Source organism: Syngnathus leptorhynchus, chromosome 1, assembly GCF_054491065.1.
Source record: "Syngnathus leptorhynchus isolate UIUO chromosome 1, UIUO_Slep, whole genome shotgun sequence".
NCBI classification, from domain to species: Eukaryota; Metazoa; Chordata; class Actinopteri; order Syngnathiformes; family Syngnathidae; genus Syngnathus; species Syngnathus leptorhynchus.
In genome coordinates, this window is record NC_141195.1 from 2,422,048 (window position 1) to 2,566,226 (window position 144,179).

General features: G+C 42.8%; 3 protein-coding genes, 1 non-coding gene and 1 pseudogene across 6 annotated transcripts; 2 read left to right on the forward strand and 3 right to left on the reverse strand.

Annotated features, from left to right (window-relative positions):
* Window positions 1-3,177: 3,177 nt before the first annotated feature.
* On the forward strand, window positions 3,178-8,330 carry LOC147061424 (lens fiber major intrinsic protein-like). Its single transcript, XM_085928957.1, has 4 exons — window positions 3,178-3,547; window positions 3,785-3,949; window positions 4,025-4,105; window positions 8,145-8,330. Exons 1-4 carry the CDS (start codon window positions 3,188-3,190, stop codon window positions 8,328-8,330), a joined length of 792 nt encoding a protein of 263 aa, XP_085785083.1. The 5' UTR covers window positions 3,178-3,187.
* A 3,472-nt stretch (window positions 8,331-11,802) lies between these two features.
* On the reverse strand, window positions 11,803-88,462 carry stat6 (signal transducer and activator of transcription 6, interleukin-4 induced). Of its 2 annotated transcripts, none has more exons than XM_085928828.1 (21): window positions 88,123-88,462; window positions 76,673-76,818; window positions 74,581-74,725; window positions 65,505-65,582; window positions 64,558-64,738; window positions 58,937-59,022; window positions 49,022-49,170; window positions 41,534-41,650; window positions 36,255-36,422; window positions 35,582-35,669; window positions 35,374-35,496; window positions 35,146-35,238; window positions 21,562-21,765; window positions 19,043-19,137; window positions 18,825-18,958; window positions 14,432-14,587; window positions 14,313-14,373; window positions 14,130-14,210; window positions 13,502-13,582; window positions 12,363-12,473; window positions 11,803-12,293 (listed from the first exon to the last, which is right to left on the reverse strand). In XM_085928828.1, the coding sequence occupies exons 2-21, from the start codon at window positions 76,804-76,806 to the stop codon at window positions 12,242-12,244; spliced, it is 2,337 nt and encodes a 778-aa protein (XP_085784954.1). In that variant the 5' UTR covers window positions 76,807-76,818; window positions 88,123-88,462; the 3' UTR covers window positions 11,803-12,241. The 2 variants fall into 2 exon arrangements, with proteins under 2 accessions (XP_085784954.1, XP_085784869.1); XM_085928743.1 differs by having other exon boundaries at window positions 65,502-65,582.
* On the reverse strand, window positions 21,772-34,389 carry LOC147061426 (uncharacterized; annotated as a pseudogene).
* A 5,864-nt stretch (window positions 88,463-94,326) lies between the features above and the next one.
* On the reverse strand, window positions 94,327-138,030 carry fignl2 (fidgetin like 2). 2 transcript variants are annotated; one of them, XR_015066637.1, is made up of 5 exons: window positions 137,892-138,030; window positions 136,684-136,824; window positions 95,813-96,024; window positions 95,585-95,678; window positions 94,327-95,506 (listed from the first exon to the last, which is right to left on the reverse strand). XR_015066637.1 is itself a non-coding variant. In XM_085915888.1 (3 exons), exons 2-3 carry the CDS (start codon window positions 136,706-136,708, stop codon window positions 105,667-105,669), a joined length of 2,016 nt encoding a protein of 671 aa, XP_085772014.1. In that variant the 5' UTR covers window positions 136,709-136,824; window positions 137,892-138,030; the 3' UTR covers window positions 105,486-105,666. The 2 variants fall into 2 exon arrangements, 1 of the variants encoding a protein (XP_085772014.1); XM_085915888.1 differs by lacking the exons at window positions 94,327-95,506; window positions 95,585-95,678; window positions 95,813-96,024 and adding an exon at window positions 105,486-107,657.
* Window positions 96,578-96,650, forward strand: trnac-gca (transfer RNA cysteine (anticodon GCA)). Its single transcript has one exon. It is a non-coding gene; the product is annotated as a tRNA-Cys (tRNA).
* Window positions 138,031-144,179: the final 6,149 nt, after the last annotated feature.

Below are 144,179 nucleotides of genomic sequence, written 5' to 3' on the forward strand. Positions count from 1 at the left end.
TTTACTCGCAAAGGATGCACACTGCCAACAGTTGGCAAACTCATAATAGTGTGCATGCAATCTTCACGATACTGCCCATGCGGAAATCACAATCAATGGTTAAGACAGTCAAAGACTGCAATATTTCATTTGAAGTAGAAATCACATTGTGTCATTTTCTCCAAGATTGGTAGTTTTTGTGTCACTGACACGTTACATTGCGCTATTAGAGAAACGGCTTTCCAGGATGCAATGTTGCACTTAACACTTGTGTTTGTGTTATTTTTAGTATGAGAATATCTGTGTTGGGAAGGTTTATTTTCTGCACAATCTAGTTCAAAGTTCAACTCACAAATATTAAAATGAACTTTTTCAGTTCATAGTTCCAAATTATTATTTTTTTAACTAAGTTCATTGTTCCCAAAATGAAAAGTTCATAGTCGCACCCGCCTCTCCCCATCCAAAAAATATGCTGCTGCGAGCTGTTACCCATACAGTAATCCCTCGCTACTTCGCGCTTCACCTGTTGTGGCTTGACTATTTTGCGGATTTTTACAAGGAATTCATGGGAAAAATAATTGCGGTTATTTTGTTTACTGTAAAGGTTGCTGTATTTTATTTACTGTACATGCACAGAATAGTGTGGGAATGGTTATTAAGGGAATGGGAAAGGTTTATGTCGCATAAAAGTACACCTAAATCTTCATTTTACGTGCTTTGGGGTCCAGAATTTGGGAATCGCATTAACCACAAAAACGTGTTGTATCGAAAGTCTTGTTTTTTTAGCAAGGCATGTTTTTAGGCAGCCGAAGGTCTTCTTTGTTACGTTAATTTAGGTCAGATAAGCACTTGCAGTTCTACATATATTTTTGTGATGCAGCAACCACGTGCTGAAATATGCCGACGACACGACTCTGGTGGGTCTCATCACCGGGGGCGACGAGACTCAATACAGGTCGGAGGTTGACCTTCTGGTGCAGGGACAACAACCTCCTGCTGAACGTCAGCAAGACCAAGGAGATTGTTGTTGACGACTTCCGAAAGGGTCACACCCAACACCTGCCACTGACCATCGACCGTGCTGTGGTGGAGAGAGTGAGCAGCACCAGATTCCTGGGGGTGCACATCAGTGAGGACCTCTCCTGGACCACCAACACTGCGTCGCTGGCGAAAAAAGCTCAGCGCCGCCTGTACTTTCAGCGGAAACTCAGGCGAGTAAGTGCTCCTCCTGCCATCATGACCACGTTTTACCGTGGCACCATTGAGAGCGTCCTCTCCAGTTGTATTGCTGCTGTGTGGGGTGGTAGCTGCACTGAATACAACATGAAGGCCCTGCAGCGCATAATGAACACAGCTAGTCAGATCATTGGTGCTTCACTCCCCTCCCTGAAGGACATTTACACCTCCCATCTCACCCGCAAGGCGACCGCGATTGTGTGTGATGTGAGTCACCCCGCTCACTCTTTGTTTGATATTCTGCCCTCTGAGAAGAGGCACAGAAGCCTGCACCACCAGACTCACCAACAGCTTCATACTCCAGGCTGTCAGGATCCTGAACTCTCTCCCCCCTCCACCCTCAGCTGCATCACGTCCTGTAGTTTTGCACTATATTCTGGCTGTCTGCTGTATGCACGCTTGCTCAGTTTTGCTCCTCTTATTTATTTATTTATTTATTTATTTATTTATTTATTTATTTATTTATTTATTATTTAGGTTATTAACTTATTCATCGCTCTTATCTATTTGTTTTTACTCTTTGTGCTATTTGCTTGTATGTATTGTGTAATGTGTCTAGTCACCGTGGGATGTGGGAAACGTAATTTTGATCTCTTTGTATAAAGAAACAATAAAGCAGACTTTGACTTTGATATAGCACAGCACTACTGTGGCCCTTCAGAATAAGCACATTTAACTTTTATGGCGTTAGAACGTACTCAAGCAGCAGGAAAGACCCTTTTACCCTCACCCTACTGTATATTTGATTTCTTTTTCCATCTTATTATAAAACAGGCATTGAGTCTATGGGTGTCCAATATTTGTTGTAGACTGAAGGGCACAAAATTGACTAAAACAACAAGTGCAAGTTAAACATGGGGAAACTAGTAGAAAGTGTAGCTGCCAGCAAGCATTTTTTTAAGCAAGACAAAAGTGTCAGTGAGGTCAGCACAATTCTTTCAAACCCGCCAGCATCCACACTTGTCAGCAGCATGCTCAATGCCTGTGCCCGCTGTCACCGTTCCATGCCTGACTGGATTTTCCAGTGCTTTATGTGACCTGAGCTGCACAATGCAAACTTCTGCCTAATCACTTCTGCTGCCACGTGGGCCGTTTACGAGTATCCACATCAACAAATGACACTGACAACATTGACACCAACTCAATAAGATCTTAAATCGTTTATTTTATATCCTGGTATTCGTTGTTTGTTTAATACAACATGTTTCAGTGTGACTAGCTGCATTTTTAAATATATAAAAATATATGAAACATATTTTATGTACAGTACACACACACACACACACACACACACACACACACACACACACACACACACAAATACATACGTGTGTGTGTGTGTGTGTGTGTGTGTGTGTGTGTGTGTGTATATATATATATATATATAGTGTACAGAAAGTCAGACAGAGAAACCTTGAAGATAATTCTTAACATGAATTGTGATTGATTGTATGTGTGTGTGTGTGTGTGTGTGTGTATGTATGTATATATATATATATATATATATATATATATATATATATATATATATATATATATATATATATATATATATATATATATATAAAAATTCAGATATTTGAGCGTAATCAACATGGCAAGGGTTAAGGATGCTGTTTCAAATGACACCAATGTGTACTGACCACACCCCTGGGTTTAGTGAGGCTCTTATAAAAAGGCCCCCGAGTTACCGCCGACCTGGTAAAAAGTCTGAATGTGTGTAGCATCCTCTTGCTTTATGTGTCTTTGTCTTTTGATAGCTACGTTGGCGTTGGCCCCTTGATGCAAGCAGAGTGGTACGGCGCTCCATTCAGGAGCTCTCCAAGACCTACATTCCCAAAGTATCCGAAGTTTGGCTTGAGTCAGACTTTCCTGTTGAAAGGGAAATTTGAACAAAGAGCTATTGTGCAAGGAGGGGTACGTCTCTGTTTAGTAGACTGATATTTTGTGGATAGTCCACTTTCAGGTCACCATGTGGGAATTCCGCTCTGTGTCCTTCTGGCGGGCGGTGTTCGCAGAGTTCTATGGCACCATGTTCTTTGTCTTCTTTGGCTTGGGGGCTGCTCTCCGCTGGACCACAGTGCCCCACAACGTCCTGCACGTTGCCTTCTGCTTTGGCCTGGCGGCTGCTACATTCATCCAGTCCATTGGCCATATCAGCGGCGGACACATCAACCCGGCTGTGACCTTTGCATTCTTGATTGGCTCCCAGATGTCACTGTTTCGTGCTGTCTTCTACATAGTTGCCCAATGTCTGGGAGCCCTGGCTGGTGCCACTGTGCTCTATGGGGTCACACCCATCAACATGAGGGGCAACTTGGTCCTGAACACGGTAAGACCACCTGGGACCCACTTTGTTAAGCATTTGGTTCTGTCCTATGGAAAAAATTGATCTCGTTCTGTGTCTTTTCTTCAACATGAAATTACTGCAAATTGTTTTTTTCCAATAAAAAAATTAAATTAAATTCAATCCACTTACTTGGTGCAATAATAAGTTGAACATGTGTGAAGCTTGTACCTTGAGGGTGAGAAACAGATGCGGTGGTAATTTCCCTCTCTTAATTCCCAGCTGCAGCCAGGCATCAGTCTGGGCATGGCCACCACCATGGAGGTCTTCCTTACCTTGCAGCTGGTGGTTTGCATCTTTGCTGTGACAGACGAGCGTCGCAACGGACGCTTGGGATCGGCTGCCCTGGCTATTGGGTTCTCCGTGCTGATGGGACATCTTCTCGGGGTGAGACTAAAGACCCTCATGTTTATCACTGTGCCCACGTTAAAGAATTTGAATATTCCATGTTTTTCCACTTAGATTTACTACACCGGAGCAGGGATGAACCCAGCAAGGTCCTTCGCTCCAGCTGTCCTGGTCAGGAATTTTGTCAATCATTGGGTAAGAAATTACCATGAAAGTCTTTACAACATCTACTTACTTACACAATACAGCAGTGGTCCCAAAGCTTTTTTGCGCTACGGACCGGTTACGTGTCAAATATTTTCGCGGATCGGCCTTTATATAAATAAATAATACATTTATAATAAATATATAAATACGATGAAATAAAATATACGACTGGCATAAAAACAAGTATAAACGAGATAAAAATAAAACTCACCATGACATTGAATTAGTGGGAGCACTGAGCTTGTTTCTCAGAAACGAGCCGGTCCCATCTCGGCGTAATGGGAGACAATGACACCCGAAGTCGTTAAGGTTTGTCTTTTAATGCAGGATGCTTGGTTTCCATGTGCCGAAGCAGTTTTGAAGGCTTCATTGCCTCGTTAGCTAGCCTGTCGCCACATATTATGCAGAGTGGGCTTGGCGCGTCAGAGTCACCGGTGGCAATAAATCCATATATTATGAAGGAATCCAGAAAAACTCGTCTCCTCGTTTTTCCCTTTTTTCCCTTTTCGAAGAAGCCTTCCAAATATCTCTGTTTCTTGCTCATTTTTGCTTGCTTCGCGGGCTCGACTGACGTGACATGTAACGTGACCGAGACAAGAGTCTTGATCTGAATCGATGGATGTAATTGGGAGAAAATCTCCAATTTTTTTATATTTTGCAAAATAAATTCTTACTCATTTTTGCTAGCTTTGCAGGCTTGACTGGGGAAACATGTCACGTGACCCGGACAAGCGTCTTGACCCAAATTAATGATCGATTAAAAAAAAAAAAAAAAAGTCCTGTGCAGTAACGGTCCGCGGCCCGGTGGTTGGGGACCCCTGCAATACAGCACGGATGTTGGCATATACATGTGGTCCTGGGCCCACCCACTTTTTCGATTGGCCCAGGGCTGAGAAAGCCTGCATGATTTTTCACTCGTTAAAAATATGCTTAACATCGACCCTCAAACCAAAATATATACAAATGTATTGAAAAAGTGTTTTATTCTTAGTCAACGAAACTAACTTTGGCATTGATTTTCTAGCAAACACTGACGTGCACGCTGCTCCGCTGGGGATTTATTTAATTTTTCCACGCAAATTATGGACACCCAAATGAACTCTTTTGCATATAGCCAATCAGTGCGTGATAACTTTTTACCCACATTTTTGGGATCTTATAATTGTAACGTTGTTTGCACGCATTCACTAAACGCACTGCCGTTGTTTAACTTCAAAGGAGAACAAAGGTGAAGAGAATTACCGTAATTTTTGGACTATAAGTCGCGTTTTTTTTCATAGTTTGGGTGGGGGGGCGACTTATACTCAGGAGCGACTTATATGCGTTTTTTCTTTCAAAAAAATTTACTTGATCATTAACACATTACTTACTAGTACAGTTGATCACCTTACATATTATTTTTAATACACTGAAAAAACGAATAAAGCAATTCACACTTTAAAGCACAATATTCAAGTTCATGAAACAAATAAACAAAACAAAAAACAACTGAAAAAGAAATATAGTTATTTCCTAACTAAACTGAACAAGGGTGATTTAAATTTCACCATTGGCCGTGACGCAACAACTAGGAGGGGAAAGCGCTGTTTTTTTGAGTTTTTAAAAAGCACAGGTCTGGTTAAGAGAATTTAGTGTGGTGATGTAAAAAAAAAAAAAAAAACAATAGGGGCAGCAATGCAATTTGGACAGCATGCGAGCACACATCACGCCAGACATGCGAATCACGAGTCCGACGGCGCGCGTACGCGGCATTGTTTACACGATCGATGATCGATGTATTTTATGATTTGGAGTGACAGATGGTTTGGTAATATTGTTGCTATATGATAGTTATTTGAAATATACTTTGTATATCGTTATATGGGTCTGTGGAATAATTAGACATGCAAATCACGAGTCTGACGGCGCGCGTACGCGGCATTGTTTACACGATCGATGATCGATGTATTTTATGTTTTGGAGTGACAGGTGGTTTGGTAATATTGGTGCTATATGATAGTTATTTGAAATATACTTTATATATCGTTATATGGGTCTGTGGAATAATTAGACATGCAAATCACGAGTCCGACGGCGCGCGTACGCGGCATTGTTTACACGATCGATGATCGATGTATTTTATGATTTGGAGTGACAGGTGGTTTGGTAATATTGTTGCTATATGATAGTTATTTGAAATATACTTTATATATCGTTATATGGGTCTGTGGAATAATTAGACATGCATATCACGAGTCCGACGGCGCGCGTACGCGGCATTGTTTACACGATGGATGATTAATGTATTTTAGAATTTGGAGTGACACAGATGGTTTAATAAACGTGTTATTTATGTAATAATCATTTGAATAACTGAATGTTACGTTACGCCCGTTCTCAGCCTCTGGTTTGTGTATGTCACGTTAGCATACCGTATCGTTTAGCCTGTTGTTGCTGGTTCGTGTCTGTTTTTGGTGTTGGATTTTGACAAATACATTTGCCCCAAAAGTGCGATTTATACTCCGGAGCGACTTATATATGTTTTTTTTTACGTCATTGTGCATTTTATGGGTGGTGCGATTTATACTCCGGAGCGACTAATAGTCCGAAAATTACGGTATGTAGAATCGAACAGCAGAATGCGAATAGAGCAGAAGAGTAGAGTAGAATGGAACAGCAGGTTATCAGCCGCGCAGAAGAAAACAGAATAGAGAGTATTATGACATTATAGCAGAGAATAATAGCAAAGAAAACAGCAGGTCAAACAGGAGAATTCAATAAGAGCAGGGATTATCAACCGGTGATCCGCAGCCCTCTAGTGTTGCAGGTGGTCGGAGAAATTGTAAATGGAAAATAATTTCAACACTTTTAAAAATTTTAAAAAATTGATTTATTATTTAGACTTCATTTATTTTCCAGCTAATTTTGTGAACCATTTACCCATCCAAATTGTGTCAAATGTAACTGAGATTCCCAAAATAGACACAGATGCAAATAAATAGCCTGTATAGGTCTATCCTCTTTCGGTGCAAGATAAAATATTCCGCCAAAGCAGTGGTCCTGCAGTTGGTTCTTGGTTATAATGGTGGTCCCTTGGAGAAAACCAGTTGAAATCCCCAGCAACAGAGCAATATAGAACATAGCAGCAGAGCACAACAACTAAAGAATCGAATCAAATGCAAAAAAGGGAAAAAAACAGGAACAGAAAATGAAGAGAGCAGAATTAAAAAGCTCTGATTCAAACATGACGGCAGCACGCTGCTCTGCCCTAATTTTTTGTTTTTCACAAAGCCAGTTTCCCTTTGCAACATGATATTTAGTAGTCATGTCTGTCATGGGTAGACCCACAAAAGTATCCAAAAAGTCATTTCGCAAAAAGATGCCGGGTGTCTGACACTGTTTTAGGTTCATTTGCCAGGGTCCAACCTAAGATTTAGTTTGATTGCAAGCAAATTTAATTTACCATATTCATTTACTTTATTATTATTTTTTACTATTGATTTGTTACAGCTACAGCTGTTGTGAAAATTGCAATATTAATAAAGTTGCAGGGGACACCCTGAACTGGTTGCCAGGCACTCGCAGGACACACAGAGACAAACAACCATCCACACTTGCACTCACCTTTTTTTCTTTTGGAGTGCTCAATCTGCCTACCAAGCATGATTTTCGGGGGGGATGTGGGAGGAAATTGGTGTTCTCGGGGAAAAGCCACGCAGGCACGGGGAGAACATGCAAACTCCACACAGAGAGGGCTGGAGGTGGAATCGAACCTACACCCTTCAAACTGTGAGGCAGACGTGCTAACCAGTGCTCCACCGTGCCGCCACCTTAAAAGCCAATCTATGAATATATTGTCTGACAATAATCCGGTTTGTGGCGCTAAAAGGTTAGGTACCGCTGCACTAGACCCTAACTCAAAGCTCGCCCCAATTTATTTTACCATCAGAGCAAGTCTATGCAATATTATATAAACAGTCTCAATGAAGATCCAAATAGCCGATGTGCTCGAAAGCATAACATGCCATCATTTTTATGTTCCTGACAGGTTTACTGGGTGGGGCCTATGATCGGCGGCACTATTGGTGCTCTGCTCTATGACTTTATGCTCTTCCCGCGAATGCACAGCCTCTCTGAGAGGCTCGCCACACTGAAGGGCACTCGGCCCCCTGAGGCCGAGGGCCCCCAGGAGACCAGAGGAGAGCCTGTGGAGCTCAAAATGCAGGCCGTATAAAGCTGCAGGAAAACGATGCTCATCAAACACCAGTTTCCATTTAAATCCTTGTAATGACAGCAGAATTGGGTCTCTTTCCTTTTGGACTATAGGACAAGGATGAAGGCTTTTGACTAGCACCTTTTTCCCATTCTTGTTTTTGTTATTGTTAGGAGTGAAGCTACAAAAGACACTTTAGCATTCTCTTCTCTTTTCAATCGCCAAATTTTGCCCTTTGCTATGTTTCCCTTAATTATATGAACCCATTATACTTCACCAGAATCTCTCTTTTTTTTTTAAAAATGTGTTAGCATGACTTGTCAGTCTATGTGTATCGGCTTGTTTTACATTTTCTTTCATTTTGTTCAAATGCTCATGCTTAGTAATTTTAAAACATTCAAACTTATTTTCAAGGTTGATGACATTTACAAATAATTACTGCCCAAGCTCAATTAATCAAACTATTTGTAGAGTGATTTTTATACATATTCAATATGTGGAAATGCATGCTTTTTATTGTACAGATTTAAAGCCAAAAATGAATTAAGAAATTTACCTTGTGCAATATTTGAAGCCTTATCATTTTGTCATTTTGGAACATAACGTGCATACAGTACGCTCACCTTGTGGATGTCCAATAAAAAGCATGGCTCTCCAAATGTTTCTCTTTCTAGCCAAAAGCAAAACTGGTTTTTGTTGGTTATCACACTGGTGGCTCGGTGGGGCACTGGGTACCACGTCCGCCTCACAGTTAGGAAAGTGCGGCTTCGATTCCACCTCCGGCCCTCCCTGTGTGGAGTTTGCATGTTCTCCCCGGGCCCACGTGGGTTTTCTCCAGGCACTCCGGTTTCCTCCCACATCTCAAAAACATGCTTGGTAGGCCGATTGAGCAATCCAAATTGTCCCTAGGTGTGAGTGTAAGTGCAAATGGTTGTTTGTCTCTGTGTGCCCTGCAATTGGCTGGCAACCGGTTCAGGGTGTCCCCCGCCTACTGCCCGATGACGGCTGGGATAGGCTCCAGCACGCCCGCAACCCCCGTGGGGACTGAGACTAATTGTGAGGCGGACGTGCTACCCAGTGTGCCACCGAGCCGCCTGCTCCATGTTTACAATCAGATGATAATGCTATTAAAACTTTCAAAATGCTTTCTGTGTACTGTCTTTGTAAATAACTTTTGCGCATGTGCGGTTTATAGTCCGGTGCGGCTTATATACCGTAATTTTCGGACTGTAAGTCGCTCCGGAGTATAAGTCGCACCAGCCATAAAATGCACAATAAAGTGAAAAAAAACATATACAATTCGCACCAGAGTATAAGTCGCACTTTTGGGGCAAATTTATTTGTCAAAATCCAACACCAAAAACAGACATGAACCAGCAACAACAGGCTAAACGATACGGTATGCTAACATGACATATACACAAACGAGGAGCTGAGAACGGGCCTGACGTAACATTCAAAGTTATTCAAGTATTACATAAATAACACGTTTATCAAACCATCTGTGTCACTCCAATTCATTAAATCCATCGATCGTGCTTTATGTAAACAATGCCGCGTATGCGCCGCATATGCTGACGTCGGACCCGTTGTAAGTTGCATTTCTAATTATTCCACAGACCCATATAACGATATATAAAGTATATTTCAAATAACTATCATATTACAACAATATTATCAAACCATCTGTGTCACTCCAATTCATTAAATCCATAGATCAAATTCCTCGTTCTTTATGTCAACAATGCCGCACGTGCGCTGCAGAGATCTAGTATATAACTATATTGTAGGGTTAACAAAGTACCAGGAAAGACGTGGGTTTATATAACAACAATATTATCAAACAATCTGTCACTCCATATCATTAAATCCATCGATCAAATTCCTCGTTCTTTATGTCAACAACGCCATGCGTCCGCTGCAGAGAACTAGAATATAACGATATTGTAGCGTTAACAAAGTACCAGGAAAGACGTGGGTTTGGTAAACGGCTCTTTATTTAGCAAGAGTTCAGCAACTACTGAACTTCCAGCCACGGAGTTGGAAGAGAGCTCCATAAATAGGACCGGGCGTGCGTAAAAGCCACGTCCGAGCCCCATCCACCGTCCCTGGACAGCCACCCGGCCGAGTGCCGGCCCCCGACTTCCATCCACGGAAGTGAAAGAGAGCTCCCATCGAGAAGGACCGGGCGTGCGTAAAAGCCATAATAGGTTTTCAAACCTTCTGTGTCACTTCAAATCATGAAATCCTTCAAACTCTTCGTCCTTCGTGTCACTTACAAACAAAGCCGCGAATGATGCCGATAGTACGTGGGGCCCTTCGTCATCCCGTGATCGAATCCTTTGTCTTTTATGTAAACAACCGCCGCGCGGCACGGGTGATGTCACTTGCAGTTCAAATGACAGTAATCCCTAGCTACATCACGGTTCATTTATCGCGGTTTTACTACATCGCGGATTTTTGAATTTTAAAAATTTGTGAAGAAAATCACATATAAGTCGCTCCTGAGTATAAGTCGCCCCCCCCCCACCCAAACTAAGAAAAAAACGCGACTTATAGTCCAAAAATTACGGTAAGTATATAAAAAAAATATATATCAAGGATTTTAGCTGGTGCGGCTTATAGTCCAGTGCGGCTTATAGCCCGAAATTTACGGTAATCATGCAATTATATCTTTATGACTGCTCTATTACAGTGTTAGGGATAGCTAGGATTGTTTTTGATTCGGAAAAGGTGAAGTTCCCAGAAGCACGTCATCCACACAGTCACTCAAAATTCGAAAGAGCGTGGCCGGACATAGTAGAATAAGTGGCTGCTTCATTCTCTCTTCCAACCAATTCACATGATATCAAAATGATTTACTGAATCCGCCTGATATTGTCATTTGCGGATTGCGTCTCTTTTATAAAATGTCAACAGACCGATGTGTGTGGAGAAGTACAGCAAACCGACCTTTTGGGCTTTCCACCATCGTGCCTGAAATTAATGTGAAAAAGGACCCCTTCAGATTCCTAAAAACATGCCCTTCTAAAAAAAAAACAAGACTTTCTATGGAACGCGTTTTCGGGGTTAACGTGATTCCCAAATTCTGGACCCCAAAGTTCGCATAAAATCGAGATTTAGGTGTACAACCGATTAAAATGATCAGCACATCAGCAAGTGTTTGCAAAAGCCTGATAACAAACTTGCTCCCATTAATTTTTGGGCGCAGCCATAAATTGCCGCATGTCCCTATTTTGAGCGTCTAGTCACTAGACAGTACTAGGTTTTTGGTGCACTGTCAATCACCAAACAGCAAATTTGGACAACGCAGAACAAGTTTCTCAATGATTAGAGTGAGCCAGTTCTCGCTCCGAGCGTATTTACGAATGCGTTCAAGGATGTCAGCTAACGTACAGAGGCACTGACACGAGGACCTTCCTTACATTGGAACAGTGCTTGTTGATATTTGAGTGTTTCACACGACTATACAGAGGACAACATACTAAAAATATATCCAAAACATTAAGTTTAATGTGATCGGCCAGTCTGCATTCCAAACAGTGTCTGCGCTGAAGTCAAAGTGCGTTAATATTTGGCATTGTGTGCGAGTCAAAGTTGACTGACAATGAATTCACAAAAGCAATATTGACCATTAATCATTTTAAGAGACTAATATATGCAGTCACCACAGAAGATGGACTAATAATACATCCAAATATAAATGCTGAAGTTACTATTGTTTTTGCCTTCAACATCTTAAAATACATTTCATTACCATGATATTTCTTTAAGGGAGAAAATTTGTGTACAGTAATACGTGTGTCGCGAAAGTGGAGACTTGAAGTAGTCAAAATCAACAAACCACAAAGGATGCAGCCTCAGTACTTGTTTTGTTCCTATCACGTTCTGAATGTCACTCAAAGGCAGTCGGAGGTCCTTGCAGTAGCTCTTCAGGAAAAGCTCAGAAAACTGTTCAAGATGAGGTCCATGTCTCCTGGGGGCCTGGTAGACAGATAGATGTGTCACACCATCATCATCATCATCAGCAGCAGCAAAAGAGATCAAACCTACACATCACTGAAGTCATCAGAGTTTGAATTAAAGTCTACTGCGGGTGAATCTGAGGTTTCCATTTGCTCTTGTGGGATGGCTTCTTGAGGTGTGAACTGCTGGAATTGAGGCCTGGAAAAAAGGAAAACATCACACTTAGAGAAGTATGAATATTCAAGTTCCAATGCCCCAAAAGTAGGGACGGTTTGTGGTTTCACCACAATGTTCATGCAAAATCTGAAAAAGTTGAAATTGGTTTTGGAGTTCGAAATACGTCACCTCAGATAACGTCATCAGATCCCAGTATACCGATTTATTACTGTGTGTGTGCGCACACACACACACACACACACACACACACACACACACACACACACACACACACACACACACACACACACACACACACACACACACACACACACACACACACACATATATATATCACGGCTCGGTGGCGCACGTCCGCCTCACAGTTAGGAGGGTGCGGGTTCGATTCGACCTCCGGCCCTCCCTGTGTGGAGTTTGCATGTTCTCCCCGGGTCCGCGTGGGTTTTCTCCGGGCACTCCGGTTTCCTCCCACATCCCAAAAACATGCTTGATAGGCCAATTGGCCACTCCAAATTGTCCCTAGGTGTGAGTGCGAATGGTTGTTCGTCTCTGTGTACCCTGCGGTTGGTTGGCAACCAGTTCAGGGTGTCCCCCGCCTACTGCCCGATGACGGCTGGGATAGGCTCCAGCACCCCCGCGACCCCCGTGGGGACTAAGCGGTTCAGAAAATGAATGAATGAATGTGTGTGTGTGTGTGTGTGTGTATACACACACACACACACACACACACACACACACATTTACATCCACACAGTAATCCCACTTGCGTGAAGCTGGCTCCCACCCCACGCAAAATAGGGTTAGGGTTAATAGTCTGTTTCGTTTGTGCTTGGTTAGGGTTTTTAGTTTTGAAAGATTATTTTATAGGTCATCCAGAGTTTACCCAGCCCCCCATCTGCTCCAAATGAACCCAAAATGGTTGATGTACTGAAGCCGCGCTAAATGAACCTAAATGATCTAGCGAATGATGACTGTATATATACTATAAGTACACATACGCACGCATGCGCGCCACACCAACGAAATGCCAACAAGTGACCAGGACTTACAGAGGGTATCCAACAGAATTGTGGGGGCTTTCAACATGATGCGTCAAATTAGGGACACGTGGTGCAACTGAGCCAGCATCCCTGTACAAAACATAAAGCATGACGTCATTACCCCAAAGTTGTGCAAAGACAATGTTAGCGTGGAATTGCAGAGTGCACATCAAATGCATTTTACCATTTACAGGTGAACTTAATTCGACCCGTCAAAATTTCTGAATGCAGATTGCCAACTTCCTTGTTGCACTACCTTTTACCCCAATTACTGTTCTCTAACAAGGGGTTTGCTGAGTGGACTAATTCTCAACAGGTGTTTTGTAACAACAACAACAAAAATCAACCACACATTTCTTGATTCCGTTAGAAGGGGTTTTTAAGCACTCATGTTGTTCATATTTTGACATCATTAAGACTTAACATTTAATCAATAATTCAGCTCCTTGTTGCAGATCGACTTATACAGAAATATTTCACTTGCAAAGTTTTAGTGTGTCTTTTCGATTTTTTCTGAAATTTCACCACAAATACCCCTAACTTTTTTGTGGGTAGTGCATGTTAATTTTGATACCAGGATTCAGCTTTTTGGGGGGCGCATGTGTAATACATACTGTATGGATTAAACATGACCTACACTTGATAACTGGCAGCATTGTGGAGGCTTTCAGTGTGATGTGCCACACTGGTTAGATTAGCTGGAACAGAACCAGTCTCCCTACAAAAAAAAAAGAAAGCAAGAGACAAACAAACACAGATAATATCTTGAAATCACATCAACCAATAGTGGCGTGAGCATTTAGGCTAAGCACTTGCTTACATTCCCACTTTAGTCTGGAGTGTTGTAGGGATGTAGCCATCGTTGGTGGACGTTTGGGGCCCTAAAAGACAAGGTCTAATTAAATAAAGACACTCTAATGATTTAAAAAAATAGATTACCTGAATAGTACTTTTTAAAAACATCATGTTTTGGAAAGTCAGGGTAGAGGAATGTGATTTCATTGATGTCTCTGATTCTGTCGCCAAGGCTCCGGATGTCCAGATCTTTTTTAGTGAAGGGCTTGATGTTCTTGATGATCTGTTTGTGTTCACCCACTATGGGAAGCAAAATCATATGATCTCAACACGAATAACATTGAGTTGCCATTAAAAAATCTGAACCCTTTCAAATGACCTGGATTTACGCGTAAATTGGTAATAAACTGTGATCTAATATTCATTCATATCACAGCAAAAAAACAAAAAACAAACTTAAGACTCTGAAACCAATGAAACAATTCCACAATGTGGAAATGACATCAGACCTGCCAACCTATAAAACAATAACAACAATACAGTGGAGCCTCGGTTTTCGACCACAATCCGTTCCAGAAGGCTGTTTGAGAGGTGACTTGTTCGAATTCCGAATTATGTTTTCCCGCGACAAATAATGCGGAAAAAAATTACCGCAATTTTCGGACTATAAGTTGCTCCGGAGTATAAGTTGCACCAGCCATAAAATGCACAATAAAGTGAAAAAAAAACCCCATATATAAGTTGCACCGGAGTATAAGTCGCACTTTTGGGGCAAATTTATTTGTCAAAATCCAACACCAAAAACAGACATGAACCAGCAACAACAGGCTAAACGATATGGTATGCTAACATGACATACTTATACGAGGAGCTGAGAACGGGCCTGACGTAACATTCAGAGTTATTCAAGTAAGTATTACATAAATAACACGTTTATCAAACCATCTGTGTCACTCCAATTCATTAAATCCATCGATCGTGCTTTATGTAAACAATGCCGCGTATGCGCCGCATATGCTGATGTCGGACTTGTTCTAAGTTGCATTTCTAATTATTCCACAGACCCATATAACGATATATAAAGTATATTTCAAATAACTATCATATTACAACAATATTATCAAACCATCTGTGTCACTCCAAATCATTAAATCCATCGATCAAATTCCTCGTTCTTTATGTCAACAACGCCGCGCGTGTGCTGCAGAGATCTAGTATATAACTATATTGTCACGTTAACAAAGTACCAGAAAAGACATGGGTTTATATAACAACAATATTATCATACCATCTGTGTCAGGCCAAATAATTAAATCCATCGATCAAATTCCTCGTTCTTTATATCAACAATGCCGCGCGTGCGCTGGAGAGATCTAGTATATAACGGTATTGTAGTGTTAACAAAGTACCAGGAGAGACGTGGGTTTGGTAAACGGCTCTTTATTTAACAAAACAAGAGTTCAACGAGGCAACTACTGAACTTCCAGCCATGGAGGTGGAAGAGAGCTCCATAAATAGGACCGGGCGGGTGTAAAAGCCATGTTCGAGCCCCATCCACCATCCCCGGACAGCCACTCGGCCGAGCGCTGGCCCCCGACTTCTATCCACGAAGGTGGAAGAGAGCTCCATAGAATAGGAGCGTGCGTGTGTAAAAGTCATGTCTGAGCCCCACCCACCATCCCCGGACAGCCACCTGGCCGAGCGCCGGCCCCCGAGTTTCATCCACGGAGGTGAAAGAGAGCTCCCGTCGAGAAGGACCGTGCGTGCGTAAAAGCCATAATAGTTTTTCAAATCATTAAATCCTTCAAACTCTCTGTCCTCCGTGTAGCTTACAAACAAAGCCGCTAATGATGCCGGTAGTACGTGGGGCCCTTCGTCATCTTCGTCATCCCGTGATCGAATCCTTTGCCCTTAATGTAAACAACCGCCGCGCGGCACGGGTGATGTCACTTGCAGTTCAAATGACAGTAATCCCTTGCTACATCGCGGTTCGTTTATCGCGGTTTCACTACATAGCGGATTTTTGAATTTTGAAAATTTGTGAAAAAAAATCCCATATAAGTCGCTTCTGAGTATAAGTCGCCCCCCCCCACCCAAACTATGACAAAAACCGCGATTTATAGTCTGAAAATTACGGTAATCTGTTCCTAGCCCCCCCCCCAAATCACCTTTTTTAAGCATTTTTTCATTTGTGCATTTTTGTCCGATCGCGCAACTACAGCGCACGTGCAACCGCAGTGCGTCGCCGACCACGCAACTGCACTGCGCTGGTCGCATTATCGTGGCAGCGCTGTAGCTGAAATTTAGAAATTTGCCTCGTCTTTTGTTCGTTTTTTTGTTCGAATACCAATTTGTTTGAGAACCGGTACCTTTGAAAACCGAGGCTCTACTGTATTCCACATATTGTGTATAGGCGGCCCGGTGTCGCACTGGTTAGCACGACCGCCTCACAGTTTGCAAGGTGCAGGTACGATTCCACTTCCGGACCTTCCTGTGTGGAGTTTACCTGTTCTCCCAGTGCCTGCATGGGTTTTCTCAGAGCACTCAGGTTTTCTCCCACTTCCCAAAAACATGTATGGTCGGCCAATTGAGCACTCCACGTTGCCCATAGGTATGAGTGCGAGTGGAAATGACTTTCTGTGCCCTGCGATTGGCAGGCAACCAGTTCAGGGTGTCCCCCGCCTACTTCCCGATGACAGCTGGGATAGGCTGTATTACGCCCGCGGGGACAAGCGGGACAGGTAATGGATGGATTTGCATTTATTTTTCATTGCTTCCATAAGTAAAAAATATTAAGCTTGTGGCATTTTTGCTCTCTGAGTTTAATTAGTTTGGTAAATAAAAAACACAAGAGTAGTCACTCCAAGTATTTCCCAGAATCTGGAACAAAAGTTATTTTCAAGGTACTCCTGAGAAATAGGCAATGTACTCTGTGCTTTTTAAACGGTGTGCATATGTAGTAAGCATGGATGTCACTCATGTTTCTCACAAGACATGAGGCAAACTCAAAGACTGCTTACACAATAGGAAATTCCAAATGCAGACAGAAGAAAATGAAACCTGTTTAACGTTAATAATTAAAAATATCTAAGCATTGTGAGCTTTCAAACAATATACCTATAAAAGCTGACATATACAGGGTCTGGCTAAATGATCTGACACATTTGTAGGTTTAATAAAATGCAAATAAATTAAAGAAACAAAAAAGTTTCAAAAAGTACATATAATGCCGTTTTGTTTTGTTTAGTTTCATTTCATTTTTCTTTCATTTTTGAATAATGTTATTTTGTTTCGCTTTAGTTACTAACATGAACTGGACCGGCGAGCATCGCGCTTTGTGGAAACGTTTATCAAAAACGAATCTGTAACTGCAACACAATGAGCGTTCCGTTTGCGCTTCAGACTTGGTAGACGTGATCCCATACCTGCTCGAAAAACTATCTTGTTATGGGTTACTAACTTCAGAGCCAGTGGATTAGCATTGAAATGAAAATCAACCGGCCGACCTCGCACCGCCAGAACTCCAGAAAATGTGGCAGCGGTAAGAGCAAAATAACATTATTCGAAAACAAAACAAAAATGAAATTAAACAAAACAAAACAAAATGGCATTACATGTACTTTTTGAAAAAAAAAGTTTTTGTTTCTTTAATTTATTTGCATTTTATTAAACCTACGAATGTGTCAGATCATTTTGCCGGACCCTGTATAAGGAATGATGGGATGAAACCACTTTGCTATTTGATTATAATCAATGGTCCACTTGTACAATGTGCAGTATAATCATCCATACATTTTTGAACCGGTTATCCTTACAAGAGTCGTGGGCATGATGGAGCCTATCCCAGCTGAGTTAAGAAAGTAGGAGGGGGATACCCTGAACTACCGTAATTTTCGGAGTATAAATTGCGTTTTTTTTCTTAGGTTGAGTGGGGGGGGGGGGCACTTATACTGAGGAGCGACTTATATGTGAATTTTGTCAAAAATTTTCAAAATTAAAAAAAAAGAAAAGGGAAACTGCGATAAACAAATCGCGATGTAGCAAAGGATTGCTGTAATTTGAATTTCAAGTGACGTCAGCAGCGCGGCGGTTGTTTACATAAAGGACAAAGATTTGATCACGGGATGACAAGGTTTTTTTTTTTTTAAATTTTGAAAATTTATGAAAAAAATTAAAAATTCACATATGAGTCGCTCCTCAGTATAAGTCGCCCCACCCAAAATTAGAAAAAAAACGCGATTTATAGTCTGAAAATTACGGTACTTTTTATTGCAACCAGATGACATTTATAGGTGGATTTTGGCCTTTCTCTACTGACCCAGAGCTGATTTGAGCATTCTAACCTATGCTTAAAACTGAATCTTGAGTAGGCTAAGTCCTGCCAACATATTAGAAAAGCCTTGAAGGAGGATGCAGTGCAGTTAAACACAATAATAATGAATCATAGTATTAAAGGAATACCTCTCTGACAGCATCAATCAAACACACACGATTTTCTTTGCAAAGGTTTTGAAACAGAATCATAGCCTGTACTTACTCTCCGCTGCAGCAACGTAAGCGATGGTGATGCCTCCAATCTCAGAGTCGCTGAAGCGTAGCAAAAAAGTTCCATTGGGCCTTTGTTTGAGAATCAGGTGAAGATGCTGTTTGCCAATAAAACCAAATATGAGCCTTGGAGAGAAAAACAGAGCTTGTTATTGATTACTAACAGCACGTTGCTAATATCTATTGCAAAAACAAGTAGAGTCTTTGCACCCATCACTCCAGTATGTCCTCAGATGTTTTTTGGTCAGGTCCATCACTCCCTCAAACCACTGCCAGAACGTAAACTGTCGACCTGGGAGCACTTCCTGTAAGATTGTCAGAGTCACTCTTAAAAATGTCTGTGGTACCTATCATTGTGTGTGTGTGAGCCCAAAGTCAAGAAGGGGAAGGGATAGTACAAAAACGTTTGCACATGCAAAAACAAGCACAATGTTGATTGCCCAAACACAAACAGATACTATAAAAGCTGCTCTACTAAACTGGTGCACCGAGGATTGCATTGCAATGCAACATATTGTCTATTCAACGCAATGCAATTTTGGAGCTTCTGACAAGCTGACTTGTAACCAGTCACAAAATGGAGTAACGCCATATCACCTGACAAAAATCTTCTTTCAACTTTGCATTTCCTTGTATCGGGGTCTTTAGAATTTGATTTACATATATTCATAGCTCAAATGCAGGGCTGTGTCTGCATATGAAGAGTTTTAGAAATAGAGGTATGTGATTTACAGCGGACACTAGAACATTAGACATTAGAACGTCGTTTCAATACATCCTGTGTACGCCAACAGTGTTTCAGAGGGAAAAGAATGGCCTGATTTGTCATAATTTTTAAAACTGATTTTACACCCCTCCCCAAAAACATCTCAACCCCGTGTAAACGATGAAGTCAGCTGGGATAGGCTCCAGCACATCCACAACCCTCATGAGGATAAAGCAGTTTACATAATGGATGAATGGACTCATTTTGGAAACATTTTGATGCTGACAGTCTGTCACCTGACAGGCTGGTTGCCGTTCCTACTGATGTTTTTTTTAAAAAAAACAGGCTTAATAAAATGTGTTGTTTGTTTGTTTGTTTGTTTGTTTGTTTGTTTCTTTGTGTTATCATCAGTTGAATGTGTGTCTTAATACATTTATGTTTGATTTATGTTTCGTGTTGTTTTTGGTGGCCTGTTTTAATATCGTCTTTGTCACAAGTTACTATTAATTTTAGTCATGTTTTAGTCGAGTCAAGTTTTTAGTCGACTAAAAGCGTAAGCATTTTATTCTTAATTTTTTTTTAATGAGAATTGTCCATGACTTGTCCAGTTTTAGTCAAAAATAAGCAACGACATGTTAGCAGAGGTAGCAAATTCAGGTCCTAAAAGTAAATGCTGCCACACTTGGGCTTTAACCACAGGTACTTCTAGTCAACCAGCAGTAAATAACCTTGTTCAACTGCTGGTCGAGTTTAAGCATCCGTGGCTAAAGGCAAACTGGGTCAAAGTTTTACTTTCTGAACCTGGATTTGCCACCTCTGCAATTTAGGCTAGTCTAGTTGAGAGGGCGGCTCGGTGGCACGCTGGGTAGCACATCCGCCTCACAGGAGGGTGCTGGTTCGAGTCCACCTCCGGCCCTCCCTGTGTGGAGTTTGCATGTTCTCCCTGTGTCCGCGTGAGTTTTCTCCGGGCACTCCGGTTTCCTCCCACATCCCAAAAACCAATTGAAGACTCTAAATTGTCCCTAGGTATGAGTGCGGATAGTTGTTTGTCTCTGTGTGCCCTGCGATTGGCTGGCAACTGGTTCAGGGTGTCCCCGCCTACTGCCCGATGACGGCTGGGACAGGATCCAGCACGCCAGTGACCCCCGTGGGGACAAAGTGGTTCAGAAAACGAATGGATGGAGAGTTGAGTTTTAGCTGATGAAAACTGATGGCATTTTAGTCTAGTTTTACAAAAAAAAGTAGTTGCATTTTTTGACTCTTCAGTAATGCAATTCTATTTTTGCCAAATCTATTTAGAATCCTGAAGTTGCAAGAATACATACATTTTAGACAAGGAAGATGTTCTTATTTGAATTAGGTTCTACAAGATATTTTACCAACAAGTACACACGTCCATTTAAATAAGATAGCATCAAAATGCCCCCTCCCACCCCATCACTAGTTGGTGTTTGGCTAGCTTTTGGCGTGTGATGGCAGCACCCCCCCCCCCCGCCATCCCCTCTCATAACCTTCTTTCACTGTGACACAACCGTCGTACGCTGCCCTCCCACATCCCCTGCCCATTGAGAAATACCAAACAGTGCCTCACCCCTGTCGACCCTCCCCCCACCTCTCCCCCGAAAGTGTATTTTTTTTTCTGGTCCATGTACTAACGTGATCGGAATTTAAGAAAATCAACTTCAGGAATAACCACGACATTTTGTGATATTTGTCATCTCATTTTAGTCCCTGAAACATTTTATATTGTTTTTATTTTGTGAACCACACTTAATTTTGTTTTTATTTATCAACAATTTGGCATTTCAGATTTAGTCAGTGTTGTTGTCATGTGACCAGCATTTTGGTTCCTCTTGTGATAAAGTCTCATTGACAACGATATTTTGTTTTGTAATTTTTGTTGATGACAGCAACACTATATATGTTGCACTATATCTTTATTTTATTACATGTTTTATTTGTTTCAAACAAACTGACTTGTGAATTCTATGTAAAAAAAATTAGGTGTATGTGTGTGATGTACCTTATTGAACTGAGGCCAGGAAACCATCATGTTGCTGAAGTCATCTGTGAATTCTGGTTTGTCAAATATCTTCTGGGCCAGGAAGTGTTGGTTATAGTGGTCGAGGTTGTGCTGCGTCTGGACCTCTGAGGTGAATTTACTGTTGAGAGTGCTGCACATGAGCTTCCAGGGTACCCGCTCCGGCACCACAAACGGCACTCTGTCCTGACATCAACAGAAGCATCTGTGAATGGCAACTATCTACATTTTTGTAGAGATGAGCAATTGATAAAAGGTAACTTTTCTACAAAATTAAAACATGTTTGGTGTTCATCATATATGATGTCATCAGTGCACTTCATTTGACCACATTTTAGCCAGTAGTCACGTGGATGAAGAGTTTGGTTTTCACCAACGACTCACCAACCAAAGTACTGTTGGGAGTTTGATCTATGATGGGTGTGGTGTATTTTATTTAAATTCAGAAAACCTAATTCAGCCCCACTGGTGAAATAAAGGAGCAGAGAGTGGCACAATGAGAAACAAGTTTATGACGTATCAATACATAAATTAACACAAATGTGGAATATTGAGATCAGAGTTGTGAGTTCAAGAGGAGAATCCGAGACCTTCTGGTTATGTTGTTTGTTTGACAAGAGTGTGCTCTGAGTAAAGATTTTTCATTTGATTTCTACGTTAGCGTTTTGCAATAGCTGCTTGGCTAGCTGCCATGTGTATGTATCACTTGTGTACAAAAGGTAGAGTGTTTCAAATGTGTGATAGGACATTAGTGGTTACCGTATTTTCATGTTTATTAGGCGCGGGTTAACGTCTTAGATTTTCTTCAAAATGTGTGGCGCGCCCTATCATGCGTTGGTTCCGATGTGTGTTCCTGTAAGACGGACGTATTAAAGAGCGCCATGAGAACGTTATATAACTGTGGTCGTAGATTTGCAGTACGCCGCGCCCTGTGTGTGTGTTGTTGTTGTAAGGCGGACGTAATAGAGAACACCATGAGAAAGTTGAATGGGGAAGTGTGGGCGGTGAAAGTGTGGGCGTGGATTGTATATAAAAGAACGGGTACATGCGTCATGCAAAACATCGTTGTTATGACAACAGTGAAAATGGCAAAGAGACACGCATATCAAGCACAGTTCAAACTGAAGGCCATCAGCTACGCGGAAGAGCATGGAAATCAAGCAGCCGCGAGAGAATTTGAAATTAACGAATCGATGGTTCGCAAGTGGAGGAAGCTGGAAAACGAGCTCCAACAAGTCAAGAAGACGCAGTTGAGTTTCCACGGACGCAAGGACATTGGAGTGGACCGGACGTTCAAAGTAAAGCTGCGAGCGACGTGGGAGCGATAGATGACCGATGGAGAGCACAGTTTCACTAAGAGTGGAAGGCAGCGTCGGGCGAGTTACGCCACAATTTGCTAATGAATTGAGGATGCTTGGGCTAACATGTCTGCTGGCGCTGTTGTGTGAGCTTTCGTAAAAGTCGACATCATAGCCGAGGAGCCGCACGCCACGGAAAGTGACCGTGAAGAAAGTGAACCTGGCATGTCAGTTGGAGATTTCAATGCGCAAACAGAGGATGACGACTTTGATGACCATTACCGGTAATAAAAATGTGAATACCAAACTGAGTTTTGCTCCAGCTTCATTTTTAAATACGCACACTTGTATGCTTGTGTGTGTGTTGTTGATAAATGAAAATGTAAATGAGAATGTTTACGGGGAAGTGTGGGCGTGGATTGTTTATATAAAACTCGCGCCCTATTAGCTGTTGCGCCCTATGTGTGTGTTAAACACAGTCATGGCACACAACTGAGACGGCACCTTTGGTTACAGTGCAGTGCGTCTTTCAAACGTGAAAATACGATAACTTTATTCAATAATATTGCATCAGATTTAGATCGCGCTTTTATCGATACTCAAGGCGACTGCGATTGTGTGTGATGTGAGTCACCCCGCTCACTCTTTGTTTAATCTTCTGCCCTCCCGCACCACCAGACTCACCAACAGCTCCATACTCCAGGCTGTCAGGATCCTTAACTCTCCCCCCTCCACCGTCGGCTGCATGACGTCCTGTATTTTTGTGCTATATTCTGGCTGTCTGCACACTTGCTCCATTTTTCTCCATTTATTTATTCATTTATTCATTTATTTATTCATTCATTCATTTATTTATGTATTTATTGATTGATTGATTGATTTAGGTTATTTGTTTATTACTTATTCATCGCTCTTATCTATTCGTTATTTGTGCCTTCTTGTTTTTACTGCTTGTATGTATTGTGTAATGTGTCTAGTCACCGTGGGATGGTGGGAAACATAATTTCGATCTCTTTGTGTGTCTTAACGTGGAGAAATTGACAATAAAGCAGACTTTGACTTTTTGACTTGACTTTGACAATGCATACATAATTTGTGTGCTCAAACATTCACTCTCTGGCGGTAGAAAACGTAAGTAGCCACAGCTGCCTTGGGGCAAGCGTGGCTCATACTTGCCAACTTTTCCCATTTAGGAGACCCCCAATTTTCAACTCTGTCTCCCGACTCCCTGTCATTTCTCCTGCTTCTTCTTCTTCTTTCGGCTTTTCCCCTCAGGGGTCGCCACAGCAAACCATGTTTCCATCTCACCCGATCCTGTGAATCCTCTTCTCTCACCCCAACTAACTTCATGTCCTTCTTTCAATCTATCCATAAATCTCCTCTTTGGTCTTCCTCTTGACCTCCTGCCTGGTGGTTCCATCCCCAGCATCCTTCTTCACTATCCCTCTTCTGAACATGTCCGAACCATCCTAGTCTGGCCTCTCTGGCTTTATCTCCAAAACACCTAACATACGCTGTCCCTCTGATGTACTCATTCCTTGATCTTATCCAATCGCGTCACTCCCAAAGAAAACCTCAGCATCTTCATTTCTGCCACCTCCAGCTCTGCCTTCTGTCTTTTCCCCAGTGCCACTGTCTCTACACCATACAGCATTGCTGGTCTCGCCACTGTCTTGTGTACACCTTTCCCTTCATTTTTGCTGATACTCTTATCACACATCACCCCTGACACTTTTCTCCACCCGTTCCACCCTGCCTGGATGCGCTTCTTCACCTCTTTTCCACACTCTCTGTTGCTCTGGACTGTTTATCCTAAGTACTTAAAATCCTATACCTTCTGGATCTCTACTTCTTGTAGCCTCACCATTCCACTTGGATCCCTCTCATTTACACGCATCTGTCTTCTTTCGGCTGATCTTCATTCCCTTCCTTTCCATGGCATACCTCCACCTCTCTAGACTTCCTTCCACCTGCTCCCTACTCTCACTACAGATCACAATGTCATCCGCGAACATCATGGTCCATGGAGATTCCTGTCTGACCTCATCTATCAGCCTGTCCATTACAAGAAGGGGCTAAGAGCTGATCCTTGATGCAGGCCCACCTCCACCTTGAACTCCTCTGTCATTTCTACAGCACATCTCGCTCCTGTCTTGCAACTTTCATACATATTCTGTACCACTCTCACATACTTCTCTCCCATTCCAGACTTCCTCATACAATACCACAGTTCCTCTCTGGGCACCCTGTCATATGCTTTCTCCAGATCGATAAAGACACAATGCAGCTCCTTTTGACCATCTCTGGACTTCCCCATCAGAATCCTCAAAGCAAATACTGCATCTGTCGTACTCTTTCTGGGCATGAAATCATACTGCTGCTCGCAGATACTTCTGCTCTTAGTCGAGCTTCCACCACTCTTTCCCATAACTTCATTGTGTGGCTCATTAACTTTATTCCTCTGTTGTTGCCACAACTCTGCGCATCCCCCTTGTTTTTATAGATTGGTATTAACACACTTCTCCTACATTCCTCTGGCATCCTCTCATTCTCTAGGATGTCATTGAACTGTCTGGTCAAAAACTCTACAGACACTTCCCCAAGACACGTCCATACCTCCACAGGTATATTATCCGCCCCAACTGCCTTTCCACTCTTCATCCTCATCATTGCCCTCCTTACTTCACCTCTAGTGATCTTCGCAACTTCCTGGTCCACAGTGGCCACCTCTTTCACTCTTCGCTCGCTCTCATTTTCCTCATTCATCAACTCTTCAAAGTACTCTTTCCATCTTCCTATCACACTTCCAGTATCTGTCAAACCATTTCCATCTCTATCTTTAATCACCCTAACCTGCTGCACATCCTTCCCATCTCTGTCCCTCTGTCTCGCCAACCAATATGAATCCTTCTCTCCCTCCTTATCGTCCAACCTGGCATACATATGTATGCTCTTTGTTTGGCCTTTGTCACTTCTGCTTTCACCTTACACCGCATTTCCCTAAATCCCAGTTTACTCTCTTCAGTCTTCTCGGTGTCACACTTTCTTTTAGCTAGCCTCTTGCCATGTATGCACGCCTGCATTTCCTCGTTCCACCAACAAATCTCCTTATCGACTTTCCTTTCAGAAGTCACACCAAGTACTCTCCTGTCTGTCTCCCTGATCACCTTAGCTGTCATCGTCAAGTCATCAAGAAGCGCCTCCTGTCCACCCAGAGCCTGCCATCTTGTTTATTAGAATTAGTTACATTCCAACTAAAGACGTTGTGAATGTGCTATATAAATAAAGTCCTCTTCATACATATGTCTTCATATGGAAAGAGAGTGGAATAATTGAATGAAAATAAATAAATATACTATACCTTTTAAATCGTATTTTTTTTTTAATAAAAGAGACCGTTTTTAAAAAAAAGTTTCAGACAGTGTAATGAATAAACTATTGAAAGTGATTGTGATTAAAATCCAAAAGATTTTAAAAAAAGAAGATTTTTTGTTAGAGACTAGCTTTATAAATATGTTAGGGTTGATAGATTAGTTTGATCCTATTCTTATGTTGGAATGTAACCTGTAATAATTAACATAGCTTGTACTGTCTTAACAAAATAGTAGAACAAAGTGCTAAGATCCTTTGAACTGAACAACTGCAGAGGAAGCAATCAGCGGTGTTCTGTTTACACAACATAGTAAAACACCCCCTGCTGTGACCCCCTGAGAGGCCAGGGGTTCATCCCCACCTTGGCTACTCTCACCCCCACCCATTTCTCTCAATAAATACTCTCTTGCATGGATCGAAAGTCAGAGTTTGTTTGAACATTGCTGTACCTACAGTAACGAACAGGCTCTCCACTTGCAAGTGCTTAAAGGGCATACTGTCTCCCGTGTGGTTCTTGCAAAATAAGTTAGTGTGAGAACATCTCTAACATTTTGGTGCCGAAACCCGGGATTTCAACATACCCACTGCTGATCGACGGAGGACGACGTGCTGCACTGTCGACAAGTCAGCATCCATTAGGAGGACCTGGTAAAGAAAAGACCTAGCAAGAAAATTCTTCGCTGGGCCAGCATCTTAGGTCTGCCTTCGTCTGACAACAGTGGATTGACGGGATCCGGCAGTGCAACGAACCAGGGGACAAGTAAGTTAAAGCCCAAAAATTGTGTGATTGTGTTGTTGTGAAACGCGTAAGAGTGGAAAGTGCACAAAATATAGCTTGGGTTCAAGTCCCAGTGGAAGGAACAGGCTAAGAAAAACTGAGCTTCCTTTTCGTTCATCGAAGATGTGCGTAGATTCTTTGTCTGTTCTTCCAAGCTACGGGAACTGGCTTGGGTTAGAGTCCCAGTGGAAGAACGTGCTAAGAAACACAGAGCTTCTTTTTTGTGATTCAAAGAAGAGTGTAGATTTTTCTTTTTCCGAGCCAAAGAACAGCTTGGGTCCAAGACCCAGTGGAAGGAACGGGTTCGAAAAAAACAGAGCTTCTTTTTCCTAATTGGAGAACGGCATAGATTCTTTTTTGTCTGTTTTTGCAAGCTGTTTGGAAGGGTTTTACAGCCATCCTGGATAGGCCTTAAAGTAAAAAAGCGCTAGTTTGTGTGGTTGAGAGTGTGACTGGTAGGATAACTTGACTAAGAGGCAATTTTGTTGAATGGTCAATTTAAACCTGCATTGAGGATCCTCAAAGAAAAACAAAAACAATTTTTTTTGAAAAAAATACAATAGAAAATTGAAAAATCCTGAAATCCCAAATTAAGGTGGTTGAAAGCTTCACAAGAGGGAAGAGAACAAATTCAAAAGACAAAAAATGGAAAGATAAAAAGTGATGAGGCCACCATTCCATTAAGATTTGAAAATGAATTCAGGGTGCACAATGCCAACCCATTCAATGATGCAGCTGAGAGTGCTTATCAACAACAGGTTAAAAATGCGCTCCTCACTGGTTTCCCCCCTGAATTAGACAACTGGGTGTGGAAACACTTGGTGGAAGCGGACACTGCTTGTGTTAAAACAACCATGCAGTGGGCCAGAGACGCTGACAAAGTGATCAAGAAAGGCAAAGGTTCTGATGTATTTATTTCATCTAGATGATGATGATAATCATCTAGATAAAGATGCAACAGTCTTTTTCCAAAGTTCCCAATAGGGCAGAGGAAGAGGTCAAGGCCAACAAGGTCGCAGGCCGCCATATGGTTCAAAACCCCCACCAGATTCTGACAACTGTTGGTAGTGTGGGAGACGAGGACACTTTGCAAGAGTGTGTCGATATGCAAAACAAGACCAATCAAGGGTGGAGGACGAAGCAGAGGAAAAGCCAAATTTTCAGAATGACTGGCTTCCTCCCCTTTGACCTCTCATGCTCCTACCTTTGTTTTAGAACATTTTTAGGTTATTAGAACTCCTGTACATACAAGACGTATGACAATGCTGATTGTATGCCCAATGACAAATGACAAGGGGTCAAATTATGTGTGCACACTAAAGTTAAAATTTGCAAATCAAGTGGTAAAGAAGTACAACTTGTTTCTAAAAGATAAATAGAAAAATTAGAATGTGCTGTCCTCGCGTGCGTAAGTGGCACCAGGTTCATGATTGACTGCAAGAAATGGCCAACTTGTGATGAATCATCGATGCCGGGTCCCTTCCCCTCGCACCCGAGAGCTGTGCATGTGTGTGCATATGTGTCAAACTGATAAAATTGGCTAAACCTGTGTGCAAAGAAATTTGTTAGACTGTGGTCTATCCAAATTGCACCGCAAAACAGAAACAATGTTGAAGAAAAAAAAAGAAATCTGTGTTTAGTGTTTCATTAGTGTCTCACCCTGATGACAAATTCAAAAGACAGAGAAAACATGTTTTCTGGAATTGGATGAAGCAAAATTGTGGATTTCACACACTGCAAAACAAAATTTGAGAAAAATAATTGATTAGTTGTGTTGTAAGAGTCTACAAACTTCTATATTTTATTTAAATCCGAGAGATTGAGTTTGTCAATTAAAAAAAAAAAGAAAACAAATTCTGATTAATTCGCCAGCTGTTTTTTTTGTGTGTTGAGTTTTTTTTTGGATTGGTGAATTGTTCTATCGGGAACATTAGGAATAATTAGGATAGGGATTGTGTTGAGAATGGTGTATGAATGTTGTTGTGTGTGTGTGTGTACGTACACAGGGCAAATAATGACAGTGTCTGAAACATTTTATCACACTCACAGGACTGTTACATATATTTTTACGAGATGGCTGGACCTTTTCTGGTGACACCAGAGGCTTTTTCAGCGCTACTAAGGCTGTCTACGGGCCAAGCCATCGCGGCCAAAACCCCCTACGCTCTAAAGACGGGCAGGAGCTGTTGAAGGGCAATGAGTCCATAAACAACCGGTGGAGAGAGCACTTTCGGGAACTCCTCAACCGTGACAGCACAATTCAGTCAGATCTTCTCAGTCATATCCCTCAGAGTCCCATCAGGGAAGACATTGGTGAACCTCCCACATTAGCAGAGGTCCAAGACGCCATCAGGAGCCTGAAGAACAACAAGGCCTCTGGGCCAGATGGGATCCCAGCCGAGGTCCTAAAGGAAGGTGGACCAGAGCTCCAGCGCCACCTCCATTCCCTCTTTTTGAACGTCTGGGAAAAAGAAGTACTCCCCTCGGAGCACAGGGACGCTCTGATAGTGCCCATTTTCAAGAAAGGGGACAAAGCGGATTGTGGGAACTATAGGGGCATCTCGCTCCTTTCAACAGTTGGCAAAGTACTTGCTCGTGTTCTTGCCAATCGCCTACTGCCATTGTCTGAGGAAGTTCTCCCAGAATCGCAGTGCGGTTTTTGCCCATCTAGAGGCACTGCAGACATGATTTTTACAGCACGCCAACTCCAGGAGAAATGCCGTGAACATAAACAGCCTTTGTTCATGGCTTTTATAGACCTGACAAAGGCCTTTGACACGGTGGATCGCCAGGCCCTCTGGAGCATCCTTCTGAGGTATGGTTGCCCAGATAAATACGTCAGAAGACTGCTATTATTACATGACGGAATGACAGCCACAGTGCTCAACAACAGCTCTTTGACTGAGCCTTTCACTGTAGAGACAGGGGTCAAACAGGGATGCATCATTGCACCCACCCTGTTCTCTATCTTCATTGCCACCATACTCCATCTCATTGGCAAAGAATTACCACACGGAATCCCAATTTGGTACAGAACTGATGGCAGGCTCTTCAACCTTAACAGGTTCAAAGCCAAAACCAAGACCAGAACCACCACGATCATGGAGCTCCAGTATGCAGATGATAATGCCATTGCAGCACACTCTGCAGAAGACCTCCAGGGCATCCTGAACTCCTTTGCTAAGGCATACAGAGCCCTGGGTCTGACCGTGCACACCAAGAAAACCCAGGTGCTACATCAACCCCCACCCAACCAGCCATTTACTTTGCCCATCATAAATGTGGACAACACTGCACTTGAATATGTCCACCACTTCCCCTACCTCGGCAGCCTTCTCTCCTCCAAGGCGGACATTGACTCTGAGGTCAACCATCGCCTGAGCTATGCCAGTGGAGCGTATGCCAGACTCCGGAAAAGAGTCTTTGAAGACAGAGACCTCCGGGTTGACACCAAGCTCCTGGTTTACAAAGCTGTGGTTCTCCCCACCTTACTTTATGGGTCAGAATCATGGACAACCTACAGCAGGCACCTAAGAGCTCTTGAGCAACACCACCAGAGAACCTTGAGGAAAATACTCAGGATCAAATGGGAGGACAGACGCACAAACATCAGCATTCTGGAGGAAGCCAGGATACCGAGCATCACCACCTTAATAATGCAGCACCAACTCCGATGGACAGGACATCTCATCTGCATGGCTGACACCCACCTCCCCAAACAGATGTTATACTCCCAGCTGGAGAGAGGTCCGCGAGCCCCGGGTGGGCAAAAGAAACGTTTCAAGGACAACCTCAAGACCAATCTCAAGAAATTCCAAATAACGTCTCAGGAATGGGAGCGCATCGCCTTGAACAGGAACCTCTGGAGGGCAGCGGTGCAAGAAGGTGCAGCACATCACGAAAAGGAACTCCGCCGTGTCGCAGAAACCAAACGACAACTCCGTAAGGAAAGACAAAAACAGGCTCCAGCACACCCACAACCCATCACCACTTTCTCCTGCCCATACTGCACAAAAATATGTGGATCCCGGATCGGCCTCTACGCCCACCTGCGGACCCACAAGTAGACAACCCTGAGAAGAAGACTGTCATACTCGTCTCGAGTGACCGCCGATGATGATGATGATGAATGTTGTGTGAAGGACTTGGATAAATTGAGACCAATGTGATGAAAAGACTCCTCTTTGGTGACCATGTGTGAGATGCAAATGAGCAGGGACGAATGATTTCCTGAATGAAAGGAAAATATAGGTTGAATGGTTGAAGTTGTTCGAGACTACTATGGAAAATTAGTGAAGCAACTTTGACGAAAGAGTGATTTCGTGCAAGTTAAATGCTAAGAAAACAAAAACAAAAAACCCAAAGAAAAAGTTGTTTTTGGATTGCTAATTACTAACGAAGCTATGAGGAAGTGGTGTGGGTGTTTCGAAGGGCACGCGCTTATGCGCTTCCCTGGTTAATCAACATTTGTTTGACTGATCAAAGGAACCATTTGCTACTGGACTTAACATCCAAATCCAACCGAGATCCGACAATCTCCTTTAAAACAGGAGGCAATAAATGGGATAGCCCTTGTCATAAATGGTCTTTTGTCAGGAGGAATCATTAGGAAGTGCTTGGATTCTCCTTGCAACACTCCTGTTTTTCCAGTCCAAAGGGCCAATAAAATTGATCGGCGAATGATACAAGCTTTCCGAGCGGTTAATGAAGCAGTACAGACAGGAGTACCTAATGTGCCTGACCCACACACAATGCATGGAATCAACAGGCAGAGCCTGGTCGGAGTGCCTACACTTGGTGAAACTCTATATGAGAATCATCTTCACTTCAGAAGGGCTAACACCTTTTGAAATCATCCACGGGAGACCATATAGACTACCTGTGTTCCCTGTGGATTTACAAAAGGCAGATGAAGAACAGTCCTTGGCAGATTACATGATCAGGACGCTCAAACTAAAAGAGGTGTCAAATGCACATTTACAACCGCGCGCCGGACATTTCCAGGTTCTCCCCGGACGAAGCAGTGCTGCAAAGGGGGTGAGAATTGTGCTCACACTCCAACAGTGGGCGTGCCAAGCCCACGACGGCTGAACAATCATGAGCAATTTTTGTCTTGAACTGTTGTTATTGATAACATTCTGGTCGCCTAAGGCAGAGGGACCGTGTGAGATTTTTCCTGCATTATAACATCTTGCCGCAGGTTTTTCGCTCACACACCAAATTTGTTCTACGTAGATTGCGTAGATGATGTTTAGCCGAGCATGTTGTACAGAAATTTGATGATTTGACCATCGAAAATGCCTCGCAAGGAATGGATGCAATGATGTACTGTTTCTGTGTTTTTTTTTATTGATCTTTTTTTTATTATTATTATTATTTTTACTATTCTACTTTCTTCATTATATTATATTATATTATATTATATTATATTCTGAACGTCAACAAGACCAAGGAGATTATCATTGACTTCCGGAAGGGTCACACCCACCACCTGCCGCTGACCGTCGACGGTACTGTGGTGGAGAGAGTGAGCAGCACCAGATTCCTGGGGGTGCACATCAGTGAAGACCTCTCCTGGACCACCAACGCTGCGTCGCTGGCGAAGAAAGCTCAGCGCCGCCTGTACTTTCTGCGGAAACTCAGGCAAGCAAGTGCTCCTCCCGCCATCATGACCACATTCTACCGTGGCACCATTGAGAGTGTCCTCTCCAGTTGTATCGCTGTGTGGGGTGGTGGCTGCTCTGAGTACAACATAAAGGCCCTGCAGCGCATAGTGAACACTGCAAGTAAAATCATCGGGGCTCCACTCCCCTCCCTGAAGGAAGTTTACGCCTCCCGTCTCACCCGCAAAGCGGCCGCGATAGTGTGTGATGTGAGTCACCCCGCTCACTCTTTGTTTGTACTTCTGCCCTCTAGGAAGAGGTACAGATGCCTGCGCTCCCGCACCACCAGACTCAGAAACAGATTCGTACTCCAAGCTGTCCGGATCCTGAATTCCCTCCCCCCTCCACCCTCTGCAACATGACGTCCTGTTCTTTTGCGCTATGATCTGGCTGTCTGCTATTAGCACGCTTGCTCCATTTTGCTGCTCTTATTTGTCTATTTATTTATTTATTTATTGTTTATTTATTTGGGTTATTTGCTTATTACTTATTCGTTGCTCTTGTCTGTTTGTTTTTACTCTTTGTGCTATTTGATTGTGAGTGTTGTGTACTGTGTCTAGTCACCGCGGGACGGTGGGAAACGTAATTTCGATCTCTTTGTGTGCCTTAACGTGAAGAAATTGACAATAAAGCAGACTTTGACTTTGATATTTTCTTGCTTATGTTTGTTAATCGGGGTAACATAATCATATGATAAACAGGAGGGATATTTTAGGGTTGATAGATTAGTTTGATCCTATGCTTATGTTGAAATGTAACCTGTAATAATTAACATACCTTGTCCTGTCTTAACAAAATAGTAGAACAAAGTGCTAAGATCCTTTGAACTGACTGACCAACTGCAGAGGAAGCAATCAGAGGTGTTCTGTTTACACAACATCGTAAAACACCCCCTGCTGTGACCCACTGAGAGGCCAGTGGTTCACCCCCACCTTGGCCACTCTCACCCGCACCCATTTCTCTCAATAAATACTCTCTTGCATGGATCGAAAGTCAGAGTTTGTTCGTTTAAAGACGCTCTGCTGTTGTGGCAGCAGCTTGTGATTCAGTTGAGAGATCAAAATGTTCCATTGGACGCATCAATCCAAACAACTCATTGCACCCTCCCCCAGCATCAAAACCTCAAAGAAGTGCCTGGTCAAATTTCATTTTTCAAGCAGTGTTCCCACATCTGTGGACAAATTCAAGGATGTTCAAGGATGAGTGTTTCAGAAATCTTTTGTCAGTATCGAGAAAGATTCGCCGAAAGACTTCGTTTCGTTGATGGTTCGGTTTCTTCAATCCATGGAAACGACGGACACAGTAAAGTGGTAAGCTTGAGATGACACAAAAATAATAAACTGTATTTCACTTTAATAATATTGCGTGTCTATGCACTCGTTTTCATAGCATTGGCGTCAGTCCTTCTGCTGATTTTAGAGCTGTGCGCTCTGTTTCCACTTCTTGTGGGTTTATTTTGAGTAGTATCATATGAATTGTATCGAAGGTGATGTATTTTTTTTTAACTGTATTTTGGTTTTTAATAAACGTGAGTTCGCTTACTGATGCCTCGGTAATCTATGGATGATGATACAACATGTTAGCATACCAGAACAGGACATTGTGTGTGGCATTCCATCAGATGCACATGGTAGCCTGTGTACGTTAACCACAGCTATCTTCGAGACACGACTGACATGACAGATATGATATCAGGCATTATTCACAATGTGCTTCTTTTTTTTTCTTTTTTTTAGGCATTGTCCACAACCTGCCATAAAAGGGAGGTTTGAATCTAGGTATTTTGGGTGAAATGTGCACAGATTGACAGACTGCTAACACTGGTTAACGATGTCACTCAAGTACTAAAAATACTTCCGTTTATATTATGGACTGTAGTACTGAGCATGTGTGTCACAGACAAGGCATTAGTGGGAGAAGAGCCATTTTCGAGAGAAAAGTACAGCGGTAAGTAATTTTATTTATAAATAAACAATTCATTGACTGTTCCAATTAATTGTTGACGATTTTGATCGTTGGCATCGCTGTAATTGGTCAACTAATCTTGGCAGCCCCGATTTGAGTTATACCAATAGAAATTTAAAGGATGATTCCATATTTTATTTCCCTTTGCTTGGTCTAAAATGTAATTGTTACTGACTACCACATTTTAGTATTTCTTAAAGCCAGAAAGTTTTACTACAAATTTAAAAACCTGAAAGAACATCCTTGAGACTGGTGATTCCCCACTTTTTGCCAGGGGTGATAATTGTCACATGACAATCTTAAAATGTTCCTGAAAAACCTGCAAGTTTATGAAATAAATATTTTACAATAATGACAGTTACAATTTTGGAATTAATATAATTGATGTCAAAGGAAAATGTAAGTTTTAAACTTAAGTTTGGCCATCAGTAAAAAGTGGGTTGTGAGCCAACTTTTAAGTACCACTGCACGGAGAAAAGGTTTCACTCACTGGTTCAGAAAAAGCACAATCCCAAATGATGGTAGCCAGTGCATTGTTGTCTTGGCTGCCATGGACAATGACGACAAGTGGTAAAGAGATCATCTGGAATGAGACATATATTCATCGTGTTATATTTACGTCCTTGGTTGATTGAGGTTTACTTTGGCATACACATTTCAGAGTAATAGCCAATGGAGTTGAATCAATAGATGATGTAAAGCACATTTAAAAACAAACCTGGATTTTATAGGGAGTGTCACAGCCTGTGATGGTGATCTCTGTTGAAAAGAGGAGGGCAAACTTTTCCTCTGTCACAGACTCAGACCCCTTTCTGTCTGCTCTCTTGATCTTTTTGATGGACTGTCGCATACAAGTTCAAATTTTATCTTGTTACCAGAGTGCAGTCATTTCAAAACTGCAAGATGAAAAGTGATTTGTAACATACCATATTCCTGAAGGTGGCACATGTGCTCTTGGTAGCTGTGTTATGTTCTAGGACCGCTGTGTTATTGATCACTGACTGAACATCCTCACTACAAATAATAACATGCCATGTCTTAATTGGTCTGAAAAGCCCTTGAATGCATAGACTAACATCTATGATTTCATTATTATTTTGTTCTTTAATTTGATAAAATGACAATTTCCATTAAGCAGGTACAGCATGAAAGAAAGTGGTTGCCCCCAAAAATCTGGAGTTCCTTCTTAAAATCTGGAGCTCTGTCTTAAAGAAATGACAAACGCAATGGAAAAGACTAGATACAGGAAGTGACTGTGCACTCAAAGGCAAGGAGCCAAACAATCAATGAACTAATGTTTTATACCGTAACGAGCATCCCTATCTAACACCCAAAATACAATGTTAATTATTGAAGGACTACAGCATCTACAGCAACAAACTATTTTTTTAAAGCCATTCTGACAAAGATACCTTGGCAATTAAACTGTTTCTATAGAAAACATGTTTCCAATGCGTGTTTCTAATGATTGCATTGGGAAATTCTAAGGATTGGAAAATCAAATTCAATACTTGGATACACGGCAGATACCCCGATAAAGATGTAATGTAATGTTACATTCTTGGTTTGATGTATTCAAATGTATCATGAGTTACTCACCTGGGTGTGATGTTCAGGTTTCTGGCCTGGAGCTCATTAATGATTTGTGCTTTTAGAACCACGGGCTTTCCAGGTGCAATTTTCTCACCCAGCAGGTAGCGCACAGTTGTGGAGAACTTGGACTGCGTCTTGATAACTTGAGGGGGCTGCTTGTCCACAACAAGAGAACTTAGAGAAGAGAACAAGATAATTAAACAAGAGAATTAAACACATAGTGAAGTCAAAACATTTTAGTATGGCACAGAAGTGTTCATTATGACAGTTGTTGCAGATTTGTAGCGCTAGAGCGCATCATACTGAGCAAGCTGTAACTCATTTTTGACCTTGTCATCATACTTGCCAACTTTCGCAATTTCGGCGGGATATTCCCGATTTTTAACACTGTCTACTGCCTGTCCCCCGATCTGTCATTTCTCCCACTAATCTCCTGCTTTTACAGTGAAGTAAACAGTTTAAATTGTGGGCAATGTGACACAACACGGCTCCTCCTTGCTCCGTAGCCAACTGAAGTGTTTCCCTCGGTGTGATCTGCTCTCCACGAAGGCTCCGCTCCCCGGCTCGTGTGTCCAGCGACGCAAGCAGATGGGCTCCACCCAAACGGCTAATATTGGTCAATATCAATGACAGTACTCTAAAAATATCATGACAATGAAAAGCAGCTGGTTGGGGATACCCTACTTCCGGGTGTCGATAAATACGTCAATGGAAACAAGACTGTATTGAAGCAAATGTAATGATCAGATCACGCAAAAGGAACATTTAAAAACATACTGGAGAACGAAGAAAAGAACCAGGTGATGGTTGTGAGTGTTTAATGTTACATAAAAGTTCTGAGTTCAAGATGGTGGCGCGTGCACATGTGGCAACCTCTCTCTGTCCCAACCGAACGGTGTTTTGTTAATTTAAGAAGTGTTTGTCCAACAGTTTTACGTGTTCATCTTGTCTTACTACGTCGTGCTACAAGTACAGCAGGCAGGTTCTACTCGACATCGGCAAAAGTGAGTTTTGCAGCATTCTGAACTTTGAAACAGAAACACTAAAGGAAAAACAAACTGCCTGAAACAACGTCGGACTCGCTTGCTACTCCTCCCCCGGATAGAAAGCGTCGGAAGCGGTGTGCGAGGAGGGAGAAGAGAGGCAAGCGCTGAGGCGTCCGGGCCAGGCCAGCGGCCAACCCAACTTGCCCGGCCATACCTTCCATTCTTCTGGCGAATGTTCGATCGCTGGACAACAAAATGGATTACATCAGACTGCTGAGATCAGACAGTGAGTAACTGCTGTGTGCTCGTGTTTACTGAGACTTGGTTAAATGTTAACATTTCGAACTCTGCTGTTCAACTGGGGCAGCTTGCATGCTATCAAGCGGACCGGACCATTGTAAAGGGTGGAAAATCACGAGGAGGAGGAATCTGTGTCTACATCCGTGACGAATGGTCACTGTAGTTGTATGCAAACACTGCTCGCCACTGGCGGAGTTTGTGATCATAAAGTGCCGTTATTTTTACCTGCCAAGGGAAATTACTGTGATTCTGCTTGTCACAGTATACATCCCGCCTTCAAACATTGAAAGCGACAGGATCACGGCTCTTAGAGAAACAGTACCAGGCTGTCAGGGAACAACAGATGGCCCACCCTGATGGTTTCATCATCTTCGCTGGGGATTTTAATCATACAGACCTAAATTTCCAAAGCTACACCAGCATGTTAATTTTCCACCACGTGGTGACAGCTTCCTGGACCTGGTCTAAACTACAGATAAACACCCTCACCCACATTGGACTTTCTGACCATATCACTGTTATGCTTATGCCCGCGTACAGACAAAGAGTGAAAGCATCCTGGCCGGTTCGCAATCGGGTGAGAGTGTGGTCTGAGGGAGCCTCTGGTGCTCTTCAAGACTGCTTTGACACAACAGACTGGGAAATGTTTAAGCAGGCAGCCACTTGCAACAACCAGACAGACATAGAGTAGTACACAGACTCTGTAACCTCTTACATCACTAAGTGCATTGATGATGTGACCCACACAAAATACATCATCACTCGGGCTAACTGGAAGTCATGTCTGACAGGGGCTGTCCTCAGGCTGCTGAGGGCCAGACAAAGCCTACATAGCTGGGGATGAAGCTGGCATGAGAACAGCGAGGGCCAACCTGTCCCGGAGCATCAAGGAAGCAAAAAAGGCATTCACTTGCAAGATTACCGCCCACTTCAAAGACAGGAGGAATGCACGAAGCCTATGGCAAGGCATTCAGACCATCACGGATAACAAGCCCGCGCCGCAGAGCTGTGAGGGCAACATCCCTCTGCTCAACAATCTGAACCGCTTCTTTGCTCGCTTTGAAGCTCAGAACAACACTTGCCCGCTGAAGACCCCTCCCCCTCCACACGAGCAGCCCCTGTGCCTCTCTGCCGATAGCGTGAGGACACTTGCTGCTATCAACACCCGTAAGGCGGCAGGCCCAGACAACATCCCAGGTCGAGCGCTGAAGGACTGCGCTGAGGATCTTAAGGGTGTCTTCACAGACATCTTTAACATTTCCCTGCAGCAAGCCATCATCCCATCATGTTTCTGCCACTATCATACCTGTGCCGAAGAAAACTGCTCCATTCTGCTTCAATGACTACTGCACCGTGGCACTGACACCCATCATCATGAAGTGCTTTGAGAGGCTTGTCATGACACACGTCAGATCCATTCTCCCCCCCACCCTTGACCCCTTCCAGTTTGCGTAACGAGCCAAACGGTCCTTTGAGGATGCAATCTGCTCTGCCCTCCACTCAGCCCTCACCCACCTGGAAAAAAGAGACTTGCTTGTGAGATTGCTGTTTGTGGACTTCAGTTCTGCGTTCAACACCATTGTACCACAGCAACCCATCTGTAAACTCGACAAACTGGGACTCAGTACCTACCTCTGCAACTGGCTACTGGACTTCCTCTGTCAGAGGCCTCAAGTAGTACGTGTTGGTGACAATATCTCAAGCAGCATCACGCTGAGCACGGGGGCCCCCCAAGGCTGCGTGCTCAGTCCGCTGCTCTTCACCCTGCTGACGCATGACTTCACTGCAACCTACACCAACAACCGCATGCTGAAATTTGCTGATGACACGACTCAAGTGGGTCTCATCACCAAAGGCGACAAGACTCAATACAGGTTTGAAGTCGACCTTCTGGACACATGGTGCAGGGACAACAACCTCCTGCTGAACGTCAGCAAGACGTTCTGCACTCTGGGAAGAGGTACAGAAGCCTGCGCTCCCGCACCACCAGACTCACTAACACAGACATGTCCAAAGTCCGGCCCGCGGGCCAATTGCGGCCCGTGGTCAAATTTTATCAGGCCCGCAGCCTCTGTGATAAAATCTTTAGTATGTGGCCCGCCGCCAATGTTGACCAGCGCTTTAATACACACGTACCAAAGCTATTTTATATTTATGCCGCAGAAATGTAATCTCGCGCGACCCGGCGTGATTTCACAGCGAGAACATGACTACAGCTGTCCTGCTATGCGGAGCATGCGCAAGTAAAATGCGGAAATAAACCCGTTGTGAAAAGGGTACGCGCGAACCGGCTGCGTGAACCCTGTGGGAAATGTTCATGAGGCGAAAATAATTTTAAACTCATGTAAATTTAAGGTATTTCATACAGTTTGTTCAATGTTATCGTATTTTATGTATTACTTATAACTCCTGTTTAAAATGTTCATGAGGCGAAAATAATTTCAAACTCAAGTAAATTTAAGGTATTTCATACAGTTTGTTCAATGTTATCGGACTCTTCAGATATGAATGAAAGGCAGAATTTGTGTTTTTAGAGTTGTTCACATCTGCCTGAGTGGCTTATATTTGGTTATTTTGTCATTTAAAAAATAAAGACAATTGGGAGAATGAAATTTGTTTTATAACAGTGTTTATTTGGATGAAATTGTAGTTAAAAAAATGTCCGAAAAAACTACTGGCCCCCGGGCCCCTTCACTTTATCAAATCTGGCCCTCCTTGCAAAAAGTTTGGACACCCCTGCACTAACAGCTTCATACTCCAAGCTGTCAGGATCCTGAACTCTCTCCCCCCTCCACATCACGTTCTGTACTTTTGCACTATATTCTGGTTGTCTGCTGTATGCACGCTTGCTCAGTTTTGCTCCTCTTATTTATCTATTTATTCATTTATTTATTTATAATTTATTATTTATTCATTGCTCTTATTTATTCATTGGATGTGCCTTCTTGTTTTTACTTTTTGTGTTGTTTACTTGAATGTTTTGTTTGTCCGTGGACCAATATAATATAGTATATATTCAAGATTCAAGAATTTTTATTTTCCATGTTTGAGCGTGCCAAACAAGGAATTTGACTCCAGTACATCACAGTCTCTGTTCAACATTTAGGTGACTAACAACACTCGGGACATGTGAAAATGACAAATATTCTCAGCCATCCCCTGATCTTAAACTCCCAGGAGGGCAAGGAAAAACTCAAAACTCCAACTAGGGGAAATGAGAAACCTTGAGAAGAGACCACAGATGGGACGGTCCTTGGTCAGGATGACCAGGCTGCAATGGATGCAGAGAAGACACAGTACAAACAGTGTAGACAATCCAAAAAAGGTGTGGAGAGCAGGATGTTATTTATATATGTCTTGTCACCGTGGGATTGTAGGAAACAAAATTTCAATCTCTTTGTGTGTCGTGACGTAAAGAAATTGACAATAAAGCAGACTTTGACTTTGCTGTCCCATGTTTTCTGCACATTACGAGGTAAAATTAAAAAGCACATCAGCAGAGACAGTTGTTTTGTCTCATCTGTTTACAGACAGATGTTATGTTCCATTATTAGCCATGCCGCAATAATCTCAATCTCATCGTCTCATCAGAATAATGCAATTGTTATCAAATGCTGCAATTAACGCAAAACTCGATTTTTATGTCAGCTTGGTGTGTTCAAACTATCTGTGATTTTTTAAAGAATTTCTCTACAGCCTGTTACTAATTGGTCTACAGACTGATGTTGGGCCTCGGACTGGTTGTTGCAGACCGCTATGGTAGGGTCCGAAACCCTGATGGGGAAAAAAAAAAATCAACTTTTCACAACACAAAATTGTGTGACATACGGCCAGAAACCGATTGACGCATAACCGCATGCCCGTGCGGCCAAAGAAATCATGGACTGATACGTCGGTCAAAATAAATCTCCCTATTCTTTCATGCCTATGAAAACGAAATCCTATTTTTCACAACCCAAAGTTGGCATGTATGTGTAATGTATCTAAATGAGAACCTACCTTTGAACCAGAAGCTGCAGAAGCTGTCTTAGCCTTTCCTGCAACTCTGGGATTGGTTCCACGATCAGCATTAATTCCTGTCTCAGCTTCCCATTCACCCCAAGAAGCTGCTCACACCTGACACATGATCACATGAGGCACATTGAGATTTACAAACTTAATGATATTGCATCTGTTATAAGAGGACGATAAGTGACTCCCCTTTTAACTATGAAACGGTGGCCTATTGTTTCACAGAAAAGAGGCCAGAGACTTTCCAAGCGGAAGAAAGATGCTGTAGCACTCCTTGATTTGTTTCATCAGGAGTTAGGACATCAAAGAACTCATAATTACAGTGGACCCCGGAGGTCGACCGGCTCGATAGATGACATTTTTGTTTTTCGATGCAAAATGTGGGGAATTCTTTACCTGCGTGAAGTTTCGTTTTTGCTTCGTTTGTGCAGCAAAAATCTTCGTTTGTGCAGCAACGATTTTCGAGAACGACAGATCAGGACCACTACGACGAAAGTCTGACATGTCAGAATTTTTGTTCGTCTTGCCACAAAGTGTGACAGAACATATGTCATCCTTTGAGTGGTTCTTGGGCATACATAAGAATACAGTGCCCTCCTACTTTTGACGAGTGATTTGACATGGCGCGTGCAATTAAACAAACGATCAAAATGGCATAAAAAGGAACGGACAGTAACTCAGCTGATCTCAGCCACAATATGGAGGATTTGAGGAACTGTGGAGGCAGCTAGATTCATTGCTTCAATTCTTTCGGGAGAAATCCAGCTAAACAACAATGCCAACTAAAACGTCAGTTTCTGAATATTTGTCTGAGGCAAAGATTTAACTGCGTGAAGCTGCCCCCCCACCCAACGCAAAATTTAAGGAAACTAGTCTGTTTCGTTTGTGGTGGTTTGTGCAACAAAAATTTTTGTTTGTGCAGCAACGATTTTCGAGTTATAAAAGATTATTTTATAGGTCATCCAGAGTTCACCCAGCCCCCCATTTTCCTCCAAATGGACCCAAAATGGTACCGTTTGTTTGTGCTTCGTTTGTGCTGGTTCGTGCAGCAAACAGTTTCGTTTGTGCTGCTCCGGTTTCGTAGATATTAGACATTTATTTTATGGCGATGACGTCACCCAGCCCCCCATTTTCCTCCAAATGGACCCAAAATGGTACCGTTCGTTTGTGCTGGTTTGTGCAGCAAAAAAAATTGTTTGTGCTGCTCCGGTTTCGTAGACATTAGACATTTATTTTTATCGCGATGACGTCACCCAGCCCCCCCTTTTTTTCCAAATGGACCCAAAATGGTACCGTTCGTTTGTGCTTCGTTTGTGCTGGTTTGTGCAGCAAAAAGTTTCGTTTGTGCTGCTCTGGTTTTTTAGTTATTACACATTTGATTTATAGCGATGACGTCACCCAGCCCCCCATTTTTCTCCAAATGGACCCAAAATGGTCCCGTTCGTTTGTGCTTCGTTTGCGCCGGTTTGTGCAGCAAAAAGTTTCATTTGTCGTCACTCAGCCCCCATTTAACTTTTGTTTGTTGATTGATTGTTTCTGCCGCAAAAAATTTAGTTTGCGCTCAGTGAATCATTCAATTTGTCATTTATTTCATATTAATTTATTTTCTGGAGATGTCAAATCCTTGTTCCATAGATTGTTAATTAACCATTTGTTTGTGCCATTGCAATTTTTCATGATTAAAATCATGCATCGTCATTAACCCCCTGTGATGTAGTATTTTATTCTAACAATTTTTTCACTTGACATCCTGATAACTCCTCAATTCTTACACATGTACTATCCAACTAATTACAATGCAAAGTGACCTCTGCAGGCCGGTAAGACATGTGGCAACAGGGTGGCGAAAAACTCGAAAATCGTTGCTGCACAAACAAAAATTTTTGTTGCACAAACCACCACAAACGAAACAGACTAGTTTCCTTAAATTTTGCGTTGGGTGGGGGGCCAGCTTCACGCAGTTAAATCTTTGCCTCGGACAAATATTCGGAAACTGACGTTTTAGTTGGCATTGTTGTTTAGCTGGATTTCTCCCGAAAGAATTGAAGCAATGAATCTAGCTGCCTCCACAGTTCCTCAAATCCTCCATATTGTGGCTGAGATCAGCTGAGTTACTGTCCGTTCCTTTTTATGCCATTTTGATCGTTTGTTTAATTGCACGCGCCATGTCAAATCACTCGTCAAAAGTAGGAGGGCACTGTATTCTTATGTATGCCCAAGAACCACTCAAAGGATGACATATGTTCTGTCACACTTAGTGGCAAGACGAACAAAAATTCTGACATGTCAGACTTTCGTCGTAGTGGTCCTGATCTGTCCCATACGCCAGCCATCCAATCGTTGATTATGTACGCAACACAGGCTATGATAGTACTAAAAAAGGCCTGGCAGTACTAAAAAAGGCAAAGTTCAGCATCCCTTCTTTGGTGGTGAGGTAAACACAAATAACCTTTGTGCAAATACTGGCACAAATGTTGACAGTACTATCAGTGCTATAGGCAAGGCAATTCAAAATTTGCCACGACACTCTACGTTTTGCCCCTCCGTGAGTCGTCACCTTATCGTGGTGGAGGGGTTTGCGTGCCCCTATGATCCTAGGAGCCATGTTGTCTGGGGCTTCATGCCCCTGGTAGGGTCACCCATGGCAGAAGGGTCCTAGGTGAGGGGCCAGACAAAGCACGGCTCAGAAGACCCCTTATGACGAATTAAATATATGGACAGTTTTCCCTCGCCCGGACGCGGGTCACCGGGGCCCCTCTCTGGAGCCAGGCCTGGAGGTGGGGCTCGAAGGCGAGCGCCTGGTGGCCGGGCCTTCGCTCATGGGGTCCAGTCGGGCATAGACCGAAAAGAAAACGTGGGTCCCCCTTCCAATGGGCTCACCACCTATAGGAGGGGCCAAAGGGGTCGGGTGCATACTGAGCTGGGTGGCGGCCAAAGGCGGGGACCTTGGCGGTCCGATCCCCGGCTGCAGAGGCTGGCTCTGGGGACATGGAATGTCACCTCTCTGGCTGGAAAGAAGCCCGAGCTGGTGTGTGAGGCAGAAAGGTTCCGACTAGACATAGTCGGACTTGCCTCCACACATAGTTTGGGCTCTGGTACAAGCCCTCTCGAGAGGGGCTGGACTCTCTTCCACTCTGGAGTTGCCCATGGTGAGAGGCGTCGAGCAGGTATTGGCATACTTATTGCCCCCCGGCTGGGCGCCTGCACATTGGGGTTCACCCCGGTGAGCAAGAGGGTAGCCGCCCTCCGCCTTCGGGTGGGGGGACGGGTCCTGACTGTTGTTTGTGTCTATGCACCGAACGGCAGCTCAGAGTACCCACCCTTCTTAGAGTCCCTGGAGGAAGTTCTGGAGAGCGCTCCTTCTGGGGACTCCATCGTTCTACTGGGTGATTTCAATGCTCACCGTGGGCAATGACAGTGAGACCTGGAAGGGCGTGATTGGCAGGAATGGCCGATCTGAACCCGAGCGGTGTTCTATTATTGGACTTATTGACCAGCTCAGTGGCCTAGTAGTAGAGTGTCCGCCCTGAGACTGGAAGGTTGTGGGTTCAAACCCCGGCCGGGTCATACCAAAGACTATAAAAATGGAACCCATTGCCTCCCTGCTTGGCACTCAGCATTAAGGGTTGGAATTGGGGGGTTAGATCACCAAAAATGATTCCCGAGCGCGGCGTCGCTGCTGCTCACTGCTCCCCTCTCCCCCAGGGGATGGATCAAAATCACATGGGGATGGGTTAAATGCAGAGGACAAAGCCCTTTGAGACTGCTTGTGATTTAGGGCTATATAAAAACTTGACTTGACTTGACTTCTGTGCTCGACACGGATTTTCTATAATGAACACCATGTTCAAGCATAAGGGTGTCCATGTGCGCACTGGGCACCAGGACACCCTAGGCCGCAGTTCATTGATCGACCTTGTAGTCGTGTCATCGGATTTGCGGCCGCATGTTTTGGAAACTCGGGTGAAGAGAGGGCGGAGCTGTCAACTGATCACCACCTGGTGGTGGGTTGGCTCCGATGGTGGGGGAAGATGCCGGTCCGACCTGGCAGACCCAAATGCTCTGTGAGGGTCTGCTGGGAACGTCTGGCAGAATCCCCCGTCAGGAAGAGCTTCAATTCCCACCTCCGGCAGAGCTTTTCCCACGTCCCGGGGGAGGCGGGGGACATTGAGTCCGAGTGGACCATGTTCCGCGCCTCCATTGTTGAGGCAGCCGACAAGAGCTGTGGCCGTAAGGTTGTTGGTGCCTGTCGTGGCGGTAATCCCCGAACCCGCTGGTGGACACCGGCGGTTAGGGATGCCGTCAAGCTGAAGAAGGAGTCCTATAGAGCCGTTTTGGCCTGCGGGACTCCTGAGGCAGCTGACAGGTACCGGATAACCAAGCGGAACGCGGCTTTGGCGGTTGCTGAGGCAAAAACCCGGCCGTGGGAGGAGTTTGGCGAGGCCATGGAGAATGACTTCCGGACGGCTTCGAGGAAATTCTGGTCCACCATCCGGCGTCTCAGGATGGGGAAGCAGTGCACGGTCAACACTGTTTACAGTGGAGATGGTGTGTTGCTGACCTCGACTCGGGATGTCGTGAGTCGGTGGGGGGAATACTTCGAAGACCTCAATTCCACCGACGCGCCTTCCATTGTGGAAGCAGGGCCTGAGGACTCTGAGGCGGACTCTCTAATCTCGGGGGTCGAAGTCACTGAGGTAGTTAAAAAACTCCTCGGTGGCAAGGCCCCGGGGGTGGATGAGATCCGCCCGGAGTTCTTAAAGGCTCTGGATGTTGTGGGGCTGTCATGGCTGACACGCCTCTACAGCATTGCGTGGACATCGGGGACGGTGCCTCTGGATTGGCAGACTGGGGTGGTGGTTCCCCTCTTTAAGAAGGGGGACCGGAGGGTGTGTTCCAATTACAGGGGAATCACACTCTCAGTCTCCCTGGTAAGGTCTATTCAGGGGTGCTGGAGAGGAGGGTCCGTCGGGAGGTAGAGCCTCAGATTCAGGAGGAGCAGTGTGGCTTTCGTCCTGGCCGTGGAACAGTGGACCAGCTCTACACCCTCTGCAGGATACTCGAGGGTGCATGGGAGTTCGCCCAACCAGTCCACATGTGTTTGGTGGACTTGAAGAAGCCGTTCGACCGTGTCCCTCGGAGGTTCTCTGGAGGGTGCTTCGAGAGTACGGGGTGCCGAGCCAACTGATAAGGGCGGTTCGGTCCCTGTATCACCGATGCCAGAGTTTGGTCCGCATTTCCGGCAGTAAGTCGGATTCGTTCCCAGTGAGGGTTGGACTCCGCCAAGGCTGCCCTTTGTCACCGATTCTGTTCATAATTTTTATGGACAGAATTTCTAGGCGCAGCCGAGGCGTTGAGGGGGTCCGGTTAGGGGACCTCAGTATCGCGTCACTGCTTTTTGCAGATGACGTGCTGCTGTTGGCTTCTTCAGTCCGTGATCTCCAGCTCTCACTGGAGCGGTTCGCAGCCGAGTGTGAAGCGGTCGGGATGAGGGTCAGCACCTCCAAATCCGAGTCCATGGTCCTCTGTCGGAAAAGGGTGGAATGCCCTCTCCGGATCGGGGATGAGATCCTGCCCCAAGTGGAGTTCAAGTATCTTGGGGTCTTGTTCACTAGTGAGGGCAGGATGGAGCGCGAGATCGACAGGCGGATCGGTGCAGCGTCGGCAGTAATTCGGACTCTGTACCGGTCCGTCGTGGTGAAGAGAGCTGAGCCAAATGGCAAAGCTCTCGATTTACAGAGCGATCTACGCTCCTACCCTCACCTATGGTCACGAGCTGTGGGTCGTGAACGAAAGAACGAGATCCAGGATACAAGCGGCCGAAATGAGTTTCCTCCGCAGGGTGTCCGGGCTCTCCCTTAGAGATAGGGTGAGAAGCTCGGTCATCCGGGAGAGACTCGGAGTAGAGCCACTTCTCCTCCATGTTGAGAGGAGCCAGATGAGGTGGCTCGGGCATCTCATCAGGATGCCTCCTGGACGCCTCCATGGGGAGGTGTTCCGGGCATGTCCCACCCCGGGGACGACCCAGGACGCGCTGGAGAGACTGTCTCTCGGCTGGCCTGGGAACGCCTTGGGATCCCCTAGGATGAGCTGGATGTAGTGGCTTGGGAGAGGGAGGTCTGGGAGTCCCTCCTAAAGCTGCTGCCCCCGCGACCCGACGCCGGATAAGCGGAAGAAGATCGATGGATGGATGGACTCTACGTTTGTCTTTGACAAATCTATCGGCTCATCATTGGGCTACATTCGTGTACTCTAACGTCGGACTAGAGACTACATGTAAGAAGTGATGCCAGTAAGGCATTACTTTGTGTTTAATCTATGCTTTCACAATGAATTATTTAATCAAAGACGATAATCGCTATAATATATTTTAGGTCTCTCCAGTGAGCCTGGTCAGGCAATTAGCCAACATTCTTGAAATTTTTCAGCTGCTTCTTTTGGGGCTGCTTTGAATGTCTACCCACTTGTGGTGTTACCTTTAAATCTAATAGGTATATGTAATCATAACACATTCTTGAAATTTTTCAGCTGCTTCTTTTGGGGCTGCTTTGAATGTCTACCCACTTGTGGTGTTACCTTTAAATCTAATAGGTATATGTAATCATAACACATATTTATAACATACTCCTTTCATGAGAGACAATGGCAGATGTTTGCCACCAGACTAAAACAATGAGTAAACAAGCTGGCGCATTGGTCAGAACAGTGATTTGATTGTTAGATTAATTGATTTTAAAATCTAAACATAACATAAAATACATAAACAAAATTAAAAACATATCAATACATATATGTTTAGTGCCAGTATATATGTTCAATGGGAGTAGAAAAAAAACGATCCCTATACATCGTTTATCTATAAATGATCAGAAATCATATAATATTACACATTTTGGTTTTATTCATGGTATTCACTACTCCACCATGGCGGCAAATGTCTGCCACTGTTTCTAATGTTCTCAAAGAAACATTGTGGAAATTAGGCCTCACTACTAATATGCCTGAAAGCTCTCTATGGTGACCTAAAAATAAGTATGGAGTAAGTTTTTTTATTTTTTTTAAATATAATTAGTTTTGCTAGCTTTAAGACAGAAAATAGCACAGTAAGTTTTTGAATACTAAATACAGTAGTTATTATTTCAGAAAAAGTAATGCATCAAATTAGTGGTTACTCAAAATGGCCACTACTATAGAGTAACACGTTACAAAGTAACTCACCAAGTTAGGGTTAGATCCTTACAAAAGGATGAAGCCAGCCTCACTTTTTTTGCTGCAAAATAACGCGCTACCGGCATCACTGTCTATAAAATAATGGTACACTGTTTTAGCTTGTGTTTACAGGCAAAACGACATGCTAGTAATACTGACCTAGTCATTAATGAGCCAATATGGCTATCTAGGTGGTCCAGGTTGTAACATTTGAATACTGTAAGCCTGTTGCTTCAGATTGATTGCAATAATAAACTGATATCTTACCACATCTGCAGTACATTGAGGTTGTCATGAAAAGGATGTCCAATGGTTGCCTTGTACTGCTCCCACCTCCAGGCCTTCAACCTGTTGAGGAGTTGGGCCTGACACTGGTCCAGACAGTCCACACACTCGCTGAGCAACTGAAAACGCTTCTGCAACAATCAAATGTTACAATGACACGCGGTTTGAATATTTACACATCTTGAATTGTAATCAGGTGATTGAGTTGGTCAGTCTGAGACCTTTCACTTCTCCTCCATGATAAAGTCTGTTGAGATGGCAGTGTGTTATGGGTCATTATCTTGTTGCATGATGATGGTGCACCCAATTAGTTTGGACGCATTTATGCATTTTTCTGTAAATTGACGGACAAAATAGTATTTTGGACTATTTCAGACTTTTGGACAGAATTCATCCTGCTGCTACCATCGCGAGTTATATCATCAATGCCTGGCAATTTATAGAAAAAATGTACCAAAAATTAATTAGGAGATGTTTCATCATGCAGCAAGACAATGGCCCAAAACACACTGCCTACCATTGTTGGGAAAGTTCCTTTTCTACACAAACTAGTTTAAAGTTCAGTTCACAAATTTTAAAAAGAACTTGTTCATTTCATCGTTCATAATTGAAATTTTATGAACTATGTTCATCATTCCAAAAATAAACAGTTCATATTCTTCTCCCTAATGAAAAAAAAAGGTTGCTGGGAGATGTTTGTAATTTCCTCGTTTTCACCCATTCCATTCACGCTCGTATCTATGTGCTATCACCCTACAATCTCAAATGCATAAAAAAATTGCTTGAATTCTTTAATGAATTGAAACAAAAACACGATTGTGCTTCAGAATGTGCAAACAATCTGCCGAAGGGCCCAGACTGAGAAGGCAAAAAAATGTTGACCAAATAAAGGTACCGTATATTTCGGACTACAAGTCGCTGCTTTTTTCATAGTTTGGGTGGGGAGTGGGACTCATACTCAGGAGCGACTTACGTGAATTTTTTCAAACATTTTGAATTTTGAACATTTTCAAAATTCCAAAATCCGCGATGTAGTGAAACGGCGATAAACGAACCGTGATGTAGCAAGGGATTACTGTAATTTGAACTGCAAGTGACGTCAGCAGTGCGGCGGTTGTTTACATAAAGGACAAAAGATTCGATCACAGGATGACGAAGATGATGAAGGGCCCCACGTTTGAAGGATTTAATGATTTGGAGTGACACAAGGTTTGAAAAACTTGTTATTTATGTTATAGTTATTTGATATATTTTATTTTGTGTAGCAATTTGTATATGTTTTTATTGTTACAGTTCAGTAGTTGTTGGCTCGTTGAACTATTGTTTTGTTAGATAAAGAGCCGTTTACCAGACCCACGTCTTTCCTGGTACTTTGTTAACGCTACAATATAGTTATATACTAGATCTGTGCGGCGCACGCGCGGCAATGTTGACATAAAGGACGAGGAATTTGATCGATGGATTTAATGATTTGGAGTGACAGATGGTTTGATAATATTGTTTTAATATGATAGTTATTTGAAATATACTTTATCAAAGTCAAAGTCTGCTTTATTGTCAATTTCTTCACGTTAAGGCACACAAAGAGATCGAAATTACGTTTCCCATATGATAATTATTTGATATATACTTTATTTATCGTTATATGGGTCTGTGGAATAATTAGAACTGCAACTCACAATGAGTCCGGCGCATAGTCGGCGCATACGCAGCGCATATGCAGCGCATACACGGGGCATTGTTTACATAAAGGACGATCAATGTGTTTAATGAATTGGAGTGACACAGATGGTTTGATAAACGTGTTATTTATGTAAAACTTACTTGAATAACTCTGAATGTTACGTCAGGCCCGTTCTCAGCTCCTCGTTTGTGTATATGTTACGTTAGCATACCGTATCGTTTAGCCTGTTGTTGCTGGTTCATGTCTGTTTTTGGTGTTGGATTTTGACAAATAAATTTGCCCCAAAAGTGCGACTTATACTCCGATGAGACATATATGTTTTTTTTTAACTTTATTGTGCATTTTATGGCTGGTGCGACTTATACTCCGGAGCGACTTTTAGTCCGAGAAATACTTAAGTTGTCAATGTGTGTTTTCTCAGGGAGGAATTTACTCTGGAGAAAGTGGAGCAGGAAAATAACGTTTACGTTTTTTTTCACTTTATTGTGCATTTGATGGCTGGTGCGACTTATAGAGTCGGAGTGACTTTTTGTCCAAAAATTACGTACAAAACGTTTAAAATAGCATTATATTTGCTTTAACTAACTTTTCACTTTCAGTGAATGTCTTACTTAACCTGTTTGCCCAAAGAACCAGAAAATGTTTTGAATTTGGGACATAAAAAAAAATAATAATAATAACTAGAATTTGCAATTTCTGGAGAAATTGCGTGTGAAGGCGAAGAAGCTGAATATTTTTTGGGGGGGAATACTGCGGAATGATTTTGGAATGAGTTGAATTTCTCGAGAAATGTAGAATTTAGAGGTGAAAAACGGAATTTTTGAGAATTTGGTGGAATTTCAAATTTGAAAATGTGGAATCTATGGGAAATGGGAATTTGCGTCATAGGAAGGAAAAAGATGAAGAGTTGAAAGTCGGAATGGGTTGAATCGGTTGAAAAATGTGGAAACTAGAGGTGAAAAACGGAATTTTGGGGAATTTGGTGGAATTTCAAAATTGAAAATGCTGAATTTTTGAATTCGTGTTCAAAGGACCATTGTCTTCTTACTGAGCTAAACAGCGGCTTAGTGTTGCCGCGGTGGAATGATGATATTAAACAAGTAATAAAAACGGTAAATGCCGTTAAAACGGTAAAATGATGTTTTTAACTTAAAATTAAATGAATAACTAAATGAATGAATGGAAAATAAATAAATAAAAAATAAAAGAGTTAAATAAACGAGTTAAGGAAAGAAATCATGAAAAAAGTTGTCAGATGTCAAAATTTGAACTCACTCCTGAACGTCGCTCGTGTCTAATGCGCCATTAAGAATGAATGGGGGATTTTAAGGCACAAATTTGCTAATTATGCAAAAACGGTAAATGTTATGAACAAATAAAATACTAGCAATTATGCCGTGAATTTTTGGAACGTGTGAAAGTTGGAATGGGGTGAATCGGTTAAAGCATGTGGGAGTAGTTAGGTGTCAAAAAAGTGGGAGGAATAAATTGTTTAATAATAATAACTAGAATTGGCAATTTCTGGAGAAATTGCGTGTGAAGGCGAAGGCACTTCACACTATTGTGGGACTCGAAATGATGATTAAATGACATAAAATTGGTAAATTGATGATTAAATAAAATAAAAATGTTAAATTAATGATGATGATGAAAATAATTATTAAAGTGATGTGTTAAAATTGAATGAATGAAAAAAAAATATTGGTCAAGCCGGATTCGAACTCGCACGGGAACAGCGCTCGTGCTCCAAATTCCAGTCTCTTCTTACTGAGCTAAACAGCGGCTTAGTGTTGCTGTGGTGGAATGATGATATTAAACGAGAAATAAAAATGGTACATGCCGTTAAAACGGTAAAATGATGTTTTTAACTTAAAATTAAATGAAAAACTAAATGAATGATGAAAATAATTATTAAAATGTGTTAAAATTGAATGAATGAAAAATTAATGAATAAAAAAATTATGGCCAACCGGGACTCGAACTCGCTCGCGGACGTGGCTCGTGTTCTTAGGATCATTGTCTTCTTACTGAGCTAAACAGCGGCTTAGTGTTGCTGCGGTGGAATGATGATATTAAACAAGAAATAAAAACGGTAAATGCCGTTAAAACGGTAAAATGATGTTTTTAACTTAAAATTAAATGAATAACTAAATGAATGAATGGAAAATAAATAAATAAAAAATAAAAGAGTTAAATAAACGAGTTAAGGAAAGAAATCATGAAAAAAGTTGTCAGATGTCAAAATTTGAACTCACTCCTGAACGTCACTCTTGTCTAATGCGCCATTAAGAATGAATGGGGGATTTTAAGGCACAAATTTGCTAATTATGCAAAAACGGTAAATGTTATGAACAAATAAAATACTAGCAATCATGCCGTGAATTTTTGGAACGTGTGAAAGTTGGAATGGGGTGAATCGGTTAAAGCATGTGGGAGTAGTTAGGTGTCAAAAAAGTGGGAGGAATAAATTGTTTAATAATAATAATAAGAAGAAAAATAAAGTAGAATAACAATAGTGTGAAGGCCTTCGCCTTCACACTAATAAGAAGAAAAATAAAGTAGAATAACAATAGTGTGAAGGCCTTCGCCTTCACACTAATAAGAAGAAAAATAAAGTAGAATAACAATAGTGTGAAGGCCTTCGCCTTCACACTAATAAAGTAGAACAACAATAGTGTGAAGGCCTTCGCCTTCACACTAACTAGAATTGGCAATTTCTGGAGAAATTGCATGTGAAGGCGAAGGCACTTCACACTATTGTGGGACTCGAAATAAAGATTAAATGAAATTAAAATGGTAAATTAATAATGATGATTAAATAAAATAAAAATGGTAAATTAATGATGATGATGAAAATAATTATTAAAGTGATGTGTTAAAATTGAATGAATGAAAAATTAATGAATAAAAAAATTATGGCCAAGCGGGATTCGAACTCGCTCGCGGACGTGGCTCGTGTTGATAGCGCCATTCTCTTCTTACTGAGCTAAACAGCGACTTAGCGTTGCTGTGGTGGAATAATGCTATTAAACGAGAAATATAAATGGTAAATGACGTTTGGTAAAATGATGTTTTTAAATTAAAATTAAATGAATAAATTAATGAATGAATGAAAAATAAATAAATATAAAATAAATGAGTTAAATAAATGAGTTAAGGAAAGAAATCATGATAAAAGTTGTCAGATGTCAAAATTCGAACTCGCTCGGGATTTTGGCTCGTGTTGAATGCGCCATTAAGAATGAATGGGGGATTTTAAGGCACAAATTTGCTAATTATGCAAAAACGGTAAATGTTATGAACAAATAATATACTAACAATCATGCCGTGAATTTTTGGAACGTGTGAAAGTTGGAATGGGGTGAATCGGTTAAAGCATGTGGGAGTAGTTAGGTGTCAAAAAAGTGGGAGGAATAAATTGTTTAATAATAATAATAAGAAAAATAAAGTAGAATAACAATAGTCTGAAGGCCTTCGCCTTCACACTAATAAGAAGAAAAATAAACTAGAATTGGCATTTGGCATTGGAATTTCTGGAGAAATTGCGTGTGAAGGCGAAGGCACTTCACACTATTGTGGGACTCGAAATAATGATTAAATGAAATAAAAATGGTAAATTAATAATGATGATTAAATAAAATGAAAATGGTAAATTAATGATGATGATGATGATGAATGGAATAAATTATTAAAATGTGTTAAAATTGAATGAATGAAAAATGAATGAATAAAAAATTTGCAATTCCTGAAGAAATTGGGTGTGAAGGTGAAGAAATTGAATAAATACTCAGGGAATGCTGAAGAATGATGTTGAAACGAGTTGAATCGGTTGAAAAGTGTAGAAATTAGAGTGGAAAAAGGAAATTTTGGAAAATTTGGTTGAATTTTAAATTTGAAAATGTGGAATTTATGGTAAGTGTGAATTTGGGGAATAGGGAGGAAGAATATGAAGAGTTGAAAGTTGGAATGGGTTGAATCGGTTGAAAAATGTAGAAATTAGAGTGGAAAAAGGAAATTTTGGAAAATTTGGTTGAATTTCAAATTTGAAAAATGTGAAATTTTTGCTAAATGGGAAGGTGTGGAATAGGTAGGCAAAAGATGAACAGTTGAAAGTTGGAACGAGTTGAATCGGTTGAAGTATGTAGAAATTAGAAGTGAAAAACGAAATTTTGCGAAATTTTGTGAAAATTTGAAACGTGAAAACATGACATTTTTTAATTTGGCAAGTTCGGGAATGTCCCCAATGTGATTTGAATGTGTTGAATTATGTGAATTTCAAACTGGAACAACGTAAATGTGAAATGTTAAATCTGCCATTAAGAATGAATGGGGCAAAAATTGCAAGAAATTTGTGAATTTTGTGAAAACTGAAAATGTTTTGAATGAAAAAAATGTAAGCAGTCGATTCCTGAATATTTGGAATCCGTGAAAAGTGGAACGGAGTGAATCGGTTGAAGTATGTTGAAGTTGTTAAGGGACAAAAAAACAGGCAGAATAAGTTGAATAACTAGAATTGGCAATTTCTGGAGAAATTGCGTGTGAAGGCGAAGGCACTTCACACTATTGTGGGACTCGAAATGATGATTAAATGACATAAAAATGGTAAATTGATGATTAAATAAAATAAAAATGGCACGGCATTGATGATGATGATGAAAATAATTATTAAAATGTGTTAAAATTGAATGAATGAAAAATTAAAGAATAAAAAAATTATCGCCAACCGGGATCGAACTCCCTCGTGGCTCGTGTTCCAAACGCCATTGTATTCTTACTGAGCTAAACAGCGGCTTAGTGTTGCTATGGTGGAATGATGATATTAAACAAGAAATCGGTAAAAACGGTAAAATGATGTTTTTAACTTAAAATTAAATGAATAACTAAATGAATGATGAAAATAATTATTAAAATGTGTTAAAATTGAATGAATGAAAAATTAATGAATAAAAAAATTATTGCCAAGCGGGACTCGAACTCGCTCGCGGACGTGGCTCGTGTTCAATGGACCATTGTCTTCTTACTGAGCTAAACAGCGGCTTAGTGTTGCTGCGGTGGAATGATGATATTAAACAAGAAATAAAAACGGTAAAATGATGTTTTTAACTTAAAATTAAATGAATAACTAAATGAATGAACGGAAAATAAATAAATAAAAAATAAAAGAGTTAAATAAACGAGTTAAGGAAAGAAATCATGAAAAAAGTTGTCAGATGTCAAAATTCGAACTTGAACGTCGCTCGTGTCTAATGCGCCATTAAGAATGAATGGAGGATTTTAAGGCACAAATTTGCTAATTATGCAAAAACGGTAAATGTTATGAACAAATAAAATACTAGCAGTCATGCCGTGAATTTTTGGAACGTGTGAAAGTTGGAATGGAGTGAATCGGTTAAAGCATGTGGGAGTAGTTAGGTGTCAAAAAAGTGGGAGGAATAAATTGTTTAATAATAATAAGAAGAAAAATAAAGTAGAATAACAATAGTGTGAAGGCCTTCGCCTTCACACTAATAAAGGACAGGAATAACAATAGTGTGAAGGTCTTCACCACACTAATAAAGTAAATGGAGTAGAATAACATAAGTGTGAAGGCCTTCGCCTTCACACAATAATAAAGTAAAAGGAGTAGAATAACATAAGTGTGAAGGCCTTCGCCTTCACACAATAATCTCAAGAGTAATTTGTGGTTCAATGCCATTGAGAGCACTACAACTTCTCCTGAAACTTTTGAAACTTCTCCTATGAACTTTTATGCTCTCATAGGATAAAGTCAAAGTCAAAATTAAAGTCCCAATGCTCATCGTCACACACACATCCGGGTATGGTGAGATTTGTCCTCTGCATTTAACCCATCCCCATGTGATTTTGCTCTATGCCCTGGGGGAGAGGGGAGCAGTGAGCAGCAGTGGTGCCGCGCTCGGGAATCATTTGGTAATCTAACCCCCCAATTCCAACCCTCAATGCTGAGTGCCAAGCAGGGAGGGGAGGTGGTTAGGTGACACCCAAGCTGACAGTGGCTATCTGGATTTTCGTGGACCAATTCAGGATGAGGGAACTGCAAAGGATTACCCTACTCAAAGACACTGCCAGGACAATCGAGGGCACCTCCGGCAGCTCTTAGCTTTGACTTGGACATCCACTTTTGCATTGATTTTCACATTATGTATTTTATCTGCCCTCTCTGCATCCATTGCAGCCTGGTGATCCTGAAAGGGTCCCTTCTCAAGGTTTCTCATTTTTCCCCTGGTAAGGGTTTTTTGAGTTTTTCCTTGCCCTTTTGGGATCTTAGGATCAGGGGAAGCTTTGAGAATAACTGTCAATTGTTTGTCTATGTGAGGCCCTTTGAGACTGCTTGTGATTTAGGGCTATACAAATAAACTTGACTTGAATTGACAACCTTCCAGTCTCAGGGCGGACACTCTACCACTAGCCCACTGAGTTTATCGTTGCCGTTTGACAAGACAAGGGCGAGTGGGGCTTCTCATCGTGTGACTTTGACTGAAGCGTCATCATGATTTCTTCGCTACTCCAAGCTCATGTCCCATTTTGATGACGCACACAACGTACAACAGTTTGTGGCTGGAGCTGCCAAGTATTTTTCCCCCTCCTCTCATAGGATGATACCTTATTATTGCCGTTTGAAAAGAAAGGGCAGACATCGACCCTAAGTATTTTCTTTTTTTTAAAGAATACATTGTATGCATAAGCAACAATAAAAACTTGGTATTCTGCGTAACATTATATTTCTGGAATAAGAGTTAGACATGATAATTCATTACGTCCCGTTGTCGACCGAAAAATGTGTCACTAATGCCTTTCATGTTTTTTTGTCATGTCATGTGACCAAACCAAGAAACAAATGGTGCGTTCAATACGCTCAGAGAACGCATTGGTTCACCCTGGTTGTTCAGAATTTCAATACTTTGCCTAAATTTTATAGTGCTGGTGCGCGATTGACGACACAGCTATGTCAGTGCAGTGCTGACTGCGCTCATAAAGTATACCTATGACTTTTCTCCGTTCTATTTCTGCTTAAAAAGATCAAGTTGTCCAAGATGATCAGTTCACGATAAAGGAATATAAGAGTTTGATCTTAAAGTAGTTCATTAGACATCTTGTGTATGAGAGTATGAATCTGTAAAGTGCTGAGTGTGTGACGATGGAGACAAAACAAGATATGTGGGCAAGGATGTGCACGAATGAAATGTTCCAGATTAAACAATGACGCAGGAGCAGCAAGGAGTACAAGATGACCCAGGGGCAGCGGGTAGATAACAACTAGGGGACCCTGTATGGAAAACTACAACCAGGAGGAGCGAGCAAATGATTCTGCAGAAGAAGAAAGACCAATAAGAGCAAGCTAAAGTTAAATGCAGTGTACACATAGCCAATAGAATAATGACAGAATGCCTTTGTTTATGTGCCATTTGCATATTGTGTAGTATAATTAATGGCTGGGCAACTCGGAAGTAGAGTACGTCTGCTGGTGGGAACAGAGACGTACAGAGGTGTATTGAGAGGGACCCGAGACCCAGGTGATGGATTAGATTTGTGTGTTAGGAATAAATCCACTCGTGTGTGAAAATGCCAGCTTCCTGATACCTTTCTATTGCAGAACGAGCGCGCAAATTGTTGGATGAGTGGCAGTTGGGTAAGGTCACAAATTGGAGTCAGATTAGTAACTCGCGTTCAAGTTAAATTAGAAAAATATTCCAACAACGACAAAGATAAACATTTTACTGCGATGTGTGTTGAGGGAATTTAGTACCAAAAAAATTCTCCAAATTTTTCTCTTTCGGAGAAAAAGTGTAAACAATTAGATTATACCCCAAATTCTAGATTTAAAAAGCCACGTGCATGCATGAAAAAAAAAAAACAGGAGCAAAACTGAAACGTTGGTATTGATCTCGCAGTAGAATCGTTTCGATATTGACGATATCGATAATAGTGCAATTTGGATTGATTCACCCACCAGTTGTGAATGGGTGTCACAGGAACTTTGCAAATGTTAGCGGTCCTTCACAGATTACTGGCTGCGATGCACAGATAGGCGCATGCACATTATACGTAGTAGTATATGCACACACATTATAGTACATACAGTACAGTACCTATACCTACACACACATTATATATACAGTACATATATCTAAAAAGGTGTGTGTACTTATGAGCCCCTCCTTGGGGGCTCATGAAACAGAAAAATCGATGCTCACCGTTGCCATTGTGCTGACATTGTACTCCAGCTGCTGGATGTGTTTTTGCAGTCTGGTGACTTCTGACACCATGGGATCCATGGACCCTGTGGCACCAGCAAATAACACGTTAAATCCCCAAATGCACCCAATTATGCTCATTACCCTTAAAAGTTGTTGTCATTGGGGGCCGCAGGAGGCCAGTGGTAACTTCTGGATTTTGGCAGTATAGTAGCAACCCCAAACCCATTAATTTCATCACCACTCAATTTCAACAGTTTTGTTAGAAAAATATTCCTGCTTGGTGGGCTACCAAGATGATTATAATACATCAAAATGGCACAATCAATTCTGGAGCTTTTCTTTTTAATGAAAACTGTACATTTGTTGCAACATATATCTACAACGACATATCTTGTTATCAAACAGGGATGAGAATGACAAATGTGAAAATCGACGATCGAGGGTTCTTCCGACAGCTCTTCGCTTTGGCCTGGACATCCACTTTTTGATTTCCATATTACCGTAATTTTCGGACTATAAGTCGCATTTCTTTTCATAGTTTGGGTGGGGGGGCAACTGATATATGATTTTTTTCACAAATTTTCAAAATTAAAAAATCTGCGATGTAGTGAAACCGCGATAAACGAACCGCGATGTAGCAAGGGATTACTGTCATTTAAACTGCAAGTGACGTCACCGACATACATAAAGTACAAAGGATTCGATCACAATGGATTTAATGAATTGAGTTGACACAGATGGTTTGACAAAAGTGTTATTTATGTAATACATACTTGAATAACAATGTTACGTCAGGCCTGTTCTCAGCTCCTCGTTTGTATGTCACATTAGCATACCGTATCGTTTAGCCTGTTGTTGCTGGTTCATGTCTGTTTTTGGTGTTGGATTTTGACAAATAAATTTGCCCCAAAAGTGCAACTTATACTCCTGTGCGATTTATATATGTTTTTTTCACTTTATTGTGCATTTAATGGCTAGTGCGACTTATACTCCGGAGCGATTTATAGTCCGAAAATTACGATATGCATTTTGTGTGCCCTCTTTGCATCCATTGCAGCCTGGTGATCCTGAAAGGGGGATGCTTCCATCTGTGGTCCCTTCTCAAGGTTTCTCATTTTTACCCTGGTAGTTTTCTTTTTTTTTTTTTAGTTTTTCCTTGCCCTTTTGGGAGCTCAAGATCAGGGGATGCTTTGAGAATAATTGTCAATTGTTTGTCTATGTGAAGCCCTTTGAGACTGCTTGTGATTTAGGGCTATACAAATAAACTTGACTTGAAAAGTAGCCGGGGGTCGGGGGTCAATGACATACATATCCCTAGATCTATCTAACTAAATAACTCGTCTGCAAGTGATGAAAACCCAATCGCAAATTCACATTGTGGCAGTGTAAAAACACTTACTTCGCCGCGTAAATTAAGTTAACAAATGGAAATGATGTGACGAAAATAGAGCCAAAATGCTGTCGAAAATAAGGCGGATGTTGTTGCATCACTGCTGCCAGTTAGGTTTACAGAGACAAGCTGATTTCCATACGTTGCCGTCGCGGCGGGTGGGCGAATGCTCGTGAGTCGCCGAGGCTAACGTTGCTCGGCCGCTTCCCTACACCCCCCCCCCCAAATATATCAACATTTCTCTCAACGGATTTACACAATTCTTGATAATGATACTTTTGACGGAAAAAACCCATGGAAATCCGCGGTTCCGCGAAAAATTCTCATCCCTGACAATCTGATCTCTTTGGTGTGATTTGGCATGAAATAACCCTACACTCTCCTTGAGCTTTGACAACAGACGCAGTTTGTTTAGCATGCTTACTGTTTACCAACAATTAGTTACCATTTCCAATGTAACACATCTTAATATGATAGCTAGTCTACAAACACACACGTGGCGTTGTTTACAGAAAGGATGACAAATTCGATCGATGGATTCAATGATTTGGAGTGACACAGATGGTTTGATAAACGTGTTCTTTATGTTAGTTATTTGAATAACTGTTAATGTTACGTCAGGCCCGTTCTCAGCTCCTCGTTTGTGTTTATGTCACGTTAGTATAACGTATTGTTTAGCCTGTTGTTGCTGGTTCATGTCTGTTCTTGATGGTGGATTTTCTTAAAAGATTTCCCCCAAAATGCGACTTAAACTCCGATGCGACTTATATGTTTTTTTCCCCTTTATGGTGCATTTTATGGCTGATGCGACTTGTACTCTGGAGCGACTTTTAGTCCGAAAAATACGGTACGTTCTAACTCTGTGACGTGCGATGAGGTTCATGACTGGGGAGGCACTGACGTCATCCCCCCCACCCCGGTAAAATTAGTTCGACACCTAACCATGTTACAAAAAAGATTGGGGAATGATGCTCTAGAGTAGCTTTTTCATTATTTAATTTGAACTATTATAATTAAAATCCCATATCATCAGTCTTCACACATCAACATACTCGATAAAGCACATGGATTCAAAAACTTGTTTTCGATTGTGCGTACAACTCCGTTTGAAAAGACATTCTCTGAAGTCCCGTTGTCCGAATCAAACCTTTTAACTCCGGAGTTGGTCTTCCTTTACTGATGACCTCCTGCTTTGACCGAAAATCCACGATTGAAAATGGTTTGGAGATGTAATCTTCCATTGTAAAACGAAATGTAAAAACAAAAACAAAAAAAGTAAAACGAAATAAATGGACGACTGCTCCTCAGTTGTTCACTGTAAATTTGAACTTGAGATCACGTATTCTACAGGTGGGCATGACGCATCCCGAGAGCACTAGCACCCCCTGCCATAAGGCTGGAGAACCTTTTTTTCGTTGCCTCCGTAAGGTCTCTTTTCAAAGTCGTTTTGTTCATCAAAAGAAACACGACGCTACAGACAGATGACATAAAAACACTAGATATCATATACATCAGCCTAACTATGGAAATTAGTTAATGTCGCCACAGTGTTTGAACACTTAGACATAGAGACAGACAGCAGTTCAGTCTAACTGCATAGCCTGTCACACTTAGACATAGAGACAGACAGCAGTTCAGTCTAACTGCATAGCCTGTCAGCGGAGACAGACGTGTGATTATGCAATCCTCAGAGGAGGCAAGGTAGAAAGTTGGCTCCTCCGAGCAAATTGTCATAGATTTTCAAATAACTACAAAAATTCCGCGATTTTGGTTCAAAATGATACAAAACTACTGAAATTAAAAGAAAAATGACATTATAATAAAAACAATTGGATTTATTTTTTCCCCTTTTCATGATAGCAGGGGAGGCACGGCCTCCCTTGCCTCCTCTGACCACATGTCACTGTTCTAACTAGATGAAAGGTTAAAAACATGTTACCTTGGAGCTGAGCAATGAACTAGATTACTGTCCTTCCCAAAGATAACCAATTCCAAGGCACTGCCTGTGTTAAAATATGTGTGAAGCATCAGGATGAGGCGTTAAAACTACTGTAATTTTCGGACTATAAGTCGCTCCGGAGTATAAGTCGCACCAGCCATAAAATGCACAATAAAGTGAAAAAAAACATATATAAATCGCACAGGAGTATAAGTCGCACTTTTGGGGCAAATTTATTTGTCAAAATCTAACACCAAAAACAGACATGAACCAGCAACAACAGGCTAAACGATACAGTATGCTAACGTAACATACACAAACGAGGAGCTGAGAACGGGCCTGACGTAACATTCAGAGTTATTCAAGTAAGTATTACATAAATAACACGTTTATCAAACCATCTGTGTCACTCCAATTTATTAAATCCATCGATCGTGCTTTATGTAAACAATGCCGCGTATGCGCCGCATATGCTCACGTCGGAGCCGTTGTAAGTTGCATTTCAAATTATTCCAGACCCATACAACGATATATAAAGTATATTTCAAATAACTGTCATATTAAAACAATATTATCAAACCATCTGTGTCACTTCAAATCATTAAATCCATCGATCAAATTACTTGTTTATGTCAACAACGCCGCGCGTGGGCCCTGACATCAGCCTTGTCGTTATTCCACAGATCTATTATATAACTATATTGTAACGTTAACAAAGTACAAGCAAAGACGTGGGTTTGGTAAATGGGTCTTTATTTAACAAAACAAGAGTTCAACGAGGCAACAACTACTGAACTTCCAGCCACAGAGGTGGAAGAGAGCTCCATAGAATAGGACCGGGCGTGCGTAAAAGCCATGTCTGAGCCCCATCCACCGTCCACGGACAGCCATCCGGCCGAGCCCCGGCCCCCGACTTCCATCCATGGAGGTGAAAGAGAGCTCTGTCAAGTCGGACCGGGCGTGCGTAAAAGCCATAATAGATTTTCAAACCTTCTGTGTCACTCCAAATCATTAAATCCTTCAAACTCTTCGTCCTCCGTGTCACAAACAAAGTCGCTAATGATGTCGGTAGTACGTGGGGCCCTTCGTCATCTTCGTCATCCCGTGATCGAATCTTTGTCCTTTAAATAAAAAAACTGCCGCGCTGCAGACGTCACTTGAAATTCAAATTACAGCAATCCCTTGCTACATTGCGCTTCGTTGATCGCGGTTTCTCCTTTTTTTTTTAAGTTTGAAAATTTTTGAACAAATTCACATATAAGTCGCTCCTCAGTATAAGTCGCCCCCCCACCCAAACTAAGAAAAAAAAACGCGATTTATAGTCCGAAAATTACAGTACTTCGAAAACTGACATGACGTGCTTCTTTGGAAAAAGTCAATGACTGCAGTGTCAACTTTCCACCAAAAAGGAAAGCCAATACACTCTGAAAATGGTGATGAATGGTTTAGCAAGTGTACAACAGACTAAACCAGAATGTGGACTGTAAATGTTTGAGTGGCTGCCGTAACAATGAAGGCCGGAACTGTCTCGGTAAAAAGAAAAAAAATTGATGAAGCTGACGGGTGATTTTTTTTTCCCCCAGCCCTATTGTAAGGTCTGACTGTGTTATGTGAGCATTAGAAACTTGCACACATGCAACCAGATGATGACAACAGATACCGGGAAAATCAGGGTACTGGATGATACATGAATAAACAGAAAGAAAATAAGGTTGATTTTGTGGGGACGTATTATCCAAAGGGTAATTGGAAGTTTTTAAACCCATATTTGCGACACCTCTCACAGGGTGAGAAGCTCGGTCATCCGGGAGAGACTCTGAGTAGAGCCGCTGCTCCTCCACGTTGAGAGGAGCCAGATGAGGTGGCTTGGGCATCTCATCAGGATGCTTCCTGGACGCCTCTCTGAGACCCAGGACGCGCTGGAGAGACTATGTCTCTCGGCTGGCCTGGGAACGCCTTGGGCTCCCCCGGGATGAGCTGGATGAAGTGGCTGGGGAGAGGGATGTCTGGGAGTCCCTCCTGAAGCTACTGCCCCCACGGCCCGACCCCGGATGAGCGGAAGAAGATGGATGGATGGATTTGCGACACCGGGAAACAATTTGTGTTTACTGCATGGACATTAGTTGTTGATGTGCGATCTGACCGCACCGAATGTCCGACTTCCATATTTCAACTTCCAAGACTCAAAAATAAAATACCTTGATACAATAGGATAATTATTTTTTTGTTTTTGTTTTTTAAAGTTGGTCCAGCCCTTAATTATACACAACTGTACTTTTTCTTTATTACCTTGCAATGACTCATAGTTCTGCCTTTCCCAATTGAGCTCTTCCTGCACCTGGTGTATTTTCTGTCTCAAGTCCTGGACATCCAGCACTTTGAGGACCAGGTGGTCCACATCTGTGCTACGAAATGCTGATTCGCCGGTGACATATGGTTGATGCTGTGGAGTTTTGTTTACCTCTGGCATCTGCACACAAGACACCACCAAAATCAGATACTGTCCCCACCACGAGGTTCCATATGTCAAATCTAAAAACTATGTAAAAACATGATCATCGTTATCAATAAAAATGAGCATAATAAATACTTTACATTTTAATTTTTTGATCAACTATAATAATTTGAAATATAAAGTCCTTTTAACATAGAGTAGTACCTTGACGTTTAGGATATATAGCTTCCAAAGTTTTGTTTTTTTAACCCGGTGCTTCTCTATACACATCACAATTATGTTTTTTAAACTACTATTGATCAGGCAGGCCATTTTCTCTTTTCTCAAGTCATGCTTATGTTACCTATTTTTGATTCCAGTGCTAATTTTGTCCATACGTAATTACTCAGTCAAATTCATCCGAGCTGCTAGCCAAAGTAGCAGTAAATTGTTTTCAGCCCCCGTTTCTGCCCACCATTTGTATTCTGATTGGAAGAGATGTTGCAAAGATGCACTTAACACGTCCCATTCCTACTACATTCTAGCAGTCTGGACAGCTTTACTGTGATGAGGGGCGAAGACAACAGTGCATGCAACTGGGCGCACATGACATTTTCCATAAGGTAACAACTACGTTGAGTTCTCAATGACTTGTTTCTTCATCCCAAGCCGTCAATGCAGCTCACTCGACCTCACTTCAGCCAACATGATACACATATGCTTGTATGTAGAAAATGAATAACACAACCTTTGGGCATAAGAAATAAAATTAAAGAAGAAGCGTAAGAAATAGCCTTACAACCTCAAGCAGGGCCCTCTCTTTGCGCAGCATGTCCCTCACCATCACTGCAAACCGCAGCGGCTGATGCTGAAATATACTCTGGAAGACATCACAGGTATTACTTTGTACAGTTCATTCTTGTTTTGCATTCATCTCAAAAGTCTGGTTGGACAATACTGGGCTAACTTTTTGTTTGGTGGTATACAACCCACGTTTACAGTGGAAATTTTTTATTGTATTTTTTTCAACAAGTTAAAAAAAATTAAAAATGTTTTTTTCTTTTCCATAATGGTCATCATTCATATGCTGATTTTCACAATTTTGTGGGCGGAACTTTTATTGTAACCTGTGTATGTGTGTGTGTTTTTTTTCCAATCAGGTCAAATTTCCCTCTGCAATACTTTGACAGGATTATTACCATCTAAGACATGAAAGTTTATTTGTATTTTATCTTAGGTATTATATTTCAAATGCATTTGGCCGCGTAAAAATATATATAAAAAATTGATAGCTCAAAACTATTTTTGCATTGAACGTAATGCAACCATATCAACAATTTACAATTGACTGTGTAGCAGGGGTCACCCACACACCGTCCAATATGCTATTTATTACGTGTTGCTCTACTGACAGAGTAATCAAAACATTAAAGATGTATTGACACCAAAATTTATTTTAGACTTTTATTTGTTGCTTTGGCCACTTAGACAAATAATTTCAACAGTGGACCCTCAGTAGGGTCCTTGAGGTTACCCAACCAGTCTACATGTGTTTTGTGGACTTGGAGAAGGCCATGTCCCTCTGGGAGTTCTGTGGGAGGCACTTTGGGAAATGAACCTGCTCATATGGGCTCTTTGGTCCCTATATCACCAATGTAAGAGTTTGGCTCGCATTGCCGGCATAAGTCGAACTCGTTTCCAGTAAAGGAATATAAGAGTTTGATCTTAAAGTAGTTCATTAGCCATCTTGTGTATGAGAGTATGAAACTGTAAAGTGCTGAGTGTGTGACGGTGGAGACAAAACAAGATATGTGGGCAAGGATGTGCACGAATGAAATGTTCCAGATTAAACAATGACGCAGGAGCAGCAAGGAGTACAAGATGACCCAGGGGCAGCGGGTAGATAACAACTAGGGGACCCTGTATGGAAAACTACAACCAGGAGGAGCGAGCAAATGATTCTGCAGAAGAAGAAAGACCAATAAGAGCAAGCTAAAGTTAAATGCAGTGTACACATAGCCAATAGAATAATGACAGAATGCCTTTGTTTATGTGCCATTTGCATATTGTGTAGTATAATTAATGGCTGGGCAACTCGGAAGTAGAGTACGTCTGCTGGTGGCAACAGAGGCGTACAGAGGTGTATTGAGAGGGACCCGAGACCCAGAGGATGTATTAGATTTGGTTGTTAGGAATAAATCCACTCGTGTGTGAAAATACCAGCTTCCTGATACCTTTCTATTGCAGAACGAGCGCGCATATTGTTGGATGAGTGGCAGTTGGGTAAGGTCACAAATTGGAGTCAGATTAGTAACTCGCGTTCAAGTTAAATTAGAAAGATAAATTCCAACAATTTATGGTGACCCCGACGTGATGCAAGAGAGGTAAAAGAGTCTGGGACTCTAAGGAAGTCTGGGACTTCGGTAACCACAAGAGTCTGGGACTCGGGGTCTGGGACCCACGTCCACACCAGGTGACGACCTGATAAAGACGCCACACGTCCGACCGTCTTTCCTCTTGGGCCCACAGTGAGACAAGGTAAGCAGATTCCTTTTCAAATTCTGCATATTGACAACGCTAAATTATAAGAGGAAGGATGAGCGGAACAGTGAAAGTGTGTAGTAGGGTATAAAATCTGGGATTTACCTACTAGAATAGTTTGGAACTATTTGCGGTTACTATACGGTTTAAAATCTGGGATTTACGTATTAGTACAAGTGTGGACTTAGTAGGGTATAAAATCTGGGATTTACCTACTAGAATAGTTTGGAACTATTCGTGGTTACGATACGGTTTAAAATCTGGGATTTACGTATCAGTGTGAGTGTGAGTGTGGAAACTAAAATTGTTCTGTGTGAAAAGTGGTGACGTGATGCAAGAGAGGTAAAAGAGTCTGGGACTCTAAAGAAGTCTGGGACTTCGGTAACCACAAGAGTCTGGGACTCGGGGTCTGGGACCCACGTCCACACCAGGTGACGGCCTGATAAAGACGCCACACGTCCGACCGTCTTTCCTCTTGGGCCCACAGTGAGATAAGGTAAGCAGATTCCTTTTCAAATTCTGCACATTGACAACGCTAAATTACAAGAGGAAGGATGAGCGGAACAGTGAAAGTGTGTAGTAGGGTATAAAATCTGGGATTTACCTACTAGAATAGTTTGGAACTATTTGCGGTTACTATACGGTTTAAATCCTGGGATTTACGTATCAGTACAAGTGTGGACTTAGTAGGGTATAAAATCTGGGATTTACCTACTAGAATAGTTTGGAACTATTCGTGGTTACGATACGGTTTAAAATCTGGGATTTACGTATCAGTGTGAGTGTGAGTGTGAGTGTGAGTGTGGAAACTAAAATTGTTCTGCGTAAAAAGTGGTTGGGAGACACACGAGTGGATTTAAAGAAGGCGAATAAGAGGAAGTGGGATAATGGTCTCGGGTCCCTTCAAATTAAGGGTCCCTTCAAATTAATGGAAGAAAAAGTAAGAAATAAGTGAAAGGCAGGATCCTGATCGAAATAAAAATCTAGATAAACGGATCAAACCCATGTAACAGAATGGGAACCTGGCTGAGAAAAAAAAAAAAAAAAAAAAAAAAAGAAGAAACGGAAATTATCTTAAATGTACAGGAGATATTCGCGTTAAAGGAAAAAGTAAGAGAGAAACACTGAAGTTAAAATTTGCAAAATAAAAGGAAAAGAATTACAAAAAGCGTCTAAAAGTAAAATAGAGAATAAATCAGACAAGTAAGATGAGCAAAAAGGTGTTCTTAGTGTGGTCTTTGTGGTCTTTTATGTTGTGCGCCAAACGTGTGTGTAGGGTGTGTGTGCGTGCGTGTGTATGTGTGGGTGTGTGAGATGTGTGTCCTATGGAAGAAATTAGTCATGGAGAATGTTCAGGAGCCTGTTGAGCGATAATAGGGAAGTTGAGAAGTAGACGATGAGTATGTTTAAGTTGGTTGGAGAAACTAAGATGATCGAGGTGTGGCAGTAGAGAAAATAAGATGTGTGGCAGTAGAGACTATAAAGTGTGTGACAGAAAGTGACTAGAAAGGTGGCCTGATAGGATGAGAATAATAGACAACAAATGTTGTGTAGAAGACAGTGAAAGATGTTGAATGTGAACATGATGAAGGGGAACCGTAAAGTAGGCCTGCCCTTTGAGAGGGTGAGATTGAGGAGCGTGCCTGCGCTTGCGCGTAGTCATGGGTCTGTGCTATGCTCGTGTGTGTGTGTGGTGGGCCGGCATCATGATTGTTGCAGGAAAAGGCCAGCCTGTGGGCAATCAACATTGATGCCACGTCCCCCCTCACACGGGTCACAAGTCATTTTTCAGTAAATAAGGGTTCAAGGGTTTTCTTATTCAGCTCTTCAGAAACAAAAAAGGAGAAGAGTTTTCTGGGTTACATGTTTAAACATTTGCTTGGTAAAAGCAGTGAATGAAATAATTAGGGGGTTATTTTTACACAGAGGAGTAAATGTTTCCAAACGACTTAAATAAATTAAAAATGGCAGCTGATCAATGAAAGTGCTCAAGCCAAACAATGGAATATTAAAATGTGAATTTTCCCAAATTCACGCCAGGTAAAAAAAAAAAAAAAAAAGCAGCTTGTTATAACATTAATATATTTATTTAGATATCTGGTGTATCATGTCCACTTTTTGCTATGGCTGCGGGTGAGGCAGAGAAAGTGTGAGTTTTTCAGAGAAGGTTTGAAGAAGAGTGATGCACATTTGCATAAAGGATAAAAGGCACTGATGAAAAAATATAACCAAAACGTCATCCTCTATGACGTTAGCGCGGCATTATTTGTTTTTATTGTTTGTGAGCTGTGTCTTTGCTGTTTTTTGTGTTGTCTGTGTGCTGTCAGTGTTATGTGTTAAAAGGATGAAATTGGCTAAAATAGGTAAATAAAAATAATTTATTAGACTGTAGTCTATCTGATTTGCAACGCAAAACAAAAGCAATTTGGAAAGATGTGTCAAATTAAATGATAATGTAATCGTATGTAGTAATACGTTATTGCATGTTAGGTGGCCATCAGGGTTGCGGTTTTGTTAACTTTAACAATATGGTATTTGTGAGAAGAGATGAGAGATTAGTTGGCAATTTATATAGAACACTCCCAAAATTATGCTGCATTGTGTTGATTTAAAAAGATCTATTTGGCCTTTGCAGGGTGAGCTACTGTGTTGCATGCATCTGGCCATGGAGAAAGTATGTTGTTTATTTGTGTACTTTGTCAACAACCAATGTAGATGTTAAAGAATGAAATTAATATCTTTAAAATGAATGTGGATTGAGACCACAGGTAAACACCCAAGCAACTACCCTGAAGCTAAGATGATGTTCAGGACGGCGATGCTGAACGGCCTCCCAAATGAGGTGCAAGCGATCATGAGAGTTGATCTGGACATTTGGTCTGTCCGGAACCGAGATTCAAGAGGCATTTGATACACCATTGCCGCATCTACATGGAAAAAGCAAATAAAGATCAAAAGGAAACTGACGCTCTGGCGACTAGTTTGGTTAAATTACAGTTGGCAAAGTTGCATGGTGAGGCAAAACAAGAAAAGGTTAAACAAAAACAGATGTATCAGACTCCAGTGGGGGCTGGACGGGGCTGAGGCCAAGGGTTCCGTGGTGGATACAGAGGGCGAGGTTAAGGCGCCCTCCCAGGACTGGGGCGGAATTGGTTCGCTCCAGGGACTTGCTTCAACTGCGGGGCCCCTGATCACTGGGCGCGAGATTGTAATGGCAACCCACCACCAGCAGGGGCGGAGCAGCAGAACCAGCAAGCAGGGCCACCACACCAAAGTGGACCACAGCAGCCCCGCCCGGGGCCACAGCCGAATCCACATGGGCAGTATTACCAAGCCGACCCGTGGTACGGCCCGGACGAATAGTGGGGCCTGGGAAGCTCGGGAAGCACAGGCCAGGCAGAGCCAATGCTTCGGTTCACAGTGGCAGACACTCCGGTCCAGATGTTGATGGACACTGGAGCAACACATTCATCGATCAACATGCCACGGCCAAGTACAGCGTTGTCGAAACGAGTTACAACGTTGGTCGGCTTCTCGGGACGTCCTCAGACTCTGCCCTTCACTCGACCATTGAAAACGGAAATCACAAACACCGGACAGAAACTATATCATTCATATGTTCATGCAATGGACACACCCATCAACTTGATGGGCAGAGACATGTCAGCATTGAGAGCCCAGATTCTGTGCGGCGAGAAGGGACTTACAGTGACATTTCCTGACGGACAGGTTCTGGAATGCTCCCAGCCTGTGACACCTCAGGGTCAGTGGTTGATGGCACCACTCCCCACAGTACCAGAAACTGCACGAATCTACTGGGCGAGATTGAATCCTGAGACTCCGTTTGGGGGAGGTGTCTACTCCACGTACCTCTTGTGGAAACCGTGGATCCAGGCATTGGCACCGTACCACCCCCCAGTGGATCCATTGCATTGCACTCTATATTATGATAGAGAATCAGATGAGATATATAGAGATGCGTTTGAAGAAATTGAGGGAGATGATTGGACATTACAATCACCATGCATCTTTGTGGGCCCCGAGGGGGTGGCAGCATATGTATAGTTGTCGCCGAAGCAAGAGCAATGGTATCGAATGAGTGAGGAAGGTTTGCCTGTCACTGGCTGTGTCGCCAGGCCATGAGCCCCGCCAATTGGGGCCCATGGTGAAACGATTAACACAACAACATGACTGGATGATGACTGAGATTTCAGATGTGTGGCATTCGGCCGCAACCAAAAGTTACAGAATAATGGCAAAAATGGTAGATGAGTCAGACCTTGAATTGGTCTTCCTGGCCCGCCATCATGGGCGGGAACAGACGGACCATGAGTCTGCACAGGCGATGCTGGATCAAATGCCACAGACCTTGTGGTCACAGGGTCCATTCGATGTTGGTTTTTGTCATACGGTTCAGCCGATCCAATTGGAAGTTGATTGCTCCAGTCCGGTCCGCCGTCCTCAATATCGATGGCCGAAGGAAGCAGCCAAAGGTATGGAGGACCCAGGGGCACAGTGCCTGCCAATGGTGGGCTTAAAGATTGACCGCCCGAACAGGCAGGTCAAGAGAGGGAATGTGACAATGGCGAGCATTGGATCCAAGTCGGACTCGAAAGTGTCTGAACAACGACGACGACGATGCAAATGTTTAAGTTTATTGACTATTTTCAGAAGTGATGGAGCGAAAGAAGAACGAGTGATGGTGTATCAGTCCTGCAATGGAACGGTATGGTAAGAAGCAGAGCAAGATGGTGGTAAGACGCTGACACAGACACAAGAACTACTGCTAAATCTGAAGTGTAAACAACTGACACAGGTGAAAGCTTGGGTGACAATTTTCAACTGGACTCAACAATGGCTTGATTTGTTAGATAAATTGGACAATTATCAACCACGGTACAAGGACTGGCCCTGGGATTGGAAATATCCAGGAGTCATGGTGTAATGAAAATGTGTCTTTGCCAGCAGGAATCCCTCTCGCTCGTGCTGATGTTTGGCTGTGGTGTGGAGCAAAAGTGTTGTACGATAGGCTTCCCTCCAATGCCTCAGGTAAGTGCGCCCTAGTAACGCTGATCATGCCAATTAGTGTGACAGCATTAGACGTGTCCAGAATAAATTGGGAAGGCGTTGGACGGTGGGGAAGAATCCCCTTCCTTTTGAGGAAGAAAAAGGACATGCAAGAATGGTTGAATGCAGGAGACCCCACGTACATAGATGCAATTGGAGTTCCAAGAGGGGTCCCTGATGAATACAAATTGATGAATCAAGTGGCGGCAGGATGGGAGAGTATTTTCCTGCTCATTACAGTAAACAAAAATGTGGACCGGATTAATTATGTCCACTACAATGTCCAACGATTGGCGAACTTCCCCACCTCGGCACTCCAGGTAGTGCATGAGCAATTAGCAGCCACGTCTCTTATGGCATTCCAAAATAGAATAGGTTTAGATATGGTGTTAGCGGAAAGAGGAGGAGTCTGTGGTATTTTTGGGGATCAGTGCTGTACTCTGATTCCCAACAATACGTCTCCTGACGGTCGGCTCACTAAGGCATTGGAGGGTCTGCGCACGCTAAGTAACAAAATGAAGGAGCACTCAGGTGTGAACACCAGTTGGTACTCTGACTGGTTAAACGTCTTTGGCAAATATAAAAGCTTGATTGCATCAGTACTGATTTCTATCGCTGTGTTTGCTGCTATTATGGTGCTATGCGGATGTTGCTGTATTCCATGTATCAGATCATTAACTGTTAAGACAATTGAACGCACGTTGGGGCCACTCCCTCCGGGTGGCCAGTACATGATGATCCCTCAGAAGGACCCCCAGGAGGCGGAGACAGCTGTGGCCCTCCGGGATGTGAGTATGTGAAGGTGGCCTCAGGGACCTGAGGCCATGAGGAGGGTATGAAATTTTGTGTTTAACAATAAAACAAGGTATTCGAGTGATGACCTCAGTGGTCTGAGGTCATGAGAGGGATTAAAGGAATATAAGAGTTTGATCTTAAAGTAGTTCATTAGCCATCTTGTGTATGAGAGTATGAAACTGTAAAGTGCTGAGTGTGTGACGGTGGAGACAAAACAAGATATGTGGGCAAGGATGTGCACGAATGAAATGTTCCAGATTAAACAATGACGCAGGAGCAGCAAGGAGTACAAGATGACCCAGGGGCAGCGGGTAGATAACAACTAGGGGACCCTGTATGGAAAACTACAACCAGGAGGAGCGAGCAAATGATTTTGCAGAAGAAGAAAGACCAATAAGAGCAAGCTAAAGTTAAATGCAGTGTACACATAGCCAATAGAATAATGACAGAATGCCTTTGTTTATGTGCCATTTGCATATTGTGTAGTATAATTAATGGCTGGGCAACTCGGAAGTAGAGTACGTCTGCTGGTGGCAACAGAGGCGTACAGAGGTGTATTGAGAGGGACCCGAGACCCAGAGGATGTATTAGATTTGGTTGTTAGGAATAAATCCACTCGTGTGTGAAAATACCAGCTTCCTGATACCTTTCTATTGCAGAACGAGCGCGCATATTGTTGGATGAGTGGCAGTTGGGTAAGGTCACAAATTGGAGTCAGATTAGTAACTCGCGTTCAAGTTAAATTAGAAAGATAAATTCCAACACCAGTGAACTTTAACTCTGCCAAGTTCAATGGCAGAACAGTTCATTCTGTGAACTTTGTCACCAATTCTGTTCCTACATTTTATGGACAGAATTTCTATGTTCTGCCAAGGTGTTGAGGGGGTCCAGTTTGATGATGTCCCACTGGGGACAACCCAGTACGTGTTAGAGAGAGTATGTCTGCCGGCTGTGTTGAGAATGCCTTGAGATCCTCTTGGATGAACTGGAAGAAGTGGTTGAAAAGAGGGAAGTTCCCTGCTAAAGCTGCTGTGGCTCGTGTCATGTGCAGGTGCGTGTGGAATCTGAGGGTATAGCCAAATTCCTGTCATTAATAAATGCAACAGTATTGCAGTTAGTGATTTTGTGCTCATTGTTATTTCAGATCACCCGTTTTGTGTATGATGGCTCTGTGATGGTAATACAACTCTGGGGAAAAAACTGCAAAGGTATTTGTGTCACTGTCTTTTATGTGTAAGCTCTCTCGGTCCCCTCCTTCCCCCATGTGTAACTGCTCGCCAAGAAGGAAGGGAGAAAAAAACCTACTGCCGCTGAATTAACTTCAAACAGGTGACAAAAGAAATGTTGACTTTTTAAAACCCCCTTAAACCGTCAAACTGGAAATCGTATATTCAAATTAAATGTCATATACTTGAACCAATCAACAAATTCCCCAATATCAGTCGAGTTGGTTAGGATTTTGCTAGACTCCTTACCATGTTCCTGCTAATCTGCATGAGCTTCATTTTATCCACTACATTAGCATTATGCTGAGAGAACGACTGCAGCAGCATGATGATCTCGTTCAATAGAGCGCGGGCGTTATCTTCCTGCTCCACTTTCTCCAGAGCAAATTCCTCCCTGAAAAAACACACATTGACAACTTAAGTATTTCTCGGACTAAAAGTCGCTCCGGAGTATAAGTCGCACCAGCCATAAAATGCACAATAAAGTTAAAAAAAAAAAAAAAACATATATCGCATCGGAGTATAAGTCGCACTTTTGGGAGAAATTTATTTGTCAAAATCCAACACCAAGAACAGACATGAACCAGCAACAACAGGCTAAATGATACGGTATGCTAACGTGACATATACACAAACGAGGAGCTGAGAACGGGCCTGACGTAACATTCAGAGTTATTCAAATAACTATTACATAAATCACACGTTTATCAAACCGTCTGTGTCACTCCAATTCGTTAAATCCATCGATCGTCCTTTATGTAAACAATGCCGCGTATGCGCCGCATATGCTCACGTCGGACCCGTTGTAAGTTGCATTTCTAATTATTCCACAGACCCATATAACGATATATAAAGTAGATTTCAAATAACTATCATATTAAAACAATATTATCCAACTATCTGTGTCACTCCAAATGATTAAATCCATCGATCAAATTCCTTGTTCTTTAAGGCAACAACGCCGCGCGTGCGCTGCAGAAATCTAGTATATAACTACATTATAGCGTTAATAAAGTACCAGGAAAGAAGTGGGTTTGGTAAACGGCTCTTTATTTAACAAAACAAGAGTTGAACGAGCCAACAACTACTGAACTTCCAGCCACGGAGGTGAAAGAAAGCTCCGTTGAGTCTGACCGGGCGTGCGTAAAAGCCATGTCCGAGCCCCATCCACTGTCCCCGGACAGCCACCCGCCGGCCCCCGACTTCCATCCACGGTGGTGAAAGAGAGCTCCCGTCGAGAAGGACCGGGCGTGCATAAAACCCATAATAGTTTTTCAAAACTTCTGTGTCACTCCAAATCATTAAATCCTTCAAAGTCTTCGTCCTCCATGTCACTTACAAACAAAGCCGCTAATGATGCTGGTAGTCATTATCTTTGTCATCCCGTGATCGACTCCTTTGCCCTTTATGTAAACAAACCGCCGCGCGGCACAGGTGACGTCACTTGCAGTTCAAATGACAGTAATCCCTTGCTACATCGCGGTTCGTTTATCGCGGTTTCACTACATCGCAGATTTTTGAATTTTGAAAATTTGTGCAAAAAATCACATAAATTGCTTCTGAGTAGAAGTCGCCCCCCCCCACCCAAACTATGACAAAACCCGTGACTTATAGTCCAAAAATTACGGTATATATCAAATAACTATCATATAACAACAGTATTATCAAACCATCTGTCACTCCAAATCATTAAATCCATCAATCAAATATCTCATCCTTTATGTCAACAACGCCGCGCGTGGGCCGCACAGATCTAGTATATAACTAACTATATTGTAGCGTTAACAAAGTACCAGGAAAGACGTGGGTTTGGTAAACGTCTTTTAATTTAACAAAACAAGAGTTCAACAAGCCAACAACTACTGGACTGTAACGATAAAAACATATACAAGTTGCTACACGAAATCAAATATATCAAATAACTATATCAATAACAAGTTTTTTAAACCTTTGTTTCACTCCAAATCATTAAATCCTTCAAACGTGGGGCCCTTCGTCATCCCATGAACGAATCCTTTGTCCTTTATGTAAACAACTGCCGCGCCGCTGACGTCACTTGCAGTTCAAATTACAGTAATCCCTTGCTACATTGTGGATTTTTGAATTTTGAAAATTTTTGAAAAAATTCACATATAAGTCGCTCTGAGTATAAGTCGCCCCACCCAAACTATGAAAAAACCTGCGACTTATAGTCTAAAAAATATGGTAACTTAAGTATGACATGTTTCTATTATGTACAATAAGCATAGCGTACTGTGTGTGTGTGTGTGTGTGTGTGTGTGTGTGTGTGTGTGTGTGTGTGTGTGTGTGTGTGTGTGTGTGTGAGATGTCTGGGCCTTACCATCCTTGCTTCTCAATCCATTCAGACAAAAAGTGTCGCACTTCAATAGCAAATGTGGCGGAGGGGTAGAAGTCGTTGATAGTCTGGTCAGGCAGGTACTGTATTAGCTGACTGATGCGACTCCACTGAGCCATGGTCAAGATGAGCTGCATTGTACATGGAAGAAATCAAAACACAATCCGAATAGAAAGCGGTTGTTGACTCACAGAAAAGTTCGACATTACCAGCGGGCTGAAGGCCAGTGGCCACTGTGCTGCACTGGCTGGCAATCACTCACCTGCAATGCTGGTCCAATCGTGGTAGTCCAAATTATTGAGCAACTGCTCCAGACAATGGCCCGAAAGTGCATTTTTTGATTTTCAGGCTTAAATACTTTACTTTGATACATTTTCTATCACAAAAACTAGAGCTGTTTGAGACCACTTTTTCTCAATTCTTTGAGGAATTACCGATACCAATACCAAGTACTGTTACCGCTCATACTTTTGATACATAATATTTCCCCTTAAAAATAATGACAGATAACAAAAACTATTGTGGAAATTGTACTTGCATGAAATTAATGTGAATTTTCCATTCTTCTAATTGCAAATATAAAACAACCCCGCCAAAACACGACGTTTTGATGAAGAACATGTTTGAAGGGCAGTTCATTTTCGTTTTAGTGCCAGGTTTTCTCTTCTTAGACTTCAAAATAAAACTCCACTAAACACACAGTAAACAAGGCTTAGACGGGGAAAACCGATTTGACAATCCCGGCCACAAACAGTCGCACAGCACGTGTATCATCAAAATGCATATCCGCAAACATGGCTAAGTTGATCACATATATTGATTGTCTCATATATATATATATATATATATATATATATATATATATATATATATATATATATATATATATATATATATATGATATATATCAATATATGTGATCAACTTAAATTAGCCATGTTTGCGGATCACACCAGTATAAATTGTTCTGGATAAATGGTTCACCCATCAAAAATGTTAATGAAAATAATATGTTGGGCATCACAATTGATAAACTCTTGACATGGAAACCATGTTTGAAATACATACCTCCAAAACAACCCATCCATCCATTTTCTGAACCGCTTTGTCCCCACGGGGGTCGCGGGCGTGCTGGAGCCTATCCCAGCCGTCATTGGGCAGCAGACGGGGGAGACCCTGAACTGGTTGCCAGCCAATCGCAGGGCACACGGAGACAAACAACCATCCGCTCTCGCACTCACACCTAGGGGCAATTTGGATTGCTCAATTGGCCTACCAAGCATGTTTTTGGGATGTGGGAGGAAACTGGAGTGCCAAGAGAAAACCCATGCAGGCACAGGGAGAACATGTAAACTCCACACAGGGAGGGTCGGAGGTGGAGTCGAACCTGCACCCTCCTAACTGTGAGCCGGACGTGCTAACCAGTGCGCCACCTGTACAACATACTGTAAAATGAAATTGTAGTGAATGTTGATTATATACTTGCCGAAATAAATCAAATACCTATGAAACAGTCGTTAAAACCCTCGCAGCAGACGGCAGTGGAATCTATTCATTTTAAAAGATGACATGGATTTTTTTTCCAATCGACGTCACATCTACTCTTCGCTGATTGGTTTATTCCAACTCTTTGTTTACATTTGCCCCTTCTCAGAAATGCGCATCGATGCGAACTCCCCACCAGACCAATCACTGCAGCATTGGTCTGGTTTGCCAGCTAGGTGTGATATGCCTCGATTTACATCGGAGTCTACTCATCGTGACTACTTTTGGTGATACATATACAAGGTCCCGCAAAATGATCTGACACATTGGTAGGCTTAATAAAATGCAAATAAATTAAATACACATTTTTTTATTTTATTTTGGTAAAGTACATATAATGCCATTTTATTTTGCTTTTTTTCATTTTCAAATAATGTTATTTGGTTTTGTTTCAGTTGCTAACATGAATTCAGTATATGAGGTCCGTACTTCTTCGAAGATGTCACAGTGAACGTGAACTCTGATCGATATTGTAAGATGCTAGAGACTTTTTTCAGATCCAAATTGAATATGCTCCATGATATGGAAAATGTTTGGTTTCAAAAGGATGGGGCAACAGCCCACAGTTCTCGAAATGCGACAAGGATTTTGAGGGAAATGTTTCCTGGTCATTTAATCTCAATGCGTGGTGACATCGGTTGGCCCGCCCAATCACTTGATTTAAATCCTTGTGATTTTTTTCCTCTGGGGATACCTCAAGTCAAAGGTATACGTTAATCGCCCTTGATCAATTGAACAATTTAAAGATGCCATTTGTCAAAAAAATTGCTGCCATTCCCCATGAAATGATCGGCCGAGTTATGGACAACTTTCATGAATGCCTTCGACAGTGTGCGGACAATAACAGCTCTCATTTGACTGATTAAATTTTTAAAACCAAATGAGATAAAATGGCATTATGTGTACTTTTCCCCAAAAATATTTGTTTGTCTCTTTACTTTATTTGTGGGGTTTTTTTTTAACTCAAAAATGTGTCAGATCATTTTTCCGGACCATGTATGAAGTGAAGTAAACAAAAGCAAGATCTGTTAAACTATGGTATGAGTACATACCGTAATTTTCGGATTATAAATCGCTCCGGAGTACAAGTCGCACCAGAGTATAAATCGCACTTTTGGGGCAAATTTATTTGTCAAAATCCAACACCAAAAACAGACATGAACCAGCAACAACAGGCTAAACGATATGGTATGCTAACGTGACATATACTTATACGAGGAGCTGAGAACGGGCCTGACGTAACATTCAGAGTTATTCAAGTAAGTATTACATAAATAACACTTTTATCAAACCATCTGTGTCACTCCAATTCATTAAATCCATCGATCGTGCTTTATGTAAACAATGCCGCGTATAAGCCGCATATTCTCACGTCGGACCCGTTGTAAATTGCATTTCTAATTATTCCACAGACCCATATAACGATATATAAACTGCGGAAACTCAGGCGAGCAAGTGCTCCTCCTGCCATCAGGACCACATTCTACCGTGGCACCGTTGAGAGAGTCCTCTCCAGTTGTATCGCTGTGTGGGGTGGTGGCTGCTCTGAGTACAACATGAAGGCCCTGCAGCACATAGTGAACACTGCTAGTAAGATCATCGGGTCTCCACTCCCCTCCCTGAAGGACATTTACGCCTCCCTTCTCACCCGCAAGGCGACCGCGATTGTGTGTGATGTGAGTCACCCCTCTCACTCTTTGTTTGAACTTCTGCCCTCTGGGAAGAAGTACAGGTGCCTGCGCTCCTGCACCACCAGACTCAAAAACAGCTTCATACTCCAAGCTGTCAGGATCCTGAATTCCCTCCCCCCTCGGCTGCATAACGTCCTGTTCTTTTGAGCTATGGTCTGGCTGTCTGCTATTAGCACGCTTGCTCCATTTTGCTGCTCTTGTCTATTTATTTATTTATTGTTTATTTATTTGGGTTATTTGCTTATTACTTATTCATTGCTCTTGTCTGTTCATTTTTACTCTTTGTGCTATTTGATTGTAAGCGCTGTGTACTGTGTCTAGTCACCGTGGGACGGTGGGAAACGTAATTTCGATCTCTTTGTGGGCCTTAACGTGAAGAAATTGACAATAAAGCAGACTTTGACTTTGATAAAGTATATTTCAAATAACTATCATATTAAAACAATATTATCAAACCATCTGTGTCACTCCAAATCATTAAATCCATCGATCAAATTCCTCGTTCTTTATGTCAACAACGCCGTGTGTGCGCTGCAGAGATCTAGTATATAACTATATTGTAGCGTTAACAAAGTACCAGGAAAGACGAGGGTTTGGTAAACGGCTCTTTATTTAACAAAACAAGAGTTCAACGAGCCAACAACTACTGAACTTCCAGCCACGGAGGTGGAAGAGAGCTCCATAAATAGGACCGGGCATGCATAAAAGCCATGTCCGAGCCCCATCCATCGTCCCCGAACAGCCACCCGGCCGAGCGCCGGCCCCCGACTTCCATCCACGGAAGTGAAAGAGAGCTCCCGTTGAGAAGGACCGGGCGTGTGTAAAAGCCATAATAGTTTTTCAAACCTTCTGTCACTCCAAATCATTAAATCCTTCAAACTCTTCGTCCTACGTGTCACTTACAAAGTCGCTAATGATGCCGGTAGTACGTGGGGGCCTTCGTCATCTTCGTCATCCCGTGATCGAATCCTTTGCCTTTTTATGTAAACAACCGCCGCGAGGCACCGGTGACGTCACTTGCAGTTCAAATGACAGTAATCGCGGTTCGTTTATCGCAGTTTCACAACATCGCAGATTTTTTAATTTTGAAAATTTGTGGGAAAAAAATCACATATAAGTCGCTCCTGAGTATAATTCGCCCCCCCCACCCAAACCATGACAGAAAACGTGACTTATAGTCCAAAAATTACGGTAATTTAACTGTGTTTTTGAAGTGTGAGGAGCCATGAAGTGCTCTATGATGGTTTTCACTGCTAAGTAGATGGGAGGAAGCACATCAGTGAGCTATTAGGCACAGGAAATGACAGAATCCAACTCCCTGCCTCGTATGTGAGCTGTGGTTCCAATCCTTGTTTATTCGCATTAGCGTTGTAAAACAAAATAAAGTAGAACTGATCACCCTTCAAAGACAAAATATTGAAGAAATAATTAAATTAGTTTGTCAGCACGCTCCTGTACTCAGTTCCATCTAATAAGCCACTACGCTTTAAGCTACATGAAAATTAAGTATGCAGTTTGATAAGATTACTCTCTGTGTGTGTGTGTGTGTGTGTGTGTGTGTGTGTGTGTGTGTGTGTGTGTGTGTGTGTGTGTGTGGTGATGTCACAAGAAAGCCAAAGTAAAGTAACACAGTTGTGGAGCAAATTCTTTAGTTTGAGTTCACACTGTGTGGGTCAAGTGACACAATTGCCATACTTGTGCGCCGAGCAGTGTTGGAATAATCTCGGGGGAAGCCTTGGCCTGCCAGACCAGGAGGCCTTATCTTTATGAGTTTACGACTCTCCTTTAAACTAAATGCTTTCTATTTGGTTCAAGGAATGTCTTTTGATCCCCGTCAGCCTTATGTTTCCTTCCTGTCCTTATGTTACTTTTGTGTTTGTTTTGTAAGAAGTCTTCAATGACAATGAGCAGGTCTTCTTTGCTTGCGAGATGTTCTTTGTTTAGGGACTTCATTCCTTTTATTTAACTGTAGCTTTGATTCATAGATTGTAGATGATCAAAACTGGTTATATACAGTTTGAAGAAGTCACATTAAAGTTATCCCATATTTACTCAATGTTCGTTTAAGGAACTGTATACCAGTTACCTTACATTTACTTAATATGTGTTGAAATGTTTAAGTAGGGTTAGATATTATTATTATTATGTGTTGTGTTAGTTTACTAAGAAGATAAACTTAGCAAGGGTTTAGTTGCATTGTTCCACAGGTAAGCGACATTCAACGTGCTTCAAGTTATCTGATCACAGTCGAGGAGGAGTCGGCCACTCATGGAGAGGACAACTGGTTGGGGGAAGAAAGCAGACTCTGCAGTCCCAATGCGGGGGTCGAGGGCCGACGAGTGCTAGATCACACTACACTACATTCCTTAGCTAATCAACGTTGCTAGAGCCACTATCTCCCCTCCCTTTAGTGTAGCAACGCCTCTGTAACCAGGGCAACCAAGACATTAAAAAGAGGAGCACGTGGAGGAGGAACTCAGAACTGGTGGAGATTGTAACTGAGCTTCCTTTCTCTATCGTTCTCCTCGCGAGTAAACTCATCCTGGTTGTCTTCTCCTCTTCGTTCCAGCATGTGATTTAATGTCTGATGATATTCAGACCCAACAGCAGCATTAAGGGTTGGAATTTGGGGGTTAGATCACCAAATGATTCCCGAGCGCGGCACCGCTGCTGCTCACTGTTCCCCTCTCCCCCAAGGGATGGATCAAAATCACATGGGGATGGGTTAAATGAGAGGACAAATTTCACCACACTCAGATGTGTGCGTGACGATGATCATTGGGACTTTAACTTTTGGGGGACTTTGAAAGTGTCAGAATCATATTACAGTCTAAAGACAGAGCTAATAACCAAGGTCACCAGACAGCATCAGATCAGAATCAGGCCTCTTTCAAATGCGGATCGAAATGTGGTATCTTCCAATCCACACGCCGCAAAAACACCCAAACAGATATTACATTGCTGCCATAGTCATCTTGACATAATCTAAATCTACCAATTGCTGACATATACACAGTACAACCCTGCATTTTCCCAAAGAACACAAACATTTGTTTTTACAAACAACTCCAACAGAAAAAGCACAAGTTATTCAATAAGATTTAAATATGATACATTATGAAAAACAACAACAGTCAGGACCTGTCTCCCTAAAAGATAGAGGTAGGCTACCCTCATGTGCAGGCGCCCAGCCGGGGGGCAATAAGTATTCCCACACCTGCTCGACGCCTCTCACCGTGGGCAGAGTGGAAGAGAGTCCAGCCCCTCTCGAGAGGGCTTGTACCAGAGCCCAAACTATGTGTGGAGGCAAGTCCGACTATGTCTAGTCGGAACCTTTCTGCCTCACACACCAGCTCGGGCTTCTTTCCAGTCAGAGAGGTGGCATTCCATGTCCCTAGAGCCAGCCTCTGCAGCCAAGGATCGGATTGCCAAGGTCCCTGCCTTTGGCCGCTGACCAGCTCACTTTGCACCTGACCCTTTTGGCCCCTCCCACTGCTTTTCTGTTCGGGCTATGCCCGGCCGGGCCCCATGGGCAAAGGTCTGGGTACCAGGCGCTTGCCTTCGAGCCCCACCTTCCGGCCTGGCTCCAGAGGGCGGCCCTGGTGACCCGCGTCCGGGCGAGGGAAAACTGGGTCCATATATTTTATTCATCATAAGGGGTCTTCTGAGCCGTGCTTTGTCTGGCCCCTCACCTAGGACACTTTTGTCATGGATGACCCTACCAGGGGCATGAAGCCCCAGACAACATGGCTCCTAGGATCATAGGGGCACGGAAGTCCAACTATGTCTAGTCAGAACTTTTCTGCCTCAGGCTCGGGCTCCTTTCCAGCCAGAAAGGTGACATTCCATGTCCCTAGAGCCAGCCTCTGCAGCTGGGGATTGGACCGCCAAAGTCCCCACCATTGGCCGCCGCCCAACTCACTTTGCACCCGACCCCTTTGGCCACTCCTACAGGTGGTGAGCCCATGGAAAGGGGGACCCATGTTTTCTTTTCGGGCTATGCCAGGCCGGGCATTTGTGTCTATGCACCAAACGGCAGCTCAGAGTACCCACCGTTCTTGCAGTCCCTGGAGAAAGAGCTGGAGAGCGCTCCTTCTGGGGACTCCATCGTCCTACTGGGTGACTTCAATGCTCACGTGGGCAATGACAGTGAGACCTGGAAGGGCGTGATTGGGAGGAACGCCCCCCCCCCCACCATCTGAACCAGAGCGAGGTTCTATTATTGGACTTCTGTACTCGACATAGATTTTCTATAATGAACACCATGTTCAAATATAAGGGTGTCCATGTGTGCACTTGGCACCACGACACACCTCTTGAGCAACACCACCAGAGAACCTTGAGGAAAATACTCAGGATCAAATGGGAGGACAGACGCACAAACATCAGCATTCTGGAGGAAGCCAGGATACCGAGCATCACCACCTTAATAATGCAGCACCAACTCCGATGGACAGGACATCTCATCCGCATGGCTGACACCCGCCTCCCCAAACAGATGTTATACTCCCAGCTGGAGAGAGGTCCGCGAGCCCCGGGTGGGCAAAAGAAACGTTTCAATGACAACCTCAAGACCAATCTCAAGAAATTCCAAATAACATCTCAGGACTGGGAGTGCATCGCCTTGAACAGGAACCTCTGGAGGGCAGCGGTGCAAGAAGGTGCAGCACATCACGAAAAGGAACTCCGCCGTGTCGCAGAAACCAAACGACAACTCCGTAAGGAAAGACAAAAACAGGCTCCAGCACACCCACAACCCATCACCACTTTCTCCTGCCCATACTGCACAAAAATATGTGGATCCCGGATCGGGCTCTACGCCCACCTGCGGACCCACAAGTAGACAACCCTGAGAAGAAGACTGTCATACTCGTCTCGAGTGACCGCCGATGATGAGGACTTGGCACCACGACACCCTAGGCCGCGGTTTGATGATTGACTTTGGAGTCGTGTCATCGGGTTTGCGGCCGCATGTTTTGGACACTCTGGTGAAGAGAGGGGCGGAGGTGTCAACTGATCACCACCTGGTGGTGGGTTTGCTCCGATGGTGGGGGAAGATGCCGGTCCGACCTGGCAGACCCAAACGCTCTGTGAGGGTCTGCTGGGAACGTCTGGCAGAATCCCCTGTCAGGAAGAACTTCAACTCCACCTCCGGCAGAGCTTTTCCCACGTCCCGGGGGAGGCGGGGGACATTGAGTCCGAGTGGACCACGTTCCACGGTTCCATTGTTGAGGCAGCTGACCGTTGCTGTGGCCGTAAGGTCGTTGGTGCCTGTCGTGGCGGCAATCCCCGACCCCGCTGGTGGACATAGGCAGTAAGGGATGCCGTCAAGCTGAAGAAGGAGTCCTATCGGGCCGTTTTGGCCTGCGGGACCCCAGAGGCAGCTGACAGGTACCGGATGGCCAAGCGGAACGCGGCTTCGGAGGTTGCTGAGGCAAAAACCCGGGCATGGGAGGAGTTTGGCGAGGCCATGGAGAATGACTTCCGGACGGCTTCGAGGAAATTCTGGTCCACCATCCGGCGTCTCAGGAGGGGGAAGCAGTGCACAGTCAACATTGTTTACAGTGGAGATGGTGTGCTGCTGATCTCGATTCGGGACGTCGTGAGTCGGTGGGGAGAATACTTCGAAGAACTCCTCAATTCCACCGACACACCTTCCATTGAGGAAGCAGGGCCTGAAGATTCTGAGACTCTCCAATATCTGGGGTTGAAGTCACTGAGGTAGTTAAAAAACTCCTTGGTGGCAGGGACCCGGGGGTAGATGAGATCCGCCCGGAGTTCGTAAAGGCTCTGGATGTTGTGGAGCTGTCATGGGTGACACGCCTCTACAGCACTGCGTGGACATCGGGGACGGTGCCTCTGGATTCGAAGACTTGGGTAGTGGTTCCCCTCTTTAAGAAAGGGGACGGGAGGGTGTGTTCAGATTACAGGGGAATCACACTCCTCAGCCTCCTTGGTAAGGTCTACTCAGGGGTGCTGGAGAGGAGGGTCCGTCGGGAGGTCGAACCTCGGATTCAGGAGGGGTAGTGTGGGTTTCGTCCTGGCCGTGGAGCAGTGGACCAGCTCTACACCCTCTGCAGGATCCTCGAGGGTGCACGGGAGTTTGCCCAACCAGTCCACATGTGTTTTGTGGACTTGGAGAAGGCGTTCGACCGTGTACCTCGGGAGGTTCAGTGGAGGGTGCTTCGGGAGTACAGGGTGCTGAGCTAGCTGATAAGGGCAGTTTGTTTCAGTGTGTCACCTATGCCTGAGTTTATTCCGCATTTCCGGCAGTAACTTGGATTTGTTTCCAGTGAGGGTTGGACTCCGCCAAGGCTGCCCTTTGTCACTGATTCTGTTCATAATTTTTACGGACAGAATTTCTAGGCGCAGCTGAGGCGTTGAGGGGGTCCGGTTTGGGGACCTCAACATCGCGTCTCTGCTTTTTGCAGATGACGTGGTGCTGTTGGCTTCTTCAGGCCGTGATCTTCAGCTCTCACTGAAGCGGTTCGCAGCCGAGTGTGAAGCGGTCGGGATGAGGGTCAGCACCTCCAAATCCGAGTCCAAAAGAGTGGAATGCCCTCTTTGGATCAGGGATGAGATCCTGCCCCAAGTGGAGGAGTTCAAGTATCTTGGGGTCTTGTTCACGAGTGAGGGCAGGATGGAGCGTGAGATCGACAAGCAGATTGGTGCAGCGTCAGCAGTAATGCGGACTTTGTACCAGTCCGTCGTGATGAAGAGAGAGCTGAGCCAAAAGGCAAAGCTTCTCGATTTACCGGTCGATCTATGCTCCTACCCTTACCTATGGTCATGAGCTATGGGTCGTGACCGAAAGAACGAGATCCAGCATACAAGCGGCCAAAATGAGTTTCGTCCGCAGGGTGTCCGGGCTCTCTCTTAGGGATAAGGTGAGAAGCTCGGTCATCCGGGAGAGACTCGGAGTAGGCCTGCTGCTCCTCCATGTTGAGAGGAGCCAGATGAGGTTGCTCGGGCATCTCATAAGGATGCCTCCTGGACGCCTGGGAAGGTGCTCCGGGCATGTCCCACCGGTAGGAGACCCCGGGGACGACCCAGTACGCACTGGAGAGACTATGTCTCTCGGCTGGCCTGGGAACGCCTTGGGATCCCCCAGGATGAGCTAGATGAAGTGGCTGGGGAGAGGGAAGTATGGGAGTCCCTCCTAAAGCTGCTGCCCCTGCGACCCGACCCCGGATAAGTGGAGAATGGATGGATGGATGGATGGATGGATGGATGGATGGATGGATGGATGGATGGATGGATGGATGGATGGATGGATGGATGGATGGATGGACAATATGAAAACTAATTACTGACTGCAGCAAGGTTGCTCTAATTTCAATTAATGGTGGGACGAGCCAGCCTGGGTCAAATGAATGTTATATGATGTTTATGTGTTTATGTTTATATATATGTAATATTGCCCCATCCACATTGTTATTGCTTAGTATCATCCATCCATTTGTCCGTCCGTCTACTGAGTCTCATGAGCTTCGCTGATGCCTGGAATGCTGATTGTTTGAATTCCAGGTTTTGTTTGACGTTCTGAGGATATTTTTTTCCAAAACCATTTGGATCTAACACTTCGAGACACAGGTGTCAAACTCAATTTTCTTCACTTTTAAATACTACCAATATTGCTAGCAATCTTATTACCATGCATCTTCTTAAAATATTAGATTGTTTTTTTTTTTACTAGTGTCTAATTTCAAAGTTCATTATTCATCAGTTTGTTGCGTAGCCTATACTATATATAATGTAATGCGTTGACAGTCATAATGGCCCTCCGACGTAAACTATGACTACAATGGGGCCGGCGACAAAAAATTGTTTGACACTCCTGCTCTACACAATCAAGTACGCGGCATACCTTGACATGCACTAAATTGATTTTATATTATTTTCATCAGTCAAAGAGAGCTGACAGCAACGCAAAGGGGGTGATGCCCATGTATAGGGATGGGAGGGACGAACGAATGTTTTATCTTTATCTCTCGTCAAGACTTACATTTTTAGTGAATGTTAAACAATACCATGACACTGCTGCTCGTGCTCACGTAAAACAGAAACTGAAAGTACGCATGACAAGTATATAGTTAAAAGACAAAACCCAAATAAAGGTAAACGACAATATGTCGTCATATTTACCAAGATTTGAGGGCACCATTCATGCAACTACAGTCGAGCGACATTTTTGCTTACCGTTCTAAGTTCGTTTGAGAATTTTCAGTTTCTTTCGTCTCCTTGCAGGCTGCTGCGTGAAAAGCTACCCAACATGTCCGCTTTGTTTATTATTGAATTTCTTTGTCTTCATCCACGTTAAAAAGAGAATTAAGACGATCGTAGTTTCTTTCGACTTCGCTGTTGAAGCAACTCGCTTCCTGCAGACACCTTAACAGTCGCGTCACGTGCTCGTCGGCCAACGTTACTTCAAGTATTGTTGGACTCTGCACATTACGTGACGTCGCCCCAAAGAGGAGAGGTTCGAGTGTGTCAGGGTGGAATTGTCTGAGTGGACTATGTATTCTGCCACCGTGGGTGTACTGAGTCAACTTCCGAAGAAATAGAAAAAAGGGCGGTGCATTGATAAGGCGCGTACATTTCCAGGAAAGGCTTTCTTAACATAGATGTATCCAATTATTATTAAAAATAGAAAAACGAATCGTTATTTGATATTTGTTTGTAAACACAAAAACAGATTTTCTTGTTAGTTATGTGTGGAGAAGAGAAATGAAAAGTCTAACAGGTTGATTTACAATTTTTATTTGTAAAACGACAATGGGATATAACACACGGACGCACGCTCACACGAACACGCACATGCACACGCACACGCGCACAAACACACGCACACACACGCACACGCGCACCAAACAGACACACGCACACACACACGAGTGCGCTTCTGCGCGTGCGCAAAACGGGTGATATTTGTTTTGGATTCCCGGAGGTTGCCACTAAGAGCATCTCATACTGACAGGAAGATGGCGACAGCGCGGCGTCTTAAGACAACGCAGTGTTCTGTAATGATGCTCCATCAGCAATCAACATTCTAAAACTCTCAGCTTTGAGCAGGTATTTTGTCCCAGGTTTGAAGACTGCTTTCTCCAAATGCCATGTTCCAGCTCTTTCAGCAGATGAGAAGATTTAGATCAGGGCTCATCCAAAGAGACAATATTCCTGTAGCGTTCCATAGCCGATGATGCAACAAACAGCCTCTTTGCTGAGGTTTGGTGATGCTTATTGTTATCTTGTATAGAATTGCATGTTTTCATCAGCTAATGCAGCTGCGTCTTACTCTCCTTGCAGAACAAAAGATTGCAACATCGTAGCTCTATCTTCCATGCTGAAGAGGGAGCAACAGCAATGTGTACATGTTCTATTAGGGTGGACAATCTCTGTACAATATGATGCTCATATATGTACAATTCTTTTGTTATTTTATGCAACCATTACTGCTCAATCAGAACACGAATACAACACACAACTGTATGAACACACACACATTGGCAAACACGCACGTAGAGGGGGGTGCCGCCCCTCCACACTCAGGTATGAAATGGTCATGTGACAAGTTCCCGCCTCAGGTACGAAATGATCATGTGACAGGTTCCCGCCTTTCTGGACAGTATAAAACAAGCTGACCTGGAGACAGAAGTTGTTGTTTTATCTGCTGCCGTACCGTGTGTATTGGCCGCCATTAAACAACCCAAGATCTTGCCAATAAAGAACCAACTCTAAACTCCACACCTTTGCTTTCCTGGCTCAACAACGGACATCCCGCACAACACGCAACAGTGCTCAGCGAAAAAAGATGACATCTGGAACTAATACAGCTGTGCTGGCTCTCATTGGGATTAGGGGGCTAGGAGGCTGCAAGCTGGGGGTGGTGAAGAGCTTTGGCCCTGGGGGCTCTGTGTCCCTGACTCTAAAATGGACTTGATTGCAACCATCTGGCAGTCCTAACTCACCGTGTCTGATGTCAAACTTGTCAGTATCATGGCCCGAACAAGCGAAAAGGCCAGCATTTATGGTCAGGTAGGGGACATAAAGCAGACCACTTTCAGGGTGTATATTTACTTTCACATATCTGTTGGGATACAATCAAGTTATTTTATCAACAGAGGGGCGCATCTGCCCACAATAAACGAAATCTGCAAAGTAGAGGTTGACATTTTCCCAGGGGATTTACGCCTCTATTACCATGTTACGGGCCCCCTGCAGCTTCCAAACAGTTCCCTTCCCTCCAAATATTTGCAACGCTCAAAAAATGCAACTTTTAAATTGTAAAATGATGAAGGAAAACGAGCTGTGAGTGGAGCGTGTTTTTTCCCCGGCAGTGTAGGAGTCTGACGTAATGTAACATTACATTCAAGTTATATTTTTATGCTAAAATGGTGTACCTTAACTAGAATCCCACGGTGCATTTCAGCCAAATCCTGATACCGTATTTTTTGGAGTAAAAGTCGCTCCGGAATATAGGTCGGATTAGCCATAAAATGCACAATCACGTGAAAAAAAAACATATATAAGTCACTCCGGAGTAAATCCAACACCAATAACAGACATGAACGAGCAACAACAGGCTAAACGATAGGTTTACTAACGTGACATAAACACAAACAAAGAGCTGAGAACGGGCCTGACGTAACATTCAGAGTTATTCTAATAACTATTACATAAATAACATGTTTATAAAACCATCTGTGTCACTCCAATTCATTAAATCCATCGATCGTCCTTTATGTAAACAATGCTGCGTATGCGCCGCAGATGTGCCACGCCGCTGACGTCGGACTCGTAAGTTGCATTTCTAATTATTCCACAGACCCATATAACGATATATAAAGTATATTTCAAATAATTATCATATTACAACAATATTATTAAAGCATCTGTGTCACTCCAAATCATTAAATCCGTCGATAAAATTCCTCGTCCTTTGTCAACAACGCCGCGCGTGCGCCCTGACGTCAGCCTCATCGTTATTACACAGATATAGTATGTAACTATATTGTAGCGTTAACAAAGTCGACTTCCAGGCGTGCGGCGTCATGGAATTCCATCCCCGGTGGTGGCATTTCCAGCCATGGAGGTGAAAGAGATCTCCGTAGAGCAGGACCGGGCGTGCGTAAAAGCCATGTCCGAGCCCCATCCACCGTCCCCGGACAGCCAACCCGGCCGAGCGCCGGCCCCCAACTTCCATCCACAACTTACGGTACCAAGTGACCCACAGACTGGTTGGGGACCCCTGCTTTATGTAAACAACCGCCGTGCCGCTGACGTCACTTGAAATTCAAACTACAGCAATCCCTTGCTGCATCGCGGTTCGTTTATTGTGGTTTCCTTTTTTTTTTTTTTTTTTTGAAAATTTGTGAAAAATATCACATATAAGTCGCTCCTCAGTATAGGTCACCCCCCCAAACTAAGAAAAAAGACACGACTTATAGTCCGAAAATTACGGTAGAATAATGCAATTTCAAACACTTGTGCAAAACAAAAGTTGAGCGTACCCATGAAGGTATCTTGTGCCTACTTCTTCGATTCTTTCTTCAGTGCAGTCGTCTTCTCTCTTCCTCGAGAATCAGAACTCGCAGCATTCTATTTTCACTTTGAACAATAACATCAACAAAATGCGCTTTAAACCATTGGAAATGCACCTTTGGCAAAAGATGCCGCATTACAGGTAAGGTAAGCGGTTTTAAGATAACCTTTAAGAGACACAAAAAACATCCATTTTTTTCATAAACAAGCTCAGTTTGAGTATTTATTGATAGGGAAATGATCAAAGTCATAATTTTCTATTTCATCCATTTAATTTTGAAGGGAAAATGAAACACCCAATGCCCTCAGAAATGGCCACTTTTAGTGAGGAGTTTCCCTTCCATATCGATCGGTAAATTTACTCAAAACATTAACAGAGCAGCCTATTTTGACATGAAACAGCTATTCAGTGTCGCCCCCTGACCACGGTTGCCGTAATGCTGGTAAGCGATGCGACCTTGTAATTTACTAGTTGCACTAAAACGTACTGAAACTGATGGCAGAGCACTGTGTACAATCAGTATGGATCAACAAATTCATAAACTGATCCATATATAAGGCGCACCGAACAATAAGGCGCACTGTCAGCTTTTGAGAAAATTTTAGGTTTTTAGGTGCGCCTTATAGTCAGGAAAATACGGTAATATATAATAATAATAATAATAATCCATCCAATAATAATAATAATATATATAATAATATATATAATTATATATATAATAATATATATAATATATATAATATCAAATGATTGTAGGCATCTCAATTTAGGCCATTTCAACTTCTTAAAACCTCAAAACATTTTGCCTTTCCACGGCTGGTCAACTTAAAAGAGCAAACAATGAAAAGCCTCCTTGCAGCAAAAGGTCTTTTTTTTGGTCACATCTGTGTGTTTTTCACCAACATGCAAAAAACACAATGTGGTCCAGAGAGGCTTTTTGGAAGTTGAATTGTTCATAAGTGGTTACATATTCAACTGAAATCCGACTTAGATTTTCCCTGAGGTCTGGAGAGACCCCCTGAGTCGCCTCTTAGAAAAGAAGGCGCCTTAAGTGGCCACCTTCAGCTAAAGGGTCGGACTCCTTGCTAGTAGATCCGAATCTTTGCAACAAGCCAACCTCCAGGTGTTGACTTACAGTTATTTATCTGAAATTGACGCATAGATAGATAGATAGATAGAGAGAGAGAGAGAGAGAGAGAGAGATAGAACTTTATTTATCCCACAATGGGGACATTTTCTTGTCGCAGCAGCATACAAGAGTGCAAGAATACAAGAAACGTGCAAAATGTAAAAATGGATAAAATACAGACAAACAAAGACAAGTGCACAAACAAAAACAAGTACTAGTAGTGGTCGAGATGATAATGGAAGGAAACGAAGACACGATCAGGGTCTGCTTGTGTTGTCGAGTCCGACAGCAGTGGGAATGAAGGACCTGCGGAAGCTCTCCTTCTTACACTGTGGGTGTAAAAGTCTGCTGCTGAAGAAGCTTCTCAGGGACCCCATAATATCATGGAGGGGGGTGAGAGGTTGTTGTCCAGGATGGATGTCAACTTAACTAACATCCTCCTCTCACCCACAACCTCTATGGAGTCCAGGGGACAGTCCAGGACAGAGCTCGCTCTCCTGACCAGTTTATTTAGTCTCCCTCTGTCCCGGTCCGTACTGCCCCCTCTCCAGCAGACCACAGCGTAGAGGATGGCTGAGGCCACCACAGAGTCATAGATGGTGCTGAGGAGAGCCCTGCACACACCAAAAGATCTCAGTCTCCTCAGCAGGGGGAGGCGACTCTGGCCCTTCTTGTACAGGGCGTGAGTGTGGTCAGTCCAGTCCAGTTTATTGTTGAGGTGAACACCCAGGAATTTGTCGTTCTCCACTACTTCAATGTCCGATCCCTGGATGTTCACCCGAGTGAGGTGTGGTGCTTTCCTCTTAAAGTTCACAATCAACTCCTTCGCTTTGCTGGTCAGGGATTAGAATTTTACCCGGATCCATGGATTTCTGTGTTTTTTTTCCGTCGAAAGTATCATTTTCGTGAATTATGTAAATCCGTTGATAATTTTTTTTATGTACATATAGAGGGGGCGGGTATGGAAGCATGCCAACGTTAGCCTCGGCAACTCGCGAGCATTCACCCGCCCGCCGCGATAGTATCTTTTGGCACATCTCAAGGCAAAATTAGTTAAGCTGTGGGTACGGAAATTGGCTTGCCTCTGTAAAACGAACTCTCTGGCAGCAGTGATGTGACAATATCCGCATTATTTTCGGCACCATTTTGGCGGTACTTTTGTCACATCATTTCCACTTGTGAACTTAACTTACGTGGAGAACTCGTGTTTTTACACCACCACAATGTCAATTTGCGATTGGATTTTCATCACTTGTAGACGAGTTATTTAGTAGTTAGACAGATCTAGGGCCTACTAAGCAAAAGTTTTCGCCAGCATGAGGATCGTGCCAGGGAAATAGACAAGCCGAACGGGATCAAGAACTGCTTCAGATGGGCATGACTTGAGAGCAGCGTCATCGAACAACTCGGAACACAGTCAGTACCCAGGTGCCTGACAGAACATATCCATAAAGTAGATGTCCCAGGGAAGGTTTTGTGTATTCTCTGTCAAGATATGATCAGCTATGGAGGTCGCAAGTCTAGGAACATTAAGGAGCACATCGAAACAAAAAAACATAAAGGTACTTTTTTAATATATATACATATACACACACACACATATATATATATATATATATATATATATATATATATATATATATATATATATATATATATATATATATATATATATATATATATATATATATCGACAATATGTATGTCTAACGATGACAATATATATCGGGCAGTAGGCGGGGGACACCCTGAACTGGTTGCTAGCCAATCGCACTCACACCTAGGGAAAATTTGGAGTGCTCAATCGTTCTATCAAGCATGTTTTTGGGATGTGGGAGGAGACCAGAGTGCCCGGAGAAAACCCACGCAGACATGGGGAGAACATGCAAACTCCACACGGGAGGGCTGTCATCGTTTTAGCGATAGTTTTGACCCACATGCAGATACCAACTCAGAAGTCCAAGATGAATGTGGAGAATTTATTAGAGGAGAATGCTGTAGCGATGGAGCAGGAGGGTCCGAGCCAGGAGTACGGAGTTGGAGCTGCGATGGTGGAGCGTGTGGAGTACGGCCAGAACGGGGTGGATCTGTCAAAGGTCTGTGGAGGGAATCCCAGAGCTAAAATGCAACAAGAGAAGGTCAGAGAATTTGTCCGAACTGTGACAGAGATCGAACGGCAGACTGGAAGATCAGGAGACGCGGCATTGACAAGCAGCGTGAGCTCAATATGCGAGAGGCACAGCAGTGGAGGTGATCGACACAGGCAGACACTCAGGCGACGCATTGCTGGCAGCACGCTCCTTAAAAGCCTCCCCATAACGAGCCTGATCAGCCACACTTGTGGGTCCTCCACCACCCTGCTCACGGTTGCCCCCTGTGGACAAAAAGAAAGCTCCCGGACCCTGACACATATATAAAGTAGCTGGGGGTCTGGGGCCCCTGGTCGGCCCCCCAAACCCCTGGCTACGTTTCAGTGTTTTTTCACATTTGCCATTCTCATCCCTGTGCTGGTGTTCAGCTGAAGCTGGTTGAGCTCACACCAGCTGACAAAGTCCTTGATGACCGTCCTATATACATATCCAACAATGGCTGTGTCATCGGAGAACTTCTGGATGTGGCAGTATGTGGTGTTGTGGGTGAAATCCGATGTGGACAGGGTGAAAAGGAAAGGAGAGAGCACCGTACCCTGGGGGACACCTGTGCTACAGAGCACCACGTCAGTCTCACAGTGATGTAACCTCATGTACTGTGGCGTGTTGGTGAGGTAGTCTGTAGTCTTGATGCCAGGTGTTGGTCCACGCCGGCTTCTCCATCTACACCCTGACCAGTGACGGCAGGTATTAAAAGCGCTGGAGAAATCGAAGGACATGATCCTCCCAGTGCTCCCGCTGTCCTCCAGGTGAAGCAGTGATCTGTGCAGCAAATAAATTATTGCATCGATTACCCCAACACCAGCAAGCAAACTGCAGGGGGTCCAGCTGTGCTCCCACCAGTGGTTGCAGGTGAGCCAGGATGATCCTCTCCCTAGTCTTCATCAGTCAAGGCAATAGGCCTGAAGTGGTTAGGCTCCTTGGGGTGTGGCACCTTTGGTACGGGGACCACACAGGAGGTTTGACACAGGGCTGGAACTTTATTCAGGCTCAGGTGGAACAGGTACATGACCACACCACATTTCATGACCACAGATGTCAGGTTGACGGGTCTGTAATCATTCAGACCTGTGATGGCAGGCTTCTTGGCCACCGGTACGATGGTGGAGCTTTTGAAGCACGAGGGCACCTCACACAGCTCCAGGTTACAGTTGAAGATCCGTGCAAAGGTCAGACCAGCTGTTCAGCACAGAGTTTCAGGCTGGAGGGACACGCCGTCTGGGCCTGGTGCCTTCCGGATTTTGTCTCTGGAACATCTGACACACCTCCCCCTCACGGGTCTAAAAGAGAGAGAGTAGGTGATAACGACGATGGAGGTGTGAACAGGGGCAGGAACACACATGTACCCACATGCAGACACTAAGGGAGAGAGAATGAAAGTGCATAGAAGAACAAAGGCAGAAACAAAACCACAGAAAAAAAAGACAGAAAAAAAGACAGATGTACAAAGCCACGGAGTATAGCTCTGGTAGAGCATTTGCCTGCAGATCAAGAAAGTCAAAGTCAAAGTCAAAGTCCGCTTCATAGTCAATTTCTTCACATGTTAAGGCACACAAAGAGATCGAAATTACGTTTCCCACCGTCCCACGGTGACTAGACACAGTACACAACACTCACAATCAGATAGCACAAAGAGTAACGAATAAGTAACAAGCAAATAACCCAAATAAATAAATAAACAATAAATAAATAAATATTATAAATAAAGTCCCCAGTTCAGGTGCCCACGTATGGCTCTTGTTTTTAGTTATTGATTCAGTTGTCATGAACTCAGTCCGCTTGGCAGTTTTATTTGTCAGTAAATCAATTGTATCGCTCAGTGGTTGTCGCTCAGTGGTTGTCGCTCAGCGGTGAGAGCATTTGACTGCAGATCAAGAGGTCCCCAGTTCAAATCTGGGTGCCCACTTTCTGGCAATATGTCTCAGTCTGTCTCTGTTGATGAACGGAAAGGCAGTTCACAGAGCGACGAGTACTTGCAAAATTAGCAAATTTTAGATTTGTCAACATTTTTGATGAAAGTTTACAAAAATCAGTGCCCTAATAGTGCTGCGGTTGAAGTGGTACATAGACCCTTCCACATACAATTTGGTGAAGAGTCACCTGGGATTACATTATGTCACACACTTGTCCCTCAACTAATTCAGCCCGAATTCGTTGAGGGACAAGTGTGCAGAAAATGATTAAAACACAACAAATCTGTGTTGAAAACAGATACCTGTAGGCCTCAGTCTCTTTGTGTTTTGAGAGGTCATTCATTTTCAGGACCCTTGATAACGTTCCTCTTGTATCAATGCATTTGTTTTCCCCTCTTTTTCACACTTTACAACAAACAATCCTTTCTACTTGTAATGTCATACCAATGGGAATTCGTCGAACTACTGCGTTTTTAGTTGCTGTCCCGATTAAAGGCTTGTTTTGCCGTGTCATCTATTTTATTTTTCTTGGGCACGTGAGAAAAAAAATTCAATGTTGTTTGCTGTTTTGCGCAGCTTGAGTGCTGGTTGGTTGTTTGGTGTATATTTATCCATTTTATGTTAGTTAGGGTGGATCGGTGGAGCACTAGTTAGCACGTCCGCCTCACAATTAATAGGGTGCGGGTTCGATTCCACCTACGACCTGTGTGGAGTTTCCATGTTCTCCCGTGCCCGCGTAGGTTTCCTCCCAAAACATGCTTGATAGGCCGATTGAGCACTCCAAATTTCCCCTAGATGTGAGTGTGGATGTTTGTCTCTGAGTGCCCTGGGATCGGCTGGCAACCGATTCAGGGTGTCCCCCCTACTGCCCTATGATGGCTGGGCTAGGTACCATCACGCCCACAACCTCTGTGGGGACAAAGCGGTACATAAAATGGATGTTAGTTGGTCTCGCTGCAATGCCACTGCCATACATAAACAATGCAACAGGATTGAAAGACATGTTTTGATTATACTATAACTAATCATATGCGTTGCTGACCATGTTTAAAATTGAGGAATTATTGATTTGCCATTTCCGCTTCAAAGTGATGGCTTTTGAGACCGTTCTCACAAGGTGAGTTTGATCAACCAAATAGGCACTTCGCCTGAGTGAAGAGCTTGGGAAATGATTCTGTATTCTAAACCACTTATCCTCAGGAGGGTCGCGGGCACACTGGAGCCTACTCCAGCTGACTTCGGGCATAGGCAGGAGACACCCGGAACTGGTTTTCAGCCAATCACAGGGCACATATAGACAAACAACCATTCACACACTCAATCAGCATTTACGGATAATTTAGAGTAGTCAATTGGCCCACCATGCATGTTTTTTGAATGTAGAGGAGACTCTTCTCTACCAAGAGAAAACCAAAGGAGGCACAGGGAGAACTTGAAAAAATAGAGCGAACATGCAAACTACACACAAAAAGGCCGGAGACAGAATCAAACCCCGCACCTCTGAACTGTGATGCAACGTGCAAACCAGTGCTCCACCGTGAAATATTATCTCACTGAATTAATTTTCAAATCATCATTGCGACGTGGAGAACTGTTCACACGACTGGATCTGGACTCCGGGTGATATGAACTATGCTACCCAGGATCGCGTTTTGAGGTTCACCATACAATATTTTTCACTGTAGGACTGCATTTCAACAGAAATAGGACATGGTTGATAATTATGAGAAAAGTATGAATATATTTAAAAGCAAAGAATGGACAGACAAATGTGAGGTCCTCGCGCATCATTAAAACAAGCTCCACTATTGGTAACTGTGAAATTATGAATATCGCCACCTAATGTTCCACTACATGAGTACCATATATCTCTCAAAGATGCCCGCTACTGTTGCTAACACGGAAGTTGATTTCTTCTGTGATGATTGCTAATGAGTTGCCTTCGCCTGTCGATCAACACCAAAGGAGGAATGTACAGTAGTTGCTTGGACTGAAGGTAGTATGGTCACGTGACTGATATCCTAATTCCTATGTTAACATCCTGAACGTTTATATCTCAATTTCAATACAATAACGATATATTGCCGAGCCCTATATCATAAAATATATCAATATAGAGGTGGATGTTTCAGCTTTTATGCAATTTTCCAAGATGAACTGATTAATCTGTAACTATCAATCAAGTTTCACATGTAAAATTAAAGATAGCAGCCAAGCTGTTAGAGTGGTGCTCATTCTAACTTATTTTTGCAAGAACCACAATAGGAGACAGTATGCCCTTTTTAAGTACTTGCAAGTGGAGAGTCATTCGTCGCTGTGCATACAGCGATGATCGAATGAGGTCTGACTCAGGCCTCTTGCAAGAGCCTTTTTTTCGCGAAAAACAGTATGTGTGGTATGTCCATCCATCCATCCATCCATCCATCCATCCATCCATCCATCCATCCATCCATCCATCCATCCATCCATCCATCCATCCATCCATCCATCCATCCATCCATCCATCCATCCATCCATCCATCCATCCATCCATCCATCCATCCATCCATCCATCATGAAAAGGGGAAAAACCAAATTCAATTGTTTTTATTATAAAGTCATTTTCCTTTTAATTTCAGTGGTTTTGTATAATTTTGAACCAACATTGCTGAATTTTTATAGTTATTTTAAAATCGAAGACGATTAGCTCGGAGGAGCCAACTTCCTGCCTTACCTCCTCTGAGGATTGCGTAATTACACGGCTATATGCTGACAGGCTATGCAGTTAGACCGAACTGCTGTTTGTCTCTATGTTGCTGTTAAAGTGTTCAAACACTGTGGCTATATTAACAAATTTCCGTAATTAAGCTTATGTATATAATATCTAGTGTTTTTTTGTCATCTGTCTGTAACGTCATGTTTCTTTAGATGAACAAAACGGCTTTGAAAAGGGACCTTACGGAGGCAACGAAAAAAAAAGGTTCTCCAGCCTTATGGCAGGGAGTGCTAGTGATCCCAGGATGCACCTGTAGAATAAGTGATCTCCAGTTCAAATTTACATTGAACAACTGAGGAGCAGTTGTCCATTTATTTCGTTTTACATTCATTTTTGGTTTTTGTTTTTACATTTCGTTTTAGAATGGAGGATTACATATCTAAACGGTTTTCAACTATGGATTTTCGGTCGAAGCTAAAGTTAAAAGGTTTGATTCTGATAACGGGACTTCAGAGCATGTCTTTTCAAACGGAGTGGTATGAACGATCGAAAACAAGTTTTTGATTCCATGTGCTTTATTGAGTGTTTTTATGTGAGAAGACTGATGATATGGGATTTCAATTATGATAGTTCAACTTAAATAATGAATAAGCTAATGAGCCGTGTACCCCAACCTTTTTTGTGACACGGTTAGGTGTCAGACAAATTTTACCGGGGTGGGGGATGACGTCAGTGCCTCCCCAGTCATGAACTTCACCGCTACGTCACTGCCTTTTGGAGACCTCAATCTGCTTCCAAACTCCAATTTTTCCATATGGATCTATCTAAAAATGCACCAATATGTGTACTTTACAAAACCCCAACATGACGACCCCCATTCAAAGTTAAAAAGAGAAGCCCTCAGCAGCTGAATTTGAATATGGGTTTGGCCATGAAAAAGTGAATGTGAGAAGCTGTTCATCACTGGTAGGAGATTTAGTCATTTGCAAACCCAATTTTGGTGCACATGCATTGTTTAGCAAACCTTTTATTTTTACTTCTTTGCTTAAAACCTTTGTGAAGCTCTTTTTCAAAGGCTGTTTGGTTAAAAAGCTGATAAACTAAAGTACATTGATATGCTTGAGCGAAACATGATGCATCACAAAGGTCAAGGTCACAAAAATAAGCAAAGCACCCTATGGTGTGCAATATTGACAGATTCTGTTTAATATTTGTGTGATACTCTTATTTTCAAAATACAGTCTTTTTTCTGAGGTAGACCATTACAGTTCAAGAACATTATCAATTCAAAAATTCAGCAACATAAAAAAAAAGACATGAAATAAATACTTTCATGTACACTATGTCGCAAACAAATGAGGTAGAAGTTGTTACAGAAATTATACAAAACTTTACGAATGCAAAGAAAGTGTAAAAGGTCAAACCATTTTTTTGTTGGACAAACTACTCTTGTTACGAGTCATCATGTAGTATATTTCATAAATAATTACAAAGTTGACTTTGTTGTACTTGCCACAATGCAAGATGGTCACTGTGATTGACCAAGCATTGCATTGGACTGACTAAAAATCAATCGCAGCATTTCCAGTGAAGGTGAAGGATGCTTGCTTGGGTGCTGGAGGAGAAGATACAAAAAACCAAAACGGTTGGTTACCCTCTACTAATGAAAGAAAAATTACAATAAATAAATCGGGAAAATATGAAAGTATAATAAATCAAAATTCAATGAAAGTTAACCAAAATAGACATTGCTTTTGAAGTGTTGCATTTGAACTGATGAAATGGGCCGAGACAAAAATAATGGTATCCTTAGTAAAGCCTCATTAGAGAAACAATCATTAGACACAAAGTGTGTCCTCGAATAAGGATCATGGATCAAGGATTTGTTTTCAAACTTGCAAATCAAGTTAAAGGATGACAACTCATCAGTGTGCCGGTTGGTGACATGTTATGTACAGTATTTTTACTGGAGCCACAGAATCCAATATATTACGGCAAGATGTGGCCTCAACATGGAGGCCTCATGTCCGTAGACCATACGCTACTGGAAGTGCTGATGTCTAAGTGGAGCCTCAGTGGGGATCGGGCCTTTTTTTTTGCCGATCCTTCCCTCTGGAATGACCTCCCCTTAAAAGGTTATGCAAGCCTCCTCTCCATTTTTAAAACTCGTTTGAAGACCCATTTTTATTCTATGGCTTTTGACTGACTATTGCTGTTGATCTACTATTGTATTTTTATTTGTGGTTTAATTTACTGTTCCACTGTTTATTTTACTGTTTTTACAATGTGCTCATTGTGATATGGAAAGGGTTTTGTTACAACCCCAGCTATTGTGAAATGCGTTGTGTATATAAAAATGTCTTGAATGAGAGTGATGTTTAAGGACAAAGATTCTCAACCGGTGGTCCGCGGCCCTCCAGTGTTCCGTGGCGGTACTGCAGGTGGTCCGTAAAATTAGAAATGGAAAATAATTTTAACATTTCTAAAAATAAAATGGATTCATTATTTAGACTTGACTTATTTTCCAGCTAATTTTGTGAATCATTTGGCCATCCAAATTATGTCAAATGTAGCTGAGATATTCTGCCAAAGCAGTGGTCCCCGAGTTGCTTCTTGGTTATAATGGTGGTCTCTTTGACAAAACCAGTTGAAAACCCCTGTTTTAGGACATTGGGGAAAATGGACAAGTAGGTTAAAGGTCAAGTCTATGAGACCATCTCCAAGCAGCCTGAGGTCCCTGTGATGAAATGTTTAATTCAGACGTTTAGGGTCCGTTGGACTGTAGCCACCCTCCCTAGACGTGGCCAAAAATTGCTGAAAAATTAGAAACAAATTTAAAATTTAGAGACAAATGTGAAGTGTAACAAGAGCCTAGTGCAATTGCAAAGGCATTAAAGATATACTACAAGGTATTGGTACTTCAGTGTCACGTGGTACCATCCATCGTTCTTTCAGCAAAAAAGCCAAACAGTATATTCACGAACCACAAAGCTTCTGGGGGAATGTACAGATGAGGTAGAACAGTTGTAGCTTTTTGGTAAGCTGCATCAGCTCTATGTGAAGCAAATGATTGTGTTAATGGGTACCATTATTTTTGTCCAGTCATGTTTCACGTGTTTATAAAAATATTGCTGTTGACTCACCGTTGAAAAGCAGTATCTGATTTACATTGGTTACCTTTCATTATTTGTTTATTATTGCTATTACTGTATTATAATTTTACCATTTATTAGTATTATTATATTATTCATTATTATTATCATTCCATCACCCATCCATTATCTGTACCGCTTGTCCCTACTGGGGTCGCGGGCGATTATTACTATTTTTATTATTATTATTAATTTATTCTCATTTACAGAGGGGTACCACAAATTTTGTCTACATGGGATTTTAGTCCAGCCCATTATTGATTGCTGATTGTGATTGATAACAATAATTGATTAAGTGATGTGACCCATATTTATGTCCATTCATTGAAGCACTCTGTTTTCCTCTTCTCTCACCAAAAGTCATCTTAGGTTAAGACCTCTAAATTGTCCATTGGTGTGAATGTGAGTGGGCTGTCACTATGTGCTCTGCAATTGACTGGCGAAACGTCCAGGGTGTAAACTGTTTCTGTTGTCAAAGACAACTGGCTCACCCACAACCCTAATGAGGACACATTCTATCAAAATGTATAGATGAATGGAATGAATTTCAGAGCGCTAACATAAATAAAATAAAGTGTGATAGCATGATCTACCTATGTTAGATTGACGGACAACATCCACTCACTGGAAATACTTTTACTTTGGAGTTTTCTGAAAGCTAAGCTACATGATGTATTTTTGTTTTTAATTGTTAACTTCAATAAAAAGCCGTTTGTGCAACAAGAATGAAGTTCTGTATCCTACATTAGTATTTCTTGAAGACAACAAATATCTCAACATCAACTACAATAAAATAAGGGTGGTGGTCTAAAAGAAAGAACAATAAAATTATATATATATATATATATATATATATATATATATATATATATATATATATACAGACACACACACCGGAATTTTCGGACTATAAGTCGCATTTTTTTTCTTCGTTTATACTGAAGAGCGACTTATATGTGAATTTTTTTCACAAAGTTTCAAAAAAAAAAAAAAAAAGGAACCCGCAAGAAACGAACCGCGATGTAGCAAGGCATTGCTGTAATTTGAATTTCAAGTGACGTCAGTGGCGCAGCAGTTGTTTACATAAAGGACAAAGATGACGAAGGGCCCCATGTACTACCGGAATCATTAGCGGCTTTGTTTGTAAGTGACACGGAGGACAAAGAGTTTGAAGGATTTAATGATTTGGAGTGACACAGAAGGTTTGAAAAACTATTATGGCTTTTACGCATGCCCGGTACTTCTCAATGGGAGCTCTCTTTCACCTCCGTGGATGGAAGTCGGGGGCCGGCGCTCGGCCGGGTTGCTGTCCAGGGACGGTGGATGGGGCTCGGACATGGCTTTTACGCACGCTCGGCCATACTCTACGGAGCTTTCTTTCACCTCCGTGGATGGAAGTCGGGGGCTGGCGCTCGGCCGGGTGGCTGTCCGGGGACGGTGGATGGGGCTCGGACATGGCTTTCACGCGCGCACGCCCGGTCCTATTCTATGGAGCACTCTTCCACCTCCGTGGCTGGAAATTCAGTAGTTGTTGTCTCGTTGAACTCTTGTTTTGTTAAATAAAGAGCCGTTTACCAATCCCACGTCTTTGCTTGTACTTTGTTAACGCTACAATATAGTTATATACTAGATCTGTGGAATAACGACGAGGCTGACGTCAGGGCGCACGCGTGGCATTGTTGACAAAGGACGAGAAATTTGATCGATGGATTTAATGATTGGGAGTGACACAGATGGTTTGATAATATTGTTGTAATATGAAAGTTATTTGAAATATACTTTATATATCGTTATATGGGTCTGTGGAATAATTAGAAATGCAAATCACGACGAGTCTGACCTATCGTTTAGCCTGTTGTTGCTCGTTCATGTCTGTGTTCATTCTTGGTGTTGGATTTTGACAAATAAATATCCCCCAAAAGTGCGACTTATACTCCATTGCGACTTATATATGTTTTTTTTTTACTTTGTTGTGCATTTTATGGCTGGTGTGACTTATACTCCGGAGCGACTTATAGTCCGAAAATTACGGTGTGTGCGTGTGTGTGTGTGTGTGTATGTATATATATATATATATATATATATATATATATATATATATATATATATATATATATATATATATATATATATATATATATATATATATTTAAAATGATAAATGGATTTATGGCATCAAATATCCTTTGAAATACCTGAATTACATTCAATGTGACTCTTGTACCATATTCAAGTTTCTCTCCTGAGGATAGCTACAATGTCTTTTAAGAAGCTTTCTCCTCGCTTTTCACCACTGAGATCCGAAAGATTACGTACATTCTTTATTTCTGATTTCTGAGGTAAGAGATGCTGAGGTAATTGAGCAGGAATGCTCAATTCCTGAGCATTTCAAACAAGACGACAGAAAAGAAACAGACAAAGACATGGTGTGCAGGTGGGACTGCAGCAGTTGAGGAGGTATGTGCTTGCCATTCATTGTGGTGGCTGTGAAATTTAAGGACAGAAGGTCAGGAGGAATAAAGGATTTTTTAAAAATCTTATTTAAGCATGAGTGTTGAGGTGAAATCATTGAATGAGACGTGTGAAGTACTTCTCATTGGATTAAGTAACTGTTGAGTATTTGGCGAGTAGCTAGCTAGCATCGGGACTTCAGCCATTCCGTTTGATAAGAAGGATAGAACATTTGGCTTGTCATGTTTTTGGTCAAAGGATGTTGTTGAAAGCAAAGAACATGAGTTTGAACGTGTACATGGACATGGACTGGCAATAAAGAGAATCCTGAGAGAAGCAGAAAAATGTAAGGATTTACCAAACCCTGATTATCCATTACCTTGGACCACGTCACCTAGCAACAAATCATTGATTTTGTCCTGGACCTGAGCGAAACGGAATCTAAGTTTCCAAGTAATTCTTTGATTTTTCCATTAGAAGCTACACTACTCATCATGGTCAGTTCACATTTCTTTTCTTTTGGGGTAAGAAGGAAATATTGTGAATCTTCATAGCTCATCAATGCCAGTCAAATGAATGTGTTTTCAGCTTCCTCTCACATGGGGGATTTCTCATACATGTTGGCTCTTTTTGCTGCATGATTTGCAATAAAAAAAAATATGAACCAAACATTCAAATAGTGGGGTCGTAGTACAGTGACTGGCTGACTCACTAGTGGCTATATATTTTGCTCCATTCTATACAAGTATCAGGCTCTTTTGTGGTGTTGTGTGGGCGCACCTTGCAGAAGGCATTCCCAAAGTCTGTGAAGGTTGGGGCTTTGCCATGTCTTGCCCCAGTGGGGGCTGATGCTGAGGAGAGCGCCTCCTGAATGAGCTGCAGGAGCTCCCACACAGAGTAGCCTTCAGTACGCTTTGACACCGCGCTCAGCTCCCGCTCACTCAGACTATAGCCCTGAGGCGAAAGAGCTTGCAACAGCACCTCCCGACGCACACACGCATCTGGCAGACCGACGTGGTAGCGTTTGGTGAAGCTACGATGACACGCGTCTTGCAGTAGATCCGGTCTGCCGGTGGTACATACGACAATCACCAAACCCGTGCTCATATGGGCATTCTCCAAGAAGGTGCGCAGTGTCTGTCTCAGGCCTTCTCCCTCCATGGTTTCCACTTGGCTAAGCAGCACCACTGATGGCTGCCGTGCAGCCGCCACCTCCAACACAGATCCCAGAATGTGTTCTACCTCCGCCTTCTCTTTCAAAGCCAACAAGGCGCCGCTCAGTCGGTAGAGGGAAGCTCCGATTTGTGAAGCCAGAGAATGAGTCAAGGTGGATTTACCCCCTCCACGGGGGCCAAACAGTAGGATGGTTCTTGGTGGCTGCATCACTTGACTGGGCCTCAGGACAGGCCACAGGAGGTCCTCTTCCAAAGCAGCCTTTACGCGAGTGAGGCCAGCCAACTCGCCCCAGTTTAGGGCTGGGCTGCAGTCCAAAATCTCCTCGTCAATCAGGTTCAACACATGGGGGTCCGGACTCTTCAAATTTTTAACGGTTGGACAACACAATGAAGAACCTTTGTGGGCCTCAGAGCACTGTTTCTGTTGCTGCGGTTGTTGGGTCAAGGCCTGCTCCCCTCCTGCGGTATCTCCTGTCATTCCAGCAGGAGGACTGTACTCACCAGCTGGTCCATACTGAGGAGATACCAGGGGCTTCGAGGAGGGTTTGCTAGGCTTCAACCTTTGTGGATCTGTATTGATTACTGAACTGCTGAATTTGTTTCCGTGGCAATGCGCTTTGTCACTCACACTGTATGGTGAGTTTTCATCAGCTTTCTGCGTATCATAGCTGTATTTCTTGTAACAAGCTTTTCTTTTCAACAGCCCAACAGACTCAGATGTGCCAATGTTAGTGTAACTGTAGTTGCTACCTACCACTGAGAGCCTGGGAGGAACAGAAGTGGGTGCTGGCAGAACTGAGGGTAAGTATGTTGCAGAGGGGTGGCTATAGCTGGGGGCAAGGCTGTTCTGGGAAGAATATGTGCTGGGCGGGTAGCTATAGACAGGTGTGGTCGGACTATAACTGGGTACCACAGCGGGGGTGGATTGAAGTGTATGAAGGGAGGCAGGAGGAAGTGCTGCACTGGGTTGGGGGCAGTATGCAGATGAGAGATAGGTGCCGTTGTAGCTGGAGGGGTAGTCACTGGAGCCGCTGCAGGAGCTACCGCCACTATAGCCGGAGTCTGAGAGGTTGCTGTTCACCACTGACACACTGCCAATCCCGACAGGGCCTGTGCCCGTGGCCACAGCCTTGGAAGTGGACAGGCTGTCGTGGCCTCGAGGGGGCACAATGGAGTAGGAGCCATCAGAGCTTTGTGTCAGTGGCCAGGCTTCGAGTTCAGTCTTATAGCTACTGAGACCCCCAAATTCACTCTGCTCTGGGTAGGTACCCACAGCAGGTGTCCGCTCATACGTTGAATCCAGTTTGCCAGTGTATTTCTCAGCATAGCGCTTCAACAGATTAGAAGCTGTGAGGGTGGAGATGTCATCGTTGGCCCAAGAGTAGTTGTAGGAGCTGCAGCCACGGCTGGAATAGAATTCCGACTTGTGTGCCGGTGAGGAGGTGGTGGAGGAGATGTCCAGGTGTTGCTCAGGCCACTGGCTGAGGGACTGGGCATGCTCTGGGTTCCAGTGCATCTTGAATAAGCCTGACAAAAAACAGAAAGTAATTCTTATCATCGTCTTCAACAACGTTTTCCTTTTCTATGAAGATTATAATGGGGCCATTCCAATCAAACTCACTTTGTTCCCTTCTGGTAGGAGAAACATGAGGAGTAAATTGAAAATGTACAGGCAATGTGGTCTCAGACAAGCAGAGCAGGGCAGTTGCGAGTGATTCAATACCCCGAGAATGAAATTACTTAAATGAAAGAGAATATGCATAAACTATCTGCTATAATAATGACATTGTTTAGTATACTAAGTATGACCCCGGCAACAAAACGGGTCTTATTAATCATCCATCCATCCATCCATCCATCCATCCATCCATCCATCCATCCATCCATCCATCCATCCATCCATCCATCCATCCATCCATCCATCCATCCATCCTCTGAACCGCTTAGTCCCCACCAAAATGTAAATTCTAACAAAAATAAAACAATACCAAAAATTCACCATTTTTTTGCCAGTCTTCGAAGGTCAATATGGTAAATCAATATGGCTACAGTATGTGCTTTTTAGTGGAATGATGCAGACGTTCACGAACCCTGTCAGGATGACAAAGGTGCAGCATGTTTTAAAAGCTTTGTTGGAAAAAAATACTGGTTCAAAAGATGACAATAATCTGAAAACAGGGTTTTCTCTAAGTACTCCAGGTGCCTCCCACTTTCCAAAAACATGCAAATTATGTTATATGACAACTCTTAATTGTTCATAGATGTGAGTGCGAATGCTCGTTATTTCAAATATGCCTTGTGACTGACTGGCAAACAGTCAAAGGTGAACTCGTTCAAAGTTAGCCTGAAAAGACTCCAAGGTAGCTGTAAGCCAAATGAGAATAAGCTCTATAGAACATAGATGCAGTGATTTGTTTTAACCTGAAGGAGCACCACTATGCCGTGCTGTACTAGCAGACTATGATCACTTTTACCAGAGAAAAAAAAAGGATGCTACAGAAAGAATATTGGGGGTGTGGTGAGGCATGGGTAAAAGCTGATCTGCTGGCTGCATGCGTGCTGTGCAAATGTACCAGCATATGTTGGAGCACCAATATTGTCCCACTGCTATTTCATGTTTACTGCCAGCATCTACAGATCTCCCAGAAGAACTATTGTTGTCTTTCAGGGCACTAAATACCTCCTCTCTCTGCCCTGCACCCCTCTTTACCACCGATGCACTCAGCCCCACCTACCCTTCATACCCTTCAGCCGGATAGACAGAGAGAAGGGAGGTGAACATTGCTGTAGAGAGAGTGAGAAAGGTGGGGGGATTTAGTAGTGCACCATAGTGTGCAGCATATCAGTAAAATCTCTCATGGGACACTGGAAAAGTGGACTGTCCGTTCTTTTGGCAAGAGCAAATTGCCCTTAAACTATTTGTTTAATCAATGATCCCACAGCAAGTGTGTGATTTTTCTAATTAAACTCATGGCACAGTGTAAAAGGGGTCACAAGTGTACACCTGCATACCTTGCAAAAATAGCTATATTGATATCTTGTTTTTACATAACCAATCTGACTGTATATTCTGTGCGCCGACTTGCGTTATCACAATTCCAAAAAGACTTGCAGTACCTGTCGCTGGGGTGCTAACTTGACATTCCACGAATAACCTGGCATTATTGAACTGTCATGAATCAGCCTGAGGTGTAGAGGTGTCAGAGAGAGAGGGAGAGAGAGGCAGAGATAGAGGCAGACACAGAGAGGATAGAGAGAGAGAAATAGAGAAATAGAGAGTGAGAGTGAGAGTGAGAGTGAGAGTGAGAGTGGGGGAAATGATATAAAGAGGGAGCTGCATCAACAAAAGCTGGCTGTCTGCGTATGTGGAGCCAGGTTTCTTATTGTCATCTAAATCAAATCTCGATATCTGCAGCCGGAGATTCCACTCACTGCTAAACTTTGGCCTCCTCCTCTACTCTTTTTCAAAACGTCTGTTTTCAGATTATGCAAGTTATTTATTCAATCAGATGAGACCAGCAGACCAGATGGCTCTGGGATTATAACGTCCTTCATATTCAAATCCATTGCCTGATATTTCCAATGGCCAACATAGTTCAAGTACTTCCTTTAAGCTTTTGGCAGTGACATGGCCAAGACTCACCAGAGCCGCTTCTCACACATATCAAGCCCGAGACACCCCATTGACCGTGTATGTTTGTGGTTTGAATTGCAGCTCTTTGTCAGTGTTGCGGAAAGCATATGTGTCCTGCAGGCCGTTCCCATCTGCAGCCTGACCAGTTTCTGAGCAGCTCCAATAATAGGGCCTGTGTGGGACAGAGATGGATGGGAGCCCAGGGGAACTCATAAAACCTGCAGCAAGGAGGGAGGCATGGAAGGAAGGAGGGAGGAAGGGAGGGTAAAGTCGACAGCAGGCGCTATGTCCTCTCTAAGCGGGCCGGAGCGAACATTGGAGGACTCATCGAGGCAGCCTAACTGCTGTCCACTCCATCATCAGCGTACTCCCGCTGCAGAATAGACTTCTTTCACAATAAATCCCCACCACTAGCCCCCTCTACCCACTGACCAATGTGCTGGACAGCTAGCTGCCCTTAGGCATCTCAGTAAGTGTTCAGAAGGCGAATAATTATTTTCTACAAGTGCATACTGAAGTTTGTTGTCCACGTATTTGTAGTATGCTCAATGTTGCATGGAGCCGCATTTAGAGTGTTAGCAAATCCCAAACTACATGGTGGCGTTGTTACATAGATGGATTCACTGAAGAATCCAAAATTACAGTTCTCTAAATCAGGACAATGTGCACAATGTGTCATTAGAGTTCATCTGGGCTGCTATGAGTTCTGATTTAAATGATGTGCAACAGCATTAAATAAATAAATTAATCTAAAAAGTGTTTAAAATATGCAGAAAATTTATTTCAAACATCATTAAAGGCAAACAATGAGGACAAAAAGGGTGAGAAGGTCCAGAAGGTGTCGTGTTTAATAAAATCTGGGCCTTGAAAATAAATCTGCATCTCACACTTTTCCCATTATTACATAGTTTTTAAATTCGTTTTGAACATTGTCAATATACATAATACATGAATTAAATCAACCAAGCACACAGGTTTCAAAGGGGTGCAAAAAAGAAATGTGTTCTTAAAGGCTTTTATATGAGTATTGACAAATTGTGTGTTACAACAGTAGCTTTCAGTTGCTACAAACACCTTTGCATGAATCGTGAACGTCTGTCAATGGGTCTTGTGATGGAAGAGGAACTATGGCTAAATTGCTGCATTTAATAACAGCAAATTACATCATTATTGCACAATTTTACTCACTGAGCAGACACGCCGCTCCAGCGATTGGCTGTCTGTAAACATTTGAACACACAGCTCTTTCTGCTGACCAATTACCTCAGCCGGCTGCAAGGAGACTGATAAAAAGCTAAAGGATATGCACATTTAAACTTTCCACTGCATGCGTGAGTGTTCCATGGTCCAAGGGGGACAGATGTTCCTCTGTTGACTGCTTTACTGTCTGTGCGGCCATTGTGGCAGACGAGCACCCAACAGGCGCGCGTAGCTCGGACAATCACGTTGTTCCTGAGACAAAGACTGAAGGATCCTATTGATGAAGGCCTTTCTAATTATGGAAATCATATTAATCTATTCAGCAGCCGTCCACAGAGAGCTTTTGTGTGAGCCTGGGATTTATTGAGGGAACAGCATGAGCTGCATCCTTTAGTTGGCATGTGTGATGAAGACACAGCTCCAAAAACAGCCTTGTGAATGGCCTGGACTTCAAACTAGACCAATGCAGCCTCAAGAAAGTAACCATATTTACAACTTTATACAAATACAAATGAATGGGGTTACTGACACTAAGTTCAGTCTATGCATTGTTTCACATATCCCTGTTAAGTCCAATTTACTTGGACCGTGTTCAGCTCCATCAGCTGCTGTATTAGACCTGGAGTGGATGCACTGGAAACACTGTGAGAGGCCACACAAATAGGCTAAGCATGGAAACATTCAGGCTAGGCTAGTTGCTAGTCCACACACCCCACAATACCATCACTCTTCCTGCGTAACTTGGTTCCATCAGCTGCTGTATTAGACCTGGAGTGGATGCACTGGAAACACTGTGAGAGGCCACACAAATAGGCTAAGCATGGAAACATTCAGGCTAGGCTAGTTGCTAGTCCACACACCCCACAATACCATCACTCTTCCTGCGTAACTTGGTTCCATCAGCTGCTGTATTAGACCTGGAGTGGATGCACTGGAAACACTGTGAGAGGCCACACAAATAGGCTAAGCATGGAAACATTCAGGCTAGGCTAGTTGCTAGTCCACACACCCCACAATACCATCACTCTTCCTGCGTAACTTGGTTCCATCAGCTGCTGTATTAGACCTGGAGTGGATGCACTGGAAACACTGTGAGAGGCCACACAAATAGGCTAAGCATGGAAACATTCAGGCTAGGCTAGTTGCTAGTCCACACACCCCACAATACCATCACTCTTCCTGCGTAACTTGGGACTTGCTTAAAACCTGAGGGTGAAGACTTGAGACTTGTGTGTAACTTTATCTCATTACTGCTATGATCTTAACACACCATTACTGAGCAACAGACAGCACATCCAGGCAGTTTACTCGACACTATTCTAATTCTATATAACAATTATTCAAATTTTGACACAGTTTCACACTCCTCTCTTTATGGTGCATGGGTGTACAGTAAAACCGTAGCTAGTTTTAGACTTATTTTGTAGCTTGCCCAACAGTTGACCCTTGTGACATCATCCACAAATTACTTGTCCTAGGGTGACATGTCAGGCGAATCACCCTTAATCAAATAAGACTTGTTTTAATGATGCAATAATGCAGTAGTATCGGTAGAGTCCTACACATATATAAACTGTTTCCTGGTGAGCTGGACGCTTTTGTTTCCCATTCTGCGATACGCGACAGACGAGCGCACGCGCTCACATACGCTTGACGAGAACTTCCCTACTAATGCAGTTACAAGAAACATGATAGCCTTCTATTAATTTTAAATAGTAACACTAAATTAAAAACACAACTAAACATTTATGTACCATAAAAAACTTTATACATAGTATGTACGTATATTCATATGTATCACCAGATTGTAATACTGAAAATCACCTCCAAAGCTCAAAAGTTACAGATAAGTAAAGGTAGAGGAGTAGAGGTGAAAAAGAGTAGAGGAGGAGGAGGCCAAAGTTTAGCAGTGAGTGGAATCTCCGGCTGCAGATATCGAGATTTGATTTAGATGACAATAAGAAACCTGGCTCCACATACGCAGACAGCCAGCTTTCGTTGATGCAGCTCCATCTTTATATCATTTCCCCCACTCTCACTCTCTCTCTCTCTCTCTCCCTCCCGCTCTCTCAATTTAAATAGCCCAATCTCCGTAGTTACGCTGATGTATATAATATCTAGTGTTTTTTGTCATCTGTCTGTAATGTCATGTTTCTTTAGATCAGAGGTGTCCAAACTTTTTACAAGGAGGGCCAGATTTGATTAAGTGAAGGGGCCCAGGGGTCAATATTTTTTTCGGACATTTTTTTAACGACAGAAATTTCATGCAAATACACACTGTTATGAAACAAATTTCATTGTCCCAATTGTCTTTATTTTTTAAATGACAAAACTAGAAAATGCAATTTCTGGAGAAATTGCGTGTGAAGGCGAAGAAGCTGAATAAATACTTGGGGAATGCTGTTGGAAGGAGTTGAATTAGTTGAGAAATGCAGAAATTAGAAGTGAAAACCGAAATATTTGAGAATTTGGTGTAAATTTCAAAATTGAAAATGATAAATTTTTAGTAATTGGGAAATTGTGGAATAGGTAGGCAAAAGATGAACAGTTGAAAGTTGGAATGGGTTGAATTGGTTGAAAAATGTAGAAATTAGACGTGAAAAACGAAATGTTGTGAAATTTTTGAATTTGGCAATTTTGTGAATGTCGAGAATTTTCCGAATGTGATTTGAATGTGCTGAATGATGTGAATTTCAAACTGGAATGACGTAAAAGTGAAATGTGAATGTGCCATTAAGAATAAATCAAGTCAAGTCAAGTCAAGTCAAGTTTATTTGTATAGCCCTAAATCACAAGCAGTCTCAAAGGGCTTCACATAGACAATCAATTGACAATTATTCTCAAAGCATCCCCTGATCTTGGGCTCCCAAAAGGGCAAGGAAAAACTCAAAAACCCCTACCAGGGGAAAAATGAGAAACCTTGAGAAGGGACCACAGATGGAAGGATCCCCCTTTCAGGATCACCAGGCTGCAATGGATGCAAAGAGGGCACATAAAATACATCATATGGAAATCAAAAAGTGGATGTCCAGGCCAAAGCGAAGAGCTGTCGGAGGTGCCTTCGATTGTCCTGGCAGTGTCCTCTAGGAGGGTATTCCGCTGCAGATCCCTCATGCTGAATTGGTCCACGAGAATCTAGATAGCCGTCGTCAGCTTGGGTGTCACCTAACCACCTCCCCAGCCGGGGAGGGGTGGGGGGAGTGGGGTCGGGGAGAGGGAGCAAAAACAAACTCCAGCCGAATCGGCTACTACAGGTTAATTAAAGGCCACATCATAAAAATACGTCTTTAAACGTGTCTTAAATATTTCTACTGAGGTAGCAGTTCTAATATCCATTGGCAGGGCATTCCAGAGCTCTGGAGCCCGAATAGAAAATGCTCTAGCCCCTGCAGACATTTTCTTGGCCCTCGGTGTCACTAAAAGACTAGCGTTTTGCGAACGAAGGTTACGAGACGGAACATAAGGAACAACTAAGTCGACGAGATATGAAGGCGCTAAGCCATGCAATGATTTATAGGTTAATAGAAGAACCTTGAAGTCACATCTTAAATGGACCGGGAGCCAGTGTAAATTGGCTAATATTGGGGTAATGTGATCAAATTTTCTTGTCCGTGAGAGCAGCCTTGCAGCAGCATTTTGTACTAACTGTAGACTTTTGATGCTGGACTTGGGAAGACCAGAGAATAATGCATTACAGTAGTCCAGGCGCGACGTGATAAATGCATGTATAATAATTTCGGCATCACCGGTCGAGAGGATTGGGCGAATCTTAGCAATATTACGAAGGTGAAAAAATGCTATTCTGGTTATATTCTTAATGTGCTTTTGAAAGGAGAGCGTTTGGTCAAATATTACCCCGAGATTAGTTACAGTATCACTCTGAGTGATAGTACGGTTATCTAGAGTTATAGCGGTTTCCTTAAATAGATGTTGATAACGAGCTGGACCAATTATCAACATTTCAGTTTTATCTGGGTTCAGACGAAGGAAGTTGAGAGACATCCATTGCTTGATCTCCGCAAGGCATGCCTCAAGATTACAACAGTCCCACGGATCTGTCATTGATAATGGCATATATAATTGGGTGTCATCCGCGTAACATTGAAAGCTAATATTATATTTACGTATTATGTTCCCAAGCGGAGTCATATAAATATTAAATAGAATTGGTCCTAGTACCGATCCCTGAGGGACAACACACGTAACTTTATAGAGCTCAGAGGACGCATTGCCATGGACCACACGGTGCGTCCTGTCCGATAGATACGAATGAAACCAGCCTAGTGCTGACCCCGAAATACCGACACTACCTTTAAGACGCTCTAGTAAAATATTGAAGTCAACAGTGTCGAAGGCAGCACTAAGATCGAGTAGTAACAATACCGATGAAGTATTTGAATCCATAGCTAAGAGGAGATCATTAGTCACTTTAGCAAGTGCTGTCTCAGTGGAATGATTAGCTCTAAACCCAGACTGAAAAGATTCATATCGATTATTAGCGACCATGTAATCAATAAGCTGCTGCGCTACTACTTTTTCAAGCAGTTTTGCTATGAATGGGAGATTTGAAACTGGCCTATAGTTACTGAGACAGTCCGGGTCAAGATTTGGTCGCTTAAGTAGCGGTTTAATAATAGCGGTTTTAAAGGCTGTTGGTACTATCCCAGAGGAGATAGACAGATTAATTATATTTGAAACGGACGGTCCTAAGATTTGAAATAATTCTTTAAATAGTTTGGTTGGAAGCGGGTCAAGTAAACATGTTGTTTGTTTAGCCGCACTAACTAATTGTGAAAGCCTTTCGAGGGACACGCTTTTAAAATTTGAAAGGGTTATTGCATGATCGTTGGCGCCGGTAATCGGCGGTCCCGACTGAGTGATCGGAATGGTCATCTTGATCTCATCCCTAATGGATTCAATCTTTCGAGCAAAAAATTTCATGAACTCGTCAGCCGAGTGAAAGGAGCCATCGGGGGTTGGCTGGCGTAGTGTTAGCTTTGCCACCGTATCAAATAGGTATTTAGGATTGTTCTTATTGAGATTAATGACCTGCGAAAAATAACGAGTTTTTGCTAAAATAAGCGCATCTTTATATTTCAGGAGGCTGTCGCGCCATGCCTGATGGAAAACCTCAAGTTTGGTTAAACGCCATTTGCGCTCATGCTTTCTACTTAATTGTTTAAGCGAACGTGTTTCATCTGTGAACCACGGAGTAGGCTGTCTACGGCGAGTTTTTAGACGTAGCGGCGCCACAGAATCAATGGCATTTAACAATGTAGCATTGAATTCATTTGTAAGATTATCAATAGAGCCGGTATATGAGGGCAATACGGCAGTTGCTGGTGGCAGTAGCCCAGATAGCGCAGTCGCAGTCATGGAGTTAATATTACGGCTGCTATAATTCTGATTGCTCTCTTGTCTTTGACTAAGAACTAAAATTTCAAATTTTATTAAGTAGTGATCAGACAAAACAGTAGTGTAAGGCAGTACTGTTATATTAGAGGTTGCCAGTCCTCGGGATAATACCAAATCTAAGGTATTACCATTCTTGTGCGTTGCTACCTGTACGGCTTGCGTAAAACCAAACGTATCAATTAGAGTCTGAAACGCCGAAGTAAGTGGCTCTGACGGTAAATTCATGTGGACGTTAAAATCGCCCATGATTATTATATTATCCGCGTTCGTCACTAGATCAGCCACGAATTCTGAAAATTCATCCAGGAAGCTAGCGTAAGCCCCAGGTGGACGGTAAATAACAGCAAGATAAAATGACGGTAAAGCGGTGGATCGGACAGTGAGAACTTCAAATGTTTTAAATATGTTAATCGAACGAGGCGTAAATCTAAGATCGGAATTTGAGATGAGGGCAACACCCCCACCCTTTTTTCGAGGACGCGCCACATGCGAGCTCACAAAATTTGGAGGCGAGGCCTCATTAAGCGGTAGCAGGTCATTAGGTTTTAACCAGGTCTCGCAAAGACCAAATATATTTAGATTATGTTCCGTGATGAGGTCATTAACGAGAACCGCTTTTGTATGAAGCGATCTAATATTCATAAAGCCAAGTTTAAGTGTAATCGGTTGGTCAGGGTTTGTATTTATCGGAGGAGTTTTGAACGAAATGAAAGTGAGGTTGTGTTCTCTAGGCCTGACATCACCTCTCAATTGTTTATTCGCGCGGTGGGACGATACGACCGTAGGAATTTGATAGTAAATATTTGGTACACACGTAATATTATCTGAAACAGTCACCATATCATCAGCTATACTGGTCGGGGTGGAGCTTTTGGATTTGTCTGCCACCTCAGTAGAAAGCGCGATCATGTGGACTGTAGCACTATTCAAACTGTTACGCTTTAGTCTACACAAGGAGCTATGTGCATGCTGGAAGTCTAGCCTAGCGCTAGTTAACTTTAACTTAACTGACTCCAAACCCATCCTGACAGGTGGTCTAATCACCTGTGCTCCGGCCTGCTCTAAGGTGACCTGTCATGAGTGGCTCAAACAGTAATCTATATTTCTAGAAAGAGTGAAGGCGCCTTCACGGTTAGGATGAAGGCCGTCCTTCCTCAGCAGGTCGGGGCGGCCCCAGAAGGAGGGCCAGTTATCTATGAAATACAGTCTCTGCTTTTTACAGAACCCAGCCATCCATCGATTAAGGGAGACTAATCTACTAAACCTCTCATCAGAGCCTCTCCCAGGCAGGGGGCCAGAGACAAATACTCGATGCCGACTCATCTTTCTGGCGAGATCACAAGTCCTCGCTATGTTTCTCTTTGTGATCTCAGATTGCCTCATCCTAACATCATTGGCGCCGACGTGTATCACTATATCAGAGTAGCTAGTGTTGTTGGAACTACGCTGTTGACTAGTCCTATTGCGAGTCAGCTCCCTAAGATTAGCTTCTATGTCGGGTGCTCTGCCCCCAGGAATACACATTACCGTGGCTGGATTTTTAAGCGTGATATTTCGGGTAATGGAGTCACCTATGACCAAGGTGCGAGGGCCAGTAGACCGAGATGACTTTGGACGGCTATGCGTCTTACCTGGCTCATCGCGATTAGCAAGCCGCTTGGGGCTAATGCTAACGGGGCTAGCGGGCTGACTACAGTCCGCGACTGTGTCCGCCACATCTACTATTATCGCACTATTCTGCTCTAACTGGCGGACACGTCCCTCTAGCAGGGACAACCTCTCTAAAAGAAGGGTGCAGTTGGTGCACGAAGCAGTACAAACCTCTTGTTCCGCAGACATACTTCCGCGTCCGATGATCGACGGTAGACAAACGGCCACCCAAATGGGGAAACATTTGCGAATTTTGCGAAAACGGGAACTTTTTGGAATGAGAAAAATGCAAGCACTCATGTCGTGAATTTGTGGAATACGTCAAAAGTGGAATGGAGTGAATCGGATTAATTATGTGGAAGGAGTAGCGCGTCAAAAAGTGAGGAGACTAAAATAGAACTACAATTTGCAATTCCTGAAGAAATTACGTGTGAACGTGAAGAAAATGAATAAATACTTGTAGAATGCTGCAGACTGATTTAGTTTTAGTTTAATCGATTGAAAAATGTAGAAATTAGAGTAGAAAAACAAACTTTTGCAGAATTTGGTTGAATTTCAAATTTGAAATTACAATTGAAAGATTGAATGGGTTGAATCGGTTGAAAAATTTTGAAATGAGAGTAGAAAAATGAAATTTTGGAGAATTTGGTCGAATTTCAAATTTGAAAATTTGGAATTGCAACTGAAAGTGGGAATGGGTTGAATCGGTAAAAAAAATGTAGAAATTAGAGTGGAAAAACGAAATTTGGGAATTTGGTCGAATTTCCAATTTGAAAATTTTGAATTACAATTGAAAGTTGGAATGGGTTGAATCGGTTGAAAAATGTAGAAATTAGAAGGGAAAAACGAAGTTTTGGGGAGTTTGGTCCAATTTCAAATTTGAAAGTATGGAATGTTTTGGTAAGTGGGAAGTTGTGGAATGGGTAGGCAAAAGATGAACAGTTGAAAGTTGGAATGGATTGAATCGGCTGAGAAATGTAGAAATCAGCGGTGGAAAACGAAATTTTGTGAAATTTTGTGGAAGTTTTAAACATGAAAACGGGAAATTTTTGAATTTGGCAATTTTGGGACTGTCGAAAATCTTTCCGAATGTGATTCGAATGTGCTGAATGATGTGAATTTCAAACTGGAACGACGTGAATGCGAAATGTTGAATGTGCCGTTAAGAATGAATGGGGACAAAACTGTCATACATTTGCGAATTTTGCAAAAACGTTACATTTTTGGAATAAGAAAAATGGAAGCACTCATCTCGTGAATATTTGGAATACGTCAAAAGTAGAATGGAGTGAATCGGTTGAATTATGTGAAAGAAGAAGGACAAAAAAGTGAGGAGAATAAAAAAGAATAGAGAATGGTGTAGAGTAACGTATGTGTGAAGGCCATCACCTTCACACAATAAAGTGAATGGTGCAGAGTAACATGTGTGAAGGCCATTGCCTTCACACAATAATAATAAAGTGAATGGTGTAGAATAACATGTGTGAAGGCCATCACCCTCACACAACAATAATGTTAAGGTCTTCACCTTCACACTGATAATAACAATAGTGTGAAGGTCTTCACCTTCACACTAATAATAATAATAACATTTTGGAATAACAATAGTGTGAAGGCCTTCACCTTATATACTCAGGGAATGCTGAAGAATGATGTTGAAACGAGTTGAATCGGTTGAAAAATGTAGAAATTAGAGTGGAAAAAAGAAATTTAGGAAAATTTGGTTGAATTTCAAATTTGAAAATGTGGAATTTATGGTAAGTGTGAATTTGGGGAATAGGGAGGAAGAATATGAAGAGTTGAAAGTTGGAATGGGTTGAATCGGTTGAAAAATGTAGAAATTAGAGTGGAAAAAGGAAATTTTGGAAAATTTGGTTGAATTTCAAACTTGAAAATGTGGAATTTATGGTAAGTGTTAATTTGGAGAATAGGGAGGAAGAATATGAAGAGTTGAAAGTTGGAATGGGTTGAATCGGTTGGAAAATGTCGAAATTAGAGTGGAAAAAGGAAATTTAGGAAAATTTGGTTGAATTTCAAATTTGAAAATGTGGAATTTATGGTAAGTGTGAATTTGGGGAATAGGAAGGAAGAATATGAAGAGTTGAACGTAAATGTGAAAATGTTGAATCTGCCATTAAGAATGAATGGGGCAAAAATTGCAAGAAATTTGTGAATTTTGTGAAAACAGAAAATTTTTTGAATGAAAAAAATGTGAGCACCCATGTCATGAATATTCGGAATAAGTGAAAAGTGGAACGGAGTGAATCGGTTGAAGTATGTGGAAGGAGTTCAGCGTCAAAAAAGTGGGCACAACAAAAAAGTAGAATAACAATAGTGTGAAGGTCTTCACTTTCACACTAATAAGCGTCAAAAAAGTGGGCACAACAAAAAAGTAGAATAACAATAGTGTGAAGGTCTTCACATTCACACTAATAATAATAACTAGAATTTGCAATTCCTGAAGAAATTGCGTGTGAAGGTGAAGAAATTGAATAAATACTCAGGGAATGCTGAAGAATGATGTTGAAACGAGTTGAATCGGTTGAAAAGTCTAGAAATTAGAGTGGAAAAAGGAAATTTAGGAAAATTTGGTTGAATTTCAAATTTGAAAATGTGGAATTTATGGTAAGTGTGAATTTGGGGAATAGGGAGGAAGAATATGAAGAGTTGAAAGTTGGAATGGGTTGAATCGGTTGAAAAATGTAGAAATTAGAGTGGAAAAAGGAAATTTTGGAAAATTTGGTTGAAATTCAAATTTGAAAAATGTGAAATTTTTGCTAAATGGGAAGGTGTGGAATAGGTAGGCAAAAGATGAACAGTTGAAAGTTGGAACGAGTTGAATCGGTTGAAGTATGTAGAAATTAGAAGTGAAAAACGAAATTTTGCGAAATTTTGCAAAATTTTGTGAAAATTTGAAACGTGAAAACGTGAAATTTTTGAATTTGGCAAGTTCGGGAATGTCCCCAATGTGATTTGAATGTGTTGAATTATGTGAATTTTAAACTGGAACAACGTAAATGTGAAATGTTGAATCTGCCATTAAGAATGAATGGGGCAAAAATTGCCGGAAATTTGTGAATTTTGTGAAAACGGAAATTTTTTTGAATGAAAAAAATGTAAGCAGTCGATTCCTGAATATTTGGAATAAGTGAAAAGTGGAACGGAGCGGCAAAAAAGTGGGCACAACAAAAAAGTAGAATAACAATAGTGTGAAGGTCTTCACCTTCACACTAAAAAAGTAGAATAACAATAGTGTGAAGGTCTTCACCTTCACACTAATAACAATAGTGTGAAGGTCTTCACCTTCACACTAAAGAATAACAATAGTGTGAAGGTCTTCACCTTCACACTAATAACTAGAATTGGCAATTTCTGAAGAAATTGCGTGTGAAGGCGAAGGCACTTCACACTATTGTGGGTCTCGAAATAATGATTAAATGAAATAAAAATCGTAAATAAATTATGATGATGTTAAAAAAATAAATTGGGAAACAATGTGTTAAAATGAAATGTTTAAAAATAAAATGAAATAAATGTTAATGAGTTAGGGAAAGAAATCATGATAAAAGTGGTATCAACAAAGTTGCTCAGTGCGGGACTCAAACTCACACATAGTGGGTGGAAGTCTGATGCTCTACCTACTGAGCTAAACAGTGACTTACTATTGCAAAGATGGAATAATGATTAAAGATGGGAAATAAATAAATCAAAAAATAAAATTGGTAAATTAATTATGATGATGATGTTGGATAAAATAAATGATTAAAATGTGTTAAAATTAATTGAATAAATTAATGAATAAAAAATAACGGCCGATGTTGGATTCGAAGTCACTCGGGAACATGGCTCGTGTTGAATGTCCCATTAAGAATGAATGGGGGATTTTAAGGCACAAATTTGCTAATTACGCCAAAACGGTAAATGTTATTAACAAATAAAATGGTAGCAATCATGCCGTGAATTTTTGGAACGTGTGAAAGTTGGAATGGGGTGAATCGGTTAAAGCTTGTGGGAGTAATTAGGTGTCAAAAAAGTGGGAGGAATAAAAAAGTAGAATAACACTACTTCGCCTTCACACTAAAAAAAAGTAGAATAACAATAGTGTGAAGGCCTTCGCCTTCACACTAATGAAGGCCTTCGCCTTCACACTAATGAAGGCCTTCGCCTTCACACTAATAAAGCACAATAACATAAGTGTGAAGGCCTTTGCCTTCACACTAATAAAGTAAATGGTGTAGAATGACATAAGTGTGAAGGCCTTCGCCTTCATACTAATAACCAAATATAAGCCACTCAGGCAGATGTGAAAAACTATAAAAACAGAAATTCTGCCTTTCATTTATATCTGAAGAGTCAAATAACATTGAACAAACTGTATGAAATACCTTATATTTACATGAGTTTAAAATTATTTTTGCCTCATGAACATTTTAAACAGGAGTTAAAAGTAATGCAAAGTTGTCTGTTATTATTAAAACTTATAACAAGTTAATTTTGTTAGTCATGTACAATATATTTCAGAAAGTAATAGTTTGTGTCACGTCTACAGGTTCATAACATCAACAGTATTAACATGGCCACTTTGTAATATTTATTAGAAAGTAATATTTACTTTTGATTTATTTTTGACTCACAGCCCCACATGATGAATCGCTGTTGTGATGCCAGTTCAGCTTGGAGCTGCTTCACTTTATCAGCGTGGTCACTCCCTGTTAGCGTGTCGCATGTGTTAGCATGTTTAGTCGGATGGTGTCTCTTTAGGTTTAGGCGCAAACACGCTGACCTTTTTTTTTTTCTCAATTTTGATGTTTCCATGACCACAGAGGCTGAAACGTGTACATAATGGAGTTTGCAATTTTGCATCAGTCATGCCAATTCATTGCAGCAGTCTGAATGGATTAACAATCTTTTAAAAAGTCTAATGTTTTAAAAGTGTGGTTTAAATTTTTATTTGTAGTGACTTTTTTTCTTTTTAAAACAGACTGACTAACAACCTTGGCTATTGTGGGAGAAAGCCAAGTAGCTGTTCCTTTAAGTACTCATGTTTTCCTATAACAAGGTATTGCCAGTTGATGTGAAACATTATCAAGGCAGGAAGCCCAGCAATGGAGGGCTCCAGTGCTGTTTCACTGCTCCCAAGAGGTTCCCATCTCCTTCTACCTCTCATGGTGCTTTTGTTTTTCCTGCCCCAAGGAGCAAAACGGACACACAGGCAGCAAGCCTTCTGGGAGAGTGCGCTATTAAACTGTTGTAATTGTAAAAATGAGGATCAATCCAAATAAGGACTCCTTTCAGGACTGAGCATCTCTTCAGCAACCCTCACCCCACCTATCATCAATCACAAGCAACCACCATTTCTAGTCCATCACCCACAGAAGCACACTCGTATGTGTGCATTCGTCTTTGCATTTTGTGAATGTTACCTTTAATTGCCTGAAACAGATTTTATAATCCACAAATTTGGCTCAGTTAACAAAGATCTTAACCCTCATGTTCTATACAACAAACAGTATAAAAAAAGAGATACAATGAATTATTCCGTCAGCAGTTTGTTCTTTCTTTCTTTCTTTCTTTCTTTCTTTCTTTCTTTCTTTCTTTCTTTCTTTCTTTCTTTCTTTCTTTCTTTCTTTCTTTCTTTCTTTCTTTCTTTCTTTCTTTCTGAAAACCCCCCACAAAAACCAAAAACCTAATTCAAAAATGAATTGAGGTGAATTAGAGTTTGTAAAGGCGGCTCGGTGGTGCACTGGGTAGCACGTCCGCCTCACAGTTAAGAGAGTGTGGGTTCGATTCCACCTCCGGCCCTCCCTGTGTGGAGTTTGCATGTTCTCCCCGTGTCCGCATGGGTTTTCTCCGGGCACTCTTCCCACATCCCAAAAACATGCTTGATAGGCCGATTGAGCACTCCAAATTGTCTCTAGGTGTGAGTGCGAGTGCGAATGGTTGTTTGTCTCTGTGTGCCCTGCGATTGGCTGGCAACCAGTTCAGGGTGTCCCCCGCCTACTGCCCAATGATGGCTGGGATAGGCTCCAGCATGCCCATGACCCCCGTGGGGACTAAGCGGTTCAGAAAATGGATGGATAGAGTTTGTAAAATGTGATGTAATTCTTGATCCTTGGTGTATTTTGATGACAGAATTTTTCTGACATTATTAAAACTCCAGAGAACTGTTTTAAATTGAGGAACTTTAAGGGTCAGCGAGCACTAAGTATCACAGTTGCCATTTTCTCGTGGCCACCTTGTGCATCATGCTGTTACAACAGTGCTCGCATGGGCAATGACAGTGAGAAGGGCGTGATTGGAAATAATGCTTTCCCCCCCAATCAGAACCCGAGGGGTGTTCTATAATGAACACCATGTTCAAGCATAAGGGTGTCCATGTGTGCACTTGGCACCAGGACACCCTAGGCCACAGTTCGATGATCAACTTTGTAGTCTTGTCATCGGATTTGCGGCCGCATGTTTTGGACACTTGGGTGAAGTGAACGGCGGAGCTGTCAACTGATCACTGGGTGGTGGGTTGGTTCCGATGGTGGGGGAAGATGCCGGTCTGACCTGGCAGACCCAAATATACTGTGAGGGTCTGCTGGGAACGTCTGGGAGAATCCCCTGTCAGGAAGAGCTTCAACTCCAATCTCCGGCACAGCTTTTCCCACATCTCAAAGGAGGCGGGTGACATTGAGTCCGAGTGGACCATGTTCCGTGCCTCCATTGTTGAGGCAGTCGACCAGATCTGTGGCCGTCGTGACGGCAACCCCCGTGTAAGGGATGTCGTCCAGCTGAAGAAAGAGTCCTATCAGGCCGTTTTGGCCGGTGGGACTCCGGAGGCAGCCAACAGGTATCGGATGGCCAGGCAAAATATGCCTCAGTGGTTGCTGAGGCAAAAACCCGGGCATGGGAGGAGTTTGGTGAGGCCATGGAGAATGACTTCCAGATAGCTTTGAGGAAATTCTGGTCCACCATCCGGCATCTCAGGAGGTGGAAACAGTTCACCATTAACACTGTTTACACTGTAGAGTGCTGCTGACCTCGACTCAGGACGTCGTGAGTCGGTGAGGAGAATACTTCGAAGACCTCCTAAATTCCACCGACACGCCTTCCATTGTGTAAGCAGGGCCTGGAGACTCTGAGGTGACCAACCGATTACACTTAAACTTGATTTTATGAATATTAGATCGCTTCATACAAAAGTGGTTCTCGTTAATGACCTCATTACGGAACATAATCTAAATATATTTGGTCTTTGCGAGACCTGGTTAAAACCTAATGAACTGCTACCGCTTAATGAGGCCTCGCCTCCAAATTTTGTGAGCTCGCATGTGGCGCGTCCTCGAAAAAAGGGTGGGGGTGTTGCCCTCATCTCAAATTCCGATCTTAGATTTACGCCTCGTTCGATTAACATATTTAAAACATTTGAAGTTCTCACTGTCCGATCCACCGCGTTACCGTCATTTTATCTTGCTGTTATTTACCGTCCACCTGGGGCTTACGCTAGCTTCCTGGATGAATTTTCAGAATTCGTGGCTGATCTAGTGACAAACGCGGATAATATAATAATCATGGGCGATTTTAACGTCCACATGAATTTACCGTCAGAGCCACTTACTTTGGCGTTTCAGACTCTAATTGATACGTTTGGTTTTACGCAAGCCGTACAGGTAGCAACGCATAAGAATGGTAATACCTTAGATTTAGTATTATCCCGAGGACTGGCAACCTCTAATATAACAGTACTGCCTTACACTACTGTTTTGTCTGATCACTACTTAATAAAATTTGAAATTTTAGTTCTTAGTCAAAGACAAGAGAGCAATCAGAATTATAGCAGCCGTAATATTAACTCCATGACTGCGCTATCTGGGCTACTGCCACCAGCAACTGCCGTATTGCCCTCATATACCGGCTCTATTGATAATCTTACAAATGAATTCAATGCTACATTGTTAAACGCCATTGATTCTGTGGCGCCGCTACGTCTAAAAACTCGCCGTAGACTGCCTACTCCGTGGTTCACAGTTGAAACACGTTCGCTTAAACAATTAAGTAGAAAGCATGAGCGCAAATGGCGTTTAACCAAACTTGAGGTTTTCCATCAGGCATGGCGCGACAGCCTCCTGAAATATAAAGATGCGCTTATTTTAGCAAAAACTCGTTATTTTTCGCAGGTCATTAATCTCAATAAGAACAATCCTAAATACTTATTTGATACGGTGGCAAACCTAACACTACGCCAGCCAACCCCCGATAGCTCCTTTCACTCGGCTGACGAGTTCATGAAATTTTTTGCTCGAAAGATTGAATCCATTAGGGATGAGATCAAGATGACCATTCCGATCACTCAGTCGGGACCGCCGATTACCGGCGCCGACGATCATGCAATAACCCTTTCAAATTTTAAAAGCGTGTCCCTCGAAAGGCTTTCACAATTAGTTAGTGCGGCTAAACAAACAACATGTTTACTTGACCCGCTTCCAACCAAACTATTTAAAGAATTATTTCAAATCTTAGGACCGTCCGTTTCAAATATAATTAATCTGTCTATCTCCTCTGGGATAGTGCCAACAGCCTTTAAAACCGCTATTATTAAACCGCTACTTAAGCGACCAAATCTTGACCCGGACTGTCTCAGTAACTATAGGCCAGTTTCAAATCTCCCATTCATAGCAAAACTGCTTGAAAAAGTAGTAGCGCAGCAGCTTATTGATTACATGGTCGCTAATAATCGATATGAATCTTTTCAGTCTGGGTTTAGAGCTAATCATTCTACTGAGACAGCACTTGCTAAAGTGACTAATGATCTCTTCTTAGCTATGGATTCAAATACTTCATCGGTATTGTTACTACTCGATCTTAGTGCTGCCTTCGACACTGTTGACTTCAATATTTTACTAGAGCGTCTTAAAGGTAGTGTTGGTATTTCAGGGTCAGCACTAGGCTGGCTCTATTCCTATCAGACAAGATGCACCGAGTGGTCCATGGGAATACGTCCTCTGAGCTGTATAATGTTACGTGTGGTGTCCCTCAGGGATCGGTACTCGGACCAATTTTATTTAATATTTATATGATTCAGCTTGGGGACATGACACGTAAATATAATATTAGTTTTCAATGTTACGTGGATGACACCCAATTATTATTTATATGCCAAATATAATTATATGCCGTTATCGATGACAGATCGGCGGGACTGATGTAGTCTTGAGGCGTGCCTCGCGGAGTTCAAGCAATGGATTTCTCTCAACTTCCTTCGTCTTAACCCAGATAAAACTGAGATGTTGATAATTGGTCCAGCTCATTATCAACATTTATTTAAGGAAACCACTACTACTAACACTCAGAGTGATAATGTAACTAATCTCAGGGTAATATTTGACCCAACGCTCTCCTTTCTAAAGCACATTAAGAATATAACCAGAATTGCGTTTTTTACCTTCGTAATATTGCTAAGATTCGTCCGATCCTCTCGACTACGTCGTCATTACGTCGTGCCTGGACTACTGTAACGCATTATTCTCTGGTCTTCCTAAATCCAGCATCAAAAGTCTACAGTTAGTACAAAATGCTGCTGCAAGGCTGCTCTCAGGGCCAAGAAAATTTTATCACATTACCCCAATATTAGCCAACTTATATTGGCTCCCGGTCTATTTAAGATGTGACTTCAAGGTTCTTCTATTAACCTATAAATCATTGCATGGCTTAGCGCCTTCATATCTCGTCGACCTAGTTGTTCCTTATGTTCCGTCTCGTAACCTTTGTTCGGAAACCGCTAGTCTTTTAGTGACACAGAGAGCCAAGAAAATGTCTGCAGGGTCTAGAGCATTTTCCATTCGGGCTCCAGAGCTTTGGAATGCCAATGGATATTAGAACTGCTACCTCAGTAGAAACATTTAAGACACGTTTAAAGACACATTTCTATGATATGGGATTTAATTAACCTGTAGTGGCCGATTCGGCTGAAGTTTGTTTTCGCTCCTCCTCCCACCCCCTGGGGAGGTGGTTAGGTGACACCCAAGCTGAGAGCGGCTATCTAGATTCTCAGGGACCAATTCAGGATGAGGGATTACCCTCCTCGAAGACACTGCCAGGACAATCGAGGGCAACTCCGCCAGCTCTTCACTTTGACTTGGACATCCACTTTTTCATTGATTTTCATATTACGTATTTTATGTGCCCTCTCTGCATCCATTGCAGCCTGGTGATCCTGAAAGAGGGATCCTTCCATCTGTCGTCCCTTCTCAAGGTTACTCAGTTTTCCCCCTGGTAGAGTTTGCCCTTTAGGGATCTTAAGATCAGGAGATGCTTTGAGAATAATTGTCAATTGTTTGTCTATGTGAAGCCCTTTGAGACTGCTTGTGATTTAGGGCTATACAAATAAACTTGACTTGACTTGGAGCAGGCGTTCGACTGTGTCCCTCAGGAAGTTCTGTGGCGGGTGCTTCGGGAGTACAGGGTGCCAAACCAACTGACAAGGGCGGTTCCAGAGTTTGGTCCGCATTTCCGGCAGTAAGTCGTATTCGTTCCCAGTGAGGGTTGACTCCGCCAAGGCTGCCCTTTGTCACTGATTCTGTTCATAACTTTTGTGGCCAGAATTTTTAGGCCCAGCCGAGGTGTTGAGGGTGTCCGGTTTGGCGCCATTGCATCTCTGCCTTTTGCAGACGACGTGGTGTTTCTTCAAGCTGTGATCTCCAGCTCTCACTAGAGAGGTTCGCAGCCGAGTGTGAAGCAGTCGGAATGAAGGTCAGCACCTCCAAATCTGAGACTATGGTCCTCAGTCGGGAAAGGGTGGAATGCCCTCTTTGGATCGGGCATGAGATCCTGCCCCAAGTGGAAGAGTTGAAGTATCTTGGGGTCTTGTTTACGAGCAAGGACATGATTGAGCGTGAGATCGACAGGCGGCTCAGTGCAGCTTCGGCTGTGATGCAAACTCTGTACCGGTCTATCGTGGTGAAGAGAGAGCTGAGCCAAAAGGCAAAGCTCTCAATTTACCGGTCGATCTACGCTCCTACCCTCACCTATGGTCACAAGCTATGAGTCGTGACCGAAAGAACAAGATCCCAGATAGAAGCGGACGAAATGAGTTTCCTCCGCGGGATGTCTGGGTTCTCCCTTAGAGATAGAGTGAGAAGCCCGGTCATCTGGGAGGGACTCGAAGTAGAGCCGCTGCTCCTCCAAGTTGTGAGGAGACAGATGAGGTGGCTCAGGCATCTCATCAGGATGCCTCCTGGACACCTCCCGGGAGGTGTTCTGGGCATGTCCCACAGGCAGGAGACCCCGTGGACGACCCAGGATGAGCTGGAGAGACTATGTCTCTCAGCTGGCCTGGGAACATCTTGGGATACCTCGGGATGAGCTGGACGAAGTGGCTGGGTAAATAAAATTTGAATTTGTACCTTTGAGGCAGAATTTTAATCGTCCATCGTCATACATGCAAGCATTGGTTTTTTTAGACATCTCCAACTTAAAATATAGAGCTGGCGTTTGGGGTTCAGAGCGAGAAGTGAGCAAGCTTGAGAAGCTGTTCTATACCAGAGTTATCTTGATTTGTCTTCAGTCCTCTGTTCACAGGTTCACCCTGATTTATGACGCTGATATCGAGGAGGACATTCTCACTCTGCTGGGGCCCTCCTACTGCCGCTTACTACCCGGCCCGTCATAAAAAGATCAATCTGAGAGGCCGGCTGCATTTCATCGCATGGCAGGTGGAGACGCTGAAAAATTGTCTCGGGGAGTTAAATCTGCCATGAGAAACATGTTTTATTAGGTTTGTTTACACGCAAAATAGATAATGAATTACTTCCATATGTTGTGTGAATGTATGTACTTTGTGTGAATGTCCGTATAACTCCAGCCCAATTCAAGCTTGATAGCTTGTGGAATCATGTGACCTGTTGCCAAAAGGATCGTCACCTAAAATCTGAGTTCATGACTTCAAGATGGGGATTGTGTGAATGCCAGACAACGTAGATCACAAATTACTAACTAGCCATATATAATTGGCCAACGCGTTGAACTATGATCATAAATCCACACGTTGGTCTTACAGGCCGCCAACGATCAAAAGAAACACATTTGCGCACAGTCGTACATCTGCTCATGCTGTCACGCTCTTTAGGAGATGCTTTCACGATATGAGAGCGCAGGAGCTTTCACACGTGTGCTCCAATGCCCCTAGTGAAGGCGGAACATGTCAGGTATTGCAACCTAAAATATCTTGTTTGTCATAAAAGAACAAGTAAAATAATCAATAAAAAGTACTTTGAGTAATCACATACACAAACATAGGTAATCACATCGTCTAAAACACTGATTCTTAACCTGGGTTTGATCGAACCACGTGGGTTTGCTGAGTCGGGTTCTGGGTTCAGCCGAGGTCAAGACATGGTCATACACTTTATGTGTATGTCTGTGTATGTACTATGATTTGTAACAACTCATCAGAAAAGGAACACTCAGCTTTTGTACGTCAGCAAATAAAATGCTTTGTTACAATATAACTTTGCAAGCAATCCTTTTCCAGAATGCTAGATAAAAATATATGAAGAAAAAGAAATTGGAACAAAGCATGATGCCAAAATGATCTGAACTTATTTAGTCAAAGCAAATCTCACTAGAAGGCAGGACTTCCATACTTTGATAATGTATGCTTGGTTTATTTTGTGCACTAATTTTATATATATATACAGTAATCCCTCATTTTTCGCTAAGGTTATGTTCCGAAAAAATCTGTGATAGGCAAAATCCGTTGTTGGAATATAATTCTAATTTAACATAAACTCGAGTTACTAATCTGACTCCAATTTGTGACTCTTATGTTCCTTCACCGTGAAGTAGAAACCTTTTTTTTTTTTTTTTTTACTATTATTATATATGTATAACATTGAAACCAAAGAACAGAACCAGTTTTCAAGCCCAAACATTTGTTTAACATAGAGAATTAAATACTTTCTTCCAAAAAACTGCAGTAAAATCCACCGCCCTCTACAGTAAAATGATAAGTTTAATCATCAATATGAAGTACATACTATCGTAGGACAAAGTGTGACACGTATATCACTGCACCTCTGACTGTGCCGCTACGGCCTGACTCCAGAGTGTGCCATTGGCTCTGTAGTGTCTTTTTCTTCAAAAGCCATAACACAATGCTCAGTGAAAACAATCCGTGAAGCAGTGAGGCCGTGAAAGATGAACCGTCATATAACGAGGGTTTAGTGTGAGGTATGTGTGTGTGCATGCGGATGTGCTAACACACACACACACACACACACACACACACACACACACACACACACACACACACACACACACACACACACACACACACACACGAGTGTGTGTTAGCACATCTGCCTCACAGTTAGGAGGGTGCGGGTTCGATCCCACCTCCGGCCCTCCCTGTGTAGAGTTTGCATGTTCTCCCCGTGCCCGTGTAGGTTTTATCCGGGCACTCCGGTTTCCTCCCACAACCCAAAAACATGCTTGGTAGGCTGATTGAGCACTCCAAATTGCGCGTAGGTGTGAGTGTGAGTGCGAAAGGTTGTTTGTCTCTGTGTGCCCTGCGATTGGCTGGCAACCAATTCAGGATGTCCTCCCCCCTCCTGCCCGATGACTGCTGGGATAGGCTCCAGCACGCCCGGGACAAGCGGTATAGAAAATGGATGGATGGATGGATGGATGGATACACACACACACACACACACACACACACACACACACACACACACACACACACCACACACACACACACACACACACACACACACACACACACACACAACACACATATATATCAATGGAGCCAATACCATCTTAATTTGTGCATTAGGCAGGGTACACTCTCTTCAGACCCAGCCAATACTTTATAAGGATTTCGAAGGGAAATACTATGTTGAAAATATATAAAGAATATATTTTGTATTTTCTTTTTTATTTGTATTTTTTGTATTTATTTTAGTTCTGATAAAGGTGGATTTAAACATTACTGGTTTAAAGGAATTGACAATTTAATTTCAAGGAAAATCTGAAGTAATGATTCAGAGAATCAAATGAGGATTGTTACTCAAGTGGGATATTGAAATGCAATGAGACATCAAACGTCGGAAAATATGAAATCAATGAGTTGTTTTTGAATAATCTTGAGTTCAAATCAGTGTCTTGTGAAAAGTTTTGTTGTTGTTGTGCAAAGTATTTGGCTGCAGCCAAACTGCTTGATGGCATTAGCTAAACATTGGTTACAGTCATCCCTCCTACTTCGCGGCTTCAACTATCGCGGCTTCGCTGTATCGCGGGTTTTCAAAAATAAATTAATGATTTTATCGCAGAAATTTCATCATTTCACGAGGTTTCGCGGCCACTTGAGTTTCTTCATTTTCCTTTAATAATGATAGCTTATGTTTAAAAGTCGTTTTCTTGTTTTGAAATGAATAAATTAAAGAGTCAGTACAGTATACTTTATCGTCACATGTGACTTCAGGGCGTTCTCTCTGTTGTATATTTAGATGTTGTATATTTTGGACTAACTCATGTTCCGTAGTGGGAAAACCCCGGATGTGGGAGGGGGAGCTTCGGGGACGTTCAGTGTTGTGATGTACGGCCAGTGAACTGACTGTGATGAAAGGAATAAAGCAGTATCCATCACGTCGTTGTCCGAACCATGCTTGCTACATCAGAACCTGGAAAATAGTAAAGATATTACACTCTCCACCGGCGGTGGCCTTCATCTGGACATAGCAATACACTGTTAGTCTCGTCGCTAAGGCATGAATGCGGAGCGCACAGTCCATTGATATGAAAGTCCCCTAGCAGCGAGCTGGTTGATGTCAGCGATAAAAATAGAATATCTTCCAAGAATAGCTCAAAAAAATCTAGTTTCTATTTCGCGGAAATTCCCATTTCGCAGGTGGGTCTGGAACGTAACCCCCGCGAAGTAGGAGCCAAAGTATTTGGCTGCAGTCAAACTGCTTGATGGCATTAGCTAAACATTGGTTAATTGACAAACCAGTTTAGAAATGCAAATGGGGGTGCAGCAAAAGAAAAGAAAAGCAAATTCCCATCTGCAAGCGTACTTGATTTACAGCCTCTTTTAGCTCTCCAAAACGGGAAAGCCTGCAGAATAATTGCTGGATGTGTCATTTCATGCTTGTAATTTTAGAAACAACAGCCCTTCCCCCGCGGGGCTCCTGCTAACATATGCTGCTGCTTCCTCCTCTTCAAGGAAAACAGGGATCTTATTTTGTGTGACTGCAGACAGGCTTTGGCTCATTGTGTCCGCTAATATATCAAAGAGCAGCTGTCCTCAAGCCCTGTGATGACCAATCTCTCCTTCCATTTGTCCCACTCACCGAATCTCCTGCCCAGTTAACTTGTTTATATTAAGCTCAGTTCACACGGCAAGATTTTAAAAACGTTGAACAACTTCGAAACTCAGAAAGACGATAGAAAATATACACGTATAACAGTTTTGAACCTACCACTTGTGGTGTGCAGCCACATTGCAAGAGCAGCACATCACACACAAATTGATTTCATTTAGGAATATTATGGGGCCCATGGTGGTATTGTGGGACAATGTTGAGTGGACATTCATACTCTCCTGCCTATCTACTTGTTTTTTATTACTTTGTGACCATATGTCTGGACATGTTATATGCAGATAATACTGTATTATATCAGCGGTTAATATGTGGGGATTTGAATAAGGCACCTGGGACAGCTACGGGGTCTTGTAAACCCGGAAATCAGTAGACTGTGCGCAGTTAGTTTTGTCATGTCTGGATGTAACTGCCGCTGTTGTGCTGTGTTTTGCAATATACCTTTTTTTTTTTTCGACAAACCCAGCATGCTTGGGGTGTTTCGCATCCATGCATGCAACAATATTCCCACATTGGATGGGAAATCTCCCCATGACAGTTTCCTCGCTGCCTCGTCACCTTGCTTTCTGATCGGCTGTACGTCACTGTCAACCAACTGCACACTCGTTTGTCCTCTGGGCAAACCACACACCAAAGTTGGGCCAAAATAATCCAATGTGTTGAATATCCTTGATTTGAGGTCAGACATCCTTCCAATGTCCAAGATCAGTCTGAACACACCACACCGTCTTGAAGCTCCTGTATGATCCCATTTTATAAGCGCTACACCAAAGCCATTTATTATTGAGACAAACCAACCAAAACATGGGGAGCTAATGTTCCCCTGGGGTGCATTACGATCACAGCAAAACAAATACCTGTTAGCACTATGATCCAAGGGTGATATTTCTCAAGTATAGTCATTTACTAATTAGCTGCATCGGTGTGAACTCTGTGAATATTGCTGTTTTAGGAATACAGTGAAATGTTGCCATCCAAATGAGCCCCCTTAATTGGGCCCTTAACAGTAGCAGGGGTCTCCTTAATGAGCTGACGAACCCTTGGAGAGAGGGAACAGAGGGCTCACAGGGTCCTGAGTACCTAACCTCTTTTTTTGTGGGCGAGCACACACACAGACTAGAGGCTAATTAGAGCCCATTCACACCCCACACTAATGTGTTTACTCAAGGGCCTCAGTGGCCCCGCCATCAAACCACTTGTGCCACTCTGCCCCATAATAGTGATGGGTGCCGGCGTGATCCTCCAGTGTGAGATCTGCTGCTTCTTTCTTCAATGCAAACCACTTCCTTCAGAAAAAAATCACTCGCAGCAAACATAAAAACAAGGGAGCGAGGGAGAATGTAGTGGGGTCAGACAGAGACTTATAAAAACTGCCAAAACAACTCAGTTTGTCTTGTGCACACTCTTAAAAGTAAAGGTATCACTACACAAGAAGGGGGCCGCGAGAAACAAGAGTTAGGGCACTCACAGATTGGTGGCCTGGGATTGATTTAAGAGTTTGTTTGAAGTACAGATTACAGATTGTTTGCACCAAATCCCTCCAGGAGTATCCATGGCCCCTGGAATCTCTCTCAGGTTAACTCTTAGGTCCTGCTGAAGCCTGCTCTCTACAGCTTGAAGTTCAGCAAGACCACGATCACATATAAGAAAAGCAACTGAGTCACCACCTGTGCAGGAGCAAAAATGTCTTCTTAAATTCAAGGTATACAGAGTGAATAAATGGGAAAGGGATATTTATTCATTCATTTTCTGAACCGCTTTGTCCCCATGGGGGTCGCGGGCGTGCTGGAGCCTATCCCAGCCGTCATCGGGCAGCAGGCGGGGAACACCCTGAATTGGTTGCCAGCCAATCGCAAGGCACATAGACACGAACAACCATCCGCACTCGCACCTAGGAACAATTTGGGGTACTCAATTGGCCTACCAAGCATGTTTTTGGGATGTGGGAGAAAACCGGAGTGCCCGGAGAAAACCCACGCGGGCTCGGGGAGAACATGCAAACTCCACACAGGGAGGGTCGGAGGTGGAATCGAACCCGCACCCTCCTAACTGTGAGGCGGACGTGCTACCCAGTGCACCACAGAGCCGCTGGAAAGGGATATACTATTCCCAAATGGGGAATTCAGTCGGTGAGGTGAGAGACTTCACAAGTCCCTCAAAGAGCCGATTTGTGCACGCAAATTCACAATTGGGCTCTTTCGCTCCAAGACAGTCTCACCAGCAAATTCAGGGTTGTGTTTATGTGTCACTGGCGTGTGAGTAAATAGCGCAACTATATAACACCACTGTGCGCGTTCCGGCACACATATGAAGCTGCTCTGCAACGATTTCCACCTGGTAGAGATGCTACAGAGCTACTCAATACGATGATTACAAAACAAGGAGCAATTGAACGACAACTAACAAAGACACAACGAACTAGCAGGAAGTATAGCAGAAGGTACCAGAGAAGGAAGTGTCTTCCAACACGGACAGCGACTCATTCTTTAACTTGGCATCAAGGTCAGCACTGGGGAGTGAGTTGGGTCAATACAGTCAAGGGGGCTGCAGGGAGCTAATGGAACAACTAGTAAAGCACGCTTTGATGGGAAGCAGCATATGTATGCATAAACTTCCCCCATGGCAAATGTTTCTAGGCTGATTCCGAGCTTTTCTAAGCTAGAGACATTAAACATCAACACCGACGTAATTGTTTCAGGAGGAAGTGTGAGTTTGTCTCGATAGTACTTCCACACCCACACCCACACGCTGCAATCTTGCTTTTTCATACAAGGAACCTGGTTCAACCTGGTGCCATTTTATGAGGTAACATTTTAGAAATGAACCCTTAAACTGCTTGTCATGCTGATAAAGCTTCTTTGAGGTGAGTTAAAGGAGAAGAGGAGCTGTTGAGGCTGATGCAGCACCATGCTGGCTGCCAAACAATGCTGTTTTTGACTCAATTGAAGCCCAGTGGGGGGGGGGGGGGCAAAAATGGAGATGTCAGTTATGAGGTCAGCAGTGACGAGAAAAGTGAGCAGCGTATGTGGGTAGTGCAAAGTCCTTCAAAGCGAAAGAATACAAAAATGTTTGAAGTACTAAAACATCAACCTACTTCCTCTACATGTGTTAAAATAAAATAAGTGTCCTGTCTCATTTGGCCACAAATGACACAAAAGAGGCTTCACGCTGGCTTGTATTTGGAGTTGCAGAGTGGGCTCAAAGTCCAACTAAATCCTGACTCGGCTGGTTGGTTGTTGTGACACGTGCACAAGTGGTGAGAGAGAAAGAAACGGAGCAAAGTACTCACTATAGGGGACAATGGGACTCAGCATTCTGTGGAACTGGTCTTAGTGACGAGGAATGCGGTTGTGTGAATGCCTGCGAGTGTCAGCGTCTGTTGGCTTGTAGTCCATCACTGGCATGCACTTGCACAGATGACGCGATACCCCTGCGAGGGAGGGAAAGGCAGAATTGACGATATGTGGACCCACATGACAATTAATACCAAAACTCAACAACCGGCTGGTGTGAGACAGAGTTACAGAGCAACGACAAAGTCCTGTCAGTAGAGCAAAAGCACAAATGGACGCACACAAGGGGGCTCATTATAGTCAAGCATTAAGCTGATTGTGAAGCTGCATGGACCCTCAAAAGAAGGCTTTGTAAAATCTGCCTCACAAAAAACGGACTCTCACATACCACTGCTCTGTGCACTGGGCCAATAAAGACCACATTCTTTGCACTTCAAACAATTTATCCTCTGCTGCAAAGCAAAATACTCATCATATTTTCAGTCTAAGTGACAATGCCTCAACTGAAGAACATGTTAGTGTGATTCTTCAATGAGTTAAAACTGAATTTTGTAATTGTGCAATTCTACTCATTTTCTGCAAATGTTTTCCCATAATTTAAAGACGTTACTGCAAATACACTCAATAAATAGACTGCACAATAGAATTTTTTTCAGGCCTGATCATTTAGATGTTATATTCAGAAGACCCAGAATAACCAAAACTTTATTCCACATGAATTCTTCCACTAACATTGTCCTCCTCGATGTGAATTTTTAATTCATGGCAATATGGACCATTCGTTTCGGCTTGCACATGACCACCCTACAAATAGATACTAACAATACATGCAAAAAGGCAGAGTTGCCCGTGTACATTCTCACTCGTGTCATTGAGGGGAACGTGAAATGATGCAATGAGCACAGCTATTTGACAGTCCAGTGTTTATCAGTCAGCCAACAATAATAAACTCCAGCTTCCAGTATAAAAGAAAATATGGTAACATTGCCTGTGCACACAGGAAGTTTGTAACCGCCTAACTCCTTGGTTCCTTCTGCTTTCTTTCCATCTTCCCTTCCTTTTTCCCTTTCCTCCTTTCCATCTTTTTTCCTTCCTTACACACCTCCTTCCTTCTTTTATTCCTTCCTCAAACAGCTAGCCTGTGTGACTTTTAAAGTCATGGCAGCAGATCTTTACAGAAAGTGAAGAAAGCGTGCAGCTTTACCTCTTCATGCCTGCATATCCTCCATCCCATCTGACAGCGCTTGGTTAATCCGGAGAGCAGACTGGATCAGGCAACTGTTTGTGTGTGTGATCTGCTTTGCTTTTTTCCTCACATATGGGACACAACTCACATCTCTCTCTCTCTCTCTCTCTCTCTCTGCTTTGCTTTTTTCCTCACATATGGGACACAACTCCTCTCTCTCTCTCTCTCTCTCTCTCTCTCTCTCTCTCTCTCTCTCTCTCTCTCTCTCTCTCTCTCTCTCTCTCTCTCTCTCTCTCTCTCTCTCTCTCTCTCTCTCTCTCTCTCTCTCTCTCTCTCTCTCTCTCTCTCTCTCTCTCTCTCTCTCTCTCTCTCTCTTCCCCCCCCCCAGTGTGAGCTTGGAACAAGCGAGTGAGCGCTCCCCTCCCCCATGGATTGCTCTCACGCTCTCGCTCTCTGACAGAAAGACACAGGGGAAGGGCAAAAAGGTGGATGGGTGGGTTGATGTGCGAGATTGGTCAATCTCCTCTGTGGGATGCTGTAGCGAAGAAACCGAAGAAGAGCATCTGGTTTCAAGGCAAATGAGCATGAGGAGCTGCTATAATTGGAAAGAAGTATGTTGAATAAAAAACAAAGAAATATATGCATGTCGAAGACAATGCCTATACAATTTAGTGCCGATACCTGGGTCTATATTTTCAGATTACCTATATCACAATGTTTGCATCTACTGCATAAGTGAACAACCCGAGTGTCAATGTCAACAACGATCGGACAGATATTTGGATATTTGGAAAACAGCAATGTAGCGTGTGTGTCTGTGTGCGCGTGTGCGTGCGTGTGTGTGTGTATGCATGCGTGAATATGCGTGCACATGTCAATCTGTATGTGTATGTTGATGTGTAGTATCTACATACTGCATAATTATTCAAAACAAAAACCAAACAACAAATCTGATTTAAATTTTACGTTTTACCCCACATCGCAACTTCATTGGAATTTGAGGTTGTAAATGTATGCGCTCCTGAATTCATATTTATTGTCACTCCATGGTGTTTGAAAACTCATGGTCAGGCGTTTTTCCATTTTCATTGACTTGTCAGTCACGTACAGCTGTCAGGCTGTTTCAAGCACCGCACAGAGGATTATGTGGCCTGTTTATCGACTCATGTTTCAAAATCCCAATGCGACTGTCAAACCACACATTATCAACATGTTTGTTCTAGGGCTCACTATTAGGGTAATTTGCAAACATTCTCTTCACAATAGCAATCATCACCAACCAAAAATCTTCTCCAGTGGCAAATGGGTGCAAGCGCCTAACTACAAACTTTGTCACTGCTCCTCCATGCCTCTGTGAACGGATAAGCCAGAGGTACAATACTGCTGGCGTCTGAACCATTAGATGTTGTCTCGTCATCTAAAAGGAAACATGAGACGCGATTTACCTGACATATTTTACAATTATAGAAAAGGAGCTAGTAGTGTTAGTTAGTTAGTTAGTTAGTTAGTTAGTTAGTTAGTTAGTTAGTTACCTGCAGTAAAACTGCACGTCGGGCTTGGGCTAATGTTGCAGCTGGTGCCAGGTTGTTGACTGACCCTCTGCAGCAGATCAAACACGTGACAGTCCGTTAAACTAATGGCATGCTGCATGTACAAATGCTTTTGCATATTAGACATTGTTCCTCCCTTTGTTGAGATTTCAACATTGCAAGTATTCCACCTCGCTCTATTCTAATCCTCCTTAGCAAAATGTAACTTTGGAGTGCTTCTGCCTCACAGGTGCCATCATTGTTTACGTCGCTACTAAAGGGAAATGTGCTTTCAGCAGTTTGCAAACATATTTTTTAAGGTTGTGTTAAACTTATAATTATATCAATATAATATCTAGTATTGGAGTGCTCGTGTGGATTGGTAGGGGGTGAGGAATTTGCAGGCACACTGCATTAACTTGTCTTCTTTGAAGTGTTGTGGAACAGGCCCAGGAAGGGAGTACCAGGCGAAGGGAGTACGGGACAAAGGGAGTCCCAGACGATAACACCTCAAGGTTGGTGAGGAACGAGAACATAGAACAACACCACGTCCAGGTGGTCCGGCTTCGAGAGGAGAAAGCCCAGCCCCTGACCACAGTGATGACACCTCGACGGGGAAGAGATGGCCATCGACCAATCATCACACAATGTTTTGCATGTTTTAATATTCATATTGTGTTTCTTTAAAACTGGGCAACCCGGAAGAATGTGTCGTCTTTTGGTGGTCACAAAAACGCACGAGGCCTATATTAGTGCGCTTTGCTAGGAATAAACAATTGGTAAATTTGGTCTGATTGATCTACTGGTCTTCTCTTTGACAGAACGAACTCGCAAAATTGTTAGGTGCGCCAGTGTGTGGATTGGGACATAGCAACTTGTGTTAACTGTTGATCGCAATTTGGAGTCAGATCAATAGCTAAAATCCGTATCCTAACAATTTCTTGGTGACCCCGACGTGAGGGTAAGGGTAATTGACAACTTGCGCTCCTTCCTGCCCTCACTTATGAACAAGACCCCAAGATATTTGAAATCCTCCACTTGGGGCAGGATCTCATCCCCGATCCGGAGAGGGCATTCCACCCTTTTCTGACCGAGGACCATGGACTCGGATTTGGAGGTGGCTGACCCTCATCCCGACTGCTTCACACTCGGCTGCGAACCGCTCCAGTGAGAGCTGGAGATCACGGCCTGAAGAAGCCAACAGCACCACAAAAGCAGAGACGCGATGCTGAGGTCCCCAAACTGGACCTCCTCAACGCCTCGGCTGCGCCTAGAAATTCTGTTCATGAAAATTATGAACAGAATCGGTGACAAAGAACAGCCTTGGCGGAGTCCAACCCTCACTGGGAACGAATCCGACTTGCTGCCGGAAATGCAGACCAAACTCTGGCATCGGTGATACAGGGACCGAACCGCCCTTATCAGTTGGCTCGGCACCCTGTACTCCCGAAGCACCTTCCACAGAACCTTCCGAGGGACACGGTCGAACGCCTTCTCCAAGTCCACAAAACACATGTGGACTGGCTGGGCTTACTCCCATGCACCCTCGAGGATCCTGCCGAGGGTGTAGCCACACTGCTCCTCCTGAATCCGAGGTTTGACCTCCCGATGGACCCTCCTCTCCAGCACCCCTGAATAGACCTTAACAGGAGTGCTGTGATTCCCCTGTAATTGGAACACACCCTCCGGTCCCCCTTCTTAAAGAGGGGAACCACCACCCCAGTCTGCCAATCATGAGGCACCGTCCCTGATGTCCACGCAATGCTGTAAATGCGTGTCAGCCATGACAGCTCCACAACATCCAGAGCCTTTAAGAACTCCGGGCGGATCTCATCCACCCCCGGGCCCTGCCACCGAGGAGTTTTTTAACTACCTCTGCCAGGTCGGACCGGCATCTTCCCCCACCATCGGAGCCAACCCACCATCTGGTGGTGTTCAGTTGACAGCTCCGCCCCTCTCTTCACCCGAGTGTCCAAAACATGAGGCCGCAAATCCGATGACACGACTACAAAGTCGATCATCGAACCGCGGCCTAGGGTGTTGTGGTGCCAAATGCAAATACTTATGCTTGAACATGGTGTTCATTACTGAAAATCCGTATCAAGCACAGAAGTCCAACAATAGAACACCGCTCGGGTTCAGATTGGGGGGGAGGCGCTCCTCCCAATCACGCCCTTCCAGGTCCCACTGTCATTGCCCACGTGAGCATTGAAGTCACCCAGTAGAACAATGGAGTCTCCAGAAGGAGCAGTCTCCAGCACTTCCTCCAGGGACTTCAAGAAGGGTGGGTACTCTGAGCTGCGTTTGGTGCATCGACACAAACAACAATCAGGACCCGTCTCCCCACCCGAAGGCGGAGGGAGGCTACCCTCTCGTTCACCGGGGTGAAACCCAATGTGCAGGCGCCCAGCCGTGGGGCAATAAGTATGCCCACACCTGCTTGACGCCTCTCACCGTGGGCAACCAGAGTGGAAGAGAGTCCAGCCCCTCTTGAGAGGGCTTGTACCAGAGCCAAAACTATGTCTGGAGGAAAGTACGACTATGTCTAGTCGGAACATTTCTGCCTCACATTCCAGCTCGGGGTCCTTTCCAGCCAGAGAGGTGACATTCCATGTCCCTAGAGCCAGCCTCTGCAGCCGGCAATCGGACCGCCAAGGTTTTCCCCGCTTTTGGCCGCCGCCCAGCTAATTTTACACTTAACCCCTTTGGCCCCTCCCACAGGTGATGAGCCCATGGGAACAGGGACCCACGTTTTCTGTTCGGGCTATGCCCGGCCGGGCCCCATGGGCAAAGGCCCGGGCACCAGGCGATCGCCTTCGAGCCCCACCTCCAGGCCTGGCTCCAGAGGGAGGCCCCGGTGATCCGCGTCCAGGCGAGGGAAAACTGGGTCCATATATTTGATTCATTATAAGGGGTCTCCTTAGCCGTGCTTTGTCTGGCACCTCATCTAGGACCCTTTTGCCATGTGTGACCCTGCCAGGGGCATGAAGCTCCAGACAACATGGCTCCTAGGATCATAGGGGCACAGAAACCCCTCCCCCACGATAAGGTGACGACTCATCGAGTTCCCAGCCCTTGTGGAGTGAAGTGTGAATTTCACAATTAGATTCTTCACATTTTCTCAAATCTGGACTGTGTGGCAATTTAGTGTCTCCAATATTTGAAGCCTGTGGAGTTGACAGAGGCCATATCTTCGGAGGCGTCTCAGACATCTGTGTCACCCTTGTTAAACTTGGTTGGTTCAGCCTTCAAGACACTGCCTGGTTATAACATATCTTCAAATCTGCACATGCCACCAAAATCAAATGAATGTGTTTTTTTTCACATTTTATTCTAGTCCTTTTTTTTTTAATTACATTCTTAGACATGGCAGTGTAGATTCGTTTCTGGATGATAATGTGCACACTGAGACATGGATCAAAAACACTAAGACCAACCCAGATGATGTTCCAATGACAAGCAGATGACACCATGATCTTGAATGTATGAATCCTATGCATGATGGCAACCCCGTGGGATATTTTAATTGTCATTAAAAATGTATTAAAGTAATATAAAATTGTTGCTTCTCTAACTAACATCTTTGAAAATACTAAATGAAATAATTCAGTCCTTTGATATCTTAAAATTGATTACTGTTGTTAATTCTGGTATAATTGTTCTGTAGTTGGCAGCACTAAAAGGAATAAGACAGGTTTTGTGGTGGAGCAACCTATCCTTTACCTGAAATTTTACATTTAACATATGTCATTCGAAATAACAAGATCAAGTCGTGTAGATCTTGTCACAGCAGTGTGACATGCTGCTCAGTCATCATGGCAGCACCTGCGAGGAGGTGGCCCACCTCAGATCTGTTCAGTCGGTGCAGCAAATTTCAGTTGGTTTGTCACCTAACCCCCTCGGCAATCTGGCGATAAGATGTGTAATATTTCATCGGCAGGATTTATATTAGGATTTTGCCTAATGCAAGAGATATGTGCTTTATTTTTATTTTGAGCTGTCCCATTCCTTTGCCTGTTGAGGTTTAGATTTCTTTGTTAACCCAGCACTTACAGGATTGTTCTATACAGAATGAGGGGCAAATAAGAATATACACACAATACTTTCATACATACACACATTTTATAAACTGTATATATTCACATGTACAGTCTTTGCACAGTGTGATCACATCATCAGCCTGCACATGCAGCCTAGAAAGAGTGGAGACCGTGAATTTGGATGAATCCATGGAACCCTCAGTCAATTTGTCATTGGTGTCGCCATGCAGGGTTAGGTAAAGCTATTGTTGAGTTTTGAATTGAGATATTGAAGGGAATTCTGTCAGAGAACTCTGTCACTCAATTGCCCTATTGGTGCTGAGGCAGCAGTGTGTGAACGTGGGCAGCTTGCTGAGCCCAGCACTAGTACAGAGACCTCAGCGCATCAGGACACAAGACCAGTCAAAATTGAGGAAAATGAGACAGATGAAGAAATTCAGGCAGGTGTGGTTACATATACTCGCCTCCAAGTCACATGAGTGAATCTGACAGGTGTCACTCTTCATGACCCTGATCCCTACCTTCCAAACACTAGCGCGGACGTACAGAGGACATCCATGTGTGCTTTACATTTAAAAGAATGCACATACTGTATACCTTCAGATTTTCAAGGATACATATTGTGCATTTTTTCAGTTTAATAAAGCTCCCTGATCTCTTAACCGTATTTTTGCAGGGTGAAAATATGCAAGGCTTTATGAATTTGAAGTAAAAGCATAATTTGTACTTTCCTTCAT

Excerpts from the sequence above, each read along its gene's own strand:
- LOC147061424 (XM_085928957.1), top strand. The coding sequence starts at position 3,188 with ATGTGGGAATTCCGCTCTGTGTCCTTCTGGCGGGCGGTGTTCGCAGAG. Across the intron at positions 3,548-3,784 it reads GCAACTTGGTCCTGAACACG|CTGCAGCCAGGCATCAGTCT; the intron begins GTAAGACCACCT and ends CTTAATTCCCAG. Across the intron at positions 3,950-4,024 it reads TGATGGGACATCTTCTCGGG|ATTTACTACACCGGAGCAGG; the intron begins GTGAGACTAAAG and ends TTTTCCACTTAG.
- stat6 (XM_085928743.1), bottom strand. The coding sequence starts at position 76,806 with ATGGCTCAGTGGAGTCGCATCAGTCAGCTAATACAGTACCTGCCTGAC. Across the intron at positions 36,423-41,533 it reads CTGCAGCTTCTGGTTCAAAG|TTCTCTTGTTGTGGACAAGC; the intron begins GTAGGTTCTCAT and ends CTCTTCTCTAAG. Across the intron at positions 18,959-19,042 it reads AGGACATACTGGAGTGATGG|GCTCATATTTGGTTTTATTG; the intron begins GTGCAAAGACTC and ends TTTCTCTCCAAG.
- fignl2 (XM_085915888.1), bottom strand. The coding sequence starts at position 136,708 with ATGCTGAGTCCCATTGTCCCCTATA. Across the intron at positions 107,658-136,683 it reads GAGTCCCATTGTCCCCTATA|GCTTATTCAAGATGCACTGG; the intron begins GTGAGTACTTTG and ends GTTTTTTGTCAG.